Source organism: Fistularia commersonii, chromosome 34, assembly GCF_037954325.1.
Source record: "Fistularia commersonii isolate RoL2024-O1a breed Wild chromosome 34, RoL_Fcom_v1.0, whole genome shotgun sequence".
NCBI classification, from domain to species: domain Eukaryota; kingdom Metazoa; phylum Chordata; class Actinopteri; order Syngnathiformes; family Fistulariidae; genus Fistularia; species Fistularia commersonii.
This window is the reverse complement of record NC_141317.1, coordinates 10,138,726-10,278,395: the sequence shown is the minus strand read 5'-3', so window position 1 is coordinate 10,278,395 and position 139,670 is coordinate 10,138,726. Positions and strand designations below refer to the sequence as shown.

The following is a 139,670-nucleotide window of genomic DNA, read 5'->3' as shown; positions in this document are numbered from 1 at the left end:
TGAAGACAAATAAATGAAGGCGTCACCTAAAGATATTTACACCCCGATTACGCTGATAAACCGCTTGACTGATTTTGGCGAAAACAGCCGTCCTGCTTTGTGAAAGCTACTTTACTAACGCAGCGAGCAGCGGCATGTAAATAAAGTAATTCTTAGTTACAAGTTGATCTACATTTCCTTCTTTTCCTTAATGTCAATTAGGATGCAGTTTTAGAGACAAATACTACTATTTATAGTTGAAAGTGGGGGATGAAACGGCTTCTTCTTCCTGGGGGGCGGAACAGAAAATAATTGAGAAGCGCCGCTTCATTGTCGCATTCAGTTCGACATCGAGCGCGACGTCAGATGAGTTTGACCTCTGCGTGGAACCCTTGGTGGACGCGCCGTGAGCAGATGGCGGCTAAGGAGCGGCGCCAGGGGAGCGGACGGCCGCCAACCCCCTGAGCCACGCCGCCACGCCGCCCCGTCCACTCACCCCCATTTATTGCATAAACTCGGTCGTCCGCTAATGTTCCGCGTCATCATGACCGTCGGCATTTTGGACCCGTCCGAGGGTCCCGTTTTTTTTCTGTTCCCATTTTCATCAAGTCTTCCTTCCGCCCCGCAGCCCGTGGACTTCGAGATGAACCGCGCCTTCATGCTGACGGTGGTGGTGTCCAACCAGGCCCACCTGGCCAGCGGGATCCAGTCCTCGCTCCAGTCCACGGCCGGGGTCACCATATCCGTGCAAGACGTCAACGAGTCCCCGTACTTCCCCACCAATCCCAAACACATCCGCTTTGAGGAGGGCGTTCCCGCGGGAACCAGCCTGACCACCTTCTCGGCGTCCGACCCGGACCGGCTACAGATGCAGCAGACAATCAGGTGCGGATAAATTCCTTCCGGTGCGGCGAATGGAATTCAGATCTGCAGTTCATTGAATCGCCGCATTGGAGTCCAGGTAGCTCGCGCACGTGCTCGGCGGAGATGCTCGGATGGAGATGCTCGGATGGAGATGCCTCCACGAGCACCGGCAGCAGGCTAATAGGCGTCCTGGTCGTCCTCCGGTTCATGAGGAGAGGGTCAAAGGTCAGCAAGTGTGCCTGCACATCAGCAAATTTAAGCAGTAGGGAGAATACAAAGTTAACCCTGGAGTGCTAGTGTGTGTGTACATATAGGTGCACACACACACACACACACACACATGCGCGCACACACACACATTCACTAAGTAGGTCTGAAGGAATGAGCGAGAGGCACAGCGAGCGCATCTGGCTGGTGCCCAGCCACCTGGTGTGTCCACCTGCGGCGCTCTTGGTTTTTAGCCTCCCTGGATTCTCAAATATAAACCAACTTTAAAATGTCCAGTCGGCTCAAAGCAGGTCCCGAGGACCGGCCGCGGGACTGCAGGACGGTCCTCCAGAAACTACAAGAAATAGTTTGGTGATTTAAAATCAAGGATAACGACCAAATTTTTCTCACTATAAGGCGCATGTAAATCCTTACCTTTTCTCAAAAATCGTCCATGTGCCTTCCAATCCAGACTTCTTATGTATGACTTCTTGTTGTGCGACAACTGACACGGGGACGTCGTGTTAAAGCGGATCCTCGGTTGAATCTTGGTTGCAACGTCGGACGACGTTAGATAACTCATGATGTCGCGCTGGAATACAACGTTGTTCCGACCTCGCGCTGACTTCGGGTGTCCGCCGTCGCTGGCAAACATAAACCAATCAGAGAACAGAACGCCGCACGCCGACCTCCTGTAAGTGCTGGGCTTCGACAGAATATTAATGTACATTTATGTGTATGAAGACCCCAAAAATGGCACGTGACATTATTACAAGGTGGAATTCAAAGTGAAGGCTATCAGTCTCGCCGCTGGTGAGCAGCAGCCAAAGAATTCAACATGAATGAATCGATGGAGGAAGCGAGCAGATGAACTGCACCGAGTGAAGACGACCAAAGAGAGTTTCTGGAGGAACAAAGGGAGACGAATGAGATGAGACGGACGCGTCGGACTAAACTGACTGTTTTCTTGGCTTTAAATACCGTATGTTTTATCCTGCGCCTTATAACGCGCTGCGCCTCATCCATGAAAATAGACCCGCTCGTTGATGTTCCGCCTCCCAAAACCGAGCGCCTTATGGTCTGACAAATTTATTCTTTTTTTTTTTTTAAAAAGTGATTGTCTCTATTTGTGGCCCTGCAATCACCTGGCAACCCATCCAGGGTGAACTCTTAGGTGGGGGGGTTAATGATTTAACCTTAAATACTCTTTGGTGACCGATCTCCAGTTAGCGAATTGGTTTTAATTAGCGACGGAATTACCGATTGCGTCGGTCACCAGAATGATCATCCAGACCAGATCTCGGATGTCGGAGGCCTTCTCCGTCCTCCATGGAGGAAGAGGAAGGGGCGTTGCTCTTTCTCGGAAGCTAACGTAGCAGCTTCGTCGCTAACGTAGCAGCTTCGCCGCCGTGGCGGTGCGGACGGGTGACGGCGATCCGGTGTGAAGCGTCATCTAAGCGGACAGCGTTTACGGCTACGCTAGCACATAAAGCACAGCTGCTGCCTTCATCTTTGAACACTCATTATGTACTACAGTACTCGTGGAGCGGGGAATCACCCGGAGGATTCCTCATCCAGTTTTGGCAGATGTTCTTCTGGGGATCTAAGGAGCGGAGTAAGAAGTTCTCAAATGATCTGTTTCTCGTGACTCTAAAGTGTTTAGTTGTCTACAGCGAGGCGATGTTTTAGGGTATGTCTAAATGTCTAATCACAGAGATGATCGCTGCCAACACGCCGGCTTTAACAATTCGTTAAATATCTCTTCGCGAAGGGAGGACGTATGAAAATCAAATTTATCCGGCGCTAACTTGTCAGCTAGGTAACAGGGACGTGAATGGTATGCAAATGGATTCATCATTAAACAAGGAGAGAGCCATGGTTGCTTTAGCAAGACTGCCTTAAATTGTATCTGAACAATGGCTAATTAGCCTACGTAATGGGGGCGAAATTGCTCAATTAAATCGGTGTTGAGAAGGAACGGCGGGGACGCCGTCTTTGTATGCAGATCCCGGCGCTTCAGGGCTGCCGCCGCTTAAAATCGCGCAAATTCATGTCATAACCATTTCAAACATCAGCCCCGGGTTCGGATGTTTCCTCGCAGAAAAAGAGGCCGCCGGGACGTTCGGGTTTGGAATCCCGCTGTTTTCGGACGCGCCCTCGGCCTCGCGCGCGCTTCGCTGGGTCGTATTCATTCGCTTCGCGGCCCGGAAGCATCCGGAAGCCTGGTCGGAGAACCTAAAATGCCTCGACACGTCGTCTGTCTCTGTCGATGGCTGGAATGCAAAACCTCCTATCTGAAAAAAAACACTTTTCAGGAAATGGAAAAAACGTTTCATTTGATTATAGTGTGATCTTTGTTAAAGATATTCAAGAATAATCTATTCTTCACAGACTATATTTCTATGTTGTCATTTAAAAATACATAGCATGTATTTTTACCGCTGACAATGCAGGGTAAGTGTTTTTTTTCCTCATTTTCCCGACTTCATTGTGCACATAGGAGTTTTGTCATGTGACATTTATATCTATCTTGCAGATACTGAAAATGTCCCATTTCTCACCATTCAGTGCAAAAACCCCAAATCGAAAAATTTTGCATTCCAGCCATCGCCATATGGGATTGACTCGCGAGCGCAATATTTGAGAATTAAAAAGAGCGCAAAGTCTAAATTGATCAACCACCTGCTGAATCCTGCAGCGCTGGAGCCAGAGGTGGAGAAACTCCATCACGGGTCGACGAGACGTTCGCCATCCAGCGTTCTTACGCCGGCGAGCGCCGCCACCGGTACAGTTCGCGTCTCCGGTAAATCTCTTCTTTCTGTAGCCGCGTGACAAGTGATACGTCTCCATAAATCAACGCCCGGGGTGACGTTAAGTAGAGAGGAGACGAGCTCGGGATTTATCGGGAGTCGTAAATCCAAAAAGTGAGTTTGGCAAAGAAGCGAGCTCACTCCGGGTCAAGGTTTAGAGCTTGACAGGTGCTTATCAAGAGAGCGACGGCCTGACAGGATCCCGTTGGGGTGGAAGGGAAGCAATGTGGACAGGAGCGCGAGCGGAGGCCGGGGAGGAGGGAAGGCATCATGCATCACCTGTCAGACACGCGACCGGTGAGGTCGAGACACGGGACCGGAGAGAGTGGCATAAATGATTACCCAAACCACCTTGGATAAGCTTCAGACATGCATTTTTCATCCTCAGGGTCGGTGGGGTTGGGCGGGGGGGTGAAAAATAAGTGTCATGGCTCTCCCTGCAGCTCACTAAGATCACTAACCTGCCAGGCTTAATCATATATCCTGCTGCACACACACACACACACACACACACACACACACACACCAAATAAGAGACGCTTCAGGCAGAGTGAAGGGAATGAGGCGCGGGGAGCGATATATCCCTTTTAGCATAAGGATACGCTTCTTTCTAATAACCGCTGATGTGAGCAGTTGTTTACCAGGCAGGTGACGGGAAGGAAAGAATAATAATGGGGATCGAAAACCGGCAAATGACGATTCCATTTCCTGGATTAAAGCTCCGCTGAAAGCCCGAGCAGCCGCGTTATCAGCTCTCCATCAAATGTCCGACACGGGATCGACCGTTTTTCGGTAAGAACGGCTGTAAATGCTAATCGAAATCTTCTTCTCGCAACGACGGGACTCGATTTTCTTCCCTTGAAGACGTTTCACCTCTCAACAGAGGCTTCTTCAGCTAAAAGGAAGGGCGTTTACGAATATAAGCGCCAGGGTCCGGGGTCGTTTCCAGCTACGGCGGCTTGTTATTTAAATGGGAGGGTTGTTCTGCGGAAACGAGGTGGAAGAGGGTTGTTGTGCTAATGGGGGCGTCGTTAGTTGGGGACCGATGTACGACTTCCGGGGACGTATCTGGATTAAAATGTGAAAAGTGGCTCAGGCGGTAGTTACGGAGGCTGCAGACCTGCTCTGTGAGCTAATCTGTCTTGCAATTGATCCCAGGACGCCATTTGACGCAGGTGAAAGTTTGCGTCTGAGGCCTCGTTCTCGGTTCAGAGACAGTTTGACAAAGACGGCTTCTATGACTCCATCCGTCTTCTCCGGCCAGAACATGGACAGTGGTGTCTTCTGAGGAGTGGCCCTCGTCCTTCAGCTGGAGATGGACCGGCTTGTTGAGCCATCCTGACAAGAATCGACCCGGATGACCGAGAACCTCCGAAAACACGGCCTTTGAGGCACCGGATGTAGTTCAAGTTGAATAACAAAGTGCTATTTAATGCTATTTTCAGGAGCTAATATGCTAATGGCGTTTGTTCATTCATTATCTATGCAGCTTTTCCTGCGGTTAGCCTATCCCAGCTGTGATTGGTCGGTTCAGCCTGGGTCAATCACAGAGACATTCAACCATTCACTTCATTCACACACACACACACACACACACACACACACTCTACTCTCCATTGTCCTGGCATAATCCAAAATATATGCTCTAAAAGCAGTGACTATCTGTGTGCATCTCTCTTTTTGGTTTCCCGCCACGCGAATGCTCTTTGTTTCGGTTGCCAAGGTTCGGGGATCCAAACGAGGAGAGCGGAAAAAATGGATTATCAGCCGTGATGCTGGTATTTGGAGAATTAATTTAGCTCCGACGCGCAGAAGTTTGAGAGCGGGCGCCGCTCGCCGGCCATATTTCATCCGAGTTGAGAGGCGACGGCGCTCCTCTCTCTCTCCGCCCGGCCCATCGGCTTCGCCCGCGAAGCCAAGAGAGATGCAGTTGGACGGAGATTAGCGGAAGCTATCAAGATGTCCTTAATGAGGACACCAAACCAAATCAGCCATGTTTGTAGTTTCCGCCGCCTCATCCGTCCTTCCCCCCTTCCATCCCCCGATCAGCTCCCTCACCTTTTTTCTTTTTTTTTTTTTTTTTTAATCCCGCCCTCCTGCTGTCACGGCCTCACGGTGGTCGCCGTGGTGATTTCACAGTCCGCCGGCTCGGAGCTCGGAGCTCGGAGCTCCGGGCCGGTCCGTGTAAAACCATCTGGAGTGTGGGAATGTCATCCCTGTGATCCCCCCTTCCCCGGGGGGGGCACGCCTGGGATCATGCCCGCCGCCTGCAGGGAAAATCCCACCTCCGCTGCTGCAGGATAGAGATTACTCCCTCTTGCACACACACACACACACACACACACACACACACACACACCGCCACCCACCTTCTCAGGCTTCCAGTCTTCACAGCAGAGGAGAAGCATGTGCTGTATTTGAATCAAACTTTAAAGCAACTACTTTCATTCGTTCGTTCGTTCGTTCGTTCGTTCATTATCTGCGCCGCTTTTCCTGCGCGAGAGGCGGAGTTCAGCCCGGACCAATCACAGGGTCACATATACTGAACATTAGAATATTGTGATAAAGTTCTTTGTCTTCTGTTATGCAATTAAAAAAACAAAAATTACTTTTTCATGATGTTCTAATATTTTGAGTTTTCTTAAGATGTAAGCCATAATCAGCAATATTAAAATGATAAAAGGCTTTCAATATTTCAGTTGATTTGTAATGAATCCAGAATGTATGACATTTTTGTTTTTGTAATTGCATTACAGAAGATAAAGAACTTTATTACAATATTCTCATATTCTGAGACAGTCCTGTAGAGACGTGCAACCATTCACCCTCTCATTTGCACGTCGCACACAGAAGTATCTTTCCTCCGCCCACGTTACCGAATAGATACGATCTTTGCTTTTGAGCCCTCCGTGCCAGCAAACACAACCCGTAACATATGCATATAGCACACACACACACACACACACACGCACACACGCACACACGCACACATGCACACATGCACACACGCACACGCACACACGAGCAAAGTAATTGACGTCAGTGTCCGGCACAGAGAGGTGCCAAAAAGAGCTGAATTCTCCAAGACTACAGAGGTGGTTGTGGACCACTAACTCACCCACTCAATAACTCACCCACTCACTACATCACCCACTCACTAACTCACCCACTCAGTGCCTCACCCACTCACTAACTCACCCACTCACTACATCACCCACTCACTACTTCACTCACTCAGTGCCTCACCCATCCACTACTTCACCCACTCACTACTTCACCCACTCACCTCTTCACCCACTCACTGCCTCACCCACTCACTATTCACCCACTCACCCACTCACTCACTCACCCACTCACTAACTCACCCACTCACTGCTTCCCCCACTCCTCCCCATGTCATGTCCAAACTCTGCTGTCTTTCTAACCCTGGTTGGTTCCGGCCCGCAGGCATCCTTGCTATTTTAGTTGATTAATGTTATTCTTGTCATTTCTCAAGTCACTTTTGTAATGTTGTCGTTCAGTTCTGGTTGTGTGTTGTTTCCTTTCTGTTGTCCATTCTCGCCATTCTTTCCCTGATGTTGCTGCTGCTGTTGTTCTCCCTGCTGTCTATTCATTCACGGATATCTTTGCCATCTTCCGTCTACCGACCGTCTCTTTATTGATAAATATAATCGTATTTATTTTCAACATTACAACCGTTACACTGCTGCGACAAAGGAATTTCCCTTATGGTGATCAATAAAGTTTATCTTATCTTAAATTGACCGCCGGCTCCGGAGAAGTCGATGAAAAACCAAATGCGGCAATGATTTTTGCATCCGCGCAAACCATTAGCGAGCACGAGCGCAGATGTGTAATTGCTTGTAAACAGAAAGAAAACCTCGATTTTGCGTCCAGGTATTCCAAGCTGAACGACCCGGCGGACTGGCTGTCCATCAACAGGACCAACGGGCAGATCGTCACCACGGCGATCCTGGACCGGGAGTCCGTCTACGTCAAAAACAACTTGTACGAAGCCACGTTCCTGGCCACGGACAACGGTGAGTCCCTTTACAATGAAAACAAGTGATTGTAGATCCTATTTTTGGTTTTGAAACATGAGAGTCTCTGAAGGTCTCCGGTTGAATTCCTGCAAGGTGGCCTTCATGTTTGGAGTCTCCTCGTGTCTGCGTGGGGTTCCTCAGGGTTCTCCGGGTTCCTCTCACCGTCCAAATACATGCAAGGGGTTCATTGGAGACCCTACATTGTCAAGACTGAGAGGGTGAATGGGTGGAGAGCAGGAGTTGTATGTCTCAAGAAGACATTATGGGAGAGTGAAAAGCTGTTTGTCTCTAAAAGAATGAGAAGGTGGAAGTGTGTCTCCATACCGGCTGGACCTGTGGAGGTTCTCAGTCATCCGGGTCGTGCTCAATTTGTGTCCAAATCTTCATCTCGTAGCAACCGGACTAGATTTTCTTCCCTTGAAGTCCAACCCTCCCGTTTGCGTGACAGAGTGACTGCTGGCATGTGTCTAAGAGGTGTGGATGAAAGGGTGAATGGTTCTGCTGATGTGGCCTGGTGATAAAATGGGGTACAGTCCAGTCTGAACCCCGCCTTTCACCCCTTGAGAGCTGGGATGGAGCGCAGACCCCTCGCTACTCTCAATGCAAGATAAGCGCTGTAGAAAATGAAAATTTGGGAAAGTCGTACAAATGAGTCAAACGGGACTCGGCACTTTCACCCAAAAACAAAACTCCTCCCTCGTCGCCTCTAAGCCCCGCCCACCGGTCCAGACCAACCCCCGCTTTCCTCTTTTTCACCCGTCTGGACCGTTGAGGGTCTCCAGTGAACCTCTAGAACCTCCTCCGAGGCCGGAGGCCCTGCAGGATCCATCTGCCTTGCCGCAAGTTCCCGCTCGGAAGTCGAACCTCGGGCCGACGCCGGCCGCAAAACTCCAACAAACAAGTTGGCTTTTTTTTTCCATCAAGTGGGAGTGAGTTTTTCTTTTATTCCCAATAAGATGGCGTGGTCAAACCCGCCTCAGCCCCCCAAAAAGCCCTTATCAGTGCGGCGCAGCAGTGCGCTTACCTTAACTTCCACCGGCTTTGAAACACTTGTTTATGTAAAGGTGTGGACGCAAATGAACGCTTTTCTTTTTTCTTTATTTGCTGCTCGTTTGATGAAAGTCTGTGCGTGGATTTTGCATTAATTCGCAGCAGCTGGCAGCGATACACACACACACACACACACACCATAATGTGGTAGCAGAAAACAAGGCAGAAAGAGTTCCATGATGACACAGCCCTTCTTGGACTCGGCCATGTTCTAGAAGCACCAGTGGTCCTCCTTCTCCTCCACTGCCCCTCACTGGGGGAACTGTTTCCTGTTCCTTCAATCTTTTCTGGCGTTTTTCTCGTGCGTTCAGACCTCAGCTTCTAGAAGCATCTTACTTTCAGACGTTCCCATAGTGGAACTCAAAAGCGCCGCCCATTTCCAGATGCCTTTTGCAGATTGTGGAGCGCCATATTTAAAAACTGTCATAGTCTCTTCTGGTGATAAAATGGACAGAAGCGGCGAGAAATGGAGCGAGGAGGAGCTCCGAGCTCTTCTGGCCCGCTAAGCCTGAGGGGTTTCCAGAGCTCGCAGAGGAACATCTACAGAATAAGTGGACCAGAATAAGTGTGGAGTTAGCTAACGGCTAACGGGGTTCTTCTCATGCTGATGCAGCGCAAGGAGGGGATAAAAACACTCCAACCGTCTGATGGTGTTATGGTTTGCGGGGAGGATCCGCAGGCAGACACAGGACTCCACGTCAAAGCAGACTCTTGAAACAGCAGGTTTACTTGGACAGGAGGTGCTAGCATACCACGACGAGGGAAAAAGTCAGGTCGGGTCCCGGGCGGCCAGGCGAGTTGCTCCAGCATACAAGACAAGGGAAGCCTGGAGGAGATGGGCAGCTAGGCGGAAGGCGCTAGCATACATCGACAACAAAGAAGCCCGGTCAGGCGACAGGAACTGGAGTACACCGACTAGGAAAAGGAGCGGCTGGGGAGGGGTGGCGTTGGAGAAAGAAAAAAAGCAAATAGTGAGAGATGGAGCGGAAGACAGAATGACCCGACGACCAGTGAGAGTCAAAGCTCTGGCTTTTAAAGGCCACCTGATTGGCAGTGTTTGGGGCGGATCTGGAGCCCAACCATGTCAGATAGACCGTTATTATTTTTCCATGAACGCCGTGGCAGCTTCAGGTTGTCCATGTGGTCCTCCTCTTCTTCTGCGGTGGTTTGATGTTGAGTGCGGAGCTCGAGGTTCGCGTCACTCCGGTTGCCATCGTGGTCCACCTGCCTGAGGGAATGCGCAACTAGAAGGTTCCCCTAGAGGAGGCCACGTCCTGGAACCACATTGGCTGTGCAAGTTAAGAAGGTCCTCTGGAGGAGGCTACTTCCTCGTGAGTCAGTCCCTTTCTGTCCCACGGCCTGGGAAAAGAGGTCGATTTCGTCTTTCGGACGATAATTTTATTCCCTTTTTTCGAGATGTGGATTGTTCGGGGTCCAAAAAATTATAAGCCGGGCGGTTGAGGTTGTTTATTCATGCTAATGTGTGTGATTTAGTCCGCCTGCGTGGGAGGTACTGAGTGTCAGCCGTCATTACGCCAGCGGGATTACGGCAAGACATACCCTAAACCGGAAAGTACAGTAGGAGGGGACACTGAGAGGCAGTGACAGTATGAGAAGGCGCCCTTGTCTCGCTAACATATTCAAATATCTCTCTCGACATGCGCCGATGACCGAAAAACCCTTCCGACATCCCTCTTTCAAACGCCGCCGCTGTCGTTTATGTGTAAATTCTGCCGCGCGCAAAAACATACGCCGGCGTATTTTTCACCGCTTCACATCTCTGAGCCACCAATCAAAAAAAAAAAAAAAAAAGAAGGAGTTAATACAAATCCTTTTGAGGAATTTACAACAAACATAATTATTTATTTAGCTGGCTAAAACCCACATAATTCTCCTATCAACCACGGCAAGCTGCTTCCACATGTCCTCCATACATGCCCGGGATTAGCGCCGCAGAATAGGGGGAGTGTGTGCGTACGTGCACGAGCGTGTGTGGTATGACGATTAATGCAACCCGTCTGAAACGCCTCACCAGCTCCCGCTTAAGTCTACGGTTGAACCAAAGAGAGGGACCAGAATCGCAATTGCCATGGTTTCCAGGGAAGGCGCTCGGCGGCGTCCGCCTCGGCGGCTGCGAAGGTTATTTTAACGCGGCGTTAAGGTGCTTCTGGGACGTCTGCATAATCACCTCGCCTTTCTGAGGCAACCTTAGCCTTTTGGCACTTGTTAGCCAACTCCACACTTATTCTGGTGCAAAATGTAGACGTTCCTCTGCGAGCCCTGCAAACCCCTCTGCGCCGTCGCGGGCCGGAAGAGCTCGGAGCTCCTCCTCGCTCCATTTCTCGCCGCTTCTGTCCATTTTGTCACAAGAAAACATCCGGCCGGCGACCATGACGGTTCATAAAAATGGCGCCGCGCAAAGGAAACGAACTGATATTCACTCACTTGTCCGAATTGTGAAAGACTGTGTTTTTTTCAGTACAGAGTGGCCCAGGGCCCATTAAATATTATTTTAATATATATTATTTATTATTATTAATTATATTATATTATATATTATTTAATATGTATTATTCAATATATATACACTGTATAGGTCACGTCTGGCTTTCAGTGCACTTTTAGAGTTGCCAGTCGGTGACACGATCCATCTTTTCTGCATCTGCAGCCCGTCTTCTTTTCTCTTGAAAAATTCCACCGGCTTTCCCACAAGCGTCGGATGCTCGGTCTCCAGGCGCCGCTGGAGTTTTGACGGCTCAAGTGCTTCGTTAGACAGCGTTAACACACACTCCACACACTGGGCGCTACCTCCGTTTACGAAGCCGTACTTAATGAAGTCGGGATTGGACTTGCGCAAAAATTTCCTTTTTGGCGGGGGGTCGTCTTCATTTTTTCGTTTTAAATATTTCCCCATCTTGTTTGTTTACGGCTAGCTGAGTGTCTTCTTATTTATGGAGCTGGTTAAAGTAACAACTGACTGATTCAGTTGCGCCACCACATGGTCGGGAGTTGTTATTGCGTCCCGCAGCCTCGCGGCCCACACGTACAAAACAGGTTATTTTTGCGGCCCACTAGGTGGCGCTCGGGGCCCAAGTTTGGGCCCTATGGTTAAGAATCAGTGCACTAGGGGACAGAGCAGAGTTGAGTTATGTTTCAGACGCTAACAAGGAGGAGGAGCTGGTGAAAATTCGAAGAAAGAGGCGGCCATTAAACACATCTTCTTCCTGTTCCTGACGCTGCTCTAGCGGACAGCGCGACACTGCCCCCTGTGGCTTGCGACGGTACTGCACCGCTAGTTGCGTTTGGCTCGGCGCTCCCTGAAGAACCTGTAGGATCCGACAGGAGACGGAGGCCGGTGACGTAAATGAGCCTTCCAGGTGGTTTGGATTGTAATTAGCAGATATTAACGCCCCGCGTTTTCACACCCTCGACCCCGTCAGATGCACGTGGGTTCTTCATCGATCAGCCCGGCTCCGCAGAGGTCCGGGGTCGGTTTGATTCCACCCGGCCTTCGGCGCCGCGCCGGGAAATTACTCCAAATTAGCGGCGCCTTCGAGTCGTAACTAGCCGTTCAATAAACAGCTGTAACCCGGACTTGGCCGAAGGTTTCTTGTTTTCAAATTTCTTTCTTCGCCGTGTCGGCTTGTCAGGCGTAAATGTTAATGCGTTTGTTTCCCTGCCGTTTGCTTCGGCCCGTTTAAACGGTGCGGTCGGTGTGAACAGCCTGGCCATCGCTCCTGCAGATGAGGCGTGCACGGCGTCGCTGCCCAAGGCTGATGATATTGAATTTCAGCGGCGCCCGGTAGGTTGGCCTACAGCTCCTCCTGGCTACATCTCTCCGGTTGCATTCCCGCCCCGAGGAGTGACACACTGTAGTTTCAGGATTTGCAAAGTTCTTGTCACATCTGCACTCTGGGTCTCTGGAGGTTCTTCGTCGTCCCGGTCGGTCCTGGTCGGATCTTGGTCAGGAGTGGAGTCCATCGGAGAAGCAGCGCAGAAAATAAAGACAGACGTGCAGAGGAGGGGTGGTGGAGATCTGAGTGGAGGGATGCTGAGGTTGGAGGAGGTCTGGAGGAAGACCAGACAGGAGGTCAAAGGTCGGAGGGAAGGTTAGTTGGTGTAAGAGGAGAGGGTTGGATGGATGCAGATGATTGGCTGTGGGCCCTGAGGGGAGCAACCCAGAGGAGAAGGAGGAGGACAAGTTCTGACTATTTCAAGTTAATTATAACTCATAATAATGAATTCATCCCCGTTGGTTTCGAACAAACAACGGCTTACAAACACCTCTCGTTACGAACAAATCAACGCACCAACAGAGTTTTCAATCAAATTTTGAATCGCGCTGCGAACAAGCCTGGGAGCACGAACGCACGAGCAAGATAACTCAAGCGCTTCCCGCGCTGCGTCGTTGTAGCTTAGCACCAGTCGTGCGTAGCGTCAGCCGAGCGTTGCGTCGTTGTAGCGTATCGAGTCGAGCGTTGCTGCTCTGCGTTGTTTACATCGTTCATCGCCGTGTTCAACTGTTATAATACATTTTCTGTGCTTTTTTCAGTACCGTGGCCTGATTATGGCTACCAAAAAGGATAAAGTTCAGAGGACGTTAAGAATAACAGTAATAACAGCTAAGCGCTAAAGACGGCTGATGTTAATGAAGCAAAGTGATTGTTTGTTTGGATGAATGACAGAAAGCTTGCTGGAGATAGCATTAGCGTTAGCGTTAGCGTTAGCGAGGTCTCATATGTGAGAAGGCTTTACATTTGCAGATTTAGTGAGGGAAACGCAGAGTACAAGTGCTGGCAAGAAGAGAAAGAACAGCAGAAACACAGCAATAATTAAGGTTATTTTTAATTCCTTTCTGTATTTTTGCCACAAATAAACCCATGAAAAAGAGAGCGGTTTGTTTTTTAGGGCTGACGAACGGATCATTGATCTCAATGGGAAACACTGATTGGATTCACAAACATTCGGCTTTGCCAACAGAGTCAAAGAACAAATTCAATTTGTAAACCAAGGTTTGACTGTATTTGTATATATATATATATACACATACAGTGGTCCCTTAAGATACTAATTTAATTTGTTCCAGAACTGGCTTCGTATTTTGATTTTTTTCGTATGCTCAATGAATTAAAATAACGGAAAATAAATTACTTCATTCCGACCCCCCCAGAAGAACTTATCCATGTGGTCGTGTCTAGATGTCCATTTTTGGGACTCATAGCCTTTATGAATTCCTTTTGCTTCAGGATGGTTCGTACCGTGAACGTGGACGTGAACGCGCACCATTTTGTGCTTCATTTCCATAGAAAGCATCTTCTTTCTGGGTTCATCATTTGCTTTCTTAGGGCCCATGAAGATATATTAAAAAAATACCAAAAATAAGCACAAAAATATGAAAATGATGCCGTGAATTTTGATTTTCTCGCCCTCATATTTGTATCATGACATTTTTTTTGGATTTTAAGGAAAAAATATTCTGTAATCATGCTTCCTATCTTAAAAAATTCATATATTAAGGGATTCGTATGTAAAGGGGCCACTACATACATATATATATGTGTATATATATATATATATATATATATATATATATACTGCTCAAAAATACAGGGAACACTCAAAATAACACGTCCTAGATGGGAACGAATGAAATATTCTTTTGAAATACGTTGTTCTTTACACAATTGAATGTGCTGACAACAAAATCGCACCAAAATGATCAATGAAATGAAATGCATGAACCCGTGGAGGTCTGCACTCCAAATGAAAGTGTAAAAACACGCTCCAATGTCGATGTCATGGCCTTAAACCAAGTCCACATTAATTTGTGTTGCTTCCCAAGTGGACGGTTTGATTTCACCCAAGTGTGAGTGACTTGGAGTGACATTGCGTCATTTCAGTGTCCAGTGTTTATTTTTTGAGCAGTATATCTATATCCGTGCATGCATGTACAGTAAACCATTGTTTTTCACGGGGGTTACGTTCCAAAAAGAACCCGCAATAGGCAAAATCTGTGAAGGAGAAACCTTTTTTTACAATATTATACATCCTTATTAAAACTTATCGCTGCTGTCGTCCTTATGTTTTTTTCTTCCTTCTTTATGGAACGAACGGAAGATTCATTCATTCCGTAATGCCGACCTACAGCCGCATAGCTTTTAGCTTCCCTTAGCATGTCCAGAAGTTTAGCTTTATCTGCGATCGATAGCATCTTCCGCTGCCTTTTGTCGGTCCAGAGCGTTTTGTCAACATTATGGGTTTTAGAGAAACTCGAAATTGCAAGAGAATTTGCACGTACGTCATGTAAATCTGGCAAGCTGTTTTACGTACGTGTACATATTAAACTGCGACATTATTGCCGCACAGGTAGAGAAGAAGCGGAGTGACTTTTTAGCCAATCAGAATGCAGAACACAATGCAGGATGCAAATCCGTGAAAAGTAAACCGCGTTCTAGCGAGGGATCACTGTGCATGTATATTTGTACATAGTCTTTTCTGTTTGTATCTGCGATGTCGCGCTTGACGTGTCTGAGGAAACATGTTTTCCGGACACCTGTTGAATCCGATGGTTTGCGCTCACAGAATTCCCGGCCAAGAAATGGTTTCCGGTGCCCGCAAGCGAAATCAACATTCTCTCATTCCCTCCCTCCCTCCCTCGCCTCGGCCCGCGGAGACCGATTCACGGAGTCTCAATAGTACCGATGTTAAATGAATTAAAGGCCGTCCCTGTTGGATAAATAAACGCAGCGGGTGATGGTTTGCGGTCGCCCTTCGATGCGCTGCGTACCTTCAAGAGGGTCTTCAAACCGCCGTCCCGTGACCGAGGAGGTCTTTCCGACGTCGTCTCGCCTCCATCTGCGTTAAAAAGAAGCCCTGGAAGTTTCCTCGCACGTTTGATGGCGTCCCAGTCATCGTTTCCAGCGCCTCTGCAGGCGGGCGGCGGAGCTGCGTCGGCGCCCCGTTCGGTCGCGATGCCTCGTATTTACCTGCGAGGCCTAAAGAGGAGTCGGCGTGCACGGCTGTCAGGAGCGTTGCTGTCAAGGACAGGCGTCCTCCTGCTCCGCGGCTCCCCCACCTCCGAGACTCACGATGGCAGAAGGACAATATTCCTTCTGACGCGGCTCTCGGTTTATCGCGACCGTCCGGTGGCCTTCAGCTTCTGTTTATCTTTCCTCTCGAGCGTCCTTTCCGCCGCGCACATCTCCCCGTGTTATCTACTCCTGCCGCCGTCATAGTATTTTTCTTCCTTCCTCCCGATCTCAGGCTCCCCGGCAGCCAGCGGCACCGGCACGCTGCAGATCTACCTGATAGATATTAATGACAACCCCCCGGCGCTCGTTCCCAAGGAGGCCCAGATCTGCGAGCAGATGAACAAGAACGCCAACGGTGTCAATATCACGGCGGCCGACGCCGACACCGACCCCAACGCCGGGCCCTTCGTCTTTGAGCTGCCCAGCTTTCCCGGCAGCGTCCGACGCAACTGGACGATCTCCAGAATCAACGGTACGGAGACGTAGGCTTAAGTCGTCCTTTCAAAAGCATGTCATTTAGTCCAGCTCGCGGAAGTAACCTGGACGAACGTTGTCGTGCATGTCATGAAAAGTTGTGTGTTGGTCATTTTGATGATTCGGTTAAATGTTGTCCTTTAATCTTCCCTCTACACAGGCAACTATGCCCGTCTGGGTCTGCGGTACCAGATATATTTAGAGCCCGGGGTGTATGAGGTCCCTATAATTGTGTCGGACTCAGGGAACCCTCCATTGTCCAACAGGTCAGTCATCAAAGTGAAAGTGTGTCCGTGTGATCAAAACGGAGACTGCACTGCTGTCGGAGCCGTGGCGGCTGCAGGTCTGGGAACTGGAGCCATCATCTCCATCCTTATCTGCATCATCATTTTGCTCAGTGAGTATCATCTGGAGACGCCGCCTGTAGATGTGTCTACGGTATGCGCCGATGTCACTCGGGAGCGAACGGCACTGGTTTCCCCGGTTCCGTCGGAGGCTCACGATATTTGCTCCCAAATCGACATCCTGTCCTCGGAGTTGGTGTTTTGGACTCCGGAGATCGTGGGAGCGTGACGATGTGACAAAGGAAAAATTGCGCTCTTTCGTGGCCCGGTCAGAGGGCGCACACAACTTTACCGTCGTTTCATTTTTTTCATTCTACTTTATTAATCCCTTGCGGGAAATTCCTCTCTGCGTGGAACCCGTCACGGCCGAACCCCGAGGGGAGCACTTGGGCGCTCGGCGTGTCGCTCATCAACACTTCCACAAGTTAGGAGGAGCGGGAATCCGACCAGAAATGTTCGTTCCCAAGGACGATCCCCCCGCGCGACGCCGCCGCCGCCGCCCTGTTTAGGGTTTTCCCACTGCTAGTATCTACATACCACATGTGGACCAAGGAAAGCTCGCGAAGCAGAGACCAAGGTTCTGTCTGACCAATGACCACCGCAAGGAGCGAAGGCACGGCCCAACTGAAGAGCCCCGGCCACGGGCGTGAAAGCAAACTGCGCACCACAGCGCGCCGCATCCGGGGCGGTACGGCCGCAGATCCGGCGAGGCGACCGCTTTCAGCTGCCGAAAACCAGACACGGGAGGACGGAGGAAGGTTTCCCGCTCGTATGCCTTGTCATGTTTGGATCGCCGTTGCCGAGGCGACGTCGCAGCAGGAAGGAGGCTCGGGTCAGTACCCTGCGGAGAAACCTCAGACTTCTACACGTCGTCTACGGGAACCCTGTTTCCAAACATGTCCGTGAAGCAAAGGTCCAGCGGCGGTTTAAGGGACGATGAACTTCTAGCACTTGGCCCGGGTCTCAATCCGCTCCGGGATTTGGAGCGAGTGTGCGATCGGCACATCTCACAGGGCGCGGGACTTAAAGGATCCGCCTCCGACGTCTTGACTGGAGATATCGCGGCTCGCTCCTCCAGAGGTCCGCTGGGGAACGCACTCATTTGGATGCAGGTGCTCATAACGTTATGGCGCCCGTGTGAGTGCTTGCGGTGCTTGTATTTGAAATGACTCTCCGTGCATCGGGATAATAACCGGGCCGGGCATCGGTCGGCGGCAATGTATGCAAATCCTCGGCGCGGACCTCCTCACACTATGAATACTGGGGAAAGTTTGCGCCGCAAGAATGTCGAGTCATTCCCCGCCGCTTCTGTTATAACCAGAAATTGAATAAATCGTCATTGTCTGGGGTAAGCGAGGAGGCTTTAAGCACGGAAAAAAGGCATCGGGTCGGGAAAACGGTGGCATTTCGACGGCGGATTTACAACGCGGGGCCTGAAAACTGTCTCGGCGTGTTGCCGAGCAGGTGCCGGCGTGCATACAAATAGCCTCTTCTTACTTTACGGCCTGATTTTTGTCGTTAAATATTTCATCTATGGAGTGATATATCGGACGAGGAGCTCGGCTCGTTCGCACGTCGGTAAAGTCGGTCGTCTGCGAAGTGGTTTATGAAGTGCGGCGTGTTCTGTCCCAGGCATGGTGCTGCTGTTTGTGGTGTGGATCAAGCGCAGAGAGAAAGAGAGGCAGACCAAACAACTGCTTATTGACCCCGAAGATGATGTCAGAGACAATATCCTCAAATATGACGAAGAGGGAGGAGGCGAGGAGGACCAGGTGAGGGGCTCACACACACACACACACACACACAAACGTTCAACTCCGAAGCCGTCTACCGTGTTTTCCGGCTTCATCTGAGCTCCTCCGACAGGACTATGACCTGAGCCAGCTGCAGCAGCCCGACTCCTTGGAGCACATCATCAGCAAACCTCCCGGCGTCCGCAGGGTGGACGAGCGCCCCATCATCCCGGAGTCCCAGTACCCCATCAGACCCGTGGTGCCCCACCCCGGAGACATCGGGGACTTCATCCACGAGGTGAAGCTCCACTCCTGCTCTAGATCTTCGGAGACGCGTCTTCTGGCGGCGGCCACATCGACCCGTCCTCCGGTCGGCGGGATATTATCTGACCGCGCCACTCGGACGCACTCCGCTTTGCAAGCCACCGAGTTTTGTTTTGCAGCGCAGCTGTTTCCACATTGCCAGCTTTATTTTCACACACACACACACACACACACACACAGCTTCCAACGCTGGCACGCCGATGCGAGAAAATGCAGATTGACAGACTCGTGACAGCACATTCACACTTGAGAGGTGCTGGCAGCTGTTCAGCTTTGATCCATCCAACTTTCTCTCACACACACACACACACACACACACACACACGTATCTGCACTCACCTGGTTGCACTCGTGCAGGGTTGGTAAAACTGAAACACCTTGTGTTCCATCCACCCACTGTGCTCGGTGGGGAGTTGAGCTTTTCAAATACACACATATATATATATATATATATATGTATATATATATATATATACATGTATGGTAAAGTCCCCTTCACCCGCTTGAACTTTCAGGCCAGCGACCCTTTAATCACATGCTGATCGTCCACATTTGGAAGCGGGTGTAGCAGGCGTGGGCCGCGGCAGCCGTCCAGATGTACGGCTTCACGCCTCACGTGACCGACCCACGAACGCAGCAGGGTTTTGCAAACAGGAGGAGGATTTTGTGGCTGGAATGGGCATCCGTTATATCGTGGCACCCAAAATGTGCCTCGGTAAGGGAACGGAAGGGAAGGGAAGGAAGTTTCGGGTAAGGTTAGGTAAAGAGTTTAGGTAAGGTAATGGGATTAAGGTAGAAAAGGAAGGGTAAGTTAGGACAAAGTCAGGCACGGCACGGTAAGTTAAGGTAAGGCAAGGTCAGGCGGGGGGGTAAGGTACAAAAAGTAAGAGGTAAGTTAAGGTAAGAAAGGGTTGGTTAGGATAGGATATCATCAGGTGAGATGAGATGAGATAAATAAGAAAAGATCAGCCAAGGTGAAGTGGGATATGATCAGGTAAGGAAAGGGAGGGTGAAGTAAGTTAAGATGAGGTACAGAAAAGAAAGTTAAGATGGGATAAATAAGGTAAGATAAGATAAGATAAGATAAGATAAGATAAGATAAGATAAGATAAGATAAGATAAGCATCCACTGTACGAGCTAAAAGTCAAATACAGCACTCAGCATGGACCTGATACAAGAAACACCATATATACATATATTCATATATATATACAGTGTGCAAAAAAATAAAACACAATGTAACTCCAAGTGTTCTTTATATATAGATATATATTTTACTCTATGTATGTATATATAGATATAGCTCTATGTATGTAATGTAGTCAGTGATGTTCAGAAGATTCAGCACATCCTTAAGGTGACATTGTCACGTCGGTATTTTGACGAGCCTGTTTTTGGCAAAGCGCCTTATTTTTTCCTTTATCTTTTGCCAAGTCTGTAAAAATCTGTATTCTCCTGGAGCTCCCGGAGAACTCCAGCCGGCGAGAGATATGTGAGAGTCCTCCGTCGAGTAAATAAAGCGTCGGCGAGCGGCGAAAGGCGGACGCTTGACCTCCCGACCTCGGGGCGGATGCGACTTCCCCGTCGTAAAATGCAGCTTTTAAGAACCAAACGTCGTCCCGCAGGTTTCACCCCTCACACCTTCTCCTCCATCTCACCGCTCCTTCTTCTCCTTCTTCCGGTTGTTTTGCGGCGCAGGGTCTCCGGGCGGCGGACAACGACCCCACGGCTCCTCCGTACGACTCTTTGCTGGTGTTCGACTACGAGGGCAGCGGCTCCACGGCCGGATCCGTCAGCACCCTCAACTCCTCCAGCAGCGGAGACCAGGACTATGACTACCTCAACGACTGGGGCCCTCGATTCAAGAAGCTGGCCGACATGTACGGCGGGGGGGACGATGATTAAATCGACACACATGCGCGCGCACACGCACACACGCACACACACACGCGCACACACACACACACACACACACACACACACGCCCCCGTCCCGTCGGCTGGCCTGCCATGCTCGTTCCCTCTGACGCCGCGAGGGGGGGGTACGATCACGAAGCGCACACGCTAATAAACACACCTTCGCCGCACCCACCGACCAATCAGATTCCGCCGTCTCCTGCCGGAAGCCGGACTGAAGCGGAAGCGCCGGTGTGCACGGTTCGACATCGGGTGTATTTACAATCTCTTGTGCTTTTCTTTGGGTTTCCTTTTCATCTGGAGATTTATGCTAGGCTTTAGTTACCCTTGTCTGATTTTGTTTTTCCTTCTTTTTTCTTCTTCCTGTGACATTTTTGTCTTCCCTCTTCAATAAAAGCCGTTCCCTATCCCTTCAGGTTTTCACTTTCCTCTCGCTGTCGCCCCCCCGCCCCGGCCCACCCCACCTCCCCCCCGCAGAAGCTGTAGGTTTGAGCCGCTTTCGTTGTCCGAGGGGGAACAAAAGAGTCCTTCCTGTCCGAAGGGCCCCGGTTTATTCTTTCTTGAACTTGAATTACTTAGAATAGAAGCACTGTTGTTTAAAAAGTGCCTTCAGTGGTGCGTATTTTAACAGACTCCCGCTAACTCAGGATTAGTTGCCATTTTCCGGGCTCTCACGCCTCCTCGCGGCCCCCCGGCCCTTTAACTCGGACCTTCTCCGTCGTCTCCGCGATCCCGCAGGAGCGCGTCCTCGGCTGACGGACAAATTGTTCAATCGGCTTTTCGTTGCCGAAATCCCGCGATCGGAACGCGGCGGAGAGGAAACGCGCTGCGCTTCTTTGCCGCGGCGGCTCAGCAGCTGTGTTTGTTTTGTGAGCTCTCTCGCTCTTCGCGCCCCCCGAAAATCTGCACCAGGCGCGAAAAGGCTAACGTCATGTAAACATGAGGGTTTTCCAGGGATGCCTTTAAATGGTAATACAAGGTTTATCCTCGCGCCCAACAAAGGTACCTTTGAGTACGAGGGGGCAGGAGGCGCTACGTGGCTTCAGACGGGCACGGTAGCACCTCATCCGGAGCGGTGAGCTAGCCGGTGTCAGCTAGCTGGTGTTAGCCAGCTGGTGTCAGCTAGCCGGTGTCAGCTAGCCGGTGTCGGCTAGCCGCTGCAGTTAGCCGGTGTCAGCTAGCCGGTGTCAGCTAGCCGGTGTCAGCTAGCCGGTGTTAGCCAGCTAGCTGGTGTTAGCTAGCTGGTGTCAGCCGCACCGCGAGTCCCTTTTCGTTTCTTCCTTCCATCGCCCACTTTTAATTTACTGCTGTGTCTCGGCTGAAGATGTCGCCGGGGGGCTCTGGAGCATCTCCTTCTCCTCAATCTGAAAATTTGGAGTATCAGTTGACGTATTTTTGCCGGGGTGGGGGGGGTGGTTGTCGTGACTGTTGGCTTTATCAAGTTTGACGAAACCGGATTTCCCGGATTCTCCGTCGAAGATGGATTCGTCCCAACTTGGTGACCGCGCAGCAGCGCCCGTCGTCTTCTGGGATCGTATCGGAGCATACCTGCTAAAGCATGGCCAGGGCAAACTAAGGGATTTGCAGAGGAAGGCTCCAATCGCCCTCAACGCTGCCAGTTTAAAATGCTCCTCAGACCGACTCGTGTTTGGGAAATGGACATTTTGAGGACGTCTCTGTCACGACCGGGTTTCCTCAAGAGTCTTTTTCTTTTGGGAGCGAGATCTATCGTTTGTCCCTTTTCTGTGTCTGCTTTCCGACAAGAGCCGCCGAAGCGATGAATGAGAGGAGCTCCCTTTGGGATGCTAGCGAGAAGAACCTGGTCCAACAGGTCAGATGGCCTTCTGCTCCTCGCGGGAGGCCTTTGTCACGCGGCCGTGGATAAATGTAATCGTCGGTTTTAATGTCAGAAGTCAGAAAAATGGTTGAAGCGATGCTGCCTTTGTCAAAGGCGCGGCGCGGGAGAATGGAAAATGGGAAAAAAAACCATCAGCTGCCGATGCTAATATTCATCACGGCGCCTGAAAAAAAGGGAGGCGTGTGATTTGACTGCGAACGAGGGGACGGAGGTCGGCTGGCGTCTAATAAGGTTAACAGGGTAGAAATCTCATGATCTGAAATCATAGATAATTGGGAACAAATTGCACCTTGTAGCGAAGGTGAGGGGAGCTAAAAACGTCATGGCGGCTAAAGACGAGCCCGGATCCCATCCCCTCGCTCCTCGCGGTGCACCGACTCCCCGCCAAATAAACACAGCTGTTCCATATTTGTCACCCCTCCCTTGTATATATTATATTTCTTTTTTCTAAGTTGCCACATTCTATCCGTCCCCCTCACCCGGCACCCGCTTTGTTCGACGCGACTACTGTTTTTTGGGGGAAAAACGAACTAATTGGCCGCCGCAAAAAGCCATGTGGGTTTCAAGGGAAACCGCGCGATGGCCATATCAGCTCACAGCCATACCTGTGTGGCGAGGTCAGCATCTTCATCGTGAGATGGTCCCGAACCGACCTGTACAGTCCGTGCTAGCACACACTCGCTCCTCTAGGCCTTACTGTACATACCTGAGTGTTCTCCATTAGCCCTTTTAGCGTCGGTCTGACTCGGCCGCGGGGCTACCGAGTTAGCGAAGGCCATTTCACGGAGCCGAACGTGACGAACCGCTCGCGGACCCGCCGCTCGTCGGCTTCTCGGCCTCGTTCGTCTCATCCGCGTTTGTCGGACGCGAGGGGAGGATCCGGAAAGCCGGGCGGCGACCTCTCGTGGAACTCGCCCCCGGCGCTCCTCGCGTCCAAGTGTACATAATGTAGTATTTGCTTGAAGCTAAAGATACCAACCTAGGCGAACTGTAACTGTACAACTGGAGCTTTTTTTTCTTTTTCTTTATTGCATGTGTCTTTTTTTATAACGGACGGGCGACTTCTATAAGAGTAACCATACATTTTAAAATGTGTCGTGGCCTGCATGACCGGGGCTGCGGCGCGGAAGTAGTACTGGTGCACCATATTCACATAGTCTGAAGAGGAGAAGGAGGAGGGGAAAAAAAGACGACGAAAAAAAATTGCACAGTTATGGAGTCTAAAGACCTTTTTTTGTAAATTGTCGACAGCACAAACATTTTGTATTGTTGTTTGTACCATTTTATAAGAAAAGTTAGAAAAGCGGCAAAAAAAAAAAAAAAAAAAAAAAGAGTATGTTGTTCAAGCGTGTGTTTATAGTGCCACCGCAATCTTGGTTTCCAAACGCCGTATCCGTACATGCGCAGCCTTGCAGACCGACCTTGTAAAATAGACGCTGAGCTGGAGACTCGCTGTCAGCACCGTGTGTTATAAATAAAAACCTCCCCTCCTTATAAAAACCCGCCTCCCGTCTCGTCTGTGTCCTTTTAGCCTCGGCGTTCGCTCGCAATCCAGGTCCTTCGACGCCGACGAGGACGAGTCCCGTCTTCTCCTTCGGACGGGTCCTGAGGACGACGGCTCCTGCGAGTGTATCCCACCTCAGGATGTGTGTTTTCTCCTCCGTGAAGGCGTTGTCGAGCATGACCTGGAGGGACACACACCCTGATTCCCTCTTCTTCTCCACAGCCAATCCACCTTCTCCATCTAACTCTGGATCCTCCTCTCGCTCACCATCTACCTTCATCTCCTCTCTCGTGACGTCCGTCCATCTTCTCTCTGGTCTTCCTCTAGACCTCCAGTTCCAGCATCCGTCCACCAATATCTCCTCTGCCTCCTCTGTCCATCACCCAACCATCTCTGACCTTCTCTCCAGAACATCTACCATGTGTCGTCCCTCTGATGGACTCATTCCTGATCCTCTCCGTCCTGGTCGCTCCCAAAGAGAACCTCAGCATCTTCATCTCTGCCACCTCCAGCTCTGCCTCCTGTCTTTGGGTCACTGTCAGTGTTTGTAGATCATCTCACCACCGTCTCCTCCACCTTTCCTTTCCTTCTGGCTGATGTTCTTCTACCTCATGGATACCAAGAACCTTTCCTTGTTGCATGAGGTGTTAGGACGTGTTATTTGGGATGTTCATGTTATCTTTCCAGTGTTTTTCAGCAGTGAGGAAAGGCTTTGCAGCAGCAGCTGACGGTGTCACTCTCGTGTTCACCACGTTTCCCGCCGAAGAAAGAAGGAACCGACTAAAACCAACCTGTTGCCGAGAGCCGGGATACCGAGAGCTCGCATTCAGCAGGTACGCATTTTGGATTTCCTGCCGAGAGGGAGTTCATGGTGATATCATGGGGGTTTTATGGCGCACTCTGGGATAAACTGTGATAAATCTTTGTGATGCCGCGCTCCAATAGGGAACGTGTTGGTGGAAAATAAGGTGTTGTATAACTCAAAAAATGAGTTTCATGAAGCAATGTGTTTGTTTGTGATCAATCAATCAAATGATATTGATAGAAAATGCGTTTGCAGTAGGTTGTATCATGGAAGGCAGCTTTATGGGTGCAGCAGATACAGGATGCAGGACTCTGAACCAGATTGGAAAACGAATCATCTAGAAGTCGTCTTCTTTTCCCTTCAGGGTCCTCGACGGCTAATCCACCTCCTCCATCTAACCCCGATCTCTGGATCCTCCTCCTTCGTGTCGTCTCTCACGACGTCCGTTCTTCATTTAGAAGATTTGCAAAATTTGCTTTTTAAAAAAAAAAAAAAAAGCCAAATCAGAGCCTAACGGACGGACAAATGAAAAAAAATATTCATTCATTCATTCATCATCTCTCCCGCCGGTCCCAGCCGTCATCGGGGGGGATGTCGGAAATACATTTGTATTTTACCTTCATCTTATATATTTATTTTTATTTTAGATATTTATAGACATGGGTTCTGCTCTCGGTTGCTAAGCTACCCCCCGGCGCTCCAGGATGGCTCCCTCGGTGACAAATAAAGTTTCCGTGATCCCGATAAGGCGGGGGGGGAAACAGGAAGCGCGTACGCATCAGCAGTCCTCGCCGGTAGCCGAGGCGGCGGCAGGAGTCGGATGAGGCGACCCTTGTGTTTTCTCCTCCGGCACGGCGGCCCGACGAGCCACGACAGCCCGCAAAGCCTTCATTGATTGAGCTGTCAGAGCACGTCAGACGCTCACGAGAACACGTGGAGCTCCGGAACGTGGAGGAAAGCCGGGGTGAAGCCGAGCGCCGCCCACCGGCGGGTCGGAAGGGATCGATCCAGGCCGCCGTCGCGGACTTTCCGGCGCCGCCCCGTGCAGGAGGTGGATGCGTTTGGTTGGCGTGAGGCCTCGACGCTCCGTCCCGCTCTTCAACTCATCCCGCCATCCCATAATCGTTACCACCCGCTCTTCATCCTCCGCGCTGTAAGCCTCAAAGCGCTCGTAGCATCGCTTTCAACCTCAAATGTAAAAGAAGTGAAAGTAGAGCGCGGTGGTGCAGAAGGTCGCAGGGAGGTCTTTCTGTGATGAGACTCCATGCGTCTGCGTGGGGTTCCTCAGGGTTCTCCGGGTTCCTCCCAACGTCCAAACACATGCGGGAGCTTCATGAAGACCCTTCATCGGTCAGATGTGTGAATGGCTGCAGAACAGGACTTGTATGTCTCTAGAAGACATTACGGAAGTGTGAGTGGCTGTTTGAGAAGAATGAGAAGGTGAATGTTTGTGTGTCTCCACACTGGCTGAATTTTTGTCCACATCTTCTGTCCACATCAAGGTCTGCAGCCGAGTGTCTGGTCCTGTGAGGAGCGTCGGCAGCAGCAGAGAGTGGAGCAGGTGAGCGGAGAACTTTGCCTTCCTTCAACTTTGACAGTTGGTTTGGTTTGGATTGGTTTTTGCTTCCAATGGAGGAAACCTGGAGGCGATGCTTCCTCCTCGCAGCCAGAAGGTTCTGTGTGGAGCTCTATGTTCTCTGCGTGGGGTTCCTCAGGGTTATCCGGGTTCCTCACACACATGCAGGAGCTTCACCGCGTTGTCCAGATGTGTGAAGGGGTGGAGAGCAGGACTTGTATGTCTCGAGAAGACAATACGGAAGCGTGAACGGCTGTTTGAGAAGAATGAGAAGGTGAACGTGTGTGTGTCTCCACACTGGCTGAATATTTGTCCACATCTTCTTCTCGTAGCAACCGGACTTGATTTTCCTCCCTCGAAGCCAAACCTTACCATTTGCAAGCCATCGTATATTTGGAAACCCCCCGCGGTCCATCAGCATGAAGAAGCCTCTCGGCTGAGGTGGAACGTCCTCAAGGGAAGAAAAGCAGAGTTCGGTTGCTACGAGAAGAAGATTTGGACGAGGGGGTGAATGTCTGGGTTGTCTGTCTTTAGAAGACATTATGGGATTATTTGTCTCTAGAAGAAGGAGAAGGTGAACGTTTATTTGTCTCCAAAAGCTGTCATGGATAGTCCAGGTCCAGGGTTCACCACATAGTGAATGAATGAATGAATGAATGAATGAATGAATGAATGAATGAATGAATGAGCATCACTTCATTTGTGTTTACGGTTCCTGGAACCTATTTTCACATGATTGATTTAGCTTTACTAAGCGTGAGGCAGCTCATGGTCCACCTGCTGGGGTTCCAGCTCCTCATTCGGACGCCTCCTGCCAGGACAGCGGAGCAGAGACTCGACAGGTGATATTTCAGCCGAAATCCAGATCGGCATCAGTCGGCTCGCTGAGAAGTGGAGGACTTGTTAACGGCCAAGAGAAGAAGCGAAGCGAGGTAACGCGTCCAAAAGTATACATTGAAATGATTTCTATGATGGCAACAGGAAGTATTTTACATTTCCGCAACTTGTTGCCGTTTTTGTCCAAAGACAAAGCGGCAGGGACGTCGCTGACGGACGGTCGGACAGTTTGGTTTAGTTTCTTCAATTTCTTCCTCAATGAATTCATAATTGTCATATTTCAAAGGGAAAATTCAAAATACGCTGAAACCTTCCCCCCTTGACTAATGTATAATTAACTGAAACATGCATTAGGTTTTACAAATTAGTTTTGTTTTCTTCAATCATTTAAAAATGATTAGATTAGAATATAGATTAAAAGTGAGAAAACCAACAAAAATTGAATTGCATGTTTTCTAAAGTCTGGACTAAAGTCTCGACCAGGAGATAGAAAGTGTGGGTGAGAGACGGAGGGGGTTCGAGGGCGCTGATAATCTACCGTGGCCAATACTAGCAGTGCTAACAGCTACATGCTAATAGCGAATGTTGTACAGCAACAGCCGTAGAAGACGGCGGTGGCGGTGGCGGTGGCGGTGGACGCCGGGCGAGGGCTATTGCTGCTCCGATACCTCAAATGAGGCGGCTGTGGCTCGATGGCAGAGCGGACGTCCGTCCCGAAGGTTCGATCTCCCGCTCCTTCCGGCTTCCGGCCGAATGACGACGTACATCGAGGCGGTCTCGTATTCTGAACGATGAGACAAATAAGGTGGTCGGCCGTTCCAGCGGTCGGCGGTTCGACTCCCGGCTCCAAAGAGTCCTGGGGAGGCGAGTCGAGAGGCTCCCGATGGTGCGGTCGGCACCTTACATGGCAATTTTAAATTTCAAAAAGACCAAAAGGTGTCAAGCTAAACACAGAGATGTTCCCTCGCGCTACATGAGCCACAGCAAAGGTACGGCTAGTAGGCCCTGGTTCGCGGGGGGTTACGTTCCAAAACAGAAAGAAGTGACCATTATGGTTTATGAGCCTCCCCACACTCTTATTAACGTTTCTCATTCCCTTATAGACACCTCTCACATTATTTAAAACAAACTTATCACTGCAGAGCAACACTATGTGTGTGTAATGGACGAGGCAAGATGCTAAAAGCATGCTATGTGCAGAGAGTGATGCTACCGTCTCTGAGCCAATCAGAGCCCGGGATACAAAACACCCTGCTTAGAACATGCTCATTTTACCATAAAAATATTTGAAATAATTGATTTTTAGCTATTTTTGGGGTCAAAAAAATCATTTTCAACCTGACTGAGAACCCCACGGAGCCGATCGGACGATTGGTTCGGAGGCGGCTGCAACGGCCAGAGCTGCCGCAGCAGCGGAAGGATGGGATTTAAAAACAACGCCCTCCTTTTCCACGCTTTGTCGACGCGTCCCCCGGAGCGCCCGTAGGAAAAAAAACACCCTGCGCTTCAGTCCATTTACAAAGTTCATTTTTTTTTTATTGTACTTTATTAATCCCTTGTGGGAAATTCCTTTTCTGCATTTAAGCCATAGCGGATGAACCCCGAGCAGTTGGAGCGTCGCTCAGCGCCAGGGGAGCAGTCAGGGGTTCGGAGTCTTGCTCAACAACACTTGGACCCACCGGGAGGAACCGGGAACGGAACCAGGAACGTTCGGTTCCAAGGACGATCGCTCCAACTCCCGCGCCAGACGCCATCATTTGTATTTTTTTATTTAAAAATGTTGAAAATAAGAAGTATAAATAACCGTTCAAACGCCCAAATGTTCATTTAGATTAAACTCCTGGGTATCCCGAGAGGAGGAGGTTTCATTTTGTGAGAAAACATCACACGGTTTGATTTTGAAAGGAGGAGGAAGAGGCAGCTGCAGGTAAACAAGAGGAAGGTGAACCAAAACAAAGCATGGACCTTCTGGCGGCGTCAGGCTGGAGCTCCGGCTCACCTCAGGTGTTTCTCCACGCTGCGGATCGCGGTTAGCGAACGGCCGGCGGCGCTTCGCCTCCGCTTTTATTTATATCTGCAGTCACGAATTCTCTCCGGGAACAAATCCCCACAACACGCCACTTTCCAACTGTTTAGGAAACACGCCAACCCCCCCCCTCCCCCCTCCTTTCGTCCCGGCCCCGAACCCCCCGCCCCTCCGGCGGATGCATTCTCGGGATTAGCACAAAAGATGGGTTCGGCCCGTTCTAATGCGTGGCGTCCGCGGTCTCCCACGTCTCGCAAAAATCAATTAAGACGTGAGAATCCGGCAGAGCGGCCGGCGCTAAGTGGATTAAAGTAGTGCTAATGGCACCTGATAGCGGCTTAGCTCCATCTTTGATCAGGAGTGTTTCCTCCTGTCTTTTTTTTTTTTGTGATTATTTGCCAACGGACGGACGTGGATTTTTCACACCGCCCGTTTCTCCCTCGCTGTCATGGTGGCCTGCAGATGCGACGGAAAATTGGAAGAAGGCGGCGAATCGCCCCGGACTCGATTGGATGACGCTTTGATGGCTGCTTGGGCGAACCGCCGGATGGCCTCCGGACCCGGACATTACAAAACGAAATGGAGACGGCATTCAGTGTGTGTGCATGTGTGTGTGTGTGCGTGTGTGTGTGTGAGGCCTCTCCAAGTGGAGTATTTACCCTGAACGGTCCAAAGTGCTCCTCCCGGTGCAATAAGAAAACAACAAATTGCCAGAATTGCTTCATCGTCGTACATCAGCGTTGATTTATCGAGCCGCCGTCGGAGCTTTATGTAGATTGGCCGATGGCCCCCGGGTGACCTCGGGGAGCCGGGGGCGGGAACGAGAGCGGGGTCAAACGGTATTGGACCGGAGCAAAGCCGACGCCGCCGCGGCGAGTCATTTGGAAATGGCGACGCCGGAAGCCGTGACGTTTCCTCCCCTGCTCGCGCCGCCGAGAAAAAGCAGTCGGAAACATCACAGAGATAAAGGAGAGAAGCTCCACGCCCCAAATCACATTTGGATTCCATTCTTACGGCCAAATCGCGTTACGCTCCACAGCTCCTGGCGGAGCAGAGATCTATCACACACACACACACACACTCCGCCGTCATGATCCCGCCATCTGTCAGCACTTACCTCCGATGAGCCTCCACGTCGTCCTGCAGTTTGACGTTCGCCTCCGTCTCTTTTTATACAAATATTCATAAATAACACAAACGCTAATGATTCGATTGTTCCGATGTTCGGGCGGAATGAGGGCGCCGCTTACCAGATGTAATGCCGAGCTTTTAATTTGAAGGCACGTAATTGCAAAATGGAAAAATATAATGGGGTTTTTGTGAGGAGGGAAAAAAAAAAGGGAAATATATTTAAATTTCCAAATCGCAGACAAGCGGAAATAAAAACGGTTTTACCGACGGACCGATCGATGGAAACGGATGGAACTGTAACCCAATCACAATAATATTTGTGTACATTTTTTATTTCTTTGTTGTTTATTAATCTATTTATTTAGTAGTACCCTGTACCCGAGGTGCAACACAACCAGCCAAAACAGTTTCTCTTAAATTCATTTTTCACATTATTTTTTTACATATTTTACACATTTTAACATAACCGAAGTGCAGGTGTCTGCCTTCAAAAATGAATGTAGCTGTATTTATATTCTGGTTGTTTTTGTCATATTTCTTTCCATGCAAATGTGTTGGATGATATTTGAGTATTTATTTTTATTTCATTTTATTTTTTGCGACGTAAGAGACGCGGTTTTGCATCCGTTCATTCATTCATCGGTTTATTCAAATCTCCTCGACAGGAGCTCCAGAGCCAAAGAGGGAAGGTCTGCAGCCGAGTGTCTGGTCCTGTGAGGAGCGTCGGCAGCAGCAGAGAGTGGAGCAGGTGAGCGGAGAACTTTGCCTTCCTTCAACTCTGACGGTTGGTTTGGTTTGGATTGGTTTTTGCTTCCAATGGAGGAAACCTGGAGGCGATGCTTCCTCCTCGCAGCCAGAAGGTTCTGTGTGGAGCTCTATGTTCTCTGCGTGGGGTTCCTCAGGGTTCTCCGGGTTCCTCACACACATGCAGGACCTTCACCATGTTGTCCAGATGTGTGAAGGCGTGGAGAGCAGGACTTGTATGTCTCTAGAAGACATTACGGAAGCGTGAACGGCTGTTTGAGAAGAATGAGAAGGTGAACGTGTGGAGGTTCTCGATCAATTTTCATCCCCATCTTCTTCTCGTAGGAACTGGACTTGATTTTCTCCCCTTGAAACCAAACCGTTTGCAAGCCATCGTTACTCTGACGATGGGCTTACATTTGGAAACCCCCCCGCGGTCCATCAGCATGAAGAAGCCGCTCGGCTGAGGTGGAACGTCCTCAAGGGAAGAAAACCGAGTCCGGATGCTACGAGAAGAAGATTTGGACGAGAGGGTGAATGTTTGAACGTCTCTGCATGGCTCCTGAGCGAGAGCCGGAGGGAACGGCTCGATGTCGCCGGTGAAAGGAGGCTGCGTTCAATGCAGATGGACGGATCAATACATGAATACAAACCCCACTAATAACAACATGCTTCAGAAATCCATGTTTTCATGTTGAGACCAGGAGTTCGGCTACAAAGCACGCAGTCGGAGACGTCAGACGTCCAGATTTTCTGCAGGTGGCCTCGGCTCCTCGCCGATCTGCATCCCGTCGGATCAGTGCCGTGTCACCTGTCGGCTTGAGTTCACGGGGAAACGCTTTACTGACGTTTTAATAAAGAAGTCAGCCGTTAGTCTACCTTTTTTTTTCTTTTTCCTCCATCCTTGCGTGAGCAGCGGTGCTGTGGTTCTCGCCGGCGCCCGGCGGGAGGGCGGTGACTCAGCGGGGCCGCCTCGGAGGAGCCGGCGGCCTCGCCGGGAAGCCGAAGCCGCCGTCTGTAGCCTGCGGCTTCCCGTCCGATCGCCGCTCCCTCTCGCTCCGTCTCCATCCCACGCCTCATTGGTTCGGCGGACAAAAAATTAGGAACGCGGCACGAAGGTTGCGGATTGGATTCCCCGGAGGCTCGTCGGAGACGTCGCTTGGGGGCGAAGGGTCGGATATCTCCGCGATTGGCCGGACACATCGTGTAGGTGTGAGAGTGCAGAGACGTGACATCTACCTCCCTTTTTTGTGATATCATATTTATTTTATTTCCTGAGTTAGCAACTTGCTCCTTTCCTCTCACGCACTCTTTGTAAGTATGTAGAACCACATTCCACCACAGGATGGCGTGCTATCGCTAGCCGCTAAGCTAGCTGTAGCCTCGTCACGGGACTACTGTGGAATGTGTGTAAATGTACGTGCACTGAGGGGAAATGGGAGCAATTGCTTTACTGGTTTATAAATAAGAATAACTGTGATCAGTTTGCCGAGACCCGGTCACAGCATTAGTTCAGCGGTGTGTCGGCGGTAAAGAGGTTGGACGCTAGTAATGTGGCTAATGTTTGTGTTACAGGTAAAGATTTAATAACAACACATAAATAGGTATAAAGTCTCCCGGGAAGTGAGTGAGAGGGCCGTTTCACTTGTATGGTTGAGGTCGACGGTAGCTTGGATAGTGCTAATAGCATGCGATTGCTAGCCACAAGCTAACTGTAGCCTCATGGCGGGACTACTTTGTATTGGAGCCGAGTGTCGGTTTGGAATGTGTGTAAATGTTTGTGTACAGAGGGGAAATGGGAGCAATGGCTATACTGGTTTGTAAATAAGAATAACTGATTCGTTTGCTGGGACGCGGTCACAGCATTAGTTCAGCGCTGTGTCGGCGGCAAAGAGGTTGGACGCCACTAATGTGGCTAATGTTTGTGTTACAGGTAAAGATTTATAACGACACGTAAATAGGTATAAATGAGCGAAAGAGTCCGCTGGAAGTGAGTGAATGGACGTTTCACTTGTGTGGTTGAGGTCGACGGTAGCTTGGGTAGTGCTAATAGCATGCGATCGCTAGCCGCTAAGCTAGCTGTAGCCTCGTGGCGGGACTACGATGGAATGTGTGTAAATGTACGTATACAGAGGGGAAATGGGAGCAATTGCTATACTGGTTTGTAAATAAGAATAACTGTCACGGTCACAGCATTAGTTCAGCGCTGTGTCAGCGGCAAAGAGGTTGGACGCCACTAATGTGGCTAATGTTTGTGTTACAGGTAAAGATTTAGAACGACCCGTAAATAGGTATAAATGAGCGAAAGAGTCCCCTGGAAGTGAGTGAATGGACGTTTCACTTGTGTGGTTGAGGTCGACAGTAACTTGGACAGTGCCAATAGCATGCGATCGCTAGCCGCTAAGCTAACTTTAGCCTCGTGGCAGGACTACTGTGTGTTGGAGCCGAGTGTCGGTTTGCAATGTGTGTACATGTACGTGCACAGAGGGGAAATGGGAGCAATGGCTGTGCTGGTTTGTAAATAAGAATAACTGTCACGGTCACAGCATTAGTTCAGCTCTGTGTCGGCGGCAAAGAGATTGGACGCCACTAATGTGGCTAATGTTTGTGTTCCGGCCGACAATAAAACCAACAGAACCTACACGCTGAATCATCATCATCATTCACGTGTGCAACAACAAATGAACGGGTGAGTTTCCCCGTGTCTAAGAAACGAGACGCCGTCGGGCGCCGAGAAGGACGAGGGCAGAACGTACCGGAACCGCCGCCGACGGCAGATCATTACGACAAAAGTGCCGAAAAGCATTGAAGTCGTAATGAGGCGCCTGGGACGCGCCTGAGGAGAGCAGACCTGAGCTGGATGACGGTTTGATCCCGATGTCCTCCTACCGTTTGACTTTCAGACCGTTTTCACCGCCGCCGTGGCCTCAGATGTGGAGGTACGCGGGAGCTCGCAGGCCTCAAAGGTGCTTTGCCGCGCTAACGAAGGTTAGATGATGAAGTCCTCCGTCTTCTGTCGTCACTCCTAATAATTGCCAAACGCTTTTTAAGTCCACGCCGCTGGACCGGCTTCATCTTCTCCCCGTTTTGAATCCCTTTTTCCTTTGTGATGATCGGCATTAAGCCGTCGGCGCTGCGCTGTCGGCGGGACCGCCGGAGCAGGTCGCTGTTAAATTACCCCGACCAGGGAAGGAGAGGGGGAATGTTGTAAGCCTTGTTCCAACCTTCTTGGCAACTGGACTTGAATTTCTTTGCTTGAAGACGGTCTTCTGACGGTTGATGGTCAGAAGCTCGGTCTAAGGGGTTGTCATGCTAACAAGGTGTCGTTCATTGGAACAGAAGAGCATCTTGGTGGGAGGACCTGGACCGGAATGTGAACAAGTCAAGCTAACCAGAGGAGCAAAGCCTGCTGGATCTCTTGGACCAAGGCTCAGGTGGATGTTACCAGGGGCTGCTTCTGCACCCTCCTGGTTGTTTGGAGGGCGTAGAGGGTCCTGGTCCATCTCGGTGTTGATCCCAGTGCGGCGTTCTACGTCCGTGGAAGGTTGTGTCTGAGGCCCCTCTTCTGTTCAGAGATGGATTTTCTGTTTTGACAAAGATCAGATCAGAAAACTTTATGTGTCCCGAGGGTCAATCGGGGGACACGTGGTGGAGCAGCGTCAGAGTTGTGAACGCGTGAACATCAAGAATAACGTTTAGTGGCTCCAGGCCATTCTTGTCTTGTTGGAACCAGCAGGTGAAAGATGGCTTCACTGGAACCATCGCTCTTCTCTGGCCAGGATAGGGACACTGCTTCTGGTGGAGACACGTCCTTCTGGTGAAGGTGGACCGCAGAGTCCTGTCCAGAAGAGGACAAGAAGATTTGGACAAGAATGACCGAGAACCTCCACGGACACGTTGGAAGTCTCTGTATGGCGAATGGTCGTACGCCTCTCCGTAACGTCTGAATTTAAAATCCCCTTGTCTCCTAAAGACGATGGCGCGGGACAATGTCGGACAACGCCGGGCTACCGGCCGGAATTGATTGACACTTGGCAACCGCCGCATTGCTGGCAATTTGTACCATCCATAAAAAGAGATAGGAGACAGTAATTATGTTTGTCATGATATAGTGAAAGCAAAAATGGGCAAGCTAATCAGAATGGGTGACAGATGTAGCGGACAGATGCTATCAGACCTCTTGTCCGCGGTGATGAAATTAAAGCGGGTCATGGTAACAGGTAACATCTGTTCGTCGCTCGTCTCTCCTATTATGTGCGGAGGATACAGGCGGAGGTTGTCTCGCCGTCTCTCCCCGCCGTTCGCTTCCAGAAGCGGCTGAAAAATTGAATTTACGGCCTACGTACGCTGCGCGAACAGAGAACGCAAGCCAGGAAATTCGGGTTTGAGATGACTCAGGATGTTTGTGGCGTGGCTTCGTCTTCCTGAGACGAATCCTCCTTCAGAACGTCGCGGTCAAAGATTCCACGCGATGGGATGGGAATGCGTTTAGACGTTAAATCCGCCTCGGTCCGTCTTTCGCGTTTGCATAAACGTAATTAATTCGGCACGTTTTTCGGGTCGCTCGTTGATGCGTAGCCAAGCGCTACGGAGCCGCACCGCTGGAAGTCCGGGTGGGGCGAGAGGAAGATGACGGCGTTGGTAGAACCGAGGAGAAGAGTACTTTGTCTTGTTTACTTCCATAACCTGAGCAGAAAAGAGCGCTCAGATGCTAGCTGTCACAGCGGGGAGCGCTTTTTTAGACACTCATTGGTCCAATCCCAGCTTCCCTCCATCAAATCCAGACTCAAACACATATATATCTATGCACACCATCATTTCTGGACTATTAAGCGCACCTGAATATAAGCCGCACCGGCTAGAAAAAACTAAATCTATGCACACAAAGGCTGCACTTGTCTAGAAGCCACAGGTGTCCAAGTTGTCACATGAGATATTTATTTACACGGAAACATTTTTTTTAACTTTCAATTAAGTCCATACCGGTAACATCCATAAGTATGTACTGGAATTCCTTCTTTCCAAACAGTGGCTGCAACACATTACATTTTGCATATTTTTCAGCTTGTACTTCTTCTTGCAAACTAGAACCATCCAAGTCGTCTTCCTCGCTGTCGGAATTGAACGGCTTCAGAATTTCACGCTCGTTCCATCGGTCCGATGCGCCGAGGCTAAATGTGAAGCGGTTTACCCCCAAAAGAATCCATGACTTGTCCTTCAAGCCGCAGCGTTCAAAGCGTGGGGCTTCCTGTCCGGAAATGGCGCTTGCAAATCGGCGGCAGGTCTTTCCCACGACCTCCTTGGACATCATGTCTCAGGTATGTGCGGCGTGATCAGATTCTTATTGGATCCCCACGCTAGAGACGGCGCGAACGTTTGAATTAGCGCTGAAGCGGCGGAGATGAATTGTTTGGCCACGAATGAGGAGGCGTGATTGGAGCTCTCACACAGAGAGCTTCAAGTGAGCTTCAGTTCAAGTCGGACTGTCCTTCGCAACTCGTCTTTATCTTAAATTCTCAAGTTTTTAAACTTTCCTTGAGGATAAACTGGTTTTGGTTCTCCTGATTTGACTTGGTGGTCGTAGCTTCTCACCTCTACCCACGCATACCCTTGTTGGTTCGTCCCGATGGCTCCCGGGAACCAACCTCCGGTTTCACAAGGTGCGATGACCACCTCGGAGCGTGATGTTTGCAGATGGCATTGTGATCCATAGTGAGAAACAATGTGGAGGAAGAACGAGAGAGATGGGGGGATGTTTCTGGAGAGCAGAGGGATGAAGGTCAGCCATATGCATGTGTGTGAATGAGAGGAACCCAAGTGTGAGGCTACAGGGAGTGGAGATGAAGAAGGTGGAGCACCGAAGGTCCAGAGCAACGGAGAGGGTGGAGAAGAGGTAGAGGTTCCTCTCTGGGAGCGAGGAGGTTAGAGAAGAGTCCATTGGAAGGACGGCACGTGGTGGATGTTCTGGAGATGAAGTCCCACCAGGGTGGTTCGGAGGCGGAGAGGATCTGGAGGTTGGAGGACGTCCGGAGGAAACCAGGAGAGGAAGCGAGATGATTGGCTGCGGAGCCTGCAGGGAGCGGTCCAAAGGAGGAGAAGAAGAAGAACCATCGCTGAGTCCTAATTTCAAAAATTACCATCATTTCTGTCCCGTCGTGTTTCCTCGACATCGCGGTTTCAGTCTTTTCACAGGAAGACGGTGCGTCAGCCTCGAACAAAAGGCGGCGTGGCAGCTGTCAATCAAACCCTCATAACGCCGCGTATCAATGGTGGGATTTAGCGAACGGTTTTCATCCGGGACCAAATAAGATCTGAAGAAGAACCTGTCGCTGTCAAACGACGATCAAAAGGAAGATGACGGCGGTTGATGATGACGGCTTTCTGTAGGCGAGGAGCTCAAACCCGCCGACCCGAAGCGCAGGAAGCTCGGGAGCTTCAAACCGTCGCGATGATCCGGGCGCCGTATTTAGCATAAACCTGTTTTATTTCATTTTGCCTTTGAGTCTGCGGAGACGATTACCGGGAGCGGGAGAGCCACGCACGGAAAGATGGCCTTTTTTTGTTTCTCGCTGATTTAATAACTTCAGCATCAAGCTGGCATTTGTGAGGAGATAATGTAATCTTGACACGATCTCCTCAGTTCCAGTACCTTCACATCCAAATTCAATTTCGAGGTGTTTTGGGGTTTTGTTTCGCATTTGTTGCAAGGATCAGGAACCGTTGATAGATTTGTTAATTCGTTAACAAATGGGCGGCTGTGCCAGCGGTGACTGAGAGGGTGAATGCTTGCAGGGCTACGTCACGAGTCAAACTCAAGGCCCGCGGGCCGAATGTGGCCCGCCAGAACGTCTTAGAAGGTCCTTGAAGGTCGACGCGTGCATTGACCATTAGCTACATTTGCTAATCATGTGCAAGTGTGTCCACAAGAAATAGAAATGATCGCTAAACGTCCAGGAAGAGAAACGTCGATGCAGATGGAGGGTTTGATAAAGATGTGAAGGCCGACACGTGTTTGTGTTTAAAAGAGAAAAAGCGGCGTACCTTCTGCGATGAGACGGCGTCGGTCGTCCAAGAGTACAATCTGTGTCCAAACACGGAGCTAAGTATGCTAAAGTTAGCCTTCCAGAAAAATAGAGTGAGAATTAAAAGCCGAAACTTCGACGGCGGCAGAACGTGTTCACGAAAAGCCGCATCCAAAGAGACCGCGAGAGTGAAAGCTAGCTTTGGAACAGAGCGGCGAGCAACATCTACGCTGACGCATGTAAGACTTGATCTGAATGAACATTAAGGAGTATTTACATTGATGTGACGTAACATCGGGTCGCATTTCTACAGCTGGCGTTCCCTGCGGCCCTTTGGGGGCGACCATCTCGCCACAGGAGGGTCCGGGTCGAACCTCCTGTGGTTGCACCAGCCCGACTGCAGGATAGGAGGTGCGGATAACGAACCGACGAATGACTGAATGACTCCCGCTTCGGGTTGAGATCGGCAGGTGTGCACGTGGGAGGCGCTCGTGCCCTGCGGCGGGAATCTCAGCAGCGAGTCGAAACAGAACAATTAAGGTTTTCTTCAAACAAACAGAGCAGACCCAGGAGTGGTGGCTGATGTTATTTTTTTCTCTCTGGAGGGTCTTAACCTAAATTGAAGCTCGGCGCTAAGTACATTTACAAAAAGCACGGCGCTCCCCCCTCCCTCCTGCCCCACGGTGATGCGGTTTTCCCAGACAAAAGCGGCGAAACCGCAAACCGCCGAGTTAAACGGAAGCGGCGCCGCTCGCCGAGAAGACGACGGTCCTATCAGCCGACACAGACGGGCCATTGTCGCTCCGCGAGGCTTCATCATCCAGAAATGCAGGAGGCGGGGGGTGGCGGGGAAGCGGCGCCGCACGCCGACGGGAAGCCGGTCATACATAAAGGGGTTTGGGAGGCTCCGAGACCTTCCGCCAGGCCGCGGTCGCGCTTTACTCCTCCATATATGTATTAATGGCGTCCCGCCGGCCGGGGATGGCGAGCTGGCTCAGCTGTGAGAGGCGACGCTCTGACGTTCTCCACGTGTCTGCCTGCACGCCTGCCTTTCAAAGTAAGGAAATAAGCAACAGCGACGGCAGAAGCGGAGGTAACTTCGGCTCCGTCCCGGACCGCCGCCGGAATCTATTTTCACGGACCTTCACGGCCTTTAAGTTAGTGGCGGATAAATACACAAAAATATCAATATATACATATCCCTGCTTTTTTCTTTCAAAATATTCCAACAGTTTTTTTTTTTTTATGCAGCGTCCTAACCTGGCCTTTTCCCCTTTGCAAAGAAACTTTCCAAAGACTGTTTTCACGCATTTTGCCGGCTCGCGGGTTTAATATTTAGCGCTACTGCGTCACGCGAGCGAGACGAGTGTCCTGGCGAAGTCGTAGACGGACGGAATCGAGAGAATTTCAGTCATTTTTTACAATAAAACATTGCTCGGACCGGGATAATAACTAACACGGAAATAATGTAAGTTATTTCTTCTTTCTTGGGGAAAGGCTGCCCTTCAGGACGCCCGCCCTCTGATTCAGGAGGTTCAGGAGCATTTAAGAGGCAGTGACTTACTTCCCATATATTTATGTTTAACTGGGGATTTATTCACGTCTTATTTAGTGCTCCTACGTCTTCATTGCTCTTCCTGCATTGAAACGTAGCGTCATCTCCGGACTACAACCATGTTGTTTTCCCCACATGCTTTGAACACGGCGGCTTCAACAAGCACGCGGCTAATTTTTGGATTTTTTTGGGGCTAACGAGCTTCGCATGTAGCCTGGTCACAGCCGACCGATGACATGACCGTGAAAATCTGAGGCCGCTCGATTCCGACGGCGAAAAAGACGACTTTAGCGGTTTCAGTGCGCAGGACGACGATCCAGATGGAGATCGGCCGGAGGACTTTTCCTTACGTTATCTATTATCCATCTTTTTCAGCAGCCACTGTTTGGGAAAAAAAGTGTAACCATGTAAATGATGTGTTATTTTGATTATTTTGGTGCTCTTTGGATCCTCGATCTCATATGTAACACCTGGGAAACCCTTGCTGCTCATGCGCCGTAGAACCCTTCCATCTGGAAGCCAGCTTGTTCATCTTGTGTGGCCGATGTGTGTGAAACACAACTTTTTTGTCGCACTGAGTCTTCTGACGCTGCTTGTTTGCAGCAGAGTTGTGAGCTGCTTCTCTGAAAGCATCTGACAAGCGTGTTGCAAGGTGTGGTGCTGGTGTACCAGGGGTGGAGGAGGTTAGCAAGAGTTCGCCTAAACATCCAGTGGCTAGTTAGGCTCTCTACCAGTCACCAAGAAAGGAGAAACCCAGTACTTGAAGGAACACCTGAGTTGTCGTTCAGTTCTGCTTGTGGCTACGCAAAAGGTTGAAACTAGTGGTGAACGGGACCGGTATTTTGCAAGTGAGTACGAGATAAAGTCTCCACTGTCCTGCTGTAACGGCGTCCTTTTCACTGGAAGATTCTTTGGTTCTTTACGCCGTAACCAAAAACACCCACGGCCCTGGCACGCTAACGCTTAAAAATTAGGGTTACAAAAGCATTTCCAGCATGTAACTGTGGACGTTACCGCTATAGATTAAGTTAAAAAGATGTTTGTGTGTAAATATCTCATGTTACAACGTGCACACCTGCAGCTTACGGACAAGTGCGGCTTGAATATGTACACATAGATTGATTTAGTTACTTTTAGCCGGTGCGGCTTATATTCAGACGCGCTCAATAGTCAGGAAATGACGATAATTCAGGTCCTTGTGTTTCCATTTGGGTCAACACTCGGCTGTTTGTTTGCTTTTTACCTTTTTCCGTGTAAGATCCTCCCTGGGCTTTGCGTGGTCGAATCAAGTGAAATGCGTTTGTTTTTAGTTTTCCTCGGAAGTCCGCCCTCGGTTGTGAAGCACGGTCGTCCGAAGCGTAGCATAACATCTCATCTCAGAGCGAGACCTCCGAGCCTCCTGCAGAACGGCAGAATCCCGAGGACCTCCGCAAGGGGGCGGCGCTCAGGAGGACACCGAGGCACTCGTGCAGACAACAACAACAACTGCGAGGCCGGCAGGAGCGGAAGCGTTCCGGCGCGGTAGCTTCGGCTCAACGCGGCGCTCCGGGCAGCGAAATGAGAACATTATGGTCTGCTGTGTAGAGAGCAGGTGTGAGTTTTAAAAGACAAAGGAGAGCAGTCCTCCCAGAAGCCTCGCCTAAGACCGTCGGCTGTTAAAACTTTTAAAAGTGCAGCGTCAGTACCGTGAGGGGCTTTAAAGCTGCACCGGAATACCTGGAAAACTAGCCTGCGTATCCAAAACGGTGCTACGAGCTCAGCGGACCGGCCTCTTCGGAGAGGAAACGAGAGTCGGGAGATTGTTTTGCAGTTGAAGAGGAAGCGACACGTTTTGGTAAATTATTATTATTATGACCGTCGCGGCGCGAGGGAGGGTGGAGGTGCGCTTGGATAGGAGGATTTTCTCTCCTGTCGGACCTCTAACGGCCGGATACTCGCGGATTCATCGGTAAATATTTGGCGGAAGAAGCAGCGTGCTATGCTACGGCAGGGGGGCGGAGCCTACCCCTCGACCAATCACAGGGTGCAGAAACGTGCGACCGTCCACTCAGTTTTCACAAGTCTGAGACTCTCATTCATTGGAGATGAAGAACTTCATTGGAGAACACGAAGACGCCCTCATTTAGGAGGAAAGACTCAATGACTCGTCTGTTTTACCATAAATATCACTTTACATTTTCAAAAGATTTAATGTTGCTCATGAACTTCCCTCAAAGTCTGGGGCTCATGAACACCTGCCCGTGCACTCACAACCGCCGGCGGCGGCGGTGCTTTCCAGCACAGCGGGAGTCTCCCGGATCACACGTTGTCATGGCAGCACAAGTGCGTGCGCACACACACACACACACACACACACACACACACACACACACACACAAACACCAAAATGTTTTGCTTTGCCGCAGCCGTTCGTAGCATCGCCTTGGAATCAACAGGAAGGAACCCTAAACCTGGATTTCTGTTTTGGTCACCTGAAGTCCTGAGTGGAAAACCCGAATCATGTCGGCCATGTTGGACCACAAGCATCTCCATGCTGCAGAAGAAAGAAGAAAGAAGGCCATACTGGGAATATACATATATATATGTATATGTATATATATGCAATCCATCTGCTAATCTCGGTCGCCGTCACTCTCAGACATTTATCCCGTGAGCAGCCAGCAGACTTTCATTATGCAAAATCGAACAAGACGGCGGAATTGAGTTCGTCGTCCCAAAGTAACATCGGCAAATACAGCCTGACAACTCATACTGGAGACGACTTAAAAGTTTTCCCCTCCGCCCGGCGATGGCGAAGGAGGAGGAGGCTCTTCGCAGCTCGAGAGACGTGAGAAACCTTGCGTGCGGCGACGCAAGCGACGCAAACAACTTTCTAATCCTGCCGAAATCCACCCGATCTTCGGCGGCGTCCCTTCGGCGAGGTGTCCATCTGCGGGGGGTTTTGAGTGTAAACATCCAGGGATCTTCAGCGCAGAAGAAGATAAGGGAGCTTCTTCGCGGCGCGATGATGTCCGGGAGCCCCGAAGGTGTCCGAGGAACGCCAAGCCCGGTAAGCGTGGAGTCCGATGTGAGACGGCGAGGCGGTCCTGAGCACCCTGGCAGGTATCTCCACTGCCGAGGTGCATTCAAAGACGGTGCGCCGGAGCCCTCCTGTGGAACCTTCTGGATCTGCAGCCTGAAGCGGGGTTCTTCTCAGCGCCTGCCAGACGTGATGAATCGCCGGCAATTATTTCCTGGCCGGAACCGTCCGATGGGATTTTAATATCTCTTCGGCGGTCCGGGGAGGAGAAGCCGTGATGAATTCTCCAATCATCTCCTCGCCGTGTAAAACACAGGCGTCTCCGCTCCCGAACGTGCGCAGAAGATCTTCCAGTCGTGGACGGGATTCTTCTGGATGGTTCTCGGGCCGACGCTTGGTATCCGGTCTGGGTAAAGAAGCAGAACCCGCCGGAGGTTCAAACACGGTGATGAGAGCTTCTGCTTGGATCCCCGCGGGGTCGAGGTTCCTCAGGGTTCTCCAGGTTCAGGATGGAGTTCATCCAAGACCTGTGTGGTCCAGACGTGTGGATGACACCTCATCCTCATCAGTACTAGTACTAGTAAGGAGTAGTATTCGAAGTAGAACTGGTAGTATTGGTCTCATTATGTCAGATATCTCCATCAGATTCTGTAGAATGCAGCTGAACCTGCAGCTCCTGGGCCTCCTTCTTCTGGACCTCCTCCCTGCACGGCTCCACCAGGACGCCGTGAGAACCAGCGACTCTGATTGACGCCCGGACGTTGAAGAACGATGTCTGCGAAAAGCCCAGAGGAGGAGGAGGAGCGTCAGACGGAGAACCGGCGCCTGGGGTTGGACCTTCTGGGACTCGGCCTTCGACTCCCGACGAGGAACCAACAAGAACATGGAGGACGGAGGAGCTCCGCTTCTACACCACACACACATGTGAGTGTGTTCCCTTCTTCTTACCTTCAAGAAACAGGTAAAAACGTTTCTCTTTCAGGACTTTTTACTGCGCTGATGCCCCAGATCAGGTTGGCAGCAAGTTAGGCTATGCAGTGTGTGTGTGTGTGTGTGTGTGTGTGTGTACGTTTGTGTGTCTGTCAAAAAAAAAAAAAAAACCCTCACTAACCCCAGCTTACTGTTCTGTATATTTCCTGTGCATCGTGTATTTGCAAGTGTATTTGCAGTCCTTATGTCCTCTATTGTAAGTCGCTTTGGATAAAAGCGTCTGCCAAATGTAATGTAATGGAATGAGTGACAGGGTGAATGCTTGTGTCTCTATATAAGATAAGATAAGAACTTTATTTATCCCGAAGGAAATTTTTCAAGCGAGTTTCAAGTAAAACATAACAATAATAGATAATAGTAGGAATGAGGGAGAATAAGAAATACAATAAAATATAAAGTGTCAAAGTTAAGGCAATCAGGTGTTTTAAGGTCTTAAAAAGTACAAAGATTTGATTCACTATATGACGTGAATGAGAGGGTGTGCGGTTCTGTCATAATATAATGCATCAATGAAAGGGTTAATGATTGTATCTATAAGACTCAAATGAGAGGGTGAATGTTTCTTTGTCTCTAGACGGCGTGTGAATGAAAGGGTGAATGAAAGGGTGAAGGTCCGTCTCTATGACGTAAATGAGAAGGTGAAGTTTTGTTTTTATGCCATGTGAAAGAAATGGTTGTGTGTCTCTGTTGCCGAGTTTGACGGGTCCAGGCTGAAGCCTTCCTTTCACCCCAGTTACAGGATAAAGCACTTAGAGAATGAATGAATGAATGAATGAATGAATGACAGGATCAATAAGATTCCAATTCAGGCCAGATTTCCTTGAGTAGTGCTTCCTCCAGACCAGTGGTTCTTAACCTTGTCGGAGGTACTGAACCCCACCTGTTTTACATGCGCATTCACCGAACCCTTCTTTATTGGATGGAGGATCGTTTCGTCGATGGGTACAAAGAACAGGCAGAGGAGCCTTTTCATGGAATCTGGCTCCCTTCACCTTGAATCCAGCAAGCGCTATGTTCTTGTAGCTCCCATCTCCATGCAGATGAAGGAAGCCTTCCCTTAGTTTTGCCGGTGCCGGACTAGAATTGCTCATCTTGTCTTTCCAAATCATGCGGTCAGGACATCGATTCCAATCACGTTCCGTCATACGTGTGAATCCGTATTGTACGTGTTCTTCCGACCGCTTTCTTTTTTTGCCCGACATAATTAGTATGAAGGGATTAAAATATTAAGAAAGAAATCACCTGACGTACCATCACGACAGTCACAAGTTACGACAACTGAGGGCGCCGAAATCCCCGCAGCACGGATAGGCCGAGCTATGTGGCGTGATCACCTGCGGCCAGTGATGTCATCACCAATGTGTGTCTTGACCTCCGCCGAACCCCTAGGGTTCGATCGAACCCAGGTTAAGAACCACTGCTCCAGACTCACGCCGGTTTGTTCGGCGAAATCTTTCGGAGTCGACGTGCAGTGAAGTTTCATTTATCCTGTTTTCTTCTTCTTGTTATTCCTGTCGTCATCGGACGTTCGTCCTGCTCCTGTTGCCTCTCAGGACAGGCGGCGCAGCTGAAGTCCAGGACGCTCTGGGACTGATGAAGGTATGAACTCCAGGTAACATCTGCCTCCTCTCAGAAGCAAACGCAAACAGGACGGAGCCGTTTCTGTTGTTCTGGTTTTAATAAGATCATTCCAATATAAAATAGCAATTTAAAAACGTATTTTTTTTTTCTCCTTAAATTCAGATATTTACATATCCACAAATGTTTTGTGCAAAATTTACAAAATATACCCAGGACCACACACTGGAGCTCACACACACACACACACACCTGCACTCACTCGAGCGACAGACTTGAAGTCGACAAACGGTAAAATGTACAAACGACGAAGTTTGGGAGTGAAGGCTCGTACAAAAACTTCCCCCCGAAAGAAGAACATTCTGTCGTAAAAGGAAAAGCGTAGAAAGACTGGGATTAGCATGTGGACTAAAAATATAAAACATTTTTATAAGATATATGTTCATCTTAATGATTAGTTTTTAACAAACAAAAAAAAAAAAAAAACGGTCAAAGTGCGGTTCTCATTCTGCACCCACACACACACACACACACACACACACACACACACACACACACACACACACACACACACACACACACACACACACACACACGTAGCCAGGTCTTTGCCGTCCCCTCTCACAGGTTCACCGTGAAAAAGCTCTTTGGTTGTCATGGTGACGCCCGACGGCGTCCAAACGGCGTGTTTGTTCGAAGACAGAAAGGAAGGAGGGGACGCCGTTTGGACTGAACTTCGGATAATAATGACGGCGATGACTTTTTCTTTTAGGCGACGTGAACGGACGTCGTTTGGGCGACGCGCAGACGGCAGGAGCCGCCGCTGCCGGGACATTCAAAGCGATATGGCTTGATTTGGATTAGAAGGCAACTCAGCAGATGACAGGACAGTTAGTCTCTGTGCGACAATCCACAGGCTGTGCTAAAACACACGTTTTGTTTTTGAATCTTTCTGTGCGGCGACTCGGAGCACGGCGTCGAGGGCGGCGGCGGCGGCGGCGGCGCGAGGAGCTCCGTCTTCTCGCTACTTGAGGAACCCTTTGTAGAGCAGCTGTGAGCGGCTGCTCCCCTGTTCGTTCTCCAGGCAGAAGAGGAGATCCCTCAGGTTGACCCTGGTGATTCGCTGTCTGGAGAACTGCCTGGAGCCCCCGCCGGCCCCCCCCGCGGGGCCGGGGCCCGAGCCGGCGCCCTGGCGAGGCCAAAGCGACGGTGTTAGCGCGTACGGGTCGGCGGCGCGGATCTTCACGGGACGTTCCTCACCTCTGCGCCCGAGCCGCGGACGGGCGACTCCACTTTCCGCTTCTTCCTCGGGCCGATGGCGGCCAGCGCCGTCAGGTTGGCCTCGCGCTGCCGGATCTGCGCCAGCTCCTGCTGCTGCATCTGGAGCGCAAGCGGGAGACACGCGTCAAGCCTCGCCGAGGGATTCGGGGTCGGCGGGGTCATCGGGGGTCACCTCTTTGGCCTTCTGCTTCAGCCGCAGCTGCTCGGGGTCTTCCTGCCGCGACCGAGACTGAAGCGCACGCGAGAAGACGGGTTAACGATCCGGCACGTTCTCCTGCTACGACGGCGCGAGAACGAGAACCGTCTCACCTTGGCGGCCTTCAGAAGGATCTCCCTCTCCTGCTCCTCCTTCTTCTGCTTCTCCAGCTGGTCCAGCTGCTCGAAGAACTTGAGCTGGCCCCGCACGTCGCCGGCCTGCTCGCAGCGGTCGTCCTCCTGCGGGCCGGACGAGGCCGGGAGTGGCGAGAAGGAACGCGGGAGGCGGACGGCCGGATTCCCCACTCACCTTGAAGGTGGCGTTCTTCTGCTGGGCCACTTGGGACACCTTCTCCAGCAGGCTCTGCAGGCGCTGCTGCGCCGCGTGGGAGATGTAGTTCACCACGTCCGTGCCCAGCTCGCTCACGCCGAACTTCTTGCCTGCGACACAGACCGGAGGAGGGGGCGGGGCCTAAATATCCGGAGCGGCGCCCGGAGCGGCGTGCGCGAGCCTTACCGATGTCCAGCGCTCTCCTGGCGAGCAGGGCGGCGGAGAGGAACGCCTCGTCTTTACACGACCGGGTGACGGAGCCGATCAGCTCCGAGTTGGTCGCCAGGATACGGGCGCTCTCCTCCGACAGGTTAACCCCGGCCATGGAGGCCACGTCGTTGATGTCGTCATCATCCCTGGAGGAAGAACAAAAACAAGGTGAGGGACGAGAAGAGGGTCGAACCGGAGCTTTTGTGTGAGAACCGATCAGGATCCTGTTCTGTAACGGCCGCGAGGCGACTTTTCGTGAATCCGCCGTGAGGCTCGCGCACCTGAAGTTGCTCCCTCCTGCGTCCTTCAGCTTGTTCTTTTGAAGGACGGCGAGGGGCGTCTGACCCAGGACCTGGACGCTTCTGGCCCCGAGCGTCACCGTCTGCGGCTTCACCGACGAAACTGCGAGGGGAGGAAGAGGAGGAGGAGGTAGTCAGAGAACTTCGGCGAGTAGCGAGTACGACGGCGTCCACTAGATGGCGGCGCCGTCCCGTTCCGGCGATTGGGCCGCGCACCTGTTTGCAGCTGTTTGACCAGCGGCGGCTGGCCGACGATGATGCGGCTCTGCGTGGCTCCTCGGAGCGTCACCACGGAGGGCTGGGCCAGGGTCGCCTGCGTCCTCGCCGTCGTGCCGTGCTGCTGCGGTACTATCTGCGCACGGCGGGAGGGGGGGGGAAGGTGCGGTGAGGGACCCGCGCACGGCGTGAAAAGGGAAAGCCGGCCGCGGGGGGACGGACGTTACCAGCCCGGGTTTGCTCTGCTGGGCGAGGCTGATCACGGTGGTTTTGGCGGCGGCGGCGCTGGTCGCCGTGGTGGAAAGGGAGGGCCGCAACACCACGGCGGTGAGGGCGGCGGTGGAGGCGGCGGCAGGCTGAGGTTTGGGCTGAGGCACCAGGCTCTGACGGATGAAGGCGTCCGTGTCGGGGGTCATCTGACGCAGCGCCGGGAGGCTTTGCTGCAGAAACAGGAGGACGAGCGCGGTGAGGAACGTCCGGGATGAAGGAGCGCGACGACAAACGCTTCCTTCTACATTTCCGTGACGCCGCTGCGTCTCTGAACTCGGACACTGGATGGGAGATGTTTCTGCTGACTAACGCATGGCTTTACCATATTTTGCGGAGCATAAGGCGCACCTGGTTATAAGGCGCAGGATAAAACATTCGGTATATAGAGCCAAACAAAACAGTTTAGTCAAACTTTATTTATCTCGCTTTGTTCCTAGTTCTTCGGCAGCTGCTCTGTTCCCATCGTCTACTGCTCGACCGATAGGCTTGAGTTTGAATTCCACTTCATGTCTCTTAACACGTGCCATTTTTGGGGGTCTTCTGTGATATTCAGTCGAAGCACGGTACGTACCGGAGGTCAGCGTACGACGTACTGTTCTCTGATTCGTTTATGTTTGCCAGCGACAGCGGACACCTGGAGTTAGCGTGAGGTCGGGACAACGTTGTATTCCGGCACTTCGTCATTGGTTATCTAACGTCGCCTGGCGTCGCGACCCAGATTCAACCGAGGAGCCGCTTTAACACGAGGTCCCCTCGACAGGTGGGAACGCTCCCACGACCGATCCAGCAGAGCGGCTCGGTCGCTTCACAAAGTCGCACTAAACATTCCGACAGCTGTTTGGAGGTCAGTCAGCACAACAAGAACGCATACATAAAGCATTGGATTATAACGCAATCGATTTTTTGAGAAAAATCTAAGGATTTTAAGCGTGCCTTATACGCTGGTGGACTTATGTGCTTTTATATACTGTCATAGTGAACATGCAGGCTGAAGACACGGGTGTTGGTTGGTACTTTGGCTACCTTGAGAAAAGGCACGAGGCACGGCTGCGGGGAAGAGTTGAGCTCCTGGTACAATCTGCTGGTGAAATCCTCGGGCTCTAACTTTGCCTCCTGCGGTCGGGCCAAACAGGAAGAGCGAAGCAGTGTTAGAAACCTGGCGGTGAGAGTGTACGGGGCGGACGGGCTCGGACGGCGGACGTACCAGCAGGTTCTTGATCAGCTCCTTGACGTTGGCGGTCGTCTCGGAGGACTGCTTCCTGCTGAACACCCGGTCCATCAGCGTGGACAGAAAGTTCCTGCATTTCTTCACGTTTTCCTGCATCTCCTGCAAACACACGCGTTCTTCTTGAATCCACGCGGCGCTGACGTCTATCGCCATTTTCTATTTACCGTACTAACAGGGTTTTCTCCCTTACGGCTGTGATGGCAGTCGGAGCGACGGCGGCCCCCAGGTGCCCGACCCTCTGAGCGACCGCCGCCGGGGTCGCCGAGCCCGGTCGCACGGCGGCGGGCGTTCTCAGCGGCTGCTGAGGGGCGGCGGCGGCGGCTCCGCCCAGCACGATGGTGTTCTGCAAGAGACGGCCGGGGAAAGGGAAAGGTGAGCCGTGGCCGAGCAGACGCCCGGCTTTCAGGACTTTTTCAATGACGAATAACATTTTTTTTCTCATCCGGAACAGGCCGGAAAGCTGAAACCGCACACGAGAGCCCGCAGACACCATGATTTCCTGACAAACCCTACGAGGTTGAACCTTCCAGCTTCTGAGCAGGTTTGAACGCCGCACACACACTTTCAACTCAGCGGGTGGAGTTACTGGGTGGCCGTTTCAAATTCTGACCGTTTCACGCCCGCGAACAGCGAGCGCACGGAAACACCTTGACTTGAGGAGTTTAATCGGTTCTGTGAGCGAGCTCGGGACTCCATGCGCTCATATATTACATTTAACGTCCCTATTAAAATGAACTGAAACACTATGAATCTGTAAAGGTAGTTTAAAGGTAGTTTATAAATAACAAATATTGTATAAAAGAGAATTTAGATAAATAAAGTGGATTTTTGGTAACCTTGAAGATAGGACCAAGATGGTTGGGGGAGTTTATCATTTGTCACTCTATCCTTTACGCCCTGGCTCCACCCTTAATGCTACAATGCTATGCTAAATGTGACTTATGCTACACTGAATTCAATTTATGGACGCCGTGAAGCCGCTCCTCTTTTTAAAAGCGTCAAACCGTCCCCGACCGGCTTTGGACGCCTCGTCCGTCGACATTCCTGCCGTCCAACATATTTACGTCGGATGTAAACATCTCTCGGAAGATGCTCTCCGTCACCGTATCTCACCCACAACAACTTCTCCACGCCACACACACCCCGCTCCTGTTGTTCCGCGGCTCTCTCTGGGCTAGCTCGTGGCGGCGGCGCGTCTCAATATCTTTAACGCCGCTTCACGGACAGCGTGAGCATCGAACACTCGTCCCGCTCGCCGCTCACTCAGATCTGAACTCCGATCACAAACCTAAACATCCACCGAGCCACGGCCTGGATCTCAGGAGACTCCTCAGAGGAGGAGCATCTTCTGTACGTTTCCAGAGTTACACCCGCTGACACAATGCTTCATTCTGGTATTCGCTGACAGTGATTTGAAATGAAACCATAGTTTAAATGTTGTTGCGAGTGGTACCTGCAGCACGGGAGGCCTCTGCAGCGCGGTGGCGGTGGTGGTCGCCGTGGTCTGGACCGCGGAACCCGGCTTGATGATGGTGGTGGGAGTGACGGGGCGAGGCAGCAGAGAAGCACCCGGAGCCTGCCGAGAAACATGATTTTCCTTTTTTTAATCATTCCCTCTGGAGAGAAAGACTGGTTTCTGTGTGAAATCCCACCGTTTTTAGAAAACAGATGGTACGAGCTCTTCGTTAGCGATACGTTTAGGCGGGAAGACAAGGCGTTTTCACATCGACGATTCCGCTCTTTTAACGATATCTTCCCTCGTTTTAATGCCGGATCAAAACTCTGCACCGAAAAAATGAAACCTGCTGGCTGACAGAGGGGAGATTTAATTTGAAAATGAGTTATAAATGTCAGATAGCGTCTTTTATTTATTCCTAACTACACTGCAAACCAGTGAGCGGAAAGAAAATCCAATTAGCGAGGTGACTTTTTATATCTCGACGCGATTTCTCATGGATTTCGCTTATATTTAACGCAGATGGGATATCCTGTCGCCGTCTCGGACGCACCTGGAGAGGTCGCGGGGTCATGGCGCTCTGGGACTGCGACTGGGCCTGCATCTGGGCCAGGGTCTGCTGGTGAATCATCAGCAGCTGCCCGCTCTCGCTGCGAACCAGCACCATGCCTGGAGGAGGACAACGCAGAGAGGTTGAGAGTCCAGGGGCCGAGATTTTTGAGATTCTCACAAAAACCAGATACTCCGAATTCGCCGAGCGGAATGTTCTTGACCAAGATGATGCCGAAAACACCTCACTTTCAGTCGGCAATGAAAGAGATAGTTCAATGTTGCAGAGATTTCCTTCACTGAGTGAATCTGAAAAACAAAGAACGGCCGCGTCTCGGGGCCTTTTGTTATAACCAGAGTTTCTTTGTAAAAGGTTGCGTGTTAAAGGAAAACCAGGCTATCAGACGTCACGATTTTATACGTAACCGTACCAGCCGATCCTTTTTGTTTTGTTTAGTTTAGGATTAGAAACGACGATGCGCAATTACGCTCGCAGACTTATTTACTTATTTGCATCAATGTGGCAAAAGTATTGAAAATATCAGCTTAAAATCGTCGATGCAGCAGAGGAACGACGACAAGAGTACACTGAACGACTGACACGTGGATTTCAATGCACAAGTAAATATTGTAAACACAATCACAAGTGAAAACAAGTAATACGATGATATGGATTTAATAAGAAATGCCGAGAACCTTAGACTGCAACTCCATTTACGAAGGTGACGACCGAAAGCAATGGCGTCCCTCTGCTAGAGAGCTTCTACCCAAGTAAAGAAATGTTTGTTTAGTTTTCCCGATCGAGGCGAAATCAGGCGGGTCCTTTTAATTCCCATTCCATTGCCGCGGTGCTCTGCTGCAGCGTGGGTGCACACAACCAATGCACCGGCAGATTCTTCCACCTGTATGAGCAGAAGCTTCTTGGAGCTGAATAATGCTCATTTAATTGGCACAACCTGTTGCGGCTGATTTTTTTTTCTCAGCAAATCCTGCTGCGCCACCCCTGCCGTGGACGCCTCTCCCCGCGGAGGTGAACCCCCCCCTCCAGGGAGGCCAAAGACGACCGCTTCTCAGCAAACTCGCACCACGTAGGCCAGAGGGACGTCTGATGGACCACGTTTTAGCAGATCGGCGGTGCAAACTATTTGCTATTTGCAAACTATTTGAAACCCACACACGTACGCGGAGACGTTCAGTCGGTACACGAGTGTGGACGGTCGCCTCTTGGATCGACGTGAGGTAAAGTTTGTTTGTCCAAAGCACAGGGGGTCGTACCTGGACCAGCCGCCCTCAGGTGCACCGCCGTCCGCCTCGACTCCTTTAACCTCGACACAATTCATCTCGAGACGCGCAAAGTCGATTTGTCTGTGAAACTCACCTGGTGGGAGCTGAATGTTTTGGATACTCGGGGCGTTTTGCTGCGGCTGGGCGACCCGGGTCGTCAACACCTGTGGAGCAATAGCTCTTATTCCAGCAGAAGGGGTGACGGCGATCGTGGTGGTCGGGAGAGAAGTCCTCAAGTTCTGCATAACATTCGGGCTCCTGATTGTCGCCGTCGTCCCCGATGCAACGCTGGAAGCTACGACCTGTGTGTGCACGACAGGCTTGGAGGGCTCCAGTTTGTTGACTAGGTTGCCGCTTGTGCTTGTAACGCTGACAGCCGGTGATGCCGCTGGAGCTGCGGCCGCTGGAGCTGCAGCTGTGCCGGGGCTTTGCATAGGTGGCCGCACAAGCGTGACGGTGGGCACAGTCTTGATGGTGGAATGAGACGAGATGACGAGCGAGGTGACAACATTCTGCGGACCGGTCAGGCTGGAAGTCCGAATAATGGTCGCGGGGGTTGCGGGCGCTGCAGGAGCCGCCGGTTGCTCCTTGCTCACCGGCACCGCGCCGTTGTTTACGACCGTTACGGCGGGCTGCGAGTTCTTGCGGCTGCTGTCCAACGCCGCGCCTCCGGGGATGTGACAGTTCACCGCGATGGTGCTTCCATTGACCGTGTGAACGGCGGTGGCGGCGGCGGTTGATTTCCCGGCTCCGGGCGCCGCCGCGCCGCCGGCGCCGGTGCCGGCGCTCCCCGGACCGGCGCTGCTCGGAGCCGCTGTCACACTCGGTGCAGCTGCCGATGTTTTCCCCGGCGCTCCATCCATGCCGGGGCTAGTCATGACACATCCTTGCACTCCGGTGCCTTTGAAACAGCGATGGTAAGGGGAAGGGGGATGAAAAATAAAAACAAAAAGCGGGTTGTCAGAAACACAAAAACAAACACAAGTTGCCCCCCGGAAAGCAGAAGATGACGAAAACAGCTAACGTTAGCTAGCCGGACCGGCTAACATCTTACCTGTTTTGGCGAGCTCTTGTTGTGAAAGTCCCATTTTGCCGCTCGGAGAGTCGGCGGCGGCGCTGCCGCGGTGCTTGGCCGCGGACGGCGGCTTCTCCGCGGCGCCGGCGGGACCCGCCCGCACCAGCTGGGACTCCAGGGATCCGACTACATCACTGACTACTTTCTCGTCCACCTCCGTGTTGAAGAAAACATCGTCCAGCAAATCGGAGCCCGCCGCCATCTTTGCCCGAGCTACGCTGTTTCGTGAGACGCATGCGCCGATTGGATGCGCCCCGGATGACGCGACACCGCGGAGGCCTCCGATTGGTTGTCCTTGAGGTATAAATACGTGAACCCGGTAGTGGGGAGCCGTAGTGTGAGACCGGAGTGCGAGCACTCGCGGAGGGGAAAAAACACGGAGAACCTGCGGGGGGAGAACCGTCACCCGGCAGAGTCACTCCCGCGTCTCAAATCAAAAAGGGCATCTCCTCGGTTTTCACTCTTGAGGAAACAGGCTCAAAATGGCTGTGCTGAAGTGTTTTCCCCCCTTTCTTCATTGGGCGACCCCTGCAGCTGCTGCCTCTCTGACAGATCGCAACATTTGGCAATCTGGAGATCAGCTGCTCGGAGTCTGAGGGGAAAGATCACACACGAATGCGATCCTTCTGCAGGAATCGTTCACTATCGACCATGCTTTTCTATTACAGTCCGATGCTGCAAATCGGTTTGGATAGAATACTCTGCTGGCGAGTTATGGCCCTGAAATAGTTGTGCATGAAATGAAAATCCAAAAGAAGATCAAGAAAATAGTATGACACTGCAAACACAACTTGAATTAACATGAGAGATCACAAAGAATATTAAAAGTCACAAGTAAAAACATGTCCAAATGTATCTACTCCCCCGTCTGCTCCGTCAATTATAAATAACCCTTTTTTATTCTCCCAAAAATTCCCACTTCAGGGGTTGAAAACCTATATGGTCACAGTTGGCAGTTCTATCTGTTTTTACCACAGAAATGAGTCCAACAAATCAAACAATGCCCTTTAATTTTAGATGAAACCGCAAGGGGTGAAACATCTTGCTAAACCGTGACCATATGAGAGCCGGGGAGAGAAAAGTGGCAGTGACTTCATCTTATTACGCCTCCTCAGGGCCGTCTCTCGCTGTGACTTCATCAGCGTCTAAATCAGGACTGTGAGTTTTCCAGGACAGCGGGAAGGTTTCTGCTCCCCCGGTCCCGATACCAGCAGTCGTAATCTACTGCTGATAATGGCATCCGGCACGGAGCGGCTCTCGGGTCGCCTCGGGTCTAATTGCAAACGGAGGGCAGTGAATGGGTTGAAGCTGAACCAATCAGAAGCCGAAAGCCGGAGACTCTTGTCATTAGCGGCAGGTGCGCGGAGGCCTGGCTGGGTGTGGTTTCAAATTCACATGTGGTCACTTGAGAAAGTTTCCTCGCCGACTCCAGCGTTGGAAGAAGGAGAATAATGAACAGCCATGAGTTCAGCGAGGCCGTACATTGGCTGTAAAATCGCGTTGCTTTCGAAAGCCCAGAATCGGTACGAGGGCATCCTGTACACTATCGATAAGGTGAACTCCACGGTGGTGCTGGCGAAAGGTGAGTGGTGGAGGACTCTGTGGGTTCGGGGTGTTTTCGCCGGGGTTTAACTTTCAGCAACAACAGGAATTAAGCCACTTTCTGTGGCTGTATTTTGAATTTGCACCTTCTTAGTCAAGTGTTTTGGAACGGAGGGACGACCCACCGGCAGACCCACGCCGCCAAAAGACGATGTGTTTGAGTACATCACCTTCCGGGGGAGCGATATCAAGGATATCACGCCTTGTGATCCCCCGGTTTCCCACCGCGGCCTTCCTGTGGACCCGGCAATAGTGCAGGTAAACAGTGAGTACGTCGGGTGTTGGCTCAAGCTGTGCAGCTGCGTCTGATTGTCTTGCTTTCCTTCCAAGTCGTCAAGTTCGGGCTCACCGGGCGTCTACTCGGCTCTCGGGCAGTACAGTCCGCTACAGATGCCCGCGTACAACCAGCTCGCCGCCAGCTTTCTGCTCAATCAACAGTATGCCGCCGCTCTCGGCCTCGGTAGGACAACGCGAGTCGAAGCCGAGCGCTTGTAGAGCTGGAGTTAGTTTTACTGCTCCGTGTGTCCAGGTTTGCAGGTTCAAAGGGGCCCCATGGTGGAAAAGGCTGTCCAAACCCTCCATCTGGAAGCATCTTGGCAGAGGAGGGGTTTTAATCCACCGCAGGAGCAGAGGAGGAAACCCCGAGGGGCCGGAGGAGAGACATCCCTGTCCCGAAGGGGCTTCCGGGCAAACGGTAAGCAAGGAGCGAAGCCAAAACGGCCGAGATTAGCCTTTAACACTGAGGAATCCTCTCACGGACTAGAAGCGCAAGTTCAAATCGTGATCCTTAAGCGACGCTGTTTTACTTGGAAGTGAATCCGGGCCCAGCGCCCTCTGCTCGGCAGGAAAGCTCTGAGCGGCGCAGGGACGAAAACAAACCTCCCTCCGGGAGACAAGGTAACATTGCAGAGCGTTGGACAAAGTCCCGTCGGGTCTTTGGGTTTGTAAACCCCGCTTTATTTTCTCTCGCCGAAGCTCGGAGGCGCAGGAACCCGGGCCGAGGCCAGACGACGACTGCAGCCAAAGCTCAGTCAGCCACCATCAGGTTCGACACGGATTTCGATTTCGATTCCTCGAATGCAAAGTTCGACAAGGAGCTTCTGGAGAGGGAGGTGCTGGACAGGAGGAAAGGTTGGTTCTACCCGCTGGACTTTCATCTGCACTCTGAAGCTCTGCATCATTATCTTCTTGGTGGTGGAAAGACCAACACCAGTCTCTGCCGCTGTAGAAGCACCTTTTTAGGGAACCTTTTTGTGCGCTTGTTGAATCCATTGAAGGTCCTGTGAACCAGTTCCAGCAGAGCTATGGAGGACGTGTTGTCTTGAGCTTTGGCTCTTTCTGAGTAGCTTGTATCCGTCCCTCCTGCAGATGGGAGTCTTGGACAGCTTGGAGATGACACCATCTCCGACGTGGAGGGTTATTACTTTGGACCCAAATGCTACTATGACAAATCGAAGTCCTTCTACGACAACATACCTTCTGACGGTAACATCAGGTGAGGCGGTGGACACCTGCGCGGTTCTTCCCTGTGTTTTTAACCCCTCACCTTCGTTTGGTCCGGGGTCTTCAGGCTGACCTGGGCAGAGGAGCGCAAACGCAATCTGGAGACGTTCGGGATGCCGGGCCGGTTCTTCAGGGGCCGAGGCTTCGCGGGCGGATCCCGACGGGGAGGACGGGCCGGTCTGGCGTCTCGGCGGCTCTGAAAGTCCAGGAGGGAACGGCTGCTCAGGTTCTTAACGCTATTCTTTGATGGGTTATTGTTGTGATGATGAGCGAAGGCGCGGCTAACCGCCGGTCACATTGGTGCACTGATCAGGAAGAACACGTTTACTTTCACCCATGTTTGCTGGTTTTCATTTTTATTTGACTTCATTGTCATTTTTGTCATCCACAGCGCACTGTACGGCACTGTTTGAAACTCTTGTCACCCTTAAAACTTCGTTTTTTAATTTTACTCCCGACGGGAAGTTGAGTTTTTGCAGACCGCAAACGTTTTCATTTATATTCGGTTTGAAAGCTGTAAGTATAAATGTTTAAAATGTAAAGTGAGGCTGAATCTTGTGCATTATTTGGTTACGTTGAAGTGGAAAAAGTCACGATGCTGTGCTTCTCAATAAACTGGAGATTGCTGGTGCATTTCATTCACGCTTTAAGAGCGAACACGGTGGCTGGTTTCATTGTCCTGTTTGAGATCTGGTGGAGCAGCTTTTCCTCAAAGGATCTTCTGTAATGAAGAAGCTGAAGCGCTGGAGGTGGGAGAGCCTCTTCTCAGCCCCGTGGTGATGACATCGGACAGGAATCTCCGTGGATTCTGATGTTTGCAGATGATCTGTGGAGGGAGTTGGTGGAGGAGACACCAGGACACCTCCTGCCTCGGCGTCCTTCCAACCAGATCTCCACCGTCCCTGCTCAGTCCATGTCCAAACCACCTGTCTGACGTTTATCTCCAGAACGTCTGACCCGTGCTGTCCCTCTGGTGGACTCATTCCTGACCTCTCCGTCCTCCTCAAGGTCTTCTCAGAAGAAGAAGCGTCTCTCAACCGGACAACATGGCTGCTCTCAGCTTTATCTTCTACAGCTTTCCTTCTGGCTGACACCTTTTTCCCCTCCCGGCCGTTCCATCCTGCATGCTCAGGTCCATCCACCTCCATTCCTCTGGTCTGCTGACCCTCAGCACTAGAACTTCTCCACCCGGGTCCCTCACGCTCACACACACACACAACCTTCAAATTCTTCTGGCGCTGTCTCGGGCAGCTGCCTGCCAGAGTTTCTCCTCACCTTAGTGTCTCTTTTTCCTAAATTCTCTACTTCTATTTTTCTATTTACTTCTTCTATTGATCCCACCAAGGAGCTCCACTGAACGCCACAGGAGGTCTTTCCCACCTGAGGCTGTCAGACTTTTTAATTCCTCTTCCCTCAGCCGAAGGGAATCTTCAAATCTTTGTACTTAAGACCTTAAAACACTTGATAGCCTTGACAATTTATATTTTATTGTATTTCTTATTCTTCCTACTATTATCTATTACTGTTGTGTTTTGGCTCGAAACTCTGGCACAACAATTTCCTTCGGGATAAATAAAGTTGTTCTCATCTCATTGTCCTCCTGGTCTTCACCCCCCTCCTCTCCAGGAAGTTCCCACCACCTCTCTAGATGTTCCTCCACCTGCTCTCCCTGGAGATCATCTCCAAACCTCTCCGTTCCACTCGTGTCCCTCTCCTTCCCACGCGTGGATCCGTATCCTTCCTCAGGTGCCTCCACCAGCTTCGGGCGCTCCAATCGGCGGAAGGCGGGCTGTACCAACCGCGCAGGGAGAGGTCGATCCCCTGCCTGCATCTCGCCACCTCCTCGGCAGCTCCTCTTCTGCATGCACGCATTATGAACGTGCACGACGCGCTCCTCCGCGCCGTCGCGTTCAGGGACATCCGTATTTTTCGTCGACGTGTCCGCGGTGACGATTCACCGGACGCCTCCCGACCCCCTCCCGTTTTTCGAGCGATGGAGAAACGCAAAGCAAACCTCAGGCGGCGCTGACGATAATAAACCGAATTGGAAAGAACCAAAGCAGTGGGTTTTGGTTTTCTTTCCCCTATGAGAGCATGTCCGCGTTCCCCTCCGCGCGTCCCAGGAGCAAAGGGGAGGTGACGCCGCAGAGCATCCAGAAGGTAAGGACCTCGGGACGCCTCCGGAGGTCGGGATCCGGGATGGGAGCGCTGAGAGGTGAGGATGAGGAGGCAGACAAAGAGTGCGCTGATGTGACGGGAGAAAATGACAGCGGCTTCTCGATGCCGGAGAAGATAAACATGTTCGACCTGCAGGGATTTGAAGGCTTGCAAGAGAGATGGCGGTTCTGATCTCAGCTTTTGTGGCGGTGAGGAGGGAGGGGGAGACGGAGGGGAAAACCCCGAGAGCTCGGATTCCTCCTGAACTCAGATGGAAAAACAAAACACACGAGATGTTGTGGAGTGAAGTGACCGCGGAGCTGCTGCTGCTTTGCAAAGATGAGCCAGAATCAAATTCTATTAAGTGCCGGTTGATGCCGAGAGTCCTGGAAATCCCAGGAATACACTCGTTACTTCTCTAGGAGGAACAGCACATGTTAGATGTTTTGGAGAGAAGGTCAGAGAAGCCAGACTGAGATGGTTGGGTCATGGACAGAGGAGGGATGGAGAATATATTGGTAGACGGATGCTGGAATTGGAGCTGCCAGGCAAGAGGTCTGGAGGAAGACCAAAGAGAAGATTTATGGATGGCGTGAGAGAAGATATGAAGGTAGTTGGTAAAAGTGAGAGAGGAGGATCCAGAGAATAGGGTTAGATGGAGAAAGTTGACTCACTGTGGCGACACCTGAAGGGAGAAGCCAAAACAAGAAGAAGAAGAAGAAGACACTCGTTACTTCTCTGACTGTAATCAAATGCACTTATTTTATCCTCCTGAAGATGCTGGATGAGAACCACCATTTAATTCAATGCATCGTGGATTACCAGAGCAGAGGCAAGACGGCCGAGTGCACGCAGTAAGTTTGGAAGTTCTGTTCACCACCGGTTCTCTTCGCATGAGCTGATAGAGCAGCCGTCTTCTCCTCCGTCCTGCAGGTATCAGCAGATGCTGCACAGAAACCTGGTGTACCTGGCCACCATCGCGGACTCCAATCAGAACGTGCAGTCGCTGCTGCCGGCGGTGAGTCTGATCTCCGGGCGTCGGTGCCAGGAGACCGGATTGGAGTAAAAGCTCTCATGAGACGCCTCTGCTTGCAGCCTCCGACGCCCAACATCTCGCCGGGTCCAGGAGGACCGGGCCAGACCGGGGGCCTCCTTCCGAGCAACCTCAACGACAACGCCGTCCCCGGGGGAAGCCTGCCGCACAGGCAGACGACCAACGGTGAGCGGGACTTTCCGTAGGTCTCTGACCTGCATGAGCTTTGCTGCCATGGAAACCTAAATTTGTGCAAACGTGCGGGTCTGTGACTTGGCGTGTCCGTCGGCCATCGCTTCGTCCTGTCGGTCGCGGCGTCACTCCCGTTCGCCTTGCCGTCCTTGAAAGTGTCTGCGCTTGTCGGTCCAACAATAGCTGCTTTTGGACAGAAGGGTTGGAAGAGCTATCCAGCTCGAATTGGGTTCCAGAAGTCGCCTCCTCCAGGGGGACCGTTTTCATAGAGGTCATAGAAGAAGAGGAAGACCATGTGGACACCATGGAGGTGGAAGATGTTCATGGAATAACAACCGTGGACTATCAGATGGATCCAAGTGTTTTTATCTCCTCCCTGCACTGCTTTGCTTTGCTTATTCTGGACAAACTGATGTTCCTCTGCAAGGCGTGGCAGTTCAGAAGAGCTAACCTCTGTTTCTCACTGCTTCTGTCCATTTGGTCGCAAGAAAGCAGTTGGTCAGTGTAGTTTTTCAAAACGGTGCTCCGTGGTCGGCAAGAAGTATCTGCTAATGGGCGTAGCTTATGCGTTCTACCAGTCACCAAGGAGTAGGTAGCTTCGGAGTAGGAGCTATGAATGGTTCTGGAAGATGAGGTCCATGGCTTCTGGTTCTTCTGCCGTTCTGATGCTCAAGAAAATGTGTTCCTGTGTTGCGATAGCAGCTACTGTTGTTCCATTTGTTTCACTCCCCCGTCCGTGTGCACGCACGCCGGCTTGTATGACGGTGAACTGAATGCCGTTCCGTTGTCCTGGTGACGCGGTGAAGGCCAGGGCGAAGGTTCAGGCTCCTCTGATTGTACCTGTGTGTTGTCAGGCCCCAGCTCCGCCCCCATGCAGCAGCAGCCCGGTCAGGTGCCGTCGGCTCTTCCCTCCACGTCCATCGGCTTACCGTCCGGCGGCTACGGTAGCTCGGTGTCAGCTTCCGGCTACGGCCACGCCGCGCCCTCCTCCTGGGGCGGTTCGGTCCACGGCCGCGGCTCGTCCTCCTCTTCATCCTCCACCACCTCATCATCCTCTTCTTCCTCCCGCAGCAACCTCAACATGCAGCTTAGCCAAGGTGAGCCAGGTCTGGATGAGCCAGGACATACAAACCAGAGAAGCCGACTTATTGACGAATAAGGAATAGTATTGCACACCAGGGATGTCAAACGTACGGCCCGCGGGCCAGTACCGGCCCGCCGGTAAATCCAATAACTCCAGAATAAATCTACAATTTGAAAAAATACATAAAAATCATGAACTACTTTTTTAAAATCAAAATGCAGTTCCTGTATCGTCTCACAATATTGTGACTCACAACTTACAACTGATGGCAGGAATCGGGCTTCCGGGTCTGGAAATAGCATTTTTTACTTATGGTTAGAAAAGTGGACATGGAGTGTAGAGTGAGAAATGTGTGTTTGCCACGATGATATTCGTCATGGCGAAAAATAAATCAAAATGCATGGAGAATTGAAAAGACAGAAGTGAGGCACAGTGTTGTTGACATTACTTTTCTTCATGACTTGTTTGTCATGTATTTTTAAAAGGAACGCCTCATTAGGTAGAAAGAGTTGTATAATTGACGTGTTCTGCTTTATACTAAAACAATTTGTGATACTTATGCTAATTATGCTATGATTTTACTGGTCCGGTTCCCTTGACCTCAAATTAGGCCGTATGTGGCCCCCGAACCAAAATGAGTTTGACACCCTTGTTGTATGCTGTCACCATGACAACCAGGGTAACCAAACACATTCAGGTCATCAGAATGATACACGACCACCGGCATCCTACCCTCCGGACGTCTTTTCCCTTCTCTTATCTCTTGATCGACCCCTGGCCTTGGCATGCAGCCCCCCGTGGATGTCCACCATGCACCCGCTGATGTTTGCACCTCAGAGAAGCATCTTGAAAGCATCTCTTCAGGGAGGTTTTGCTTTAAGAGACCTCATGGATGTCCAGTGGTATCTGCCTGCACCCTTGCGTAGAGCCTCTGCCGTGTTCTTGGGTCACGTTCAAAGGGATGAACCTTTGTTCATACGGTCGGGTTGCTAACCGAACCACTGGTACGTGCGTGCGGTGACTAGATGTTTGTATAAATCAGGGGTCGGCAAACCCTAAAACCCAAACATTTGGACCCGGTTTCCTCGGAAAAGAAAACACTTGGAGCCACAATTACTTTTTGACGTCTAAAATTAAGGTACCACTGTATATATTGCTTTTTATTACCTTTACACTTTGTATAAACAAGTGTGTTGCTTCTGCGGTTCACAAAGTATTACAGAGAAAATTAAATTTTATTGATGTAATGAACTCATTTTGAGCTTTGGGCTTTCAGAGCATGTAGCGGAGCCTTGACCTGAATTTTAAAAATAAATCAGGAAAAAAATCTCTGTCAGTAAACAATAAAAAATAATTATTTGCAAAATATCTTCATAAATATTTATTTTACCTGGTTTATGGGACTTGTGCTCCTGAACTTCTGCGTACAGCATCTGCAAATCGGGACTTTACCGGCTTCCGCGAGTGTGACGTTATTTTGAGCGGCGAAAAATAATAAATATCATTTTATTTAATATTTCAAGATCACAATAATCTTCCAACTTAGAACAAAAAGTTAAAAAAGAAGGAATTAACTCAAATGAAATAGACTTCAATTAAATAGTTATAATTTATTTTCCCAAGTCACTCTGAGCCGCAGTGTGAAGATGGAAGAGGAGCCGCGGGTTGCCGACCCCTGGGCTAAATGTATGTGATCTCCACCAAACACTCCACCTCCCTCCTAGTCTCCATGATGCACCAGCAGCCTGGCACTCCACACTACTCCTCGGCCCAGGCTGGAGGTCAACACTATCAGGGACATCAGGCGATGAGCGCGATGGGCAGTCAAGGAAGCGGTGTGACGTCTCAGAGGTCCGCGGGAGCATACCGGCCTTCGCAACAAGGTTGGTGGTCTCTTGTATGGTCACCTGCGAGACCCGGAGCAGATGAAAGTATCGAAGAGGAGCAGGATCTGCCTCGGACCGCCGCTGCGATGCTCGTTTTCTCCTCGTCAGATTTCTCATATCAGGAATGGGAGATCCTCCAGTTTAATTAGTGTCTCCAAAACTTGGATTTGCCTGAAATAGCTCCCCCTCATGTTGTTATTTCAGCTCCTGGGAATAACCAGTCTCGGAGATCTCCAAACACAATCTGGCCTCGTGAGTCACTCGATCCAAAATCAGATATTCCCATGATGAATGACTTAAAGGAGACCTCGCCCTAATATCATCTATCAACGCTTCTAATTTTATCCTTCTAAATCTGTCACCCGGGCCTGCGCAAGTTCCTTCGGGCTCCCCGAGGAAGCAACCTCGGCTTCCGACTCGAAGCGTTTAAACCAATCGTGGTGTCGCCTGTCTTGCAGGAGCTGCACAGCAGTACTTGGGCCAGGAGGAGTTCTACCGCGAGCAGTACGGACACGCTCAGAGCGCCGGCGAGGCCACAAACCAGCAGTATTACCCCGACGGTAATGGTTCACCGCCGTAAACGCCACACGTGTCGTTCCAGAAGCCAGAAGCGTTGAAAATGTATTTATTTACGCATGTAATTACGTTGTTGTTGTTTTCCTTCGCTTATGGATGCGCTGCAATTAAACCAAAACGGATTTGGCCTCGTGGCTTTTTTAAATTCCTATGCACCGTTTAATAATTCCCAAAGGCGGTACGGACTTGGCAGAGCCTCAGAAATGTGATTGGACGGGAAAAGGCAAAAGGATCGGTCGGCGTTCTCATGGAGTTTCGCAATCAGAGAGCGACGGCTCCCGCAGAGTCGGCGTCAGAGCGCTTGAGTTCTTCTTGGTGATCAGCTCGATGGTCCGAGAGGCCGCCGAGTCCGAGCCTTCGAGCCGGACGGAGGCTTTGAGTCCTGCGAACGGACCAAAGAGCCTCACAGCTTTCACCCGTTTGGCATTTCCACGTCCCAAATCTCCATGGACGTCTATCCATGATGGGATTCACCACGGGATGTGAATAAAGAGCTGTCTTTGTGGTTTTACCAAGAGCACAACCCGCTAAACCCCCTGCTCTCGGCATGGATTGGCTTCGAACCGGGAACCGGGAGCTCACCTTTTTTAACCGGCGCGTGGAATCGGCAGGTCCCGGGGAGTTCCCGTATCAAGCGTCTTCATACGGCGAGCGGGGCTACGAGAGGCCTTTCGACGAGTCTTCGCTGCAGTACTACGAAGGAGGTGAGCGTTATCCGTGCCGCCTTCTCGAACCGAAAAACTGCGGTCCAACACAAAGAGCCGGTAAGTGATATGTGTTTATTGAATCTGCAGGTAACTCTCAGTACAGCCAGCAGCAGGCGCAGTATCAACAGGGCGCCGGCCAACAACAGCCGTTCGGCCAGCAGCAGTACTCCTCTCAGCAAGGCTACGCCGGGCGGCCGCAGGGATACGGTCGGAACAATCCGCATCCCGGATCGTGAGCGCCGACGCAAATACAAACCAAATAAATATGACTATTGAGTGTGATCCCTCCTCTGCAGGAGCTGCTCAGGCTGGATCTGGCCAGTATTCTCAGTTTCAGCAGGATGAAGGCCAAGCGTACGCCTCGTACCGATCCTCCCAGGGAGGCCCCGGAGCCCAGAACCAGAGGCCCTACGCTTTTGAACAGGTGAGCCCGTTTCCTTGTCATTACAAGAGGAACATCATCTGCATAGAAACATAGAAACAGCTTGGGAATACAACCGGCTCCCGTGGGAGACTTTCGAGTGATTGTTTGATTATTTTTAATAAAATTGCTGCTCTGGAGTGAGTAGATGATTTTGATCTTTAATTTTCTTCTTTGCATTCATGTGCGTTTCTGGGAAATGAAGCGTTCAGGGAACCCTTAAAGCACTTTTATTCAGTTAAAAGCGGCTCACGGTCTAAGCGTATTGTGTCCACACCGTCCCATTTAAAGTCGTGACAAAGGAAAGTCCTGCTTGGACTTGAATGTATATTTCATGTTCACTGAACCGTCAAGTGAACGATCTGATTTCTATTCCGTCTGTTGACATTTCAGGGTCAGTATGGAAATTATCAGCAATAAGCCATCGGGGAGGGGGGGGTTGGAAGCACGGAAACATGGATCTGAACAGTCCTCCCTCCCAACGTGACTCGGCACTGAGCAGAATGTCGTAGTGTACCTTCATCGTCCAATGTAAGAGGGTGCTCATAGAGAAGAGACGGTTAACGCAAGACTTCTGTACGGATAGATGAGGGTTCTAGAAAGCAGCAATTAAGTGTCTACTCATCTGAAACCTGTTAACATCTGGTTGCATCATACAAGCCCCTCTGATGGAGTCGGTCAATGAGCCCTTTCATTGGAGGCTTCAGAATGAACCCCGTCCTGAGGTCCTGTCGGTTTCATAAGCTAAACACCTCTGATCCTCAAACTCAACCCGATAACTCTTTTTTCCTGTGCGTGTTGTGATGTCGCTCTGCGGTCGAACTTTGTGCTTTTGTTCTATACATGCAGTGTATCTTCTTGAGATCGTAGATGGTGTCGGTCGCATCCTTCCCCGGATATGAAAGGGTGACTTTCTAGTCGCTCGTTGCGGTCGGAGTTTGTGCAAGAAAGCGTTAGCGCCTCCCTCCGGCGCCAGTTGGAAGTGAAGTTAATCACAACGCCACGTTGCTCCACACTGCGCTCCGCAGTCACGCCGCAAGCGCTGTCTTTCCTTTTCTTTCTTTAAACCATAGCGCCATTTTAACGCGGGAGCATCACAGCGGCAGCAAGTGCAATAGACTCGGTCACACCAGGGTTATTCAAGGTGTTAGTTCTCTATTTGTTGAAGCATTTTGACATAGAGATGCGGCAGCGGCGGCGGCGGCGGCGGAGCAGGTCAGTGTTTCAGGGTCTGACTGTTGGATCCGCTCCAGGAATGCAATGTTTGCAGTCACGACTCCTTCAGAGTTTTTTAGTCGTCACGTTGTTTCTTGAAAAACTTTCGTCGAGGAAAGTCTTTGTAAGCGGTGCAGTGGTTTCCCAGCGAGGAGGTCCGCGGTTCCATTCTGCCAAGGGTTTTCTCGTCGCAGAACCTAAAGATGTGTCGATGTGTGACCGAGAGGGTGAAACTTCCATGTCTATATAATAATATACACTGCTCAAAAAAATAAAGGGAACACTTAAAAAACACATCCTAGATCTAAATGAATGAAATATTTTATGAAACACTTTGCTCTTTACACAGTTGAAAGTGCTGACAACAAAATCACACCAAAATGATGAATGGAAATCAATTGTATCAACCCATGGAGGTCTGGATGAGGAATCACACTCAAAATGAAAGTGTAAAAACAAACTCCAGGCTGATCCAACTTTGATGTAATGTCCTTAAAACAAGTCAAAATGAATGTGTGTTGCTTCCTGAGTGGACACTATGATTTCACACAAGTGGGATTGACTTGGAGTTACATTGTGTTGTTCAAGTGTGCCCTTTATTTTTTTGAGCAGTATATAATTATACCCGACATGATGCTATACATATATCTGCAAACAAATACCCCAAGGACCAAAATGCTAACAAGGCCAGGATTGTTTTTATTCGTGTCTCCAATCACGCACGGCGCGCAGGTCGATTCCAGTCAGCAGTTTATTTCCATTGCAACGGGAGACTAATGGCACAAAGTTTGCAATGGAGTGTTTATGGTTTGTAAAGCAGAATGGTTACATATGACTGGTCAAGGCAGACTTTTAGAGACGTTAGATGGTTATGGTTTCTCCTCAGATACGGAGAGGTTATGTTTGCAGTGAGAATCACAAGAGGGCGGACCCGTGATCCGCATCGCACCGTAAGCGGTGGAGATAGCGAATGGATGAGTGATGCAATTATTGAATTGTTTCTGAAAACGTCTTTACTAATTCTGAAATAGCCCCTTCTGGTTGATTTTCCATGTTTACCGTGTTGTTTCCGTATCTGTCCGATGTGTTCTTAGTATTTCCCTCTTGCTCATTTCCCTGAAAAGACATGAGTCGGTATCTGCGGCCAGCAGACGGGCCGACCTCTGCAGGACAGCATGAAATAACCCGCTTTACCTCAGATAAGACCAATAAGGCACGGCGGCGGACGGCTGATGGCGTACGAGCCGCCAGATAGTGACAATCAGACGCGAGAATCTGTTCTGTTCCTCCGTGAACTGGACAGCTTCAGTGTTTTCACAGGTGTTTCTAGTGTGTGTGTGTGTGTGTGTGTGTGTGTGTGTGTTTGTACCAAGTCAGGTCCGGTGTGCAAACCCAAATCCGAATGTGTCGTTCATTGTTCGGCCGCGCTGCTCGATCGTTTCTGATGTCTTTTGTTACTGTTTGTTATATGAAATAAACTGACGTCAACCTTTTTTTGCATGTCTGCGTTTTGTATCTTTGCAAACAAAACACCGGAAAATTATGATCATTTTACTCAATAAATTTAGGTGGACGACAAAACCATGAGCCGAATGCAGATGTTCTTTCCTCACAAAGCGCCTGTCTCTTTATGAGGGGAGTTTTGAAGCTCCGGGAATTTCTACTTGACTTTAGTCATTGTTTTAAGAAACGACAAACATTTAATAGTCCTGCAGCGGGGAACTTTACAGTGCTGCCAGCAATGAGGACAGTACGCCATGTGTCAGCGTGCACAACATGTTCTCATTCAGCGTCTGTACATTAAAAAACTGCGAGTTGGCGCGATGGAAGTGACCACAATATGCGCTGCTACAACCGTGAAAGCACGTGGGCCGGTGGCACAATGGATAGAGCGTCTCACTATGGATTAGAAGATTCTAGGTGGGACTCCTGGCTGGCTTGACCTTTAAGCTCCACACAACTCTGACTCTACCATTACTCACGCATTCACATGTCATGCCCTCGTTCTGCTCTCTATTTTAATCCTTGTTGTCATCCTCCTATTTACATTTAAATTAATATTTAGTGTTAGTCTTACCCTGCTGTGAATAGCCATTTTCCCCTCATTAAAGGGGCTCATTAAAGTATTATCTTGAATGTGCTAAAATGCTGACTATGGTGGCTGTAGAAATAGAATATGCAACACTGTATGGACATCATCTGCAACAATATATACAAGACGGGCTCTATATTAGCAGCATAAACAGTGATTGCACGTGGTTTAGGTTATTTGATTATTGTCAAATCAGAGCAGTCTTGGTTCTTCATTGATTCTTCAAAAATGGGAAAAAGTGAATGTGAAATGAAAGGGGATTTCACATGAAAGTTTATAAGTAAACTGGAGCATCAGGCGGATGGGATGGGATCGTTGGTGATTTCAAACCATTTCTGTTCCTCGCTCAATGTTTTGGCAGAAAAGCGAAGTTATAACTAAACAAGATTTGTCCCTTCTCGGCTTCCGTAGTTTGAGACATGGCTGCCTCCTTCTCGTCCATGCACTGCTCGTGTATTTTTAATAAAATCTATAATACAACCGTACAGGACAACAATGTCATCTCGTTGGAAAATACGCTCCTTTTTTAACCCCCGTTCTTCTTCATTGATATTTTGTTTTGAAAACGCGGTGACGTTTTCTACGCTAGCTCGCTAAGCTAATTAGCTAGCAGCCGATGGCTAACGTAGCTCCGCTCGCAGGCAGGGTGTCGGCGGCGCTGCCGGGGCTCCGGGGGCCCCGTCGGCTCCCTCTCCGCCCCCGGTTCGTTTTCCAGGCAGCACGGGGGTCCACGGGGGACGCGGGGGGTCCGACCCCGGTGCGTCGTCCTTTGCTAGCGGCGTTGGGACCGACAGATCCCGGCGGTGTCAGAAGCGTCAGCACCTCGGCTGCAGCGTGCGGAAAGGTCCGGGCGCCTCTGAAGAAGAAGGACATGTCTGAGAAGAAGCTGGTAATTCATGCTCTCTTTCTTCAAAGCAGCACTCGGATGGACACAGAATAAATGAATAAATGAATGAATGAGGGATGCAGCTGCTGCACACTGCAGTTCGTGTGTGAATAAGAGCTGGAGATACTGGAGATACTGGGTCAAGCAGGTTGGAATGGGTGGAGGAAAGTGTCAGGGGTACGAAGAGATAGAAGAACATCAGCCAGAAGGAAAGGAAAGGTGGAGGAGACGGTGGTGAGATGAACTACAAACACTGACAACGACCAGAAGACAGGAGGCAGAGCTGGAGGTGGCAGAGATGAAGATGCTGAGGTTCTCTTTGGGAGCGACCAGGACGGAGAGGATCAGGAACGAGTCCATCAGAGGGACGGCACATGGTAGATGTTCTGGAGAGAAGGTCAGAGATGGTTGGGTCATGGATAGAGGAGGGAGAGAGAAGATATTGGTAGACGGATGCTGGAATTGGAGAGAGGACTTATGGACGTCACGAGAGAGGATGTGAAGGTGAGAGAGAGGAGGATCCAGAAAGTGGGGTTGGATGGAGAAGGTGGATTCCTGAAGGCCCGAAGGACAAGAAGAACAGCTGTGCTGTTGTGGGAAAGCAAATTCATGTTTTATATTTCTTTTCCCAACCCACTGCTGGACGGAGAATGAACGAGTGATGCAGCTGCTGCCCCTTGTTCACTTCATTTGTCTTTCTACCGTCTCGGGAAAGTTTGAATTCTGAACTGCTTGGAATTTCTGTACCCGAGCGTTACTGTGTGATATTTCTCCGATGCAGTTTAACCCCCAAATCGCCCCTATTTGTGTCGAGTCTATATGTTTATTTCTTTTTTCTCATTCATCTCACAGACCCGTCACTTTGTCGACCACCGGCGGGTGAGGCTGGTGGCCGGGTCCGGAGGCCGAGGGGCCTGCAGCTTCCACAGCGAGCCCCGCAAGGAATGGGGCGGTCCGGACGGAGGCGACGGAGGAGACGGCGGGAGCGTTATCATCAAGGGTGCGCGTCCTCTCCGCGGCTTGATGTCATTTCTGTCCTGTTCGTTTGCACAGCGGCCATAGGAGAGCTATGGAGACCCAGGAGACCCACTGTATGGAGCTATGGAGACCCAGGAGAGCTGGGTCTGTTGTGCAGGTTTCAGAGAGGAGGATGATGAGGAAGCTCCTCAGCATCATGGACAACGTCCATCACCCCCTGCATGCCACGTTGATGTCCTGTCGGAGCTCTTTCAGTCGTAGACCGATACCACCAAAGAGCTCCACTGAACGCCACAGGAGGTCTTTCCGACCTGAGGCTATCAGACTTTTTAATTCCTCTTCCCTCAGCCGCAGGGAATCTTCAATCTTTGTAGTTATAGCTAACAGTTAAGACAATTCATATTTCATTGTATTCTCATTCTTCCTTCTTTATACTATTATCTATTACTGTTATGTTTTTTACTTGGAACTCTGGCACAACAATTTCCTTCGGGATAAATAAAGTTGTTCTCATCTCATCTCATCATCATCATCTCATAACAGGAGCGTTTGTTTTTGTTTTTCTCGCTCCTTCCCCTGCAGCCGACCGGCTCGTCAAATCCTTGGCTCAGATCGTCCCTGTTTACAGAGGAGAGGACGGGCGGCCGGGAGGAAACAAGAACTGCTACGGGCGCAACGGCGCCGCCACCTACGTCCAGGTGGGTCCATGTGGGTCCGTGTGGTTTCAGAGGATAGTTTTGAAAAATATCCAAAAAATAGGCTCTTCCACAGATGCCTGGAGATATGAGTTAAACGGTAAACATCTTTGTTTGCCGGAAACATCATGCACACGAGAATAAGTATACAGTGATCCCTCGCTAGAACGCGGTTTACTTTTCACGGATTTGCATGGTGCATTGTGTTCTGCATTCTGATTGGCTAAAAAGTCACTCCGCTTCTTCTCTACCTGTGCGTCAATAACGTTGCAGTTTAATATGTGCACGAACATAAAACAGCTTGACAAATTTACATGACGTACGTGCAAATTCTCTCGCAATTTCGAGTTTCTCTAAAACCCATAATGTTGACAAAACGCTCTGGAGCGACAAAAGGGCCCAAAAGGCAGCGGAAGATGCTATCTATGGCAGATAAAGTTAAACTTCTGGACATGCTAAGGGAAGCTAAAAGCTACGCGGCTGTAGGTCGGCATTACGGCATGAATGAATCTTCCGTTCGTTCCATAAAGAAGGAAGAAAAAAACATAAGGACGACAGCAGCGATGTATAATAGAGTATTTCATTGTATAATAATTGTAAAAAAAAAATAAAGGTTTCTATTTCACGGGTTTTGCCTATCACGGGTTCTTTTTGGAACGTAACCCCGCGAAAAACATAGGGTTTTCTGTCTTGTGTTACATGGAAAATACATCATCTTTTCTTTCTGGAGCATGTCTTTGGTGTGCGGATCTTTTCCAAACTCTTCTTTTGTATCCGGCACCCGTCTCTAAGTGGTCAGCAAATGTGCATGTGTTTTTCCTTTCCGAGGAAGATTTCCTCGCGGTCGTCCTGAAGCATTCATGGCCCCTGTGCTTTCTGTGTTGGTGAAGGTTCCCGTGGGAACGGTAGTGAAGGAGCAGGGCGAGGTGGTCGTGGATCTGTCCCGTCACGGCCAGGAGTTCCTGGCTGCGTTCGGGGGTTTCGGTGGGAAGGGGAACAGATTCTACCTGTCCAATGAGAATCGGGCTCCGACCACATCCACGCCGGGAGTGGAGGGCCAGGAGAGGGTGCTCCAGCTGGAGCTGCGCACCATGGCCCACGCCGGGATGGTGAGGAGAAGCCGTCTTCCACGATCAAATGCAGGAGCTGTTTAAAAACAAACGCGAGTGAAGAACGCGGGTGTTTTCTCGTCAGGTCGGGTTTCCAAACGCCGGGAAATCCTCGCTGTTGAGAGCCATCTCCAACGCCCGGCCCGCCGTGGCCGCGTACCCGTTCACCACGCTCAACCCTCACGTAGGGATTGTCACCTACAGGGATCACGAGCAGGTGGCAGGTAATCCTCCCGCCATTTTGGTGACTTTGAATCCTCCCGGTTTGCGGTCTAACGGGATATATTTCATTTCGCACCGTGCAGTCGCCGACATCCCGGGCATCATCGAAGGGGCGCATCTGAACCGAGGCCTGGGCATCTCTTTCCTGCGTCACATTGAACGTTGTCGGTTCCTCCTCTTTGTCCTGGACATGTCGGCCCCCGAGCCGTGGGATCAGCTCCGACACCTGCGCTACGAGCTGGAGCGCTACGAGCCGGGCCTGTCCCGCCGGCCCGGGGCCGTCGTGGCCAACAAAATGGACCTCCCCGAGGCCCGGGGGAAGCTGGAGACGCTCCGGAGCCTGGTGGCTCGCAGGGTGGTCCCGGTGTCGGCTCTCACCGGGCAGAACACGGAGGAGCTCATACTTCACCTTAGAGAGCTCTACGACGGGGGAGGAGAACCCGCCAGATGGTAGAAATACATTTAGATCGATACGACGTATTTAAGCGCTCAATAAAGGTTTGTGCGGTTTCCCTTTTCCGGGCTGAACGATTGAGTTTTGTGTGATTCTGCACGCCGAGGGCAGCAGGGCGGGAAGGGACGGCCGGATCGGGTGCAGGACGCCGAGCCGGCCAGATGGAGAGCAGAGGTGGAGGAGATGCAGGTGAGAGCAGGCGTCTTGTCTGGTTTGGAGACCAGAAGCAGAGATGATGGAGGACCAGGAAGGAGTCCGGCGGAGGGATAGCAAACGGTAGCGCAGCGGCGGGCAAACAACGGCCCGCGGGCCACTTCTGGCCCGTTGCTCTTTGGAATCCGGCCCGCCAAAGATCGGCAAAGAATTCCTACATGATGTGATTTATTGGGTCATAATGTTGGAGCTCGAACAGGAGGTTATTTCATTTTTGGAGCTACTTGAGAAGGTTCCTAAGCTGAATGACACAGATTAGCTTTGTGATTTAGCCTTTTACCGCGGACATACCGACACATGAATGAGCTGCGTGTGAAGCTACGAGGGAAGTAAAAGGTTTGAGCGTGAAATGCAAGCGAAAGTCAGAGCCTTAAAAACCAAACTGCTTTTATTTTCAAAGCGAATGTCAGACGAGTCTGATATGTTCTGTTAACAAATGCGTTTTTTTTTTAAATTTTTTTTAGATGTATCTGGTGCTGAGATGGGATGGGAAGTTAGTTGGTGTGAGGAGAGGGTGAGATGGAGATGAAGATGAAGACACTGCAAATGGCTCCTAGGAGGCTCAATGTCATTGTGTTTCTGACGAAAGGGAACTGTCTAATTGCGTCTTTCTATTGGTTTCTTTTTTTTTTTTTTTTTTTTTTCGAAATCCTGCGGCGAGCAGAGGTCGCCACGGATACGGCCGCTGTGACGTTGCCCTCTGATTGGACGGGCGGCAGAATTTACAGGAACAAAGTGTTCCTCGCAGATGCTCTGGTGGGGTTCTATTCTGTTCAGGCTCGCGTTCTTTCCTCAGACACATTTTATTGATGTCTTTCTTGGAAAAAAATACTATTTTTAACTCCTTTCCCTGAGCAAATCCAGGATGTGGTATCCTTAACGGCCACAGGAGGTCGCCATGTGGCTATAAATGTGTGAACCACATAAGGTTTCTTCTGGCCAAAGCTGTGAGATGCAGGCGTGTAAAGACAGACCTCCTCTTTGCATATTTAGCAGCAAACACTTGTTCGAGGTCAAAGAATATTTTGTCTGCGTGTTGCAAATTCACGGCTTTTAAACCGAGACTCGCATTTCAGGCTTTCACCTGTTGTTTGAACATTAAACACGAAACCGGCGGGACGAGTCGCAGCATAAAAACAGCCGGGAATATGAAAACTCAAAACACCATTCTCGTAAGTTTGCGCACACCGATATTCACAAGTAAGCTTTATTGAGGGCGGTCTGGAGGCGAGGTATCTGGCGGGTCCTCCTCGTCCTCCCCGGGTCCAGATCCCCAGTATCGAAGGTTAGGTCGTCTACACTATGAATGGAGAGAAACAGCGGCAGAAGCTGTCTGCTTGTTGTCCAGCTTGTTCTCCTTGTTGTTGACTCCCATTTATTGGTTAAAGTGAGTCACTTTTATACAATGCATTAAAAAAGACCGGCATTGAGAAGGACATGTTGCGCACAAAACAGGTGCTGAAACAGATAAAAATGGGATGTGAAACAGTAGCTGTCTTCAAGGCCGTTGCAGGACCTTGAGAGCATCAACAGGAGTGCGTCTCGCAAGAGAGAAGTGAAAAAGTACAGGGAAATCACAGAAAATGAAGAAGAAATGCCTTTATTATCATATTCAGCACAATATCAGCGAAGTTAGACCGCTGCGTTGAGCGCATCAAGGATGCACCGTGAGCAGAAGGCAGCTGAGGAGCAGCGCCAGGAAGCGCTGGGCGGTTCAGTGTCTTGCTCAACAACATGTGGTCAGGCTTGGAGGAACAGGGAATGTTCGGACCTCGCTAACCCCAACGCGCCACGCCGCCCCGACAAATAGAGTAGTTACAGAAAATGATCCAACGTGCTACTAAGATGTGTGGATGAGGTATGATCAAATGCATTTGAGTTAAAACTGTTCTTCATTCTGCTTGTCATGGAATTATACGGAGTATTTTCCCAGCCAGGACGTCGGCCAGCATGTATCTGTCTTTATGTGCAAGTCTTCCAGATGCCCTCCAGATGCTGCTAATCAAGGTTTATTTCCCGACGACGCATATTATCAACGAATCAAGCTTCCGCCACCTGATTAATCGAACCGAAGAGAACCAGACAAGAAAAAAAACCCAGGCTGTTTTTTGATGAGAAATTTGAGCTCTAGGTTGTGTGATGTCACGGGTGCAGCATGTACACCTTCTTGGTCACAACGTGCGCAGCAGCTCTGTCCTCACTGCTGTTCAACAGGGTTTCAGTGCGGAAAGCCACGTTAGAGTCCCCATGTTGTGTTTGGCGTGCTTGGTGCAGGGAGTCCTCCCGGTATGTTTGGCCATAGGAGTCTTCCCGGTATGCCCTGCGATAGGAGTCTTCCTGGTATGCTTGGCCATAGGAGTCCTCCTGGTACGCTTGGCCATAGGAGTCCACCTGGTACGCTTGGCCATAGGAGTCCTTCTGGTATGCTTGGCCATGGGAGTCCTTCTGGTATACTTGGCCATGGGAGTCCTCCCGGTATGCTTGGCCATGGGAGTCCTTCTGGTATACTTGGCCATGGGAGTCCTCCCGGTATGCTTGGCCATAGGAGTCCTCCCGGTATGCTTGGCCATGGGAGTCCTCCCGGTATGCTTGATACATGCGGTCATTCTGGGATGCTCGGTGCCAGGAGGCCTCCTTTCCCGTGTGGACGCGTCTCACCGTCACACCCTGGCCAGCGAGTCCCGTTTCGGGCAGATGGATGATCCTAAAGAAAATGAAAACAAGTGTTAGTGTCTGTTTGCCTTTCAGTCTCACGCTCTACAAAAGAACTGATCAGATGCGGCATGAAGCTTTCCCTCCTCACTCTTTTTTCTCCACTTGCTCTGTAGTTCCAGCATGACGGCCTTCCCACACACGGCCACTTTCCACGGCCGCCAGCGTGCTCTTGGCGGGTGTGCAGATTCTGGCCAGGGTGAGAAATTTCATATTCAGGTCCAGGTCGAAGTGGGTCTCGGGGATGGATATGGCATCGAGCTCATAGTTGGTCTCCTCGCGCCCCTCCTCTGCGTAAACGTGGGGCTCGTAGTCACCCAGCTCTTCTTCCGGAGCCTCCAGTCTCATCAGCATCTACAAAGAGGACACGTGGTGACTCTGAAATGTAATAGATTAACACTTTTTTTTTTTTTTAGCTTAGCAGCACTGATGGATTAGCTGTTACCTTGTTGATTGATATGAGGATTTTTTTGCGGTGTGCCATGAGATTTGAAAAGTAACTCCCATCCAGAGTCTGGAAGGGAAAGTGATGACTTGTTAGTGAGGAATCACCACAACCACCTCCAGGGGTGCATTTGCCAGCAGCATTTAGATCAGGGGTGTCAAACGTACGGCCCGCGGGCCGGTACCGGCCCTCAAGGGGGTCCGATCCGGCCTGTGGAATAAATCTGCAATTTGTAAAAATACATAAAAATCATGAACAACTTTTTAAAAATCAAAATTCAGTTCCTGTATTGTCTGCTGTATTGTGTGCACTGTTTCAGTCGGTGTCAGCAACACGGCACAACACTATGTGACTCAACTTAAAGCAGATGGATGCAATGGGGCTTCTGGGTCTGTAAATAGCATTTTGTCTTATTGTTAGAAATGTTCCCATTTTTCCGTTTGGCCCCGACATCCGCATCTGCAAGATGTCGTTGTCAAAAAAGACAAAAGTGGACATGGAGTCTAGGGTTTCCTAAGAAAAATGGGCCGCTTCTTATTTGTTCCTTGAGGTTAATAAGAACCCTGTATGCTCGGTGTGGATGCAGCAAGTTGCCACTATGAGATAATGAAATGCCCGGGGAACTGAGAAGACAGAACTGAGGCCTCGTGTTGTTGAAATTGCACTTACTTTTCTCAACGAATCCCAGGTTGTTCGTCTTTTTATAATTTTAAAGGGACACTTCATTACATTTAAAGATTTGTACTATTTCTGTTCTGCTTTACACTAAAACAAAGTGGACTTAGTATGACTTCTAGGTAATTACACAATGATTTTACCAGTCCGGCCCCCTTGGCATCATATTATTAGGCCGTATGTGGCCGCCGGACCAGAATGAGTTTGACGCTCCTGGTTTAGATGCCGTAACCGATGAGAAAGTCCAGGAAATGGCTTTGTCTGAGTGCCTGAATGCTCCTCTCGGTACAAGAGGACACGGACGCTATTTTTGGATCTACCCGGCGGATCTGACGCGCCGACGCAACACAACACCCGCAGCTTTCCCATAGATGACGTATTAATTGGCTTGTGTGCTTGTGTGCTTGTGTTCCACGAGTGCTCTTCGGCGGTTGCTTGAAACAATAGAATGGTTTAAAAGAGAGCTACTTCACCCAGGACTTGAAGCGTCCGTCCATCAGGCCGTGGGTTTGGGACGAGGAGGAGTCAGCATGGATGTGCGATGTGCTCTTCCTCCTCACCTCCTTTGGGAAACAAAAGCAACGGTGTTCACTTTGCATGGCTTTCTGGCTAGAAGAGGTTCACGCAGGGTGGGAAAGAGGACCGGAAGTGAGTTGGCGTGAGAGGAGAAGATGCGGAAGCGAGGGTTCGATGCAGGCGGGGCGGTGATGTAAACTCTTTACCGTGCGCGAGAAGTTTGCATTTATGATCTTGTTGGACGAGGATTCTTCCCTGAAGGATCTGTACGTCTTCCTTCCAGACCTCTGGGGAGAAGACGCAACAGGACAGAAAAGAAACAGAAACATCATTATCTCCGTTCTCTGTTGAGAAACTGCATGTTTGAAGGACAAAGTGTTATCAGTCGTCTTCTCCTTCGGGCTCCTCCCTTCAGGGTCCACAGCCAATCATCTCACCACCTCCTCTCACACCATCTAAATTCCTTTTCTCTTCACCTCCGTCCATAAATCTCTCTGGCCTTCCTCTCCCCTGCCAGCTCCAACCTCAGCATCCTTCCACCCAGATCTCCAACATCCCTCCTCTGTCCACGTCCAAACCATCTCAGCCTGACTATCTCCAGGACAGCTTCCATGCGCCGTCCCTCCGATGGATTCCTTCCTGATCCTCTCCAACCTCCTCGGCCTTGTTCCACCCTACCTCTTCCCGCTGACCCTCGGTACTCCACCTTGTTCACCTCCCAGGAGCCTCACCGTTCCACTCGAGTTCCTGTCATTCGCACACATGTATTCTGTCTTGGTTCCTGTCCCGTCCAGGAGCATACCTCCACCTCTCTAGACCTTCCTCCACCTGCTCCCTGCTCTCACTACAGATCACAGTGTCATCTGCAAACATGGAGATTCCAGCCTGGCCGTCAGCATAGCAAAACAAGAAGGCGCTCAGAGCAGATCCCCAAAAAGTAAAAACCTTAGTGACACGACGAGGGTACATTTATGGCATCACCACGGAGATTAACGTAAAAAGATGATTTCTTTACATGTGTGAAGTGGTTTCCGTGGTGGTTCCCCACTGCTAACTCCCAGCTTTCTTCATTTGTTGTTTTCTAGAAACAGAAGCCAAGAAAACCAGAAATCAGAGAAAGGCATCTCAAGTAACACGTGGAGATAAAAAGGTTATCGTGGTGTTTTGTATTTCCGCAGCGCCTCACTCACTGGACTCTTGACGACTTTTTTGATGTCTTGCCCGTCTTTGAGGTCTTCATGCACCATGTGGTGGAAAGCCACCTGCGAAATGTTAACCCGGGTTCAGTTCATCTGCAAGCCTTCAAGGCCCGGATGCCAATTCGACTCCCGGCACTTTTTTGTGTAAATATGAATCTATGAATTATTTTCAGCAGACATGGGAGGGAATATCTTAAAGTATTGACCTCGCAGTCAATCCCTTTCATCTCCGTGTTGGACTGCATCAAGTTTCCCGCGCTGTCCGGCGGGAGGGAGAAGCTCTCCTTCTCACACAAAACCAGGAGGAGCAGGAGTAGGCCTCCTGAGATACAAACATGGGGGAACATGTTGGTTCATGCAGGTTAATGTGAAGCAATACATTCAGTACTTTGACATTCACTCATTCATTTGCTTATCCTGCCACTGTCATCGGGTGGGAGGTTTTTGGAGACTCCAAACAGAAAGGCCTCCATTGGGAATCCAACCGGGGACCTTCTCGCTAGGAGGTGGAAGCGTGAACCACTTGTGCGACCCCATTGAAATAATAGTTTGGTCATGTTAATGTGTATTTTGAGGATTGGTTTTACCTGCGAGCAGCAGTAAGGCAAAAAAGATGATTCCCAATGATGCCGGTCCCACTTTGGAGCTGAAAACTTTTCTCGAGCGACAGTCCGGAGCCTGGTGGTTCAAGCAGTTACACACTACAACAGTCAGGTTGTGCGTCGCAGTGGTGCCCTGGAGGTCGGATACTTCCAGAGTCAGCTGGTGTTCTCCGGAGTACACTCCCTTCTCCTTCACCACGTTGACCGTGAACCCTGCAGATACAGAACACATTCACAGAGATTCGATTCCCGGCTCCTCTTGTCTACATGTCCAAGTTTCCTGGGGCGAGACACATCGGCCAAGGTGTTCGTCATGGCAGCACTGCCGCCATTGGTGTGTGAGTGAATGCAACAATCTACTGTAAAGAACTTTGAAATCAGAAGGCGTGGACCTGTGTCTGCTGGTGCCCCGGGGCTCGTTGTGGTTCTCTGACTTCCAAAGAAAACTGAAGTTCTTGTATGTTTTTAGAGGTTCCCAGTCATCCAGATCAGGGTACATTCTTGTCAAAATCTGCTTGTCTTGGCAACTGGACTTGAATTTCTTCACTCGAATATGTTTCACCTCTTATCAGAGAGATTTCTTCAGTTCAGTTCAGGTTTTGGGCGGGTCCAGTTTATGGCGGCTTCTTGTGTAAGTGACAGAGTTGATCTGCAGAAGCGAGGCGTAAGGCGGGTAGTTATGTAGTTCGTTGGAACAAAAGAGCAATTTAGTGGGATTACCTAGACTGGAATGTAAAAAGGTAACGCTAAACAAAGGAGTGACCTCTGTTGGATCACGTGGACTGAGGCGCTCATGTGGACGTTGCCGGGGGCTGCTTCTGGCGGTGGGTCTTTCCTGGTTGTTTGGAGGGTCCAGATGGGCCTGGTCCATGCGTCCAAATCCATCTTGGTATTGATGCCAAGGCGTTGTACATTTGTGTGAGGTCGTGTCTGAGGCCCTTTCCTCTGTTCAGAGATGGATTTTCTGTTTAAGCAAAGACGGCTTCTTTGACTCCTTTCTCAAACTGCCTTCAAACAAATGGCCCTTGTCCTCCAGGTGTAGGTGGACCGCCGAGTCCTATCCTGAAGCGGCGGCGCTCTTGTGTTGGACCATCCGTTTGTGCAGAGGTAGTTTGGTCTTTCCAACGAAGACGTCGTCACAACCCTTAAGGAAGTTTTTCTAGTCGGTTCAGCATCTCACGTGTCTCCGTCAACATGGACTCCTCCCCAATGCCTAGTCTAGAGAGTACATTCTTTTCCATTGCCATAAAATAACCTCACCCTGTCGGACAGTTTTGATCTTTGGTATCACCGGACTCGGCCACATCCTCATTCCACAACCTGCAGCCGTTCTCCCGGCCATAGTCTGGTCACACCCCGGATAAATCACAGCAACTCCATTCCTGCAACTCCTCCAGAGTTGTGCATCTGGGGTCGTAACTGAGATCCAGGATTCCGTTGAGGCATCCAAAGCCAGACCCCTTCTTTCCTGTCACACCGACTGCCGTCTTTGTTTTGTTTTGCGGCGATACCAGCAGTCATAGAGCTCACAGCAGCGTCTCCTTAAAGCTTTTCTGCTCACCTTGCTCGGGACTGATCCTCCACATGCCCTCGACGTCTCCGATGAGCCTGAACTGGAAGGGTCCGCCGAAGGGTGTCTCGTCCAGGTCGAAAGCAGAGATGTTTGCCATCGAAGGCCCCTCGGATTGGCAAATATTAATGATGTTGACTTTGAGTTTGGGTGTATTATCGTTCTCGTCTATTAAGTTGATGGTGAGCGTTGTGGTGCCAGTCATGTGAGGTTCTCCTGCAGACCAAAAAGTTGCGTCAGTGCGTCATCATGATTTGTTTGGTTAAGAAAAAGTCTTCTGCGCCCTACCGTTGTCAATTGCGTAAACTACAAGCCGATAGATGCCGTGGCTCACAAAGTGAGACTCTCTATCGATGATCTTGGCGGTGATCAGTTTCCCAGTCACGGAATCGACTGTGAACCACCCGGCTGGATCGTCTCCTTTTAGGTATCTGAAATGCATTTCCCACATCAGACATTTGCAACTTCTCCGCGCGGAAGTTCAAAACTGTCGTAGTTGTGTTACTGTGTTCGTAACAACTCACGTGATGGTGCTGATGCTCTTCACGTCCGGATCTCTGGCGAAAAATGTGCAAATGAGATATCCCGGTGCGATATTTTCCCTCAGACTAACTGCCTCGATGGCCTTCACGAACACCGGGGACTCATTGACGTCCTCCACCGTCACTTTCACGACACGCGTAGACTGAACCTTCTGGTCGGACACTGTTTTGGTGACCACTTTCCAAGCTCCCGTTGTGCTGCGTTGAACCACCTGGCAGAACATGTAAGGGACGTTGTTCTGCACACTGACCGTGACGGCCAGCTCTTCGTTTTCTTCGTAATCCAGTGACTGCGAAAGAAGCGAGGGGTTGAAGTGACGGCATTCGTCACCGGTAACGGATGGCTGAATGTCAGCGGCGAGAGACGGTACCTTATCCACATAGAGCATCCCTTCATTAGTCTCCTCATTTGTGATGATTCTGAAGTTCTTCTGGGTGTCGTTGTGGATGGTATAGATCGCCTTCCAAGCCGAGGTGCCCCGGCTGTCCATGTCCACGGCTTGGATTCTTGAAACGAGAACATCCTTCACTCCTTCCTTCACTTTCCCCGGGCCCTGGGTTGAGAAGCACACACTGGACATCTCCATCTGATCTGAGGTGACCAAAGTGACGGCGGCTCACCGCTACTCCTTTGATATCCGGGAGGTGGTTGTTTCCGTCTTCTATGTTGATGATGACCGTACAAGAGCTCGACATCTGCGGTTTTCCATAATCCTTGGCTTCCAGGATAAGCGTGTATTTCTCTGCTGTCTGGTGAGTTCGAAGGAAAAAATGTTTCTCAAATTTTTCTGTTTTCTCTCATTCGGCTGTTACAGGAAATCTTTCCTACCTCGTGCCATAACCTGAACTCACTCTAATCAGTTACTGCGCTACTTTGCCACTTATTATTTATCCCTGCATATTAGTAAATATAAGATTTTTTTCTAAGATTATACTTAACAAATCAGAGTTTTTATTTTTATGTGCAATTTCAGCTTGTCTTGTCCTGGCATGTCTTGCTGCTGCTGCTGCGAAACAATTTCCCAAGCATGGGATTATTAAAGTATATCTCATCTCAATATAAGAGGATGTGAAATGGAAGTCAAAGGCCATATTCCATATTTCTGATCGGGTTTGGACTGCAGAGCTGCTGGATATTTACCCACCTCATGGTCCAGACACCCGCGGAAGGAAATGGTGCTAGTTTCGGAGCTGGACCTACTCAGGTAGAACTCCAGGTCTTTGGCCTCGGGCGTGACAGAAACCAGCCTGATGTCAAATTTCTTATTCTCGAGAGAGCTGTCTATATCTGTGGCTTTTACGGTAACCAGCTCCGTGCCTGTCAACGCCACAGAAAACAAGTCTGGTCTTTAGCTCCTCGGGGGAACCTCCGACCGGCGTATCAGAATGATTGGAAGTACCTTGCAGCGTGGACTCCATGACGCTAATCGTGTACGTGAGCGGGTCAAACCTTGGCGGGTTGTCGTTTGCATCTAGAATATCTATCTTAATGCCCAGCTGTGTGTCCACCACTTTCTTTTCCCTGTCGAGGGCCTGAAATGTAACCTTCAAGGAAAAGGGACATTCTGTCAAACATGGAATAACCACCACTCCCAGCAGTACCACGGCGGCGCCAGCTCTTTCCCCAAGTGTTGGAAATTCGACTCAACCGTGAACTCTCCGTGACTTTCGTGGTCCACGGGGCCGAGCACTCTGATCAACCCCGTGTTTTCGTCGATTTCCAATATTCCCTTGGGATCCTTGTCCACTCCTTGACCCTGTATCCTGAAAAGGGAAACTTCTTTCTCCACCTTAATCTGCAGGAAACAGAACAAAGCGGTAAGATGGCGGTGAGCAGGGATGAATCTTGGCGGCGTCGGCGGCGAAAACAACTCACGTAGCCCAGGTCGTATGGGTACTGTCCCACATAGCCCTCATCGATTGTGAAGGAATCAATAATCCAGGTTCTCTTCTGCCGCCTCAGAACTTCCCCGGTAGACAGATGGAATCCCAGGCACTGCAGGAGACGTGACATTTAAATTTCCATCTTTCCCCAATGCTACTTTTTCACCCTGGTTCACGTCGTCGCCGTCGTACGTGGGAGTTGACGAGCTCCCGGTCGTAGTTTGCGCATCTTACTACAACATCTTGCTATCTATATTCAAGAAAGGGTTTGTAGCGCTGAGGAAATCCTTACCATCAACACGACGGCGCCGAGGCGGCCGGTAGCCATGTTAAATCCAGGAGATGATCCGAGGCCCTTCAGCCGCGTCCTCTAGATGATCACCGAGACGAAGTGCCAGCCTGGATGGTTTTGACTGGCGCTGCCTCCCCGTGTGGGTGGACCTGAGTCGTCATCACCACCTACCTGGCGTGAACTAGGAAGTCGGGAGGTGCGGCGGTGCCTGCCAGACAGCGGTGTCTTGTGCTCAACACCTTTTGTGTTGTAAAACAGCATGGTGAGGCAGCAGCAGAGCCAAATAGATTGTTATCAAATAATGCTTCGAGTTCATTTTTTCTTTATGTTAATCCAGTGGAATGGATTCCAAGGATACCGTGCATCGCCTGTCAAATAGTTTGAGCGATGCCGTGTGACCCCGGGGGACATGCTTATGGTGTAGTATTAGCTTTATGGCGTGGATTTCTTTTTTGTGCCAAGCATGCGCGCACAGAGCAGGAAGTGTAAAGTGCAGCGAACAAACCTTCATGAGACAACATGGAAAATATTAAACAGGGCTGATATGAACGGAGGTCATGAACCAAATTCACCCCAAAGCTAAGACGAGTGAAGCACTTGGCTTCGCTTTGACTGTAATAATTGAGCAACACTTCACTACGACTCCTAATTATAGCAGCGGAAATGATAATTTGAGTGATGTCTTTTGTTAATAAGCGAATGTTGTATGTCTCTAGATGATGTATAATGGTTGTATGTCTGGACTGGCGGCTGGCCGTGCCTCTCGGTGTAGTTAATGAATGAATTAGTGGACCGATACGTGACGATGTCTCATTGGTTCTGTCAACAAGAAAACAGATGATGTTGCATTTTCACTTCAACTAAATGCACTTGTTCTTGTGGTTTAAAAAAGATTTGGCATTTTCAAGCTCACCCTGTCGCCCAGTCACCTGGCCTTGCGAATATCGGGCACGGGAGTTTGCTGAGAAAAGCACTACTCTGCAACATTTGCTAAACCTTTTGCAGCTGCTATACAGCAACCCGATCCCGATTAAGCAATCGACTGGTTTTCACAAAGTTCCAGCGAAAGATGATTCAATAGGCTCATCTACCGGTTCAATAAGTAACCTGCCTGCGTTATCATTTCTATTGTTCTCAAGAAGTCCTCCTCCCCACATGCGTGACTTCAAATCCCAGAAGTTGTCCTGAATCAACAAGCAGCGTCTTGATGATCTATCACACGCAGGGTTTCTGGCCCAGGGCAGGTGTCCAAGTTAAAGTAGATCAGTATCTTTGACAGAATTCCGTTGGCGATGAGTCATCCACACACTATATGCAAATCTTTGAATTCTAAACCTGTGCCAGCAGCTGAGCTGCTGCCAAATGATCCTCAGCAAGACAACAGAGGTTTCTGTCCTGTTTTTCAACACGTGGACTCATAGTAAGTGACAGCTGAGTACTCCCACTGGAGCGTATTGGCTGTTCAGTAGCTCCACAATCACAAGAAGAGCAGTTCTGGTTGGGACGGGGTCATTAAAAATGACATCTTGGCAGCTAATTGGATTGCATCCGCTGCATTGCATTCGGGGGCTACAGAAGTTCTGATAGAGCTTCCGCTTCTGCAGAACCGATTTGTCATGGAAAGGGGTCCAGACTCCCGGGCTCTGGTTGCAGGACAGATATCTGGTATCCGTCCATCGCTTATCAGGGTCACCGGGAGCCTGTCCAAGCTGCCATCTTGGACGGGACACCAGTCAATGGCAGGGCCACCGATACAGACGGACAAACATTCAGTCACTCGCTCATTAGCACCTCAATTTTTGCAATGGAAATCCAACATGGGAGGAAACTCCGCCCAGAAAGGCGGTATCGGAATCGAACCCGCCTCCTTGGTGCTGTGAGGCCGAAGCGCCGGCCAACGCAACTGCCGCGCTGCCCAGATACCCCACATATGCACTGATACCAGATTCTTGTTCTGGTTTGCTGCCATGTGTCGGTCTCACGCCCGCTTCGTTTAGGAAATGCTAAATGCCGCTGGTTGTAACACCGTTCGCCGCCTTCTCGTCCACAAGGAGGACGTCGTTTATGATCATCTGTGAAAATTGAACGCAAACCAAGCGGGTTAAGAAGTCGTCCTGTCCCCAGTTATCCCTCGACCTCCTTGTTTTTACCCTGACAGAAAAAAGCTTAGCGATAAGCGTCACCTGCAATGACTTGTTGGAAGAACCACCCCCATGCCGCCCTAAACCCTCGAGCTTACACAACTTTAGCACACCTTGCGCGACTGGATGCATCCCAGTTGTTTCTAGACTGGAAAGTCAAGTCACACCTTTATCATAGAAAATGTGTTTTGAATCCTCACCTTTGAGCAGCTGTGTGTCGTATCTTTGCAACATTCACCTCCCCTTCACTCGCCATCTTAAGTCTGGTTGCACTCGGATAGGGCGCCACCAATCAGGAGCTCCCGCGGTCAGAGTTGCATCCGCGGGGCTTTTCTTTATGGAGTCTTCACATATTCAACATTTGCTCAAGGAGGCACTGGGATTTAGCCCGGAGTTCCTGTCCGCCCTCTACGCTGTTTTGGCGTGAACTTCAGCCGTCAGAGAATGACGAGCGCTCGGCACATTTCTGACAGGTTTTCATCAAAAACTGAGGTGGAGACATCGAGTCTGGAGCTTTTTTTTACAAAATGTCTTCATGCTTTTGTACTCTAAACCACGTATTCTGGACTCGAGGTGGTGGAAGGGCAGGAGCGTAACTCACCCTGGACCGATCCATCACAGGGTCACCTAGATGTTCAAGCGTTCACCCACTCCTTCACATGTCACATAGCGATTCTCTCTCGTTCTACGTCACATAGAGACAAATAACCTTTCACCCTCTCTTGACTAGGCAATTCCCATTCTCCAATGAAGCTCCTCAAAATATTTAATAAAAAATTTTAAACAAAGACACCAAAATAAAATCTTTTGAGTAACAGCTCAACACAAGAGAAAGGCCCTGTCGGAAGCGTGACACAAACCGCCTTGCAATTAATTAACAAACCAAGTGGACACGACCCGCGGCTGGCAGAGACGACGGCGAAACCTCAGCATTTGAAGTAATGCATCAAATCAAAGAAGCAACAGAAAGGATGCAGCGCAAACACACCTCGCCTAAAGGGGACGGCACAAAAAACCCGGCGTGAAACACGAGACGCGTGACATTTTGAGATGACGAAGGGCATTTCGTCGGAACTCGTTCCCCCGCAGAACCGGTATGAGTTTCCCGACCGCCATTACTTGCATGCGGAGTGAAAGAAGTGTCCGGCTTCAGTGTCTGAGGGTCTTTTCATGAATCGTCTCCTGGCAGACGTCCGCCAAGGTCTTGAACTGCGGCTCGAGGTTGTTTAGAAACTGGAAATCGTCCTCCGGGTCGCCGAGTGACAGAGCATCCAAGGAGCGGCTGGTGCTTCCCTGCCCCTCGTAGGCATACAAGTTGGGCCGGCACACCGGGTCGTCTGCAAGCGTCCCGTCCACCACTTTCAGTCTCTGCATTAAAACAGATATTTGTGTATTTTTTACATCGGTCATTCATTACGAAGACAAATGATTCGTTCATTAGGTTTCTTCATAAAATGAAATGAAAAGATAACGCAGTGACGCACAAATGTACCCGATGCTTTTTGTGAAGGTACCCTCTCACCTGATGCATGTAAGCTGCTGTGTGCTGGTTGGGCCACGCTCTGAAACCCTGGTGCTTCAGTAGATGTTCCTGCTGCAGAAACCACATGTTTTAGGTTTCTTCAAAACACCCCAATTATCCGGCGCTGTCGAGCACAGAAGTTAGCGTGCCGGACGGGATGGATTTAGTTGATTATTCCGTTGTTACGTGATGGATAACTAGGACTTATTATAGCACAAGAATCTTCATCTGTTGTCGTCGGTGGAGGTTGTCGGTCATCAGAGTCACGGTTCATCAACCGCACTTCTTCTCGTATCAATTCTGGGGTTGGTGGATGTTCCACGTTTAGACGGTTCGCTACGTTAATGAGCTGTTTTGCAGAAACGAGGTTGGATCGCTGAACCGAAGGTACGAATTCCGGAGCCTCATCTGAGTTAGAATTTGAGCAGGTACTTGTACAGCTACAGTTTGAAGTGTGTGAAGCAAAGGAAACCCGTTAGCCCACCGGGCTCAGGCTTAGATCTCCGGGTGGTTTGCAACGGAGTCCGGTTGCCATCTGTTATTTTACAAGGATCGTCGTATTTGAAATTTCCCCCCATTGTCCCGTCATAAAAAACACCTCCGTGCAAATTCCTGAAGCCAAATGTTTTTGCAAATGCTGAGTATCTTACCTGGCTGCTGCTTGTGTTGTTTGAGGCCCATGAAGAATACTGAAACTAGAAAATGTGTGTTCATTCATTATCAATTACAATGAAAAAAACAACAAACTTACAAGAAGCCCGGATATCAACTTTAATTCAGACCTACAGCCAGAATAGATCTGAGGCGTTTCTATCACAAGTTACAAACTAGAGGTTATGGCACCACCTTGTGGATTAACACCCCCCCCTTCACACACACACACACACACACACACACACACACACACACACACACACACACACACACACACACACACACACACACACACACACACACACACACACTGGACACACCCTCAGCTACAATGTGATGAGTCATCAGAGGCGTGTGGTGTGATGGCAGCAGAAATCACTCACGTTGGACTGCAGCGTTCCATCTCGCAGGGTTCCCTTCTCGCCCTGCGCCCTCATCAGACTCATGCCGGACGCATTCTGGGAAAGGTTTGCATCACCATTAAAAGCGCACGTCACGTGCAGAAGCGACAGAAGCGAAGAACGCTACCGACCCTGTTAAAGCCTGGGCTGCTGTAGAAGTTCATGGCCTTGGACATGACCGGAGCCGCATAGGACCTCTGGAGAAGCAGCGACAAAAAAAGGGGTTTACGAGGATAAGATGGTTCCAAATGAAGCGATCGCGTTCATCCGGTGCTACGATTGAACCGCAAGACGATACGAAAGGCCTCCGGCGATGTGATGGCAGGGAAGGCAGAGCCGAGACGTACCTGCATGGAGCCCAGGATGGGGCCATCTGTCCTGTCCAGGCCGTTCATGTGGTTCAGGAGCACCTCGGGGGTGGTCTGCAAGGGGGAAAGGACCAGGGTTACGCCTTGCAGAAGCTTTAAAACCCCCGATGTTAGACGCATGATATGAAGTCACCTTGCACGCAGAGCCTCCTGCTTCTTGGTTGTACTTTATCAAGGTTTGATTCCCCTCATCGTCCAACATGGGAATGTTCCTCAGGTCCTTTTCTCCACACTTGCATATAATGATGAGTAACAGCACTGCAGGCGCAAATTGGAAAATATGAAATCATATCATCAGAACTTGAAGACCTTGTATATATGTGTATATGTATTCATATACAAATACATATATGTATGTATACACGCACACACACACACACACACACACACACACACACACACACACACACACACACAGTCAAAATGAAAATCATTCTTGTCTTAAGGGTAAGATTCATTTCGGGCTTGACTAGAAATATGCACACAAGATACGAAACTACATATAAATTACTGACTATACACAAATTACTGTATAAACCAGATTTTATGTCTTTATGACTTGTATACTAATCATATATGTGTGTGTGTAAATATATATCTCTATATCTATGTATACAGATATATATTATATCTGATTTTTGAAGGGACAACTGAGAAGTTGTTGCAAACCTTACGAACACAGTCAAAACGAAAATCATTCGACTACATCTAAACCATATTGATGACTTATATATTTATGTATTTATGACTTATACTATTCATACACACACACACACACACACACACACACACACAAAGTCAAAACGACAATCATTTGTTGACTATATACATAAACAGAAATGTGTACATGCAAGTACAAGATCTTTTTCTCCTTTCGTCTTTTCCCTTCTAAATCACTGTATAACCATATATTTATGACGTATTTATGCATTTATGAAATAAACTATTCATATGTATGTGTGTGAGCATACATTTATTTGTTTGTTTGTAAATGTATGTATCTACACACAGTCTTTATGTGTATATATAATTCCTACGTTGATGCTATCCAGTTTATCTTCCACCGTGAAGATGCAGCTGTTGTTAGGACAAATTAATAGTGAGTTAAAGCAGGTTTGGAGGCGCTCACTGCTCTTTGTCTTCAAATGTTTTGTTTTTTAGCCTCCTGTCGTGTGTTAGCATCGCGGTATGTGCTAGAATTAGTAATGGAACGGATTTCTGATGGTCTGGACGTGGACAGCGGAGGGATAGTGAAGATCTGGGATACTGAGGTTGGAGCTGCCGGGCAGAAGGTCTAGATGAAGACCAGAGAGGAGCTTTATGGATGGAGGGTTGGAGGACAGGGAGTTAGTTTGGAGTGGGAGGAGAGGGTTAGCAGGAGGCAGATGATTAGCTGTGGAGACCTCTGATGGGAGCATCCCAAAGGAATTAAGAAGGCTGTTTGGAGAATGCTAGATCTTTGTAAAGTACAACTGCTTTCCACGGCCTTCCAGATGGATCGCGGCGGATAGTTTTACTCACACAGAAACAGGAGCATCGCCGCGATTAGGAGTCCGATGAGGTCTTTTCCGAGGCCGTAGGAGATGGGCTTTTTGTCCCGGCACACCTCCTTGTCCTCGCAGTCACAGACAGTCACGTGGACGACGTCACGCCCCACCTCGCCCTGTTGGTCCTGGATCAGCAAGGGCACGGAGTAATTCCCGTACTGGAGCTCTTTCAGGCTAACGAGTCCGGCTTTCTCGCCTTTTGAAGGACAGACAGAGACGGATTTGAAGCTTCTATCGGTAAAGGCTGGTGTTCGGCGAGGAGAACCGAAGTGCACCGACCAAAAGCAGGGTCGAGTTTCCAGTGTTGGTCCAGATCTGTTCCGTCGCCGTCCAAATGGAAGGTGAAGGGTCCGCTGAACGGGTGGGCGTCGTCGTCCTCCGCCGGGACCATGACCTTGTCCGCCTTGTTCCAGCACATGACCAGGCTGCTGTTGGCCACCTTCGGCTGGTTGTCGTTGATGTCTTTCAGGTTGACCAGCACGGTGCAGGTGCCCGTGGCTGGAGGCTCGTCTTGGTCACCGCCAAAACAAAACACGCGGTTATGCTCAGAACATCTCCATGGTGACACCAGAAGAGGCACGTATGGGCCCGTGGACCCGACCTACCGCTGTCTATCGCACACATCACGATTTTGTAAACGTTGTCCTGAACAAAGGGTGACTCTCGGTCCATTTTTTTTATGGAAGTGATGGCTCCCGTCTTTTCATCGATCTTCACAAAGTCGGCCGGATCCTCCACCAGCACGTACCTGACGATGGAGGTGACAGATTTTATCTCATTTTTGAAGGGACAACCGAGAAGTTGTTGCAACCCTGGAGTGATGAGCTGGACAGCAACAGAGTGAAGCAGCACTCAGATGTTCAGCTTCTGTTTCTCCACCTATTGAATGGTGACAATGACTAAGAATAAGAAGAAGGACAACTTTATTTATCCCGAAGGAAATTGTTGTGCCAGAGTTTCAAGTAAAACATAACAATAAGAAATAATAGTAGGAAATTGTATAAACAGTATAAAAAAGGGGGGAGAATAAGAAATACAAATAAAACTTTGAAGTGTCAAAGTCAAGATTAGAAAGTGTTTTAAGGTCATAAAATGTACAAAGATTTTGAGATTCCCTGCGGCTGAAGAGTGAGGAATTAAAAAGTCTGGTAGCCTCAGGTAGGAAAGACCTCCTGTGGCGTTCAGTGGAGCTCCTTGGGAGAGCATGGGTGCACCTGGACAGCCGAGGAGCCCAGGAACTCCAAGACTGGGTCTTTTTACGGTTCCATGGGAACTGGTGACATCGGTGCACCTCATAAGCCACGCCGTTTACCCGTTACGTCTTACAGAGTGACGGTTTCAAAACTACGGTGGTCTCTGGTCAGATGTTTTCTTGGGCAAAATGGACAGAAATGGAGTGTTAAAAAGCTCAGAGATCTTTTGGTCTGCTAGGCTACAGAGGGCTTTACTGGGCTCACTGAGGAACATCTATGTTTTTGGCCAAAATATGTCTGGACTTTGCTTTCAGCTAACAGGGTTCCTCAGAACATTGCAGGGAGAAGATAGAAACACTCTGATAGTCCACGGTTGTTATTCTACAAGACTGTGGCAGCCTCCACCTCCATGGGGTCCATTTCCTCTTCTTCTTCTTTGGTTCGTTTTGGAGTTTGGAGCTTAAAGTGTCGGGTCTACCGTGGCTGCTGACCTCCCGTGGAGATGCAGAACTAGAAGGTTCCCCTGTAGGAGGCTACTTCCTGGAATGGGATTTTAGACCTAAAGCTCTCAGGACCGAGTTCTCGGAAGTTCTCTGTCCAAAAATGCCTCACCTGGAATCGGGGATGTGGGGTTCAAGGTGAGGATGTGTGTGTGGGACGCACCTGATTTTGGAAACATCCGAGTCAACGTCCGTGACCTTCGGGGTGAAGAGCACCGTCCCCGGCTCCTCCTCTTCCCTTTGGAACATTTGAATGGTGCTCCTCTCGAAGACAGGCGGGTCATTGACGTCAATGACCTTGATTCTGACCGTGGCCGTGTTGGGAGGCGCCGTGGCGGCGCTCTTGCCGGCCTCTTCTCCGCAAACAAACAAAGGTTCCTCATTTTTCACTCCGATGACCAGGTCTTTAAAAGAGGTCCTCTCATAATCCTTCCCCTTGAAGACACCCGCAGAGGCCCGTTAGTGCTCGAGCGGAGCATCGTTGCTTCACGGTGACGAGCACAGTTACCTTGACGACGCTCAGGATACCCTCGTTCGTCTTGGGGTCGGTTTCTAGCTTGTAGTTTCCTTCTTCGTTTCCTTCGACGAAGAAATACTCGGCGCGCCAGCCGGGGGTGTTTGGCGTGTCGGCGTCGTCCACCGCGAACCTCATGACCTCGTCGGTGATGACCATCTCCAACACTTCGCCGTGGTACTGAAACAAAACGGGACATCTTAAACGTGAATGCGGGATTTTCCGGAGCGTTGGCGGAGACAGCGAGAGAGAACGGAAACCGCTTACCGCTTTTTCCCTGAACGTCGGCGCGTGGCTGTTGGAGTCGGTAATGTCGAGGGAGATGACCATGGTGGAGGTGAGCGAGGGCTTTCCGTGATCGTTTGCTTGCAGGATGATTTTATAGTTCTGGAATTTCTGAAACGGTTGAGAATGCAGGCGGCGTGATGAATCGTCGCGCACGACGACCAAAATCTGTGTGACATGTATGCTCACGTCGTAGTCGAAACACCCTTTGAACGTGAGCTGCGGGATTTTGTCCTTGGTGTGCTCCACGTCGATCTCGGGGCTCCGAGGCTCCTGTGAGACCACGCGGAGGGTGAAGCTGGAGTTGGGCGAGTTGGGCTTGTCGAGGTCCACCACCTGGATCTGAACCGGCAGGTAACCTTGGAGACGATGGGAACGGGTTTGAAGCCATAACTGCTTCACATCGGTGACGGAGTTCTTGCGGTCGCTCACCTTCTCCCGTGTTCTCGCTCACGTTTGCTCTGATCACCGGACGTAAAAACTTGGGCGCGTTGTCATTGACGTCCATGATTTCAACGTCGAACGCCAGTTCCTTGTCTATCTTTTTGTCGGTGTGTTTGTCAAAGACATTGAAATTGATCTGCGGACGGAGACGTTTCGTTAGAAGATCTTCAAGGAGTCCATAAGAAATCCGCGTGCGGAAAAGCTCCTCACGTGGAATAAGCTGTGCTGCTCCCTGTCGACGGTGCGGTGGGCGAAGACGACGCCGGTCTCGGGGTCGATGGAGAACACGCCCACCGGCTCCTGCGTGACACCCATGCCGGTGATCTCGTATCTGTGGTCGTTTTCTTTTTTCGTTTTGTCGTTGAACATCTAGTCCAGAAGAAACAGCCAGGCGGTTATTCCCGACCGCGATCCATCTATGTTACGTCACAACGGCAGCCGGGAGACCGACCTTGGAAACCTCCTTGGGGAACGGCCCCGGGTCTTCCTCCACCACCTCTATCGTGGACAGAACCCATACCCGTTTGGAACGCGCCAGGAGCTCCTGCCGGACAACGGGGTGAAACACAATCGGACGACGGAATCGGAGCGTTCGCGGCGGCGGACGAGTCGCTCACCTGCTTGCCGTGGCCCGTGGGGAATCTGCCGAGAACCAGGAAGGCCAACACCTGCAAAGAGAAACGTGAGGACGCCGACCGGAGCTCCAGCCCTGCTCCTCGGAGGTGGAGTCGAGGCGTCACTCCTGCCTCTGCGGCCAATCTGGCGCCGCCCGCCGATTCACGAGATTCTTTTTAAGTTGGATTGCACTGGCAGCAAATCGAGCTTGAACAGATTTATGGCGTAACGAACCGTCGAGAACCTTCCGTTGAGCAGGAACTCGGTGTCGGCCTCCCATGTGGGGTGAGAGTTCTGCACTGCCAGGCTTCTGCTTGAACCTCCAGGTTCTCCGGGTTCATCTCACCGTCCAAAAACATGCAAGTCATGCGTGTCTTTACTCATCTGCACTTTTTTCTTAACTCTGCTCAACTTGACGGAAGTGCCCTACTTATTAGCTATTCATTTATTGACTCATAATCATTATTATTTTTATTATTCATTAATTTGAATGAATTAATTTTTTTAAAATATTTTTTTATTTTCATTTCATATTTTCATTTATTCACTCATAATCATTATTATTTTTATGATTCATTAATTTTATCAATGAATGAATTAATTTTTTTTAAATATTTTTTTAAATTTTCATTTCAGATTTTCATTTATTCACTCATAATCATTATTATTTTTATTATTCATTAATTTCATCAATGACATTTTTTTAAATATTTTTTCTAGCTTTAATGACTGAAATTTAAAAAAAAAAATTTTTTTAGCTTTAACCATCATGAAGATATTTATCTTTCCAGGAAAAAATTAAGCAGACGTACTTCCTCAGACCTTTACGCTTGATTTCCGTGTAGCCTTCTTTTTGCCACGTCCACCTTATATCTCTATCTCTATCGCTCTCCCTCTTCCTTGCTTTGGACTTTCAGAAACAAAAACCCAACGGTTGGATTTTTGTGACAGTTTCCTTGATCAATTCAAGTCAACTTGTCCATCTAACTTCTTGGGAAATCTGTTTTCCAAACTAGTCATGTTCAGCCGGTCCTCCATCGCTTTTTTAGTTTTTGTTCTTGAGCCGCCATTTCAAATGAAGTTGGACAAAACTCACCAGTAAATTGTGTTCATGGTACAGGATTTTATAATAATAATAATTATTATTATTATTATCAAGCGCTTTTCATCAAAGTTAAATGCAGTAAGTAGGACTCCGAGGAGGAAGTGCTGACCACTGCGCCACCCGTAAGGGCGAAGGGCAATAAGAAGGTTCACAATAAAACAGTTAAACTCAGCAACAGAACTTGAGACACGTAAACAACAGCAGAGCAAGATTTGGGGTGCAGAACCTCAGGAGCAGCTCGCTATCGGGAGGGAAGCTGCTCAACCACGTTGGCGCACAAGCAAAGGCCTCTCAGGGGCATAGAAGTCCCGAAATGGGAACGCGTTGCTCGGCCGGGCAACCGGGACTTCACCGTATCAGATAAGCAAGAAGCTGCGACACATTTTGGCTGTTCTATCGACGGAGAGCGATAGCTAGGTGGCTGCCCTAGAGGCTGGCACCGGACTTGTATGCTCCACTTCTAGGGGTCTTTATTTCTGCTGATTAGGAGCGCGTGATGGATGGTGTTTCTTCTCTGCCCTTTGTATCGTGGTGCGATAGCGGCTATGTTCTGGACATGCGTTGACAAAGTTAGAAGAAGATTCATCTCTCCTCCATCCTAATTTCTGACTCTTAGCGAGAAAGCTCACGACACGAGATGCCCTGCTCTGTTATTTCAAAGGATAAACATTACATGTCACAACGGATGTGGACTAGGAGTTCCAGGCCACGCGGTCCCTCGTGGACCCACACCTTGTACTCTCTGCTAGTTCCTTCAGGTCCCAGCAGTTTCACCTTCACACCCAGTACATTGTCGTCTTTAAGGAAAGCAAACTAAATGTTTGCTCAGTCTCTTGCGGCCACGAAAGGAACGAAGAAGCTCTACACACCTGGAAGTACCCGGAACTAAAATACGGTAAATCGTAAACGGGTCGATGAATCGAGCAAAAATATTCGTCTGGGAAAAGGAAAACAAAAAAAAACAAACGGGTAGCGTTGGACTCACGGGATGAAGCAGGCAAACAGTCCTCATGACGATCCTCTCGGCTCAATATCCTCCCCGTGAATGTTCCGCAGCCTGGGAGCTCTGCTGAATGTAGCCTTCAGCGCCGGCAGCAGGTTGGTTGACTTTGAGATAATGGAAGGGGCGTGTTTTGCGGGCAACAGTTATGCACGCTGTACTTTTACCTGGTCCTTTGTGTAGTTAGCGATCTACTCCATCTGTATTCCGGGTGTCGTCGAGATTTACGAGCTCATTCTTCTCGGTGGATCTCTGCGTTTTTGCTCAGGGGAAGAAGAAACAAGGCTGGGCTGGCGGTTTGCACCTCGGGTTCGCCTCCGATTCAGAGTCCGCCATCAAGACGTTGACGGCGTTATTGTCGTCCTCTCCCGTGTGTGTGTTTGTCGGTATCGGTTTCATAACAGGCCAAAAAATTTGAATGTAATCCACGCAGGCCCAGACAGAGACCTATGGAGTTAGTTGTGGAGGCATCAAGGAAGCGTCAGGCTTTTGGATCAAATCAGACGTGCTTCAGATAACAGCGTGAGCGCCGAAGGGCATGAAGTTCCCATCTATTGGGATGCCTATCGGTGTCGGACAGCAACCCAAAATCCACTTGCCATCTCGGATCCAGGAGGAGCACTTTAGAGAAGGTAGCAAGAAGGAACAAGTGAAGATAGAGAGAGGTTGCAGAGATAGTGGGATGTTGGTCTTTGGTTATTGATGTCGGGATGTTTGGGGCTTCAACCCTCAGGGGGAAATCCAGGTTTCTTAGTGACGGCATGAGGGTGAAGGGATTACGGTTAGTGTGTTGAAGAGTTGACGGACGTGAAGTTAGTTGGTGTGAGACAGATAAGAGTATCAGGTGGGATGGAGGAGGTGGATTGGCTTCCTGACGGGAGCAGCCAAAAGGAAAGTTCAAGGCCTTTTTGGAGACTTTTAATGAGTGGAAATCCCTCTCTCCCTCATATAAAAGGGTGATTAAGCCGGCAATAATTAGACTTCCTGGAGTGTGAACTGATCACTCCTTGGATGTTGGCATGTGACTGCTCAGCAGCGGCAACAACATGAGCTGATCCTTCGTCCGAGCCGCGTATCGAGCAGGAAGCCCCGGAATTTATCTGTCCACGACAACAGATAAATTCTTTTCGCCGGATTAGAAGAAACCGGTCGTAACAAGAAATTTGCAAATATGTCTTTGATGGCCTAATCCTCACCTGGCAGCCTTCCACAGATTGCTGCCTCATTAAAGTGTTTTGTCAAATCCCTTCTAACCTTGCTCACAAATCCCCGAACAGAAGTCCGATGTGCCGGCCACGGACACATCGGAGGGGACACCGGTGGTCCAAGACGTGTTCAGATGTTTTCTGTTTTGCCAAACATGTCACCGGGTTGTTGTGGCTTGAGATGTTTTCCCCTTGCGCTCTGCAACCTATCCAATATCATGGCTTCATGAGAAATCACCCGTGTCATAGGAACCTGCTGGGAGTCGGCGAGGAGGTCAGATTACGAAGACACTTTGCCAAACCCGGTAGATCACCACAATGCGGGTAGAGGAAAAGCGATCCGAGGCGCAGCTTGTCGTGTTATTAACGTCATTAAAGTCCATAATGCGTCTGTAAGTGAAGGGTCTGGCATCCTGGCCGAAGGACAAGGTGGAGTCCGGCTACAGCAAGAAGTGTGCAGTGGTCCAACCAGGAGGTCCTCGCCCTCCGGGTCCTGGACCGGCCCCAGTTTCGGGCCTTTTTATAACGTGCCACACAGAAGGGAGAAAGGTTTTCTATTTCATTAATGATCTGTGTGGGAGCAGCTAGCCCAGGGCCTCCATCCATTCAGCACCAGCTGGAGTTGTATGCTTTTATGTACCGTATATTTGTTTTCATGGCAGCCATATCATCTCCTCTTTGTAACCACCACACCCTCGAAAGCCTCGCATCAAACCAGTCCACGGCTGAAAATACAAAACCAAACCAAAAAGGGTTTCCCACTGCTGGTCCCACCTATTGGCACCTTCTGATGGCTTGCGAGCCGCCGCCCAATGGAGGCCTCGCCCTTAATTATTGCCAGTGTCAACATCAAATCAACAAACAAACAAATCAAAACAACATGGGGATGAGGACTGGAGGTCATCAGGGGGACACAAAGAGCTGATGGTATTCCAACCATCACTGAGTGTTGTTAGAGGAACCAGGGTATTTGGGCTTTAACCAACTAAGTCGACCCAGCGGGCACTTGGCGACAGGAGCGAGGAGATGTTTGTGGCTATAGAAACTTTCCAGCTCCAGCGGAGGCATCCTTCAATCAGAGAGAAGGGAGGACAGAAAGTGTGATGGATGGATTTGACCTGAGGGTTGGGAGGGACGGGAACTGACGATCCCATGCTACTAATACCGGTAGCGCCAACAGCTACGTGCTAATAGCCGACGCGATGCAAGAACGGCTTTAACGTTCGTAAGCGGACGGCTGCCGAGATGCCGCAGCAGATCCGGAAACCTTGAAAACGAGATTGAGCGAGACCTCGGAAGAAGATAGGGGCTTCCTATCGTGGGACGATAAAGGGAGAGGAAGGAATCCAACAAGCAAAATGCATCATGGGATATCCTTTAAAGGCGTACGCAGGGTTAAACTTGTCGAGCCTAAGGCTAACTATAAACTTCCCCTAAATGGAAGGTTGCGAGTCGAGTGTGAAACAAAACGAGGCTCTCAGATGGAGACCCGCAGATTTTCCCACAGGTGCCGAGGCTGTTTTCCGGAATTCCTTCTCAGACACTGGGCGGGAGTGGTAAAGTGGGATCGGGCTGCAGGAGAGCTGGTGTCTAAGAGGCCGCTAAACCTGATCGCTCGAACACAGTCGCACAAACCAGCGTAATTATAACAACATTACCGCTGAAAGTATGCGGCGCTTGAGAAAACCTGGCCAAGAGTTTTCTTCGCCGCCAGCCTCGGTGTTTCTGTGAGCCCAGTCACGCACAGCAGTTTTTCCCCCAAAGGCAAGATGCCGCTTTATTTACGGATCAAACCTCGACGGCAGGACGAGGTCGCCGAAGCAGGCGGAGAGATTTTCATGGATCGGGTTGTGCAAGTCCACGCCGGAGCTCTGGCTGCGGACGCTTTGCGAAAGGATCCGCCTTTGACACTGAGGAGATTTATTCACACACACCTGTTTGATCGCCTCCGCTGCCAACAATCACAGCAGGACCGATTCATCATTTCTCTGCACAAACATTTATCACTGAGATTTGAATGACAGAACTGGCTTCTGCACTCAGATAAACACTCCTCATTGGCAACGTTTGAATTGAAGAGTTTGAAAAGAAATACCGGCAGCACATGTGAGAAAAAATTCAGTCCCAGTCTAGACGGCATCGGCTCCTGCCGACAACGCATTCCCCGGGACCGTATCCATCCCATAATGCACAGCAGCGCTGAGTAGTTAAAAAACAGCTTCTACGTGAGCCAAAAAAAAAGAAAAAAAACTGTTGCCATTCCAAAATTCAAATAACAATTATACAGTAATAATTATAGGCGTATTACCGTAGTGTACTGATTATTATCTTAAAATATTTATAATAATTTAGTGTTATTATATATTAATGATAATTCTTGTTCTTATAAGATAAGATAAGATAAGATAAGATAAGAACAACTTTATTAATCCCGAAGGAAATTGTTGTGCCAGAGTTACAGAAAATATAACAGTAATAAATAATAAAAAAGAAAAAGGCAGAATTAGAAAGAAAAATAAACTATAAAGTGTCTCAGTGAAACTATAAAGTGTCTTAGTAAACAAGTGATAAAACTATAAGTGTCTTGGTAACAAGTGAGGTAAGGAGTGCACAATAGTATGATAAAAGGAAAAATTGTAGTGTAGCTGTTATGAAATGAAATATTGCACAGTTCTGCGTATTGCACAGAATTATTGGATAATAATTATTGGATTTATTGGAATAACAATAACAGCAATTATATACTTATTATTATAGTATACTTTTTATCATAATTATTTTCATTGCTATTAATAGTACATGCTATACTATAATAATAATGAATGTACTATGTTAATAATACTATGTTAATAATGAATAATAATTACTATTAGATTTATTGTAACAGTAATAATGATTATCGTGAAGATACTTACAATAATAATTATTGATAATAATATGCGTAATATTATAAAATAATAATCATTTATTATGATGGACTCATCAAAAATAATAATAATTAATCTTATAATAATTATAGTCTTTATTGTTGTTTGAATTGTTGCTGTTTGCATTGTGGTTGGAATAAAAATTACAGCAAAATGACAAAATTGAATAAAAAATCATCAATTTGAATACTAATAATAATAATTATTATTATAATATAAATTATCCCCTGCACACCCACTTTTCCAGCGAAATTTTTGATGCTATTTTTACAATCCCTGGCAGACACCGCCGGCCCGTTCAGGCCCGGAAACAAAGCTGCCCTTTACCTAGAGACGTCGGCGTGCACGTTGGGAAACGAGCACCTGGACCTCAAAGTGAATATGTCGTATATGTAATTGGAAAAATGGCGTCTCTGCTCGGCTCTTCCCGCCGCTCGCCAAACCTCGGGAGTGTTGAACAAACACAATCACGCAGGGAAAGGTTTGGGTAAAGGTTTGGGTCGAGCAGGTTTCTGCAAACAGACGTCCTCTGCGGGGGAGAACGTTGGCGAATCGGCCATCCTGTCATAACAAGACAAGTAGCGACACTAACCTCTGACTGCTCGACAAGTTAATTCACATTTGCCTTTTGTTGGTATTAAAAATGTTATTCTCAGTCTCTTGCTAAACCCGGGGCCGCGAATAACTTGGCTCGTTTCTCCTTCCTCGTAAATCAGGAGTTTGAAAACAAAAGCGGACGGGTTCTGTGTTCAATTGTTTCACTTGTCGTCAACATAATGGCTAACTGACATTCTCTTCATTCTGTCCTTTTTCTCCCAACCTGCAATTACAGTGGATAACAGTAAAATCCGCAGACTGCAGGCTCGCCTTCGCGACGCCAGAAAAACCTGCCGCAGCCAGAGGATATATCAGTAAACGGGCGCCTGTCATACCATAACGTCATTGCATCCAATTTGGACGTTTTACAAGTCAATTTGCCGCAGCACGGAAGCGACAACTATACAGTTGTAGCAGTTTTATTAGTAGACGTGGAATTGCAGGAATAGTTTGCAGAGCAGGCGTCTCTCCAAGAGTCTCTCCGGCGTCTTCATGTGTCCTCGGACAAGCTTTGGACTTCCGCAGTTTCTCCCGATGACGGTGTGTTTCCAGGCCTGCACGGCATCGCTGTGTGAGTTTGTGTGCGAATGTGATACGATGGAAAGGACTTTGGAGCAGCAAGGTGATGGAAGTGCTGGAAGTGCTAGTAGAAGTGGTCAGCAGAGGCAGGAGAGGCCGGGACTCACTGGACAGTATTGGAAAGAAAAACAATGGCAAATGAAAAATAGAATGAGATGGTTCTATTTATCAGCGATTCACACTATAAAAGGTATTTTTCATTTCACTTCACCAGTTTTAGATTGTTTTCTGCCGCCGACTGCTGAGCCTCAACGTAGATTGTGCAATGATGCTCCGCACGAAGAATGCATTGCTGCCTCTGTATGTCGCTTTTAAAATGTTTAAACACTTTTGCTAGATGAACTACATTTCCAAACTAGTGTTTTTTATGTCAACAACTACAGGACTGTCTCAGAAAATTAGAATATTGTGATAAAGTTCTTTATCATCTGTTATGCAATTTAAAAAAAACAAAAATTACTTTTTCATGATATTCTAATATTTTTGAGATAGGATTTTTGAGTTTTCTTAAGATGTAAGCCACAATCAGTAATATTAAATAATAAAAGGCTTGCAATATTTCCAGTTGATTTATAAAGAATCCAGAATGTATGACATTTTTTGTTCTTGTAATTGCATAACAGAAGATTATTTTCTGAGACAGTCTTGTTGAGTTTCTTGTGCTGAGCATTCATACAACGGCTGCCAAGAGCCACGAGGTGAGGCAGGCAGGTCTCCTGCCTCACTGCAGGGGGCGCTCCTGATTCCAGGGATTCTTCTTGCGACTCCTCGGCTTGTTTGGTGAATAACCTGCTCTTTGGGGTTCATATGTTTGGAAATGTAACCTCACCGCACGTCCCAGGACCCAGTTAGATGCGTGAATTGTCTGAAATCGTTTGCTGTCGGCCAATCAGGACAGCTTTTACTGACCGATCTGCCCCCAGAATAGCCTGGTCCCAAGGACCGGCAGCACGGATAAGAATCAATGGAATACTTTTTAAAGTTTTGTTTGTATCATCTGTTATTTCGGAGTCTGTGTTTTGGGATACTTCGAGTGCTTGACAAAGTCGTTGGTACTTTATGAGCGAAAGCGACAGCTTTGATTCTGAATCTGGGTTTTCCAAGAGCGGGTCAAATGTCTTAGAGGAAGTGCACGCTCGTGATGCAAGTCCAGGGCAGGAGACCGACGTGGAGGAAAGGCGGTCCAAAGGCCAACCGTGGATCCTTTTGAAACGGTCGAAACACCCGAGCGAGCCCGTGCGACCTCACGCTTCAGCTGGTTTGCATTCTCGGGACGGGGACAGATGGAGGGAGATGCAGGAATTAGCCGTTTCTGACTTTGCTGCACGGACACACCGGCGGCGTGGCGGTACGACTCGTCGAACCGGATGGTTTGAAATGTTGACAGAAGAGCTGCATTAGTTTATCGCTAATAAGTAGAATTGAGGTCATGTATGTTATTACGTCGGGTTTCCTTGATGGACGAACCGCGGCAGTAAAATTAAACGTTATTCCAAGATTGAGTCATAAAAATGAAGGTCAAGCTAAATCCTTTGGTTAATGTTTTCTTTCCTGGATGCCGAACATCCGCTTTATTTCCCGCCGTCCCTGCAGTCCACCGCAGTCCACCGCAGTCCACCGCAGGCAAGGCAAACCTCATGCTAACATACAACATCACACCGCAGGGATTGTTCTTCCTTCATGAACCACGTGTTGAGTTGTTATGCATCCGTGAAACCCCGCATATAACCCGGATTACATCACCCGGCTTTATCTCCATGTGATTGTTGTAAATCTTGCAAAGGAAGGGAGGGTGAGGGGTGGGAGCACAGTTTTCATCTGCATAGTTCAGTGATGCAACACTGTCAGGTGGCAAATATGTACATATATACAAAGAAAATACCGTACCAGAGGAGGAGGGGGGAGCTAACAACAACACGGCATGCAACACGGCACTTTTGCACATGCACCTGGCGATATTTGGTCACATTTCCAGAGGAAACACACCTTCTCTTTGGGGTCTGGAGGCTTCGCGGCCTCTTATGAGTGAGGAACGTGAGGAGGTGCACGACAGGCGAGCACCATTGAGCTCCTCCACGTCCAACCCCGCCTCCGAACGGGGATTCGGCGGTTCTTTACGGGGATCGGTATTGATATTTTTAACCGCCCGGAGTATCTGGGCCGCAACAACAACGAGCCGCAGAGCAGGGCAGGGCGTGCCGACCAAAACAAACAGAGCGCGCAGGAATCCTGGCTTTCATTGGAATCTGGCTTTTACTAAATAATCTTGTCCCTTCAGGGGTCACAGACGATCCAGCCCTGGTCTCTGGATCCTCCGCTCTCACACCAGCTACCTTCATATCCTCTCTCACGACCTCCATATATCTTCTCTTTATCAAATAATAAGAATGATCATATTATCAATCATTATTATGATTATTATTGTGGTTTTTTTTTTTAATATCATACCGCAGTATACCTCATCGGGAACAATAATAAAAATAATGATAATAATAATTACTATTATTATGATCATGATGATAAATGACGCTACATTATGTTACATATTACTATTATTACTATTTTTTTCATATGATTTCTCACCCCAGCTTCCTTGTCACAAGGCACAAACGTTACGCCGACCTCTCAAAGGTCTGGGGAATTAAAAGATTGTTGATATCTTCATGCTGTTATCCTTCCATCCCGGAGATGGAGCTCAAAGCGATCTCGCCACTTCCTCATTGTACTTTGTACTTAGAACCCGTAGAATATACTGTTTGTGTATTTATCTGTAAGTGGGACAAAATTGCAGAGGTTTTCTTTCCATTTCCTGTGAGAAATATTTTCATTTGCAAAGAGAAGAAACTCCTTGTTTCTACGTAACCGGACACTCGGAAGGTAAACCATGCGAGGGATTCTATCGGGCAGCGAGCGCCATCTAGTTTCTATGACGACGTGAGCTCTCGGTGTCGCCCCTCCTCTTCGTCGTCCTCCTCCTCCTCCGTCTCTTCTTCCCGTGTTTGTGGAACGGAGGTGAGCAGCAGAGTGTCGGCGTGGACCTCCTCGTCGTCCGACTGGATCACGGGCGTGTCGGCGCCGCCGCCGCCGCCGCCGCTGGTGTCGCTGGAGGCCGAGGACGTGGAGGACGCGCGGGACTTGGATCCTCCGTGGACCTCGTTTTGCCTCTTCAGCGGCTGCCGCACTCGGTAGACGACCTCGGCGTCCTCGTCTTCTTCTTCCTCCTCTTCCTCCTCGGCCTCTGCAAGCAGCGCCGGGAGAACATCCCTCCGTTAATCGCCGAACCCCGCCGGGAATAACAATAGGCTTTTCCGCCCGTTGCCGCACCTGGCAGCGGAGACGCCAGCACCGCCTCCTCGGCGCCGGAGCCCGAACCCGAGTTCAGAAACACGTCCAGGGCCTCCTGGTCGGAGATGTCCATCAGGTCCATCTGCTCCAGCACGTCCACGTTCACCTCCATGGACGAGATGCTCCCCATGGGAGCTGTTTGTGCGACATTTGAAAGCGACACATCCGTAACAGCTCAATTTGCGACGATCTATCGCGGCGGTTTTGTCACTCACGCTTCCTGCAGTCGATCTGCAGGTGAGCAGAGGGCAGGTAGTTGTCCACGTCGTGCTGGTAGACCTCCTCGAAGAAGCGCTGCCTCTCCCTCAGCTTCAGCTGCTGGGCCGAGTCATTGTCCAGCACCCTTTGGGACACCTCCGTCTCCGCTGCGCAACGTGGAAAAGAAAAAACAAATGAACATCTGAGATGAGGGGACTTTCAGACCGTCGTCAGCGTGGGATTCAAAAGCGAAAACGGGAAAACAGAGGCTTCCTGCTTTTTTAAAAGAAAAACAAATAGAAGCAAAATTCGGAGATGGGATTTATGCCGGCGTCAGGTTCGGCGTGCGGAGCAGAAGCTGGCGGCAGGTTTCTGGAGCACCGAGACCTGCCGACGAACCCACCGCTGCAGAAGCAGCATCTGGTGATGAAAGACCGGGCCGGCGGTGAAAAGACGCTGACAAAAAGTGCAGCTACATGCAAAAGACGCGCTCTCTGTTAGCATCACAACGCAGCTGCCGCACAAATACCAGCAACTCTTGGCGTCTTTGACGGCCTTCATTCTGACGTTCATTCAGACGTCGACCGCGTTGTGACGTCAACAACAACAACAACAACAGCCCACGAGTGAAAAGATTTTTTTCAATTTCATATAAAGCCAGGAAAAGTAGATATTATCGACGATAACGTCAATAACGTGTCGGTAACAGCGGATGCAAGAACTGAAAAATTCTCCTTCTTGACGACAAACCGTGACATTTATAAGGAATAAAAATAACGTAATGCTGTCGACCTTTGTTTCTTAACTCGGCTCCAGTATTAACTTTGGTTGTGTAATTGTACCAATCGTACTGTACACACCCCCCACCCCCGAACACACAGTCAACCTCCTCCCACTGGGCTGCAAGAGCTGACACTTTGACTCATGTCATCCGCCTGTGTGTGCGTGTGTGTGTGTGTGTGTGTGTGTGTGTGTGTGTGTGTGTGTGTGTTTTCATTCCAGCTGCAAGTGAGAGTGCAAGAGAGTGTTTACCATGAGCACGCCCTGTTGCTGTGCTGGATGTCCATTGTTCACCCCCTGTGTGTGTGTGTGTGTGTGCGACATTTGACAGAATTGTACACCACCACTCGTGTGCACGAGAGATGTGTGTGTGTGTGTGTACAAGAGGCGGACGTGGATGTGCACTGACATGCCGCTGTGCAATGGATAATGATGCGCAGTGGCGGCCGGGTCGCGCTACGGTTATATAAAAGGTAATGCTGGATGCCGGGGGGGTAAACGTATAGTCACCGTGGCGACGAGGCTCCTGATGAGGACACATTTTACATAAAACCAGATTCTGGCCCCTCTATCTTCACTCTTGCCCCGTCTCCTCCTCAAAAACCTAAATCCACGCAGCCAATCGGAGGCCTCGTGTTCCTGCGTGGGCGCTAACACATGCGTGTGAAGCCGTGACTCATCCGGTGACCTCTGAGTCTGGAGACGAGTAGGAGGCCTCCGTGCAAAGGTTGTGTGTTTATTATGGAGATGCGTCTCTGCAGGGGAATCCCCCCGCTCTGTTATCAGCCGGGCAGAAGCTAATCAGCTCCGAGCGCCGTCCTTCCGTTTTCTAACTCGATCTGGGCTGATAGCGGCGAGTTAGATGAAGACGGGTCGCAGCGGGAGGGATGTGCCGCAGGTCGTCGGAGGGACGGCGACCATCTGCGCCGCCGTTTGGGCCGCGGGGGAAGTTCTGCGACGGGCCGGGCTCGCCCGCCAGGAAGGTGATCGCTGTTGTGGTTTTTTAACGGAGAAGATTAAGTGGGATGCAAGCCTTTGCATGCGCTGGAGGTCGGCGGGAACACGGCCGCTTTAGCATGCATGCAGATATTCCACAACACAGGATGGTTGAAGTGTGTTTGTGTGTGTGTGTGTGTGTGTGTGTGTGTGTGTGTGTTTGTGGGCTGTACCTCAGTCAGCTGCATTCAGGAATATTTCAAACATGCAATGTGGGACAAAAGAAACCACATCGATTGCTTCACTGAACAACGATGAGATGAACAGAGGAGAACAATCAATGAATGGGTCAAATAATAATTATATTCATTCATCGTTCATTCATTCGTCATCGAAAGCAATTCTCCTGCACTCGTTGTCGGGGCTGCAAGAATCATTCCCATCAGTGGGAGGCGGCGTTCACCCCGAACACACAACCGTTCATCCTTTCACACATCATACGGACTTGCAAGCATTCGCCGGACAATGCAGGGTCTCCAATGCAGGTGTTTGGACTGCAGGAGGAACCCGGAGAACCCTGAGGAACCCCACGCAGACCCGGATAGAAGGTGGAGACTCCACACAGGAAGGGAGGAGGAAGCTCTAAGCGCTGCTCCACCGTGCCGCCACAATAATGCACGGTACTCCTAATTCACGGTACAGTCAACCAATCAGAGCAGACGAATTCTCCCCTGGCGTTAGCGTTAGCGTTTAGCAGAATCCCACACGGCGGCCTCTCCTTTTCCCACAGAAACCACAGGTTCTCCACAGAACCAGTGAGGGTTGTGGTCCTTTGAGAAGTTTCCAAGTCACTTGTGATTTGTGTCGCCCCCCTCAGCCCCCCTCGGCCCCCCTCGGCCCCCCTCGGCCCCCCTCGGCCCCCCTCGGCCCCCCTCGGACCCCCTCGGACCCCCTCGGCCCCCCGCCCACAGACCCCTGCTCCGTCTCAGCCCTCGCTGAATCAGAATTACTCCAGGCTTTTCTCTTATGTAACGCCGGCTCCATCCTTCGCCTGCGCGCTAAACGCTGGACTCTGCACTGTGTGTGTGTGTGTGTGTGTGTGTGTGTGTGAGATCTGTGTTTTAGATGAAGAAAGAAAGGAAGGAAGGAAGGAAGGAAGGAAGGAAGACAGAAAAGTTCAGTGTTACGCAACCTGAACCTGCTGTTTGCTGACAGTGATGCACAGCAACTGTAGTATCAGGGATTTAAGGCAGTGTGTTTTGCAAGTGTGCATGACACACACACACACACAAACACACACACACACACACACATAGTCATACACACACACACCACACAAACACACACACACACTGTCAGGAGGACATGGCAGCATGGCTGTGTGTGATGACCTTCATGTACTCAGGCTTAATGCTCCGTCTGATATTAGGAATGAGTGGGTTAAAGAGGTGTGTGTGTATGTGTGTGTTTTTGTGTGTGTGTGTGTGTGTGTGTGTGTTGGCTTAGCCGACGCACATGATTTCTCACCAACAAATCCCTCCTGAGTCGCGGCAGCGGCTGTCAGGTGTGTTTGGGGCCGTGCTGGTCCAGGACCTGCACCGAGGACCTGCACCTCCAGCTGGGTGGGACGTCAGAGAAGCAGGAACAAATGTTCTCATTGAGCCGGAGTCACATGGCGCCGAGGGGGCCGGGGGGGGGTGAGATCCCATGATCATTTTTCTGATTTCACGGAGAAGAAACCCGGCGGAGGGGGGGTGGGAGTCGCGTCCCGTCTGACAGCCCATCTATCTCCAACCCGTCGGGGGGGTGAGGAGGCGACGTTGTCTCCGGCTCGGCTCGCTATAATTCACCACAGAAGTCCATCACGCATAAATCATGTATGGGTGAGATCACGGCGCCACAACAACCCCCCATCACCAGCGGACCCGTCTGTAAACACAAGCTGAGGATCCTAACGGGAGTCTCGTGATCCTCCGGCTGAGGAGGAACCTCCGGGCTCCTGGAGATCACCGACGGCGTGATGGAACCCTCCTGAGAGCCCCACCACCTCCACCGCCACCCCCGAAAATGTGATTTCCACCCACTTCCTCTCTCAGAGCCATTAGGACTCCGGTGGAATGATGGCCTCCGGTGATTCCCCACCGCTCCACATGTAGGCCAATCGAAAAGGCGTCTCTGGCGCCGCCCCCCCCCCCCCCCAAGGCCAGGGCGCGTTTGTGGGCGTATTTAGCAAAAAAAACAAAAACGTAAAAGGACCCGGACGCCGAGGATGTACGAGGGAAACCCGAGTGGATTTGGACGGGATGGAATCCTGCAGAACCGCTTCACAATGTAGCCGGATGCTCACGTGGCCTCCAGGGGGCGCCACACAGCGGAGCATTATATTTACCTTTAATTACATTAAAACTAGGATTAACTCTGAAAATGCACAAACCTCCAATGCATTCAAATGCAGAGAAATGCACAATTAATATCACCTCAAGTTATGGTGCGTGATGACGAGATTATAATGTATTACTGTTATCATTTATTCAATTATTTTCAGGGCTTTTATGTAGCAGTAACAGCTCTATATTGTATTTTAAATTTCTTCCAGGCTTTTCAATCAGGTGACGTGGTATCTTATGATAACAGTAAAATTAATTTCTTTTTAATTGCTGATAGAAGTGTGTATAAAATCCAGCCTTGGGCCACATCGGGTCAAGCCGGCTCAGGAGTTATGGATAAAATCTGGATTATATATTTGCATATTTGTCTGACGCGGCCGGAGGGAAGATTCATCCTCTGCAGGATTGGAAACCAGCTTCTCCTCACAGGAGGGAAACATGCAAAAATGTCAAGTGACCATCGTAAACAAATCCCCCGTGTCTGGAAAAACAGCACATTCCTGAATGCACACACACACACACACACACACACACACACACACACTCTTGTAAGTCTGGGTTAGTGTGAAGCCTCTCTTTTCAAACGGCGTTGTTTACTTACATGCCAGACGCTTGTTGTGGTTGGACGACGACATGATCCGACTGTTTGAGGAGAGAACCGGCCTGTGTGTGTGTGTGTGTGTGTGTGTGTCTGCCTCCTCCGACCCACCACCACCCCCTCGGCTCCTGTCAAGCCTCCAGGACTGGATGCTGGAACGTGGGACGCCCAGTCATCTGCTCATCGCCTCTTCTGACTCGTCACCTCAGCATCCAGAAAACAATCACATCAAGCTTTCCTCTCCTCCTTCGTTCTGTCTTTCTCTCTCTCTCTCTCTCTCTCACACACACACACACACACACTTCTCTGCTTCTTCTGCGCTCACAGAGCTGTGTGGCTCAGGGGATGGAGGGGGTGATAGTGGGCTACGGCATTGTGGCCTGTACCAAGTGGAGATGACGAGGGGGGTCAGCGGGATCAGGAGGAGTGTGAGGGGTTTTTACGTAATGGTTTGGAACGTACCAGTGGGAAAACCCTCCGGTCTCACACACACACACACACACACAGAAAAGCTTGCTTTTAGATGGAGCGGTATTTTCAGCAGGCGTGTTAATTGGAATTCAGCGTGATTATGGGATGGTGTGAAAAGTGGCAGCCTCCTTTCAGCACGTGGAGTTAAGCGGAAGGGATTAACAGTGGCGAGAAGGTCTTTGGTTTGATTCTGACTTCCCTGCGTGGGGTTCCTCAAGGTTCCTCAGGGTTCTCCGGGTTCCTCCAACGGTCCAAACACATGCAGGAGGACGTCGAATGAAAAAGCGAGCGGTTGCATGTGAGGGTGAGGTTGTAGGTTGTAGGTCTCTGGACGTGGCCCTGAGATGGACTGGTCCAGGGTGAAGACCACAGCTTGGAGAGGCTCCAGCGCCCTCGACCCAGAGTGCAAGAACATTCTTGTCTGGGTCTGACGTTTCTGGTCAAAAAAAGCTGTCTCCTGATTGGTCACGGCCAACATTAAACCCTCCAGATGTGGACAAGGTGACCATCTTCAGTCATTCACGCTGCAGAGACTTTTATTCGCATCCCTGCATCTTCAACCGCCAAGCGATGGAGAAAAGGGGTGAAAATTGGGAATTTCCCCATTCGAATTTCTCAGACGCTTTTAAACTTGCAGATAACTTATATCGTTTGGTAGATTTAATCCCGGCGTGACTGCAAGTCCGGTTTCCACGACGACAAGCCCCATGAAAAATCCACGTCTTATTAGGCAGAAGATCATTTTATGTGCTTTTCTTCCACCCACGGTCAGGGATTATTGAGGAAGTCAGCCACGATGTGGTGTTTAGAAGTTATTTGCAAAAGCACCAAAGGCCTTGCAGTAAAAGTAAAACACACACACACACACACACACACACACACACACACACACATCTGGATGGTTTCTACTTACACTCAGTTAATAGGCACTTAACATCATGGACTATTCAGGCCCTAATGAGAGGGTTTGAGTAGATGCCTTGTCTAAGTGTGTGTGTGTGTGTGTGTGTGTGTGTGTGTTAGGGAGGAGGAGCAAGCATCACTAGCGCCCTAAACTCTTTCTCTCTCCTGCACAATATAAAGCAAACTCCAATTAAACTCCTTAAAAGAGTCCCATCAAGACTCGCCATTAATAAGAAAATGCTGCCATCTGCTGTTTTAACTTGATATTACACTTCAGCTCACAGCTTGCAGTGTGTGTGCACACACACTCTCCACCTCCAAATATCAAACTGCATCGTGAATAATCATTCAAAAATACTCATAATTGTCAAATACTCAGTTAATATCAGTTGAAACACCGTGTGTGTGTGTGTGTGTGTGTGTGTGTGTGTGTGTGTGTGTGTGTGTGTGTGTGTGTGTGTGTGTGTGTGTGCGGTAGAAGGTTTGCTTAAAAGTGAAATAAACAACGTCACATTGAAAATAGCGTTCTGGGTTTGAGGTGTTCCCGGGTTTGATTCATTCAGGTAAACTAAAGGGGGTTTCCAGTGTCTGCCTTGTGTGTGTGTGTGAGTGTGAACGTGTAGGCGTACGAGTGTGCTTGCATTTGTATGTGCGTGCGTGTGAATGTGTGTGTGTGTGTGTGAGAGAGTGTGTTATTGCTTTCTCAGCTCTATCAGCCCCGGTTTCCTCTCCGAAACTGTTTTGTCTCGATTTTCTGCAGCGTGCCCTGTGATGTGGCCCCTGTGAGTCACAGTGCGGTGAATACACACATTCGCGCTTGCATGTATGCACACAGGTAAACACAAAACGACCGGCAACGCTCCCCGTTCACACATGCTATCCACGGTTAGCCTCGCCGTCGCTATTCCCCGCCATGTTGTCGACACACACGCATACACGCGCATTAGCATTAGCCACGGTCGGCGTCATCGGCGCTGCCAGACGGTAAAGTCTGAGAACCTGAAACTTTATTAAAGACGTATCACGTTGTGCTGCGTGGGGATATTCTGGGGGGTCACCATGGCAACAGACATCCGACTGCACACCTGCCCGCCAGTGTTCCGGCGTGATCATCTGTGAGACGGCGTATAGGTGCCGCTCGCTTAACGGAGGCGTCGATGAGCCGCGCTCGCCCGCCTCCGTGGCCGAGGCCGGGGGGGATCGTGGGAATTCAAGCCGGGCCGGCGAGCGTCGCGGACGGACGACCGCTCCGTCAGCGCGCCGGTGTGATGCTGCAGGAGAACGTCCGGAAGGGCTTCGCCGCGGCCCGGCGGGAGTCAAAGACGAGTCAAAGAGCAGCAACTTTTACAGGATCCTTTCTTATAAATGTGAGAAACTGCAGCGGAGGAGGAGGTCGGCATCTGGAAAAAACAAAATGTGAAAATTCCACACATTCAGATATTTGGTGTCACCGGTTAGCAGCTCAGCGAGGAGGTCCGTCCTGTGTGGGGTCTCCGTGTTTTTCTGGGTTCCTCAGGGTTCTCCGGGTTCCTCTCACAGTCCAAACACATGCGGGAGCTTCAGTGGAGACCCTGTGATGGAGCTGGATTTCTTTTATCAGACACGTTTGACGAGCCTTCAGATGAAGGTCGGCGACCCCGTGGGTTCGAGTCCCGGTGTCAGTGTTTTCCGTTGTGCGATGAAGGCCCTCCGCGGAGCGAGGCGCCCACTCCGACCCGCTAACTGACTGCTCGTGTTTTGACTCATGGCGTTTTCCGCCGATACGCATCGCGCTCGTTACATCTCCCCTGATATTAGTCACAGCCAGATAAAACCGCACATCAGAATTCTTTTTTTTTTTTTTTTTTTTTAAATCCGTGAACTATAAAAGCAAAGGCCACCTATGTGGCGCCTGGCTTATCGGTTAAAATGTCAGCGCGACAAAAAAAAAAAAAAAAAGAAATAAAATACGCGGTGGCGTGGGCGGCGTTTTCACTTTCACTTTTCCCTGCGTCTGCAGCGCGCAAGTCATTTCAATCAATCCAGAAATATTGAAACGATTTGGCCATGTGACGGCGAGGTCAACGGCGGCCGCGGGATCTCGCATCCCATGAACCTCGGCGTTTCTTGCCGGACGCCTGCGTGCATATGTGTGTGTCGAAGTGTGTGTACGTGAATGTATGCATGAGTATGTGAGTCACGCACCACTATCCAGCCCCCTGGGCTTCCAGCTCTGACGCCCATCTCTCAGCTCCTCTTCTGCTCACTGAACCCACTGAACCTTCTGCTGTTTACACTCCCTCCTCCTCCTCCTCCTCCTCCTGCTCTCCATCTCTATTTATCTCCCTCACACACTCTCATGCTCATCTATTCTCCTCCATCTCCCTCCTTTGCATTCTCTCTCCCGAGCGTCAGATGAGTCCACGGCGTTTCGGGCTTCTCGGGGCGGATCTCCGACGCCGGGTCTTCCTTCAGTTGTTGAGATGTTCCAACCCGAGATGTCCATCTTTCACGCGCTCCATGAGGCGGCAGAAGGTCCAAAAGCTGCTTGGCCTGTTGCACCACCCCCTTGAGGTGGTCTATCTCCAGCAGGGAGGAGGCAGCATGCATTACTGCGTGCATCTGTGCACGAGGAAGTGGGGGGGCGGAGCTCATTTGTAAGTTGATGTAACCTGAATAAAAAATTTTAAAAAAAGCGAGGAAAGGCCTCGGCCTCTGAATCGCTGCGCTTGCACTTCTGCACAGAGTTGCAACACGCTAGTAAAAATCCTAATAGTAATCGCTAGTAAAAATCCATACACAAAGCCTGGGAGAGGCGAGGCCGGAGTGCACGTGCCTCCGAACTAGATGCCGAAACGCTCGCGGGGGCAACTCGTGCTCTCGTGGATTTGCATGTTGAGTAGCGCAACTACTGGCAGTCGTTTTCATATCAACTTTCAAGGCGTCCGTACTATGTACACGGCTCCAGAAAGTAAAGGGAACACTAAAATAACAAGATCTGAATGAATGAAATATTCTTTTTATATAGTTGAAAATGATTAATCCAGTGTATGAACCCACGGAGGTCTGGATTTGGAGTCACACTCCAAGTGAAAGTGGAAAAACACACTCCGGGCTGATCCAACTTGGATGTAATGTCCTTAAAACAAGTCAAAATGAGGCTCAGTAGTGTATATAACTTTTCTGTCTATTTATTTTTAATCCTGTACATACATACTGCCTGCACAGTGACAATCAAAAATTTTGATTCTTGATGCAGTGTGTGGGGAAGCGCATCTTCTGTGTGTGGGAAGAAGCTCCGAGTCGCTGCAGAGCAGACGGGGTGATACACTCGCCACACGCCGTCGTACAACAACCAAACAGTTTCATGCATCACAAGCCCCGATCGTGTATTAAAACAACATGGTTGTCGCTTTAGCGCGCGCCCGTTGCCCGATCGTGAGTTATTCTCTTACGATGCTAATCTAGGGGATCCATTCCATGGGTTTCCACGCGATGATGTCGCCTCCTGCTCCTCCTCCCCCTCGAGGAGGAGCAGCCTCGCCGGCAGGGATCCTTCGCGCACCGGAAACCCCGGGTCCGGTCACGGATAGCAGAGATCCACGGTAAACGGCTAATCGGGCGTCAAAGCAAGCCGAGGGGAAAAAAGCGCCTCCACTCTGCGTCTCATTCATTATTTACCGCCGGCAAATGAAGTTGGTACGGTGGGAGCCATCAATTATACATGGGAGAAGGTAGCGGTGAGAGGGGGCGATGCATGCGGCACCCGGGTCCGTGAAGCCTCCGTGAAGCTTCCATGAAGCCTCCATGAAGCCTCGGTGAAGCCTCCATGAAGCTTCCATGAAGCCTCTGTGAAGCCTCCGTAAAGCAACCCTTAAGCCTCCATGAAGCCTCCATGAAGCCTCCTTGAAGCCTCCATGAAGCCTCCATGAAGCCTCCATGAAGCCTCCATGAAGCCTCCATGAAGCCTCCATGAAGCCTTTGTGAAGCTTCCATGAAGCCTCCTTGAAGTCTCAATGAAGCCTCCATGAAGCCTCCATGAAGCCTCCTTGAAGCCTCCTTGAAGCCTCCATGAAGCCTCCATGGAGCCTCCATGAAGCCTCCTTGAAGCCTCCATGAAGCCTCCATGAAGCCTCCATGGAGCCTCCATGAAGCCTCCTTGAAGCCTCCATGAAGCCTCCATGAAGCCTCTGTGAAGCTTCCATGAAGCCTCCTTGAAGTCTCAATGAAGCCTCCATGAAGCCTCCATGAAGCCTCCATGAAGCCTCCTTGAAGTCTCAATGAAGCCTCCATGAAGCCTCCATGAAGCCTCCATGAAGTCTCCATGAAGCCTCCATGAAGCCTCCATGAAGCCTTTGTGAAGCTTCCATGAAGCCTCCTTGAAGTCTCAATGAAGCCTCCATGAAGCCTCCATGAAGCCTCCTTGAAGCCTCCTTGAAGCCTCCATGAAGCCTCCATGGAGCCTCCATGAAGCCTCCTTGAAGCCTCCATGAAGCCTCCATGAAGCCTCCATGGAGCCTCCATGAAGCCTCCTTGAAGCCTCCGTGAAGCCTCCATGAAGCCTCTGTGAAGCTTCCATGAAGCCTCCTTGAAGTCTCAATGAAGCCTCCATGAAGCCTCCTTGAAGTCTCCATGAAGCCTCCATGAAGCCTCCATGAAGCCTCTGTGAAGCTTCCATGAAGCCTCCTTGAAGTCTCAATGAAGCCTCCATGAAGCCTCCTTGAAGCCTCCATGAAGCCTCCATGAAGCCTCTGTGAAGCTTCCATGAAGCCTCCTTGAAGTCTCAATGAAGCCTCCATGAAGCCTCCATGAAGTCTCCATGAAGCCTCCATGAAGCCTCCATGAAGCCTCTGTGAAGCTTCCATGAAGCCTCCTTGAAGTCTCAATGAAGCCTCCATGAAGCCTCCATGAAGCCTCCTTGAAGTCTCAATGAAGCCTCCATGAAGCCTCCATGAAGCCTCCATGAAGCCTCCATGAAGTCTCCATGAAGCCTCCATGAAGCCTCCATGAAGCCTTTGTGAAGCTTCCATGAAGCCTCCTTGAAGTCTCAATGAAGCCTCCATGAAGCCTCCATGAAGCCTCCTTGAAGCCTCCTTGAAGCCTCCATGAAGCCTCCATGGAGCCTCCATGAAGCCTCCTTGAAGCCTCCATGAAGCCTCCATGAAGCCTCCATGGAGCCTCCATGAAGCCTCCTTGAAGCCTCCATGAAGCCTCCATGAAGCCTCTGTGAAGCTTCCATGAAGCCTCCTTGAAGTCTCAATGAAGCCTCCATGAAGCCTCCTTGAAGTCTCCATGAAGCCTCCATGAAGCCTCCATGAAGCCTCTGTGAAGCTTCCATGAAGCCTCCTTGAAGTCTCAATGAAGCCTCCATGAAGCCTCCATGAAGCCTCCATGAAGCCTCCATGAAGCCTCCATGAAGCCTCCATGGGCCAGACGTCCCTCCAACCAGAGTGAAACTCCCGGCTGTAGGCGAGTGACATTGGCAGGACAACATCAGCAGCTTTGCTCTGAAAGATCGGCCCACTTCCAGCGTCACGCAGATATTAATACGTATGAGTTTCCAATATATACGTACACACACACACACACACACACACACACACACGTTGAGATCTCCTGCGAGTGGATAGCATGGGTGCTAACAGCTAAAACCCAGCAGTTCCGATGGATTTAAAGAAATAATCTTGAAATAACAACATAACCTTTAGCCTTAATTGTCAGTATTTGCGGTGCAGGAAATTCCTACGGCTGTACTTTAGCTCTTACTGTTCGAAAGTCATTTCGGTTTTCACGTCTATATTTGAGTAATTAACGTGAAATGAATATGTGTTTTTATACTATAGCTGTTGTCAGTGTTGGTGTGTGTGAAACACTTCAAGGTGTGACTCTGTGTGTGTGTGTGTGTGTGTGTGTGTGTGACCACGCCAATCGCCTCAATGGATTTCCAATGTGTTCTCGGCAGATTACTTTCAGGAGGAAGAAAAAAACCTCATCGCTCTTTTTTGTTTTTCTCATAAACCCGTGTTTTTGTGTGTGTGTGTCAGTTCTATGCTGGGGTTCCAATGTTCGATTTCACACACACATGCACTTTTGAGATTACACAGCACACACATAGATGTTTGAAATCTGTAGTATCTGTGATGTGTCTCCCTCCCCGGTTGTCCAGCGTCGGTTCCTCCAGCGTTCCTCCTTCGATGTGGCGGCAAAGAAACATGGTGGCATTTCTGCCGCCGTCGCTTTGTCACCTCGCTGTTTGTTAAATGTCAAATATTGGCTTCTCGAAACTGCTCTATTTGTACCATCTGTATTTGCTGTTTATGTTGTAGCGTGTGTGTGTGTGTGTGTGTGTGTGTGTGTGTGCGTGTGTGGGCAGATAGGCTGTTTGATGTGAGTCAGATCCAAACCTGGGCTGGTTTTTTTCTTCTTTTTCTCACATGTGTGTGGGACGTATCCAGATGGCTCGGCAGGACTGCAAAAATGTCACAGAGATAACAAGACGGCGGCGCCGATGGCGACGGCGACGGCGGCGGCGGAGCAGGTAGCGCGTCCAGACCAAAGGAGGAGACCCTCCCAGGAGGGGGGGTAAAATAAATATCAATTTGGCTAACCGTTCGAAATTTAACCCGGCGAGATTTCTGTTTTCCTGGAGTCCGCGGGCCTCCGACCTCACGGCTTCACCCCGGCGCCTCCGCCGCGCCACGGGGTCGTCGCAGGCCACTTCACAGTTGCCATGGGAACAGGAAAAAAAACCAAGGGGAGCCGATCCGTGACGCGTCACGCCGTCTCCGTAAGACCCGAGTCGAGTGGTACGTCGACGTGTGAGAGCGGGAAGCGAGAAGTTGTTCTTTATTTAATTTTCCTTTATTTAATTTTCCGACAGTCACGGACGGGGAGGGAAGGGGAGTCGACCAAACTCTTCCTCGCACTCGTCGTCTTCCTCGCGCCGCCATCTTTACGTGCGGCGTTTAATCTGCATCATCACATTCCCCGCTCACACAATGTAGCTTTGTTATTTTCAAACAGATGACCATGTGTGCTCACAATGTGTGTGTGTGTGTGTGTGTGTGTGTGAACCCTTCACAAGTTATTTCAGCTCTCAGAATGCATCAACATGAATGTTTACACTTGCTGCTTGGTCTTCAACTCTCCTCTGGTTTGACCTTCACGGGAGCCCAGAATCCTCTGCTGGGGCCCCCAGTGTGTTTGTGTGTGTGTGTGTGTGTGTGTGTATGTGTATATATGTATATTTGTGTGTGGCACACACATATACACATACACACATATAGCTTTATATGAATATATTTATTTGTGGATAGGTATATACTGTAAAGTATATGGTGTGATGTTAAAATGGGGGAAAAAACATGTGTGTGCATAAACCATACATGTGTGTCTGCGTGTGTGTATGTATACGTACATGCATACATATTTACACATACACACACACATATATGTATGCATATATATTGATTCATACAAATATGTGATTGAGTCTGGTCACAAAATAAAAAAAAATAATTAAAAAACCACAATGAAGAATATATGAATAACAGTATGAATAGTATATCCATATATGATGTATATAATATACAAACACACACACACACACACATATATATATATATTCATATATATATTTATGACACACACATACACATGAGTGTATGTATGCATATATATATATAAATGCACGCATATATGGGTATTACCATAAGATAAAAACAAAAAGAAATATAACCATGATGAAAAATAAATTTGGTATAACCATAACTATATATGTGTGAATGTATATATATATATACACAAACACACACACATACATATATAGTATATGCTGATTTTTCACATTGGAGTAAGCATATATATGTATGAGTATATAGGCTGTTGACGTGTGTGTCTGTGTGTTTATGTATGAAGTCCACATGCATGAATATTTATGTATGCATATATATAAAACCATGTATGAGTATTAGTCTCATCATTAGATAAAAAATGAATGAAAACCATGATGAGACATGAAGTATATCCATTTACATATATGTATGTTTTATATACAAATACATATATGAATACATACATATAAATACACATAAATACATATATATACATACATATACATGCATATGCATACATATACACATACATACATATGTTCACATTTACACACACACACACACACACACACACATATATATATATATATATATATATATATATATATACACACACACATATATATACATATACATACATACATACATTTACATACATATATATCGTATGTGATATGATGTCAAGGTGGAGGAACAAAAATATGTGTGTAAGTCTATATACTTTACATGTGTGTGTATGTATAAAACATACTTGCAAATATATTTACCGCACATATAAATATGTGTTTTAGTCTAGAAAAAAAGTGACATTAAAACCATAATGAGAAATAGATAGAGTGAGATGTCAAAGCAGAGGAACAAATAGAAAAATACATGTGAGTTTACAATTTACATGTGTGTCTCTATATGTTTCTTTCTATAGAAAAGCAGACAAGCATATATATTTACACACATATAGGAGGAGGGAGAAAAAATATGATTATATGTACATATGCTATACATGTTTCTCATTGTGTGTACAAATAAAGCACACAAGCACATAAACACATGTGCATATATTTGTAGGAATGCATATATATATATGTATACATACACATGAAAAAGTATGTATACTCAAATATTTTTTTCATTTTTTTTCCTTCATTGTGATAACACACCATAAACTTTATGTACATATATGTACATATATATACATACAAACAAATATATTGACTTTCCCTCTGTACATGACTCAACCATCTCAGTCATCTCAGTCATCTCAGGCGTTACAGTGGAGGAATAAAATAAAAACATTGTACACACTTTACATGTGTGTGTCTGAGTACGTATAAAAAACGTATTTAAAACCATTATGATGAATGAATTAAGTTTATCCATATATATGACTGTATGTTCATGTATACATATTTATAGATATGTATGTATATATATATATATATATGTACATATATATGTACATATATATGTATACATGTATACATATACATATGTATACATAGTATGTGGCGTGGTGTCATGGGGGAACTGAAAAAAAAAATATACGTATGAGTTCATTTATTGTACATGTCTGTGTCTCCTTGTGCATATATAAATACATGCATGCATTTATATTTACACAAACACACACATACAAGGGATGAGTCGGGTCATTAGATTAAAAAAAAGGTATTAAACCCATAATGAGAAACTAATTAATTACACTTCAATCTATACTTATATCAACTATACTTTTGTGTGTGAACGTATATAAAATATATTTATGTATACACATATATGTATGTATATATTCATAATAAAAAAATCTATACACACACACACACACATAAATATATATCTCTCTCTATATATATTTTGTATATACATACATATAAGTAAATAAAGTTTATGGTGTGTTATCACAATGAAGGAAAAAAAATGAAAAAAATATTTGAGTATACATACTTTTCCATGTGTGTGTCTGTGTTTGTATGTACAAAAAATATTTATAAAATTATATTTATATATATATATATATATATATATATATATTCATTTATTCAGATATATAAATATATATATATATATATATATATATATATATATATATATATATATATATATCCCCAAAAATATAGTATTAGTCTTATCATTAGATTAAAGAAATTAAAGAAAAAAATCAAAACCATGCAGAGAAAAACATTCAGAAGTGTATCTATATATATGTGTATGTACATTAATCTACAAACATCAAACAATGATATTTATACATATATATATATTTATATATATGTGTGTGTGTGTGTATATATATTTATTTATCTCTCTCTCTCTCTCTATATATATAGAGAGAGATAGATAGATAGATAGATAGATAGATAGATAGATAGATAGATAGATAGATAGATAGATAGATGGATGGATGGATGGACAGCTAGATAGATAGATAGATAGATAGATGGATGAATGAATGAATGAATGAATGAATGAATGAATGAACAGATGATAGATAGATAGATAGATAAATAGATAGATAGATAGATAGATAGATAGATAGATAGATAGATAGATAGATAGATAGATAGATAGATAGATAGATAGATGAATGAATGAATGAATGAATGAACAGATGATGGATAGATAGATAGATAGATAGATAGATAGATAGATAGATAGATAGATAGATAGATTTGTAGGTATATACATATACATTCATACACATACACATACATATGAGTATTAATGAAGTCATTAATTTCAAAAATAAAATGAAACCCATTATGAAAAATTAATAAGTTATATGTCAATCTACATATATGTATGTATATTCATCTATATTTGTGTGTGTGTACATATATATATATATATATATGTATATGTATATACACACACACACACATATATATATGTATATATGTGTGTGTGTGTGTGTGTGTGTGTGTGTGTGTGTGTGTGTGTGTGTAAATATTGTATGTGGTGTGACCTTCCCTTTACGGATAAAAAAATCAAATGCATGTATGAGTATATGTCGTGTATACGTGTGTGTATGTAATATTCATGTGCATATATGTATGAATACACCCATGCATATAAATTAAAATTCATCAACACATATATGTGTGTATAAGATTAAAGAAATATAAGATATATATATATATAAGCACATATATGAGTATCAGTCTAGTCATTAGATAAAAAAGAAAAATTAAAACCACAATGAGAAATAAATGTAGTATATCCATATATAAGTATATGTTAATTATTGTAAAGACATTAATATATATATGTATATATATATATATACATATATATATGTGTGTGTGTGTGTGTATGTACCTATACTGTATTGAACACATAAATATATATATATGTATGTATGCATATACATACATACACATAAATATAAGTATTAGTCTTGTAATTCAAAAGTCTTGTAGACAAAAAAATGAAATTAAACCCATAATGAGAAATTAATCAATAATATATCTATCTATATATGTGTGTGTATATTTGCCTATATTTTTGTGTATGTACGTATAGAAAAAAAACATAAACGTTTAAATATTGTAGGTGGTGTGATCTCTAAGCGTAAGAACAAAAAAATCAAATATACACATGAGTATATATAGTGTATAAGTGTGTGTATGATATATATATGCATTTATGTATGAATAACACATGCATATATATTTTCATACACAAACACATATGTGTGTGTGCATATACATACACACCTATACATGAGTATTAGTGTAGTAATTAGATAAAAATAAATAAAATCAAAATGAGAAATTAATATATATGTGTCTATTTATATGAATATATATATATATATATATACCCGTACACACACACACATATATATACTGCTCAAAAAAATAAAGGGCACACTTGAACAACACAATGTAACTCCAAGTCAATCCCACTTGTGTGAAATCATAGTGTCCACTCAGGAAGCAACACACATTCATTTGGACTTGTTTTAAGGACATTACATCAACGTTGGATCAGCCTGGAGTTTGTTTTTACACTTTCATTTTGAGTGTGATTCCTAATCCAGACCTCCATGGGTTGATACAATTGATTTCCATGGATCATTTTTGTGTGATTTTGTTGTCACCACATTCAACTGTGTAAAGAGCAAAGTATTTCATAAGAATATTTCATTCATTTAGATCTGGGATGTGTTTTTTAAGTGTTCCCTTTATTTTTTTGAGCAGTGTATATACACACATTGCATCTGTGTGTGTATTTGTATATATTGATATATATACACACGCGCAAAAGATCTTTGGCAGATATTACAGCAGTGACAATCGATGAAAGGGCAATTTAAAACTTAAAAATATGTATTTATCAAATAAATGGATCTGTTTGTGTATGTGTGTGTGTGTGTGTGTGTGTGTTGGGGGAGTAGCTGCTGTATCAAACACTGTCCACTGCTGGCAGCAGATTTCCTCTGAGGTGATCCGTTATAGTGACAGGACAGGAAGTATTTTTAGCCAACGAGAGAAAGAGAGAGAGAGAGAGAGAGATGGAGGACAAACAACATGAATGACGGGGAGAGAAGGATGGAGGAGAAGGATGGAGGAGAAGGATGGAGGAGAAGGTGGAGGGAAACCCGATCGTAAACCCAAACCCCCTGGATGCTGCTGACGCCGTACCACCTTTGTCTCCGGCGTCCAACGTGAGCGTCCCGTCGGGTCAAATCCAGGAAGCCTCCTGAGATGCGGGTCAGAAAAGCCAAACGTTCCCGACGGCAAATCAGGCCGGAAGCTTTTTTAGAAAAGTCTTCTGTTGCCTCCACCTTGAAAACGTTTGTAACACAAGATCCTGGGAGTTCACTGCTGTTTGGCAGAAGTTCATCATCACCCCGGGGCGGCGCTGGAGCTGCGACTCCAGCTTCCTCCTACTCACAGCCAGAAGGTCATCGCTTGGATTCCCCAGTGTGGAGTCTCCATGTTCTCCCCATGTCTGCGCAGGTTCCTCAGGATTCCTCCCACTGTCCAAACACATGCAGGAGGTCCAGTGGAGACCCTGCATTGTCCAGACCTGTCAATGTTTTTCTCCACATGTGGTCCTGTGATGGATCCAGGATGGACCCTCAAACAATGACAGCTGTCAATGGATGGATGGATGGATGGATGGATGGATGGATGGATGGATGGATGGATGGATGGATGAGTAGATGATGAACTGATGGATGGATGGATGGATGGATGGATGGATGGATGGATGGATGGATGGATGGATGGATGGACGATAACCCAACATAAACAATGTAATCAGTCATGCTAGATGACCTCTAAGCGCAGGTCCAGAAACATCTAGTTTCTCACATAGTTCTTACTCCTCGCCCTATGACTTCATTGTGTGTGTGTGTGTGTGTGTGTGTGTGTGGTGTGTGTGTGTAAAAACCCATCACACCCAGTAGTGAAACTGCATGTCATCCCAAACTTTCTGTTTCTCTGACCAAAATACCCCTTTTACATCTCGCCGCCAACAGACACTTCCTGTATTCTATAACTGGGTATATAGAACCATATCATCTGGAAGGGGGACGAGGGTTGGTTTGACCTCGTGCAACCGCCATTTTTTTTCTTTCTGGATCTTTCTAGATTCCTCGCTGAGCAGAACTCTGAGCAGCACAAGTCCTGATGCTTTCATGGAAAAGCAGCGTCGGTGCACTTCGGTTTGCACATGCAAATCATGAGGCCTCCGCAATGCCCTTCTGTCTTGCTCTTTCACTTTCTGTCTCTCTCTCTCTCTCTCACACACACACACACACACACACACACACACACACACACACGCAAACACACACTCGTTTGTTCCCTGAGTCAGCACTCTGCCACAGCTCCAGTTTCTCTACCCTGGCCTGCCTCTGCCCAGGACACTATTAGGACATCACCGTGTGTGTGTGTGTGTGTGTGTGTGTGTGTGTGTGTGTGTGTCTTTGTGAGGGAGAGATTTACTGTTGCGTTTACGTGCCCGGTTCCCTCCGCCATCTTTTGCAATATGATATTTTCCACTTTGTGAGTAACCCTGAAATATTCTCGTCTGCTCAGCTGGATCGGCCATTTTCTAACGTCTATAAAAGATGCACACGTCCAAAACGCCCCCAGTGCTTTCCCATGTATCAATGTGTGTGAGCGTATGTGTGTGTGTGTGAGTGTGTGTGTGTGTGTGATACACTAGATACTACTAGTTCTGCTAACATGACCCAAAAATAGCAAACCAAAGAGGTGTGAAGTAAAAAAGGAAAGGACACTTTAGTAGAGGAGAAACTGACACAAGGGTGAGTCACTCTCTCTCTCACACACACACACACACACACACACACACACACACAAATGGAGTCGGTGTTACTATCATCATGAGGACCGGTTATTGACACAACTCATTCTGCCGCCCTTTTCTTTAACCAGACTTTTAAAAGCAGATTCAAACCCGTTTGAATCGAGGAGCAGAATCTGCGCGGCGCTAACGTTCACGCGTCGCCGTGGCGACTTCGGAGTGAATATCACTCTTCCAATTCAAACCTGTTGCTTTGCCTGGTTTGTTCCACCCGTTCCAGGAGGACCCGCTGCATCGTCTGCAGCCAGGAGACACACACACACACACACACACAGAAAAGTGTGATTTCATTCATTTCTGAGTGTTAAACATGACCCCCCCTACACACACACACACACACACACACACACACACACACACACTCCCACCCTCACCCTGGGCTTTATTTACACCTCAGTGTTTATAGGACATTGTGGCGCGAATGCAGAAGTGAGACGCGGGAGAGACGGAGGGAAGGAGGGAGGAAACGATACCCCATGATCACAAGAGCAGAGGCGCACATGCACGCACATAAACTCACACACACACACACACACACATGAACTCACACACCCTCGTGTTTCATCCGCCAACTCGGACATTTTGCAGAGATCGGACGGTTTTGGTAAAATGGCGGTGCAGATGTGTCGTATTTTGAACTTGATTTTCCAGCCGTGTGAATGAGAGGGTGAACGTGAATGGTTGCGCGTCTCAGTACGGGGCCCTGTGATTGGTCGGGGTGAAGCTGCTGCTCGGTAGCACGGATAACAGATGAATGAAGGAATGCATACGCAGATCTTTCAGTCCCGATATGACGGTCTATCTGGACACGTCCGTTTCCAAGTGATTTCATTGACACGATCACGTCGGGAGCGTTTGGACGAACCGGCCAATGAAATCGAGCGTCTCCTCGTGTAGTTTCCGCCTCCCCGGCAGGACGTGGAAAGGGGAAGTGTTTTCCTGTGACCTCCACTCTCTTTCGGACGTTCAGAGCTTTTCCACGCTCGTTCTTTCGCAAAGGCCGTTGGTGTTTCCACGAGGAACGTCAAGCCGACCGGAGCTCTGCGGCGAGCGGAGGACACAGTGAAGCCGTCCAGTAAGACTTAATTGATATTTATATTGAATTTTTTTATCTCGCTCGCGTCGGCGGAGACGTTACCTCGGTCTCACACGCCTCCTCCGCCTCCCCCTCCTCCTGAGGTCCAGTCAAACATCTGATCGCTAAAAATGAACCCGCTGCTTTTGGATCACTCCTACTCTTCATCAAAAGACGTCGGCATGGAAAATGAATCGAGTTTTCTAATATATCCGCATATATATTCATCCTGAAGCCTATTTGTTTCGTAACACGAGCGTCTTTTCCTGGATAGCCGTCGGAAAACACACTTTTTAGAGAGTGAAAGTCAGGTCGCCTTTAAAAGTTGCCGCTAGCAACAAGAGGATCCGACGTCAGGTGAAACACCGACAATGATCATCATGTCATTTCATAAGAATTACAATTTTACTTCATTATCGGCTCCGATACGTCCGAGCAACAGGTCGCTGGATGTGACAGTGAAGAACTGCCGTCATAATCTATTATCAGAAGTACCAGCGTGAGATCTTCTTATTAATAGACGCTGCCCTGATGTTCAGACACGCATCAGGAAGAGATGACCACATATGGTAAATGTACGCTGTAACTTCTCCATAAATATCAAGGCAGGGCACGTATTGACCAGAGGGTGGACGGCTCACGTGGGTGAGAGGGTGAATGGATGGATGGGTCCACGTGACAAGTCAATGAGAGACTGAATGGTTGTTTACATTTGTGTCGTGTGGATGAGAAGGCGAATGGTTGTACGTCTCCCCATGTGGAGCTCCGGGCCGAGCTCCCCGCTAACAGACCGAATGAATGAAGTCGTGAGTCAGGTGCGAGCGTTGCGGATCTCGAACCAGACCTTCGCCGGTATGACGCGGCCCGTCCTCGCCGTCCAAACACGGCGTGCGATGACAAGATGAAAAGCCTCACCACTTCACCTCCGGGGATGTGTGTTTTTAATGGAGCCTCACGGACGGTCGGATCAGATGAGGCGAAACACGGTCAGCATATGATTATCTAAGCTAACTAGCACGGGGAAAGCATAATCAATCGTAAATAATAAAACGGCGCGCACGCATGAGTGTGTATGTGTGTGTGTGTGTGTGTGTGTGTGCGAGATAAAGGAAGCCTCTCTGGAGGGTGTGATGGGAACTGGGACAAGTATTACAGTAAGGAGAGCATATGACTTATTGCTTCATCGCACAGGGCCTTTCCGAAGCTGGCAGTCGTTTCACAATGAGATGTGTGAGCGGCCTTTTGTCTCCTCACGCTTGAAAGGGAAGCACATGATGCCCCTGCGTGCGGATCATGGGCGAGTGATTAGGCTAAAAAAAGAAACCCGACGAAAACCCCCCGGTTCTCCGGACCTCCCCGAGCCGTCGCGGCCGCGCACCTGCAGCCCTTCCACGCCTTCGTCCCGCTCGCCTTCTCGCTCGCCTTCTCCGCGATGCCGAGGGAGGTTAATGAGCGAAGCCGCCGGGCGTCGGGCCAAACATGAGGCTCCCACAATGAGGCTCGGCTGTGTTGCCGCTGAGCCCCGGCTAATTTTACACTCCCATCGAGACAGAACATATTAGGCAGGGTAACGGAGAGAGGAAAAAAAAAAAAACAGAAAAGTTGCAGGGTGTCAGAGAGACTTATTAAGAAGGATGAGTGTGGAGATTGAAGTTGTAAGGGCGAGATAGGAGGTGTGTGTGTGTGTGTGTGTGTGTCGGAGGGAATAAGAGGGAGGGAGGGTTGAGGAGATCAAGCAAGCTGAGAAGAGAGAAAGAGTGCGCTCTCACCGGGAGATAGAAAGAGAGAGAGAGGGAGGGAGGGGGAGAGAGAGAGAGAGAGAGAGAGAGAGTGAGCAAAGAGGCATTTAGAGAGTGAGAAGGAGGAGAGGCAGAGACAGGATGAAGGGAGGGAAGGCTGAGCGGTGAAGAAGAAGAGGAGGAGGAGGAGGAGGTGGAGGTGGAGGAGGAGGAGGGAAAGACTCGCCGTCTCAAAACTGGATATACCTCCACGCCTGCCGCCGGATCCAATGAAGGGACTCTCTACCTGCTACACAAAGGCTCCCGCTGAGGTACCACAATGCTTCTTCTTCTGTGTGTGTGTGTGTGTGTGTGTGTGTGTGTGTGTGAAGTAGGAGGGAACTGTGTCGTGAAGTTTGAATGAGACTCGCGGTGGATCGGGTGACCCGGGGACACACATTTAGGAGTTCAGGTGCGCTGACTAATATATCCGGAGAGTGTGTTTGCATGTGTGTGTTTGTGCTCGTGAGGATGAGAGCGTGGTGTGCACTCAAGTAAGTCTGCACCTGTGTGTGGGGGCGGCTGGCGCGTGGAAGGGAATAACAGGGAGAGTGTGAACAAGAGGGAGAGTGTGATAGAGAGAAGGAGTGTGTGTGAGGAGGAGGAGGAGGAGGAGGAGGAGGAGGCCGGGGTCGGTCTCGCGGCCCGCCGGCCGAGCAGGACTCGCAGAATTAGAGCAGTGGGCTTAAATAGCCCTGGTCCAGAGATAGCCGGGGGCCCCGGAGGAGCCCGTCCGAACGCTGGGTCGAGTCAGGGAGGAGGTCCGGGGAAGATCTGGGGAAGATCTGCCCCCGAGGAGAAGCTTGGAGCTCAACTTTTCTCTCCTGGTTCTCCCGTGAAGGCGGACGGAGAGACTGGCGCACCTTTGTGTCACAATCTGGCGGCCATATAAACGTGTTGCATCCTCCGGAGACGGCGAGCAGCAGGACACGCGTGCATGTGTGTGTGTGTGTGTGTGGCTGCACTCAGTAACCTTCTCATTTCTCACGCTCTATTATGATTTCTGCATGTCTATTCCTGCTGCAGCAGGTGCCGTCCTGCCGCAGCGGCGGCTCACATGTAGCGCAGGTTCGCTCCTGCCGGGTCGAGCAGGAACCCAACACACCTCGCCGTTTGTTTGTGTGTTTGTTTGTTTGTTTGTTTGTTTTCGCGAAGGAGGAGGAGAGCGCGTTCCGGTGACCGTCTCTTGCGCCGAGACGTGATCCGACCCCTCGCCGCCGTCCCGAGCCGGTTGCTAGATGGGAGAAGCGTCCGCCGGCCCTTTAAGAGGGCTATTTTTACAGGGGCACACATGGAGCAGAGACTCTGCCGTGACTCCACACAACGCATCCCGTCGCAGCGTCGCCTTGTGACCGGGAGACTGTAAAAAACCGGGGCCTACGAGGAGAAACCGGCCCTTTTTTTCCGAGCGTCTTTCTCTGAAGTCTAAAAGTGATAATGAGTGGGAGCGCGTTGCAAAGACACCCGCCTTGCACGGCGTGCACGACGGCGCCAACATTCCCACATACTTGTTTTGATATGCAGATAGCGAGGAGAGAAATCTGCAAACACTCGTGCCCTCTTTCTTAAAACCACATAATTCCACTTTTACACACCCACACTCTCCCCGAGAGATAGCACCAAAAGGAGCGCATCTCGGGATGTTTCCACAGGCGTCACTGAGTTAGAGCGTGCACGCGTGTGCGTGTGAGCGTGCACGCGGCGGCGGCCACCACCGCCACCGCACACCCACCTCCAGAAATTACTTATACATCGTCAATATCTGGACCTAAAATAATCTTCTCCTTATGCAATGTGCGCGTTATATAATACATGGCCTGTCATTATCACAGGGCTCCTTCACGCCCTGCTGTGCCTCTCCACCTACCTTCCACACACACACACACACACACACTCTCTGCACCTTGTGTTGACAGTCATATACTCTACTCTAGCACTCTCACCCACGTTGAGTGTGTGCACTCAAGCAGCCGCCGAGATGAGTGAGAGGGAAAGACAGAGTGGGTGTCTGGGTGGGGGGTGCAAATGAATCAGGCAGGGGAGATAAACTTGGAGAGCGAGGAGCACGTTCATGCAGAAACAAAGCATTTGCATGAAAGTGGGAGTGTGACGGCGTGTGTGTTATTTCATTTAAACATTCACATTCTCAGCCCCGCGTGCAGATTTTGCATCCCCGAACCCGACGGAGGCTCCGTTTGCACGGTTTTCCCACAAACGCGCCGGTTTTGGTTTTCGTTTCGTGCCGGTGAAGATCAACCCGCCGTCTGCCGTGACTTTGCCGGCTCAGATCAGCGGTGTCTGCTCTCTTATTAGCGCCTCAGCTCCTGATTAGTCACTGCAGGAACAACTTGTGGCGTCTCTTCTGTGTTCCACCGCTCACATCCCCGCAATCACAGCGCGGTTGCTGCCGATTGGCCGGAAAGCGGCGGGTAACGAGAACCAAAGCGCGGTCCGATCCCCCCCCTGTGATGAAGGCTCCACATGGGATATCGGTTAATATTGATGAACTTTAGGGCGCCGCTGTGGAACGGCGAGCTGGGGGAGGTCTCTGTGTTCTCCTTGTTCTCCACCGGGTTCTCCGGTTCCAAGAATATCGATATTATACGATCACATTTTATGGACCGCAAAGTATTTTACAACCTCGTTCTTATTTCTGGTTGACAAACAATAACTCAAGGTTATTTTGGTCAAATAGCTTTCAGCCGTGCAACATCACATCCAGCATTTATAATATAATACATGAAATAAAAGCCACAGAGCGACGGTTGAATCTGGAGATCGAACCCCGACCATCAAGTCCTCCTGAGGTTTCTACCTTGTTTTCCACCAACGTGAGGATGAACTCCTCTAATGGCCTCCTGGCAGAGGACCGACATCGGCGGCTAAATTATAGCGGAGGTTGTTTCACGGATAATCTACGGCCTTTCTGGCTGACGACGGAAGGGGACCGGATTCCCGGTGAAGCAGGCGGGAGTGCGAGGAACGATCCCCGAGCAGAGGCAGGTGTGAGGACGCCGGCTGCGAGGTGACAGACACACCAGCCAGTCCTGAGGAGGTGCGAGGAGGTGTCCTTCAAACTCAGACCCATTTACATGAGAAGTCACAATAAGTCTGATACAGAAAACACTCACTGTGAACACACACACATCTTCTTCTTCTTCTTCTTCTTCTTGCTTTTTCCCTTCAGGGGTCTCCACAACCAATCCACCTCCATCTAACCCTCCTCTCACACCAGCTACCTTCATATCCTCTCTCACGACGTCCATGAATCTTCTCTTTGGTCCAATTCCGGCATCCGTCTACCGATATCTTCCCTCTCCATGACCCAACCATCTCCGACCTTCTCTCCAAAATGTGTCGTCCCTCTGATGGACTCATTCCTGATCTTCTCCATCCTGGTCGCTCCCAAAGAGAACCTCAACATCTTCATCTCTGCCACCTCCAGCTCTGCCTCCTGTCTTTTGTGCATTGTCAGTGTTTGTAGATCATCTCACCACCGTCTCCTCCACCTTTCCTTTCCTTCTGGCTGACAGCCTTCGATCTCATATTATGAAAACACACATACACATACCTATATATGTGTGTGTGTGTGTGTGTGTGTGTATACAGTCAGTCTATCCTTTGTGCATTGTACTTTTCGAGAATGTTCCCTTTGGCCTTGACTTGCTCGCCCTGTTCCTGATCAAGCATTATGTCCTCCTCCTCGTCCTCCTCCTCACTTCATGTACAATCATGGTCAGCGGCGTCTCAACCCCGCCGCCCACCCGCTCACGCCCACGGACGTCGGCCCGGCCCGCCTCCGAGCCCGGCGGGCCCGCATGACGGTGGAACGCCGGCTCGCGTTTTGCCGCCTTTGCGCAGAAAAAAAACGGGGACGCCATAAAGCCCCGGATTCACAGGGTTGGATCTCCCGGTGAAAGCGGGTACTTTCCAGGTTAGATCGGCATTAAGCCCACTCACTTGCGCTTTAATAGAATCGCCGGCACCTTCTATTGAACGCCGCCGCTGCTCGGAGTCCTCCAGACAGTATCCGTGAAGCTCGTCTAGACAGACTCGGAGGATGAATGGCACTCGAGCGCTCGCCGAGGGACCCAGCCGTGATCTCCGAGCCGAGATGTCATCTCCGCATTTGCAGGCGGCCCGCTGACATTTTGCACGAAGCGGAGGAATCCCGCGTCTTCTGGAAGGCAGATCTTCAGAAAGGGAAAAAAGTAGCTCACTTCACACGCTCGTCTTCTTTTTTTTTCCTCCCCGGCGGCCGTTCGCTCCTCGCGAGCTAGCCGGCGCGACCGTAAGCTAGCATGCTAACACGCGGGACGGCGTTCGAGAAGACGACTCGGCTATTTTTCCTCCCCATCTGCGCCACGTCGAGGACGACGTGCGATAAAATCTGCGGTCTGAGGATGGTTGCGGTCGAAGGAGTGCAGCCGGTGCAGAATTGAAAGTTCCACGAGTAGGCGCGCAAATGTCAATGGACGCCCGCGCCGGCAGAAATGTCAGCCGGCAGCTTTGCGGCGTACCTGTTAGCTTCCACGCTCGGTTCCCGCCGACCTCTGCGAGCGCGTCGCCGGGGGAAGGACGCGGTGGGAGTGAGGCGGAGGAATTTTTGCCTCTGCTGACTAGATGACCTGCATGTAATTAGTCAAGTCATATTTTTAACTGATATTGCGTAAAAGCCAGCTTAAGGAGTCATAGCTGCCCTATTTATACCCCAGGGGCTAATGGCCTGTACCACTACACGGGGGGATTTCCTTCCAGAACTATACTAAGCCTGCCTTAGGCCGTACCAGTTAGGATTCACGGGGATTAACCCAGCTATACATTACAAGCGTCAATCTCTTGTCTGCATCACACACGCCGTCCTCGCTCGCAATGTAACACGCCATAATCTGTTTACTACCGTCTATCCCGCTGTTTTTGTTTGGGCTTTATTTCATTTCCGCGACTCGCGTTTTTACCGGTTTCCCGTCCTGCAGGGGGGTTGGAGGGGGGATGGCGCCGATTCAAGGCGCCCTCCGCTCTCTCTGTCCTCAAACCAATGAATGGAAAGGATTCTGGCGATAGTGTGTGTGTGTGTGTGTGTGTGTGTGTGTGTTAATAGTAACTCCTGAGCCATAAGCCCATCCTCATGGCTGCTGAGCTGCAGGCGAGGCTTCTGGCCGTTCCTGCTGAGGAATGGGTCAGCGCCCCGAAGGCTGACCTGGCCTTTTGCCCAATAAGCTATTGCCCGTATCACCCTGTCCCTTTTATCAGCTTACCTGGCTCGTTGTGGAGTAAAGCCACCACACAGTAGTAGATGTCACTCCTCCCCTCGCGCACTCCCGCCATCACTCCTACTTCCTCTATGCATGCATGCATGCATGTATGTATGCATAGAGGTGTATGCAAGCGTGTATGCATGTACGTATGCATCTATCTATCTATCTATCTATCTATCTATCTATCTATCTCTGCCCCCCCCCCCTTCCTTGCAAAGATCTGTTACATTCAGGGGGAAATTTTTCTGCTGCATCAGACGTCCATCACAGATCCGCCCTCGGCCGGGGACGTGATCGGATATCAGATCCGTGCGACGGGGGTAGAGGTGGGGTGGGGTGGGGGGGGGGGTGCAAATGTGAGATAGAGTTTTTTTTTTTTTCTTTCAAAAACAGTTGCGATCGAGAAAAAAAATAAAAAGCGTCCAGAGTCCTCTAACCCGGGCGCTACTTAATACCTCCGACGCTACAGTTCACTTGATGTAGTTTGATTCATCTGACCTTACTTGTTTAGGCCTGACCCTTTGTGTGTGTGTGTGTGTGTGTGTGTGTGTGTGTGTGTGTGTATGTGAGGGATTAGCCGGTGCAAATCCAGACAGACGGAGAGAGACAGGCAGAAGTCACAAGTGCGAGTTGCAGGGAAAGTTGGACTCGGCCGTGTCACAGGTGACTGACGGCGAGCCGTGTTTGCTAGCGTTGATGTTGCGCTGTGTGTGGGTTCAGCACGCTAACACACACACACACACACACACACACACACACTAACAGAGAAACAACAGTCATTTGTGTCTCTTTATCAACAGCCTGTGATGAGCTCAGCCGTCCCTCTGCTTTCTCCTCTTCTGCTCTGATGTGAAAGATCTCGTCATATTGACAAATATCAGAGGAGACGTGAGGGTGAGGGTTTCATCTCAACACGTTCTCTACATGCTCACACTTTGGTCAAAAATTAACAGCGGTAAATTGCAAAAGTTGGGTTCTGCCTGATATATAGTATATAACAATATTCCCAGGTTGCTAATATTAAAAAAATGTATTGTTTTTCTTTTAAATCCCAAACTGCATTGTGGTAAATATATTTACTGGATCAATGGGATCCCAGTGACTTCTGACCCGCCTTATGTATTGATATTGATATATAATTTAGCGTCAGATATCTTACGGCTGGTTTCCGTCACATTTCCATCCTCGATTAAAACCCTCCGCTGTCCCGCGGGCGAGGGGTCGGATCAGGACTCCCCGGCTAGAAATGGATCTTTCCGGTTTCAAAGGAGACGCAAACCCCGCCGCCAGACGACCGACGGACCGTTTTATGCATAGATTCAATTTACCCCGAGGGGGAAGTTACCCTCGGTGTCATCGTGACAGGGATGGATTTACCGCTCGCTAAATGTTTAATATGAATCTTTAACCTCGACGCTAAAGTGTCTTCAAGCTGCTTTTCCCTCTCTGCCGCTCTAATGTCAGATATGTGTTTATTCGTCGGAGGCCTTGAACCTTTTCCGAATCAATACATTCACTTTTCCAAAGGTTTCACGGCGACGACTCCGATTTCAATATGCTCTATTTTACTTTCACCGAAGAAATGATGAAACCGGTTCCTTCATTAAAACCCCACATCCTGCCGGCTGTCTGAAGATCTCTGTTTAGTTAGACATTTTCAGTTTCTTTGCCGATGAGTGACGGAAACCTACTGACACGATATTTGGCCGTGTTTGTCTGACAACGGGTGAATAAATGAACGAAGAAATGAATGAATGGATAGATTAATCAATCCCAAAAAATTAGAATTAGAAAATAAATTGATTGGAATTGATGAAGTAAATCTCAAAATTATACAAATGAATTAAACAGACGCATTAAAAAATAGATAAAAAAAAAAATCTAAATTATATAAATACATGAAATACATAAATATATAACAATAAAATATCAAAGTTCTATGAATTAATTAAATAAATATATGAAAAATAGATGAATAAAATAATAAATTACTAAAAAAGTAGGTAAAGAAAACCTACAACTAAAAATAAATGAAAACATACAATAAAATTGGGAAATAACATCTATAAATAAATCAAATGCATGGGTAAGAATAGATAAATAAAATCTCAAAATTCAATTCATGAATTGAAAAATAGATATAAAGAATCTAAAATTTCTTGTGCTAAATGAAATACATGAGCAAAAAAGAAAAATAAATTTATAAATGAATTAGATAAATGAGTAAAAACGAGTAAAATGAGTAAAAGTAGATAAATAAAATCTCTTAGTTCAATAAATGAATTGAAAAACAGATCAAATCTATAATTTCTATGAATAAATTAAATAAAACAGGCAAAAAATGATAAATGAAATCTATTAATAAAATCTACAAATAAATTAAATAAATGAGTAAAAATGGATAAATAAAACCACAGACAAAAATAAAATAAAATAAAATAAAATAAATGTTTTCATACTGACAGGATCCTGGCTTAGCTATTTTTTGCGAGGAGACGAACGCTTCTCTCGCCGAACTGAATCACTCTGGGAAATCATTCAAAGGTCTCCTGCGGTGCTCCCTCCGAGCCTTCACGTGTGTGTGTGTGTGTGTGTGTGTGTGTGTTTGTGTGTCTGGCGTGCATATACAATCGAACAGAACTTATTCAGAAAAGCTGTATTTACAAGAAGGTTGTTAGAAAGTACTTTGATGAAAACACAGAGGACGCAAACTCATAAAGAGACAACAAATAAGAAGGACTAGAATACATGAGCGTGTGTGTGTGTGTGAGTGAGTGTGTGTTTGGATGTGGAGTTTAGTTTTGAGTCAGACGCAACAGAAAAAGCCTTAGTCTGAGAGTGTGTAGGATGAATGTTTCACCACGTCTCTCATCAACTGTCTCTCTGCGTTCCCTCTTCAGGGCCGAGCCGGCGTCTGGCAACCAAATTAAATCGTCTGACGAGGGAACGGCCATTATGTTTACGTGCATTTTTACCAATAAAACCAAGAGCGACCTGCAATATCAGACAACAGAGGAGAGGCAGCGTTTGTCAGAGAGCGCCCCGTAGTATGAGTTCTGCTGCTCTGTATCCTTGGTTTTGTGTGTGTGTGTGCGTGTGTGTGTGTGTGTGTGTGTGTGTGTGTGTGTGTGTGCATGGCTGTATCCCTCACAGTGATTAAAGCAAGTGGGCGGCAGCAGCAACTGGTCTGCCTGTGTGGCGCTGCACAGCAGTCATGTTTCTCAGTGCTAGATATTACTCATTTCCTCAGCCCTTTGCACACACACACACACACACACACACACACACAAGCGCACACACACACACACTCTTGACACATACACACACAAAACAGACTTCGAGACGGATAGCAGGCGCTCGGCTCCTTCCCTCAGTGTGGTGGGCTCGCTGGTGTTTCTTCATGCGTGCAGAGATCTGAGTCAGGCTGCAGCCCGAGGCTGCCGCGATCTGCGGGCGTAGAAAGTGGCGGCGGCGCCGAGGCGGGAGCGGCGTGGTCGCGTCGGGCGCTGAGGAGTGGGTTGACCCTCGGCGAGGACTCCGGTATGAATGGCTCGCTACGCCGGGACATCTGCTCAGACGGCACTAAGGTCAGTCTCGCATCACAACTGCCAACTGCGCGCTCCCACGTCCACAAACTGCTCCCGCTCGGCGACACCTCGAGCGGCGGGCGAGCGCGCGAAACCCACGCCAGAAACCGACGACTAACGTGATGTGATTCTTTCTATTTTGAGCCGGCAGCCGTTGGCGCGGAGGAATTCCACGTAAAGGGTGTCAGAGTCGCTTTCGGACGAATAAAAGCATCCAAGTATCAGATGTTTTTGGTCGATTGTTTACTTTTTAATAACTTTGTTTCACATCTTGCGAAAAGGCCGCGGCGGCGTCCTTCCCCACGCCTTCTTCTAATGTTCTAGCAGCTCCGGCTGAACACCAGCTCGCCGTGCACGTCCACACCATGTAGGAGTGTTCTGCTCGGAGACGATCCGCCGCAAACTCCTCCGCAAATCGCTTTTCTCTCGTTTTTTTTCTTGCACATTTTTCGCCGTTTGAATTTGCATCGGCTCCGTTCGGGCGACCTCTTATTCATTTTGAATCTAAAGATCTGCAAAGACGCTCGATACCGGACGGCAAGAGAAACATGCATGTAACCATTCGGCATTTAAACTCACTCTTGCACATCTGAAAAATTATATACGTGTGTGTGTGTGTGTGTGTGTGTGTGTGTGTGTTCAGTGGACAGGCCTCCTGCATTGAAATCAGCCAGCGCTCTCAGTGTTGAGAAAGACAGTCAGTAAACTTCCAGGACGACTCCGATCGCTTGGGTCTGCAGAAGGCCGCGTTGTTTTCTCCACATTCAAAACATCTCAAAGTGTCATCTCTGCTCCCTGCAGCCATGAATAATCCCATTTTGAGATTAACTAGCAGTCAAAGTTGGTTTCATAATAACTGATTCCTGCAGTTGCATCGGGAATACGCTATTTTTCGGACGCGTCGTCAACGTTCTGAGGCGACAGAGGCCGTCACGGCGGACGAAGGGTTAATACTGCCTACACACACACACACACACACACACACACACACACACACACATACAAAGCCTTCCACTGAAGATCCAAAAACAGCTTGCGTTGCTCCGACACCCTCTCCGATCTGGACCGAGCAACAGTTTGCCCGCCCCTCCGCCGAGTATCCCCAGCTAACCCCCTGCACCAGCGAGAGGCTTGTGTGGACACAGTTGCCATGACGACAGTGTGGCGGATGGTGAGACGGCAGGGAGTTGGTAGGCTGCTGAGACAGACTTGCGGGTGAGTGCGGGTCTGAGTGACAGCGTGGCACCGTGGCTTTGAGCCGGCGGCGGCGGCGGCGGCGGCGGCGGCGGCGGCGGCATGACAGCACAGAAGCCGCCGCTTCAATTAAAACAAAAAAAGAGCTCATTTAAAATGTTTGCAGGAGAATCAGCGGAGCTCCCCCGCACTCCTGGCTGAATGAGACCCAGCTGCCCGCCTTCTGACACGTTCAAGGACACAAAACACACACACAGACACACAAACACACTATATAAAGACCCAAACAACAAAAAAAGACATGTTTCCTGGCGAGAAAAAAAGGAAAAAACAACAACACACGATTCCAAACGAATTTACACAAACGCTAACAACCAATGATTACTTCACAAAGACACACACACACACACACACACACACACACACACATATTTCTCCACTACGACTGCTGGCAAACGCGGAGCCTGTTTGTGTCAGCCTGTGGATGGGGGGGGTGTTGACCAGCTCTGCCTGTCACCGTGTGTGTGTGTGTGTGTGTGTGTGCGTGCAGCCCGGCCGTGGGCGTGTTTGTGTGTCTGAAAAAGACGGGGCGGCGTGCTCGTAGTAAAGCCTTCCAAGGCGGGGACCACCCGCGGGGGTCGCGGGGGCGGCTTATGAAAGTGGTACAAACACACATCTCCATATTCCAATCACCGCCCGAGAGTCAAGAGATGATTCCTCTCCCGCTGTGTGTGTGTGTGTGTGTGTGCGTGTGTGTGTGTGTGTGTGTGTGTGCGTGGCCGAGCGTCTACCCTTCATTAGCCATAGGATGTATTTTTAGCCCAGCAGTGGGAGTGGTGTGTATTTGAATGAAACAAGTGCACTGGGTGGTTTCAGTCCCACCACAAGGCGTGGAGGTAATGAGTAAGACGCGGCGGCGGCGGCGGCGGCCCGAGGAGGAGCTTCAGGAGACGGGCCGCCGTGTTTCCGCGGCTGAGATGTTTGTCGGCGTGTGTGTCAGAAGACCCCCCGTCCACAGTGACCCTGGTGTCGCCTCCTCCGCAGGTGACTGGCGCCCGGCTGCCGAGGAACCCGCGGGGGCCGGACAGTGATGGTGTGTAGCGGCGCCCGGCTCCCTCGCCGCCCCTCGTTCTCCCGTGAGGCCCATGTGACCTAGCCTCGCGCCCGCACACAGGGGGCCGCCCAGCGCCCACCCATGAATCCCAGCCCCGACCGCGGCAAAGAGTGCCTCCCTCCCAAGAAGAGGGAGTCCCGGCAGGGGTCGTCGGACGAATTCAAACCCCCCGTGCCGCTCCGGAGCCGCCCCGGCGCCGGGCGAGGGGAGGGGGGCCGAGAGGTCGGCGAGAGGCAGCGGGTCCTGAACGCCCCCGCCCTGCATACCCCGGCCCCCCTGCCCGCCCCGCCGCCCCTGCCCCTGCCGTGGCACCTGGGTTACGCCCCCTCTGTCTCTCTCCCCCTTTTCCAGGGGCATGTGGGCGAGAGGAGGCTCTCGGGGTCCCCCGTCTGGAGAGACGATCCCCTCTCCTCGCCCCTGCCTCACCACTCCAGGTGGCTGAGAGGGGACGGGCCCCTGGCCCTGCCCCCGCCCTCTTCGTCCGCCCCCTCCTCCTTTAAGGCCCCCTTCCCGGCAGATTCCAGAGAGATCTGGTCGTACTTAAACACCGGGCGCCGCGACTACGCCTCCTCCCTCTACTCGCCGTCGTACCTGTTCGGCCCCGCCTCCGTGTACCCCCACGAGCCGGGTTTGGTCGAGGCCAGACACAGGTACCTCGGGAAGAGGCCCAACGGGCTGGACGGGCCGGGCAGCGGGTCTGCCTCCGCCCCCAGGCCTCTGCTGGCGGGCGAGTACGCCGACGCTTCGCACGCCAACGGCGCTCGGAGACAGCAGGAGGAGCCGGCGTCCTGCGTCCCGCCCGAGGGCCCGCCGACGTCCGACTCTCAGGAGAGCCACGAGCCACATTCCTCGCCGCGGGACAGACACCTCCACGGGATCCCTTCGACCGGCGCCGGTTTCCTCCCCACCAGCAGCCACGCCCTGGGGCCAGACCTCCGGGCCGGGCGCGGGGGGCCGCTGGACGCCGTCGCCGCCCCTTCCGCCGAAGCCCACATCTATTACTCCCTGGGCTCGGCGTGCCCCCCGAGCCCCCAGGCCCCGGCGTACCCCGCCTACGGCCCCTCAGGGACGGCCCCGCACTGCCCGCAGGCGGAGCCGGCGGCGCGGCAGCACGGCCCCAGGAACTCGCTCCACCCCTGCGGGGCGCCGCAGAACAGCCACGACAGGCCGCAGAGGGACCGCCAGCAGGACAGGGACCGCGAGAAGGTCCTTCAGAGGGACAAGGAGCGAGACAGGGACAGAGAGAA

At 49.4% G+C, this 139,670-nt stretch overlaps 9 protein-coding genes and 1 long non-coding RNA gene across 16 annotated transcripts in view; 6 read left to right on the top strand and 4 right to left on the bottom strand.

The window, feature by feature from the left end:
• LOC147214581 (cadherin-4-like) overlaps positions 1 to 21,223 on the top strand; it is a 227,971-nt gene extending 206,748 nt beyond the window's left edge. Inside the window, exons 11-17 of the mRNA XM_086141303.1 lie at positions 608 to 864; positions 7,758 to 7,900; positions 16,217 to 16,456; positions 16,619 to 16,855; positions 18,435 to 18,574; positions 18,669 to 18,833; positions 20,559 to 21,223. Of these exons, the coding sequence (XP_085997429.1) occupies positions 608 to 864; positions 7,758 to 7,900; positions 16,217 to 16,456; positions 16,619 to 16,855; positions 18,435 to 18,574; positions 18,669 to 18,833; positions 20,559 to 20,765 (1,389 nt within the window). The 3' untranslated portion in view covers positions 20,766 to 21,223. The remainder of the gene's footprint in view (positions 1 to 607; positions 865 to 7,757; positions 7,901 to 16,216; positions 16,457 to 16,618; positions 16,856 to 18,434; positions 18,575 to 18,668; positions 18,834 to 20,558) is intronic.
• A 24,279-nt stretch (positions 21,224 to 45,502) lies between these two features.
• On the bottom strand, positions 45,503 to 54,034 carry LOC147214579 (transcription initiation factor TFIID subunit 4-like). 2 transcript variants are annotated; one of them, XM_086141963.1, is made up of 16 exons: positions 53,795 to 54,034; positions 52,835 to 53,641; positions 51,461 to 51,576; positions 50,905 to 51,027; positions 49,642 to 49,794; positions 49,428 to 49,550; positions 49,247 to 49,336; positions 48,181 to 48,393; positions 47,954 to 48,089; positions 47,720 to 47,840; positions 47,415 to 47,584; positions 47,208 to 47,338; positions 47,012 to 47,137; positions 46,875 to 46,931; positions 46,682 to 46,801; positions 46,311 to 46,610 (listed from the first exon to the last, which is right to left on the bottom strand). In XM_086141963.1, exons 1-16 carry the CDS (start codon positions 54,015 to 54,017, stop codon positions 46,446 to 46,448), a joined length of 2,874 nt encoding a protein of 957 aa, XP_085998089.1. In that variant the 5' UTR covers positions 54,018 to 54,034; the 3' UTR covers positions 46,311 to 46,445. The 2 variants fall into 2 exon arrangements, with proteins under 2 accessions (XP_085998088.1, XP_085998089.1); XM_086141962.1 differs by having other exon boundaries at positions 45,503 to 46,610; positions 47,012 to 47,338.
• LOC147214580 (uncharacterized) lies at positions 49,785 to 51,520 on the top strand. The gene is made up of 3 exons (XR_015104393.1): positions 49,785 to 49,823; positions 49,903 to 49,992; positions 51,430 to 51,520. It is a non-coding gene; the product is annotated as an uncharacterized LOC147214580 (long non-coding RNA).
• Positions 54,035 to 55,111: 1,077 nt separating the features above from the next.
• On the top strand, positions 55,112 to 57,372 carry lsm14b (LSM family member 14B). The gene is given in 7 exon segments (XM_086141809.1): positions 55,112 to 55,397; positions 55,512 to 55,675; positions 55,748 to 56,111; positions 56,231 to 56,314; positions 56,393 to 56,548; positions 56,786 to 56,912; positions 56,988 to 57,372. Coding segments are annotated over 7 exon segments (1,149 nt in total). The 5' UTR covers positions 55,112 to 55,276; the 3' UTR covers positions 57,121 to 57,372.
• A 1,482-nt stretch (positions 57,373 to 58,854) lies between these two features.
• Positions 58,855 to 67,688, top strand: LOC147214577 (calcium-responsive transactivator-like). 3 transcript variants are annotated; one of them, XM_086141926.1, is made up of 12 exons: positions 58,855 to 59,080; positions 59,855 to 59,931; positions 60,011 to 60,095; positions 60,173 to 60,296; positions 61,157 to 61,246; positions 61,374 to 61,399; positions 63,111 to 63,269; positions 63,731 to 63,832; positions 64,460 to 64,552; positions 64,643 to 64,762; positions 64,852 to 64,979; positions 65,370 to 67,688. In XM_086141926.1, the coding sequence occupies exons 2-12, from the start codon at positions 59,884 to 59,886 to the stop codon at positions 65,394 to 65,396; spliced, it is 1,002 nt and encodes a 333-aa protein (XP_085998052.1). In that variant the 5' UTR covers positions 58,855 to 59,080; positions 59,855 to 59,883; the 3' UTR covers positions 65,397 to 67,688. The 3 variants fall into 3 exon arrangements, with proteins under 3 accessions (XP_085998052.1, XP_085998054.1, XP_085998053.1); XM_086141928.1 differs by lacking the exon at positions 61,157 to 61,246; XM_086141927.1 differs by lacking the exons at positions 61,157 to 61,246; positions 61,374 to 61,399.
• Positions 67,689 to 68,696: 1,008 nt separating this feature from the next.
• On the top strand, positions 68,697 to 72,691 carry mtg2 (mitochondrial ribosome-associated GTPase 2). The gene is made up of 6 exons (XM_086141686.1): positions 68,697 to 69,172; positions 70,022 to 70,169; positions 70,730 to 70,845; positions 71,733 to 71,951; positions 72,037 to 72,175; positions 72,257 to 72,691. The coding sequence occupies exons 1-6, from the start codon at positions 68,900 to 68,902 to the stop codon at positions 72,625 to 72,627; spliced, it is 1,266 nt and encodes a 421-aa protein (XP_085997812.1). The 5' UTR covers positions 68,697 to 68,899; the 3' UTR covers positions 72,628 to 72,691.
• Positions 72,692 to 74,424: 1,733 nt separating this feature from the next.
• On the bottom strand, positions 74,425 to 84,412 carry cdh26.2 (cadherin 26, tandem duplicate 2). Its single transcript, XM_086141545.1, has 19 exons — positions 83,278 to 84,412; positions 82,978 to 83,097; positions 82,751 to 82,897; positions 82,502 to 82,646; positions 82,247 to 82,419; positions 81,723 to 81,851; positions 81,473 to 81,655; positions 81,084 to 81,391; positions 80,848 to 80,990; positions 80,551 to 80,775; positions 78,975 to 79,202; positions 78,594 to 78,709; positions 78,379 to 78,450; positions 78,204 to 78,269; positions 77,395 to 77,475; positions 77,146 to 77,235; positions 75,998 to 76,066; positions 75,644 to 75,906; positions 74,425 to 75,544 (listed from the first exon to the last, which is right to left on the bottom strand). Exons 1-19 carry the CDS (start codon positions 83,311 to 83,313, stop codon positions 74,983 to 74,985), a joined length of 3,156 nt encoding a protein of 1,051 aa, XP_085997671.1. The 5' UTR covers positions 83,314 to 84,412; the 3' UTR covers positions 74,425 to 74,982.
• A 1,754-nt stretch (positions 84,413 to 86,166) lies between these two features.
• cdh26.1 (cadherin 26, tandem duplicate 1) lies at positions 86,167 to 95,657 on the bottom strand. Of its 2 annotated transcripts, XM_086141547.1 has the most exons (19): positions 95,552 to 95,657; positions 93,464 to 93,514; positions 93,298 to 93,390; positions 93,057 to 93,215; positions 92,835 to 92,982; positions 92,592 to 92,761; positions 92,385 to 92,513; positions 92,112 to 92,297; positions 91,767 to 92,038; positions 90,516 to 90,658; positions 90,190 to 90,420; positions 89,885 to 90,106; positions 88,497 to 88,621; positions 88,343 to 88,417; positions 88,127 to 88,192; positions 87,978 to 88,052; positions 87,591 to 87,635; positions 86,941 to 87,012; positions 86,167 to 86,786 (listed from the first exon to the last, which is right to left on the bottom strand). In XM_086141547.1, the coding sequence occupies exons 1-19, from the start codon at positions 95,576 to 95,578 to the stop codon at positions 86,568 to 86,570; spliced, it is 2,508 nt and encodes an 835-aa protein (XP_085997673.1). In that variant the 5' UTR covers positions 95,579 to 95,657; the 3' UTR covers positions 86,167 to 86,567. The 2 variants fall into 2 exon arrangements, with proteins under 2 accessions (XP_085997673.1, XP_085997672.1); XM_086141546.1 differs by having other exon boundaries at positions 92,112 to 92,513.
• A 6,753-nt stretch (positions 95,658 to 102,410) lies between these two features.
• Positions 102,411 to 109,458, bottom strand: LOC147214573 (uncharacterized). Its single transcript, XM_086141778.1, has 4 exons — positions 109,122 to 109,458; positions 104,435 to 104,584; positions 104,199 to 104,354; positions 102,411 to 104,112 (listed from the first exon to the last, which is right to left on the bottom strand). The coding sequence occupies exons 1-4, from the start codon at positions 109,153 to 109,155 to the stop codon at positions 103,799 to 103,801; spliced, it is 654 nt and encodes a 217-aa protein (XP_085997904.1). The 5' UTR covers positions 109,156 to 109,458; the 3' UTR covers positions 102,411 to 103,798.
• Positions 109,459 to 125,381: 15,923 nt separating this feature from the next.
• Positions 125,382 to 139,670, top strand: part of LOC147214572 (uncharacterized) — a 16,414-nt gene continuing 2,125 nt past the window's right edge. The window contains exons 1-2 of one of the 3 annotated variants that reach the window (XM_086141645.1): positions 125,382 to 125,492; positions 138,354 to 139,670. The exon at positions 138,354 to 139,670 is cut by the window's right edge and continues 277 nt beyond it. In XM_086141645.1, coding sequence (XP_085997771.1) covers positions 138,505 to 139,670 — 1,166 coding nt within the window. In that variant the 5' untranslated portion in view covers positions 125,382 to 125,492; positions 138,354 to 138,504. Of the gene's footprint in view, positions 125,493 to 126,787; positions 127,543 to 135,644 lie in introns of those variants that run through there. The other 2 variants (XM_086141643.1, XM_086141644.1) reach the window with 2 other exon arrangements.

Excerpts from the sequence above, each read along its gene's own strand:
- LOC147214579 (XM_086141962.1), bottom strand. The coding sequence starts at position 54,017 with ATGGCGGCGGGCTCCGATTTGCTGGACGATGTTTTCTTCAACACGGAG. Across the intron at positions 49,551-49,641 it reads CTCCGACTGCCATCACAGCC|GAGATGCAGGAAAACGTGAA; the intron begins GTAAGGGAGAAA and ends GTGTGTTTGCAG. Across the intron at positions 48,394-49,246 it reads GCCTCGTGCCTTTTCTCAAG|CAAAGCCTCCCGGCGCTGCG; the intron begins GTAGCCAAAGTA and ends CTGTTTCTGCAG.
- LOC147214577 (XM_086141926.1), top strand. The coding sequence starts at position 59,884 with ATGCATCGTGGATTACCAGAGCAGAGGCAAGACGGCCGAGTGCACGCA. Across the intron at positions 59,932-60,010 it reads AAGACGGCCGAGTGCACGCA|GTATCAGCAGATGCTGCACA; the intron begins GTAAGTTTGGAA and ends TCCGTCCTGCAG. Across the intron at positions 64,553-64,642 it reads GCTGCAGTACTACGAAGGAG|GTAACTCTCAGTACAGCCAG; the intron begins GTGAGCGTTATC and ends TTGAATCTGCAG.
- mtg2 (XM_086141686.1), top strand. The coding sequence starts at position 68,900 with ATGGCTAACGTAGCTCCGCTCGCAGGCAGGGTGTCGGCGGCGCTGCCG. Across the intron at positions 70,170-70,729 it reads CGGGAGCGTTATCATCAAGG|CCGACCGGCTCGTCAAATCC; the intron begins GTGCGCGTCCTC and ends CTTCCCCTGCAG. Across the intron at positions 72,176-72,256 it reads GGATCACGAGCAGGTGGCAG|TCGCCGACATCCCGGGCATC; the intron begins GTAATCCTCCCG and ends CGCACCGTGCAG.
- cdh26.2 (XM_086141545.1), bottom strand. The coding sequence starts at position 83,313 with ATGGCTACCGGCCGCCTCGGCGCCGTCGTGTTGATG. Across the intron at positions 78,710-78,974 it reads TGCCTTACTGCTGCTCGCAG|GAGGCCTACTCCTGCTCCTC; the intron begins GTAAAACCAATC and ends TTTGTATCTCAG. Across the intron at positions 78,451-78,593 it reads TGAAAGGGATTGACTGCGAG|GTGGCTTTCCACCACATGGT; the intron begins GTCAATACTTTA and ends AACATTTCGCAG.
- cdh26.1 (XM_086141546.1), bottom strand. The coding sequence starts at position 95,578 with ATGAGGACTGTTTGCCTGCTTCATCCC. Across the intron at positions 92,762-92,834 it reads GAGCGAGAACACGGGAGAAG|GTTACCTGCCGGTTCAGATC; the intron begins GTGAGCGACCGC and ends ATCGTCTCCAAG. Across the intron at positions 88,193-88,342 it reads CCATCCTGGGCTCCATGCAG|AGGTCCTATGCGGCTCCGGT; the intron begins GTACGTCTCGGC and ends CTGCTTCTCCAG.
- LOC147214573 (XM_086141778.1), bottom strand. The coding sequence starts at position 109,155 with ATGTCGTCGTCCAACCACAACAAGCGTCTGGCAT. Across the intron at positions 104,585-109,121 it reads CCACAACAAGCGTCTGGCAT|CGGAGACGGAGGTGTCCCAA; the intron begins GTAAGTAAACAA and ends CACGTTGCGCAG. Across the intron at positions 104,113-104,198 it reads GCTGGCGTCTCCGCTGCCAG|AGGCCGAGGAGGAAGAGGAG; the intron begins GTGCGGCAACGG and ends CGCTGCTTGCAG.